The sequence below is a fragment of the Nicotiana attenuata genome, chromosome 2 (genome assembly GCF_001879085.1).
Source record: "Nicotiana attenuata strain UT chromosome 2, NIATTr2, whole genome shotgun sequence".
Taxonomy (NCBI): Eukaryota; Viridiplantae; Streptophyta; class Magnoliopsida; order Solanales; family Solanaceae; genus Nicotiana; species Nicotiana attenuata.
In genome coordinates this window covers 22,351,143-22,476,162 of record NC_031990.1, presented here as the reverse complement: position 1 = coordinate 22,476,162, position 125,020 = coordinate 22,351,143, and the positions used below count along the sequence as shown (strand labels likewise).

At 38.9% G+C, this 125,020-nt stretch overlaps 4 protein-coding genes and 2 long non-coding RNA genes across 8 annotated transcripts; 3 read left to right on the top strand and 3 right to left on the bottom strand.

Moving 5' to 3' along the window:
* On the top strand, positions 15,686-19,945 carry LOC109205297. The gene is made up of 2 exons (XR_002064628.1): positions 15,686-16,770; positions 17,443-19,945. It is a non-coding gene; the product is annotated as an uncharacterized LOC109205297 (long non-coding RNA).
* On the bottom strand, positions 19,763-23,395 carry LOC109205286 (6-phosphogluconate dehydrogenase, decarboxylating 3-like). 2 transcript variants are annotated; one of them, XM_019367997.1, is made up of 2 exons: positions 23,024-23,395; positions 19,763-21,504 (listed from the first exon to the last, which is right to left on the bottom strand). In XM_019367997.1, the coding sequence occupies exon 2, from the start codon at positions 21,493-21,495 to the stop codon at positions 20,041-20,043; it is 1,455 nt and encodes a 484-aa protein (XP_019223542.1). In that variant the 5' UTR covers positions 21,496-21,504; positions 23,024-23,395; the 3' UTR covers positions 19,763-20,040. The 2 variants fall into 2 exon arrangements, with proteins under 2 accessions (XP_019223542.1, XP_019223533.1); XM_019367988.1 differs by having other exon boundaries at positions 23,225-23,394.
* Positions 36,931-41,248, bottom strand: LOC109205282. Its single transcript, XR_002064625.1, has 2 exons — positions 40,653-41,248; positions 36,931-37,300 (listed from the first exon to the last, which is right to left on the bottom strand). It is a non-coding gene; the product is annotated as an uncharacterized LOC109205282 (long non-coding RNA).
* LOC109217412 lies at positions 49,788-50,771 on the top strand. Its single transcript, XM_019381653.1, has 2 exons — positions 49,788-50,378; positions 50,424-50,771. Exons 1-2 carry the CDS (start codon positions 49,788-49,790, stop codon positions 50,769-50,771), a joined length of 939 nt encoding a protein of 312 aa, XP_019237198.1.
* On the top strand, positions 58,813-65,936 carry LOC109205264. 2 transcript variants are annotated; one of them, XR_002064624.1, is made up of 5 exons: positions 58,813-58,982; positions 60,013-60,442; positions 61,039-61,344; positions 62,725-62,859; positions 62,966-65,936. XR_002064624.1 is itself a non-coding variant. In XM_019367955.1 (4 exons), the coding sequence occupies exons 2-4, from the start codon at positions 60,044-60,046 to the stop codon at positions 62,764-62,766; spliced, it is 747 nt and encodes a 248-aa protein (XP_019223500.1). In that variant the 5' UTR covers positions 58,813-58,982; positions 60,013-60,043; the 3' UTR covers positions 62,767-65,936. The 2 variants fall into 2 exon arrangements, 1 of the variants encoding a protein (XP_019223500.1); XM_019367955.1 differs by having other exon boundaries at positions 62,725-65,936.
* LOC109205274 (GTP-binding nuclear protein Ran-A1) lies at positions 67,385-69,805 on the bottom strand. Its single transcript, XM_019367967.1, has 8 exons — positions 69,696-69,805; positions 69,478-69,547; positions 69,133-69,189; positions 68,924-69,041; positions 68,283-68,372; positions 68,020-68,199; positions 67,834-67,911; positions 67,385-67,731 (listed from the first exon to the last, which is right to left on the bottom strand). The coding sequence occupies exons 1-8, from the start codon at positions 69,696-69,698 to the stop codon at positions 67,662-67,664; spliced, it is 666 nt and encodes a 221-aa protein (XP_019223512.1). The 5' UTR covers positions 69,699-69,805; the 3' UTR covers positions 67,385-67,661.

Below are 125,020 nucleotides of genomic sequence, written 5' to 3'. Positions count from 1 at the left end.
ATTGGGGCTATCAATCTCTTGACGTACGCCCCAATTCATTGTTGGACCAATTTCGGAGACTTAGGCTCTCTTTCTCAAGAAGAGCTCAAGTCAACGCAACACAAACTAGTGTTTGCAACCACTAATTTAGAAATTAACCATGAAATTGGCCCAAATAACAAACACCCATAGTCAAATTAGCCCTAAAATACAAGACCCATCAATTACCCACACTAGGGTTGAGCCACAACCCTAGCTTATGGGTCTAGCTACTCATAATTAAAGAAGAAAAGCAAGAAATAGAAGAAGATAAACACATATTAATTAATTGCTAAGCTAAATACAAAGATTCAATGATGAAAAGCAAGTAAAAATGCCCAAAATGGCTAAGAAAAGTCGTCTCACGAGCGCAGCTTACGTATTACAATATCTGATACCCTAAAAATGGAAAAAGAATCTATATATACTAAGCTGAAAAATCTGGACAAAAATGCCCCTACGGGGTTAGTGTGGACCGCACAAAATGGACCGTGGTCCGCACTAGGCTTTGGTCTTCAATATTGATCTCTCAGAACTTGGGCTCTGCGGACCGCGGCCGCGGAGGCTTGTAGTGCGGTCCGCACAAAGTTGACCGCGGACCGCACAGGCTTCAAACTCGAAAAATCATCCTCTCTGAATCTTGGCACCGCGGACCGCAGAGAATGGAGTGCAGCCGCGTTGCCTTCAATGTGGACCGCACAAAATGGTGTGCGGCTGCACTGCCTTGAAGCCTGAAATTCAACTCTCTGAATCTCCCAGTGCGGATCGCACAAAGTGGTGTGCGGCCGCACTGGGCTTGTTTTGCCTAAGCTTGCCTTGTCTTTGGTACTTGTGCAAGTTTCACTCCTTTTGAGCCGATCTTTGACATTTTGTCACTTGTTGATCAAACCTACAATCAGGCACAACTTGTAAGCCTTTTGGGACTATTTTGTATGAATATTTGATCAAAGCATAAGCAAGAAGGAGTATAAAATGCGTCAAAATCCCTAGTTATCAGGTATAAAAGTGAAGAACCTGGCCTAGGCCAAGAAAATTGAGGAGCTAGAGGCAAGTCTTGCCAAAGTCGGGGCCGAGGTTGCAGAGGCCAAGGCTGAAGTTGAGAAGACGAAGGCTACGACTGATAAGTCTATCGCCGTATATTTATGGGATGCTGAGGCCGTTCAAGCGGAGCTAAGGGAGGCCTCCGACCGGGAAATACGAATTAATGATTCGGCTAAGTACCAAGCCCGGAGGGAGACTCTCAAAGAAATCCATGCCCGAGGATTTGACCTCACTGAAGAATTAGCCCAAGCAAAGGCGCTAGAAACTGATGCCAGGTTTCTTGTTTCTTCCGATGATGAAGATGTTGTGAGTGGTTCCGAGGGCGGGGAAGGTGAAGATGGAGTCCCCGAGGAGGAGGAGGTTCCCGAAGATAGAGCTCCCGAGGATGCAGTTCCTGAAGATGTTGTTTCTGAGGATGTAGCCCCGAAATAGATTAGGTCCTTTTTGTTTCTTTATTTTTGTGTAAGGGCCCCTCGTGGGCGTTGTAAATATATTTTGTAAACATATCTTATAAATATAAAGGACCTCTTTTCTTCATCTTCGATTTGTGTTGAATTCTGTTTCGTCTTCGTTTCTGAAAATTTTTGATAACAACCCTTAGGTTTTTATTGATCAATGGGAGATCTTTATAATAAAATACCTCTTAAGGTTTTTGTTAACCCTCGAGCTAAGCTTAAGTTGATTTGACGCGAGCTCGGGATGATGGGACTTTTATGTCCGAGTTGAGTGAGAATAGGGTCTCTAACTCCTCATGATTCGGCCCTTAGGCTCTTTTATATTGGCCCTTAGGCTTTTTTAGGTTGGCCCTTAGGCTCTTTGAGGTTGGCCCTTAGGCTCTTTATGTTGGGCCAATATGGCCTCTAAAGTGGCTGTAATTTTTCCCTCTTTTCGGCTAAAAAACTTAGTGAAAATTTTTGTATGCCTTAGCATGTGTTTTTGTACCCGTTGGGTTTTTCGAAGGTTAGATCGGTTGGAACCTCATTTGTAACTCGTTTGTACAATGATAATCGAATACCTATTGAGGTTTTTTCGAAGGCTGATGTTATCGAAGCCTTTAAATTATTCGAGGGCGGATTTTATCGAAGCTCTTTTATTATTTGCTTTTGCCGAGGGTAGCCTGATTTAACCGAGTTTTCCAAAGTGTTTGAAGGCCTATAATTTTATGGCGGAAGTCGGACGTCTCTGAGCCGCATTATTACGGCCGTAGCCTTTTTATATGACCGTAGTCTTTAATATGGCCGTAGCCTTTAATATGGTCGTAGCCTTTGGGTATGTCTCTTGGACTTGTTTCCCGATAACCTTTCGAACTTGTTCGAAAGGTTAGTCCCCGAGTATGGTGGACTTGGCCTTTATATCGAGGGGGTGCCTTTTTGAGGTCTTACGAGTTCGAGTTTTTGATGACTCGGACGTGTTTATTGTCGATGACAGTCCCCGAGTATTCGGGGTGTATTTGTGTTCTGGCCCTTGGGCCGTTTCTCATAGAATTGTAAGTGTAGAGCTCTTAGTAGACTCTTTGAGACGCAAGGTTTTTTGATATAGAAGGAATGATTCTTTGAATAATTTATACATGCGTACATGTTTTGCCGTCGGGGCTCGACTATTCTATATGGACACGTTTCATCTGACCGTTTGGCCCATTACAAAGTTCTCCTATTGAGGCCCTCTTAGGCGTGAAGTATTTTCCTCGAAAATATGACCTCCGAGGGTGATGCCCCCCAGTATTCGAGGTTGATTGAAAAGAAGCCTTGGATACTGTTGAGTTCTCCTTAGGTAGTATTTAGTTATTGCCTCGTTAAAAACCTCGCCGGTAAAACCCATTTGGGACAAAATCCGATCTAAGGGAAAAAGAGTGCAACGCATGCTTTAAAACATAAGGCCTTCATGTAAAAAGGTGCCTTCGATAGCTTCGATCGAACACCTGCAATGAGTTAGTTTCAAATTCAAATGGACAAGAAAGATACATTCATACCTTAGAAATAGTATCATTTGAGTAATGATACATTCCAATTGTTCGGCGGTTGTTCACCTTCCATTGTGCTAAGTTTGTAAGATCCTTTACCGACAACTCTGAGGACTCGGTACGGTCCTTCCCAATTCGGGCCCAGTTTCCCTTCATTCGGGTCTCAAGTATTGAGGGTGACTTTCCGTAGAACTAAGTCCCCGATTCCGAAGTGATGAAGATTGGTCCTTATATTATAGTCTCTCTCGATTCTTTGCTTATGTGCGGCCATCCGAACAAGTGTTGCTTCTCGTTTTTCATCTAATAGCTCGAGGCTAGTATCCATAGCCTCGTGATTTGATTCCTCCGATGTGTGTTAAAACCTGGCACTGGGTTCTCCGACCTCGACGGGGATAAGGGCCTCGTAGCCATATACTAAAGAGAACAGAGCAGCCCCGTGCTAGACTTCGATGTTGTTCGATATGCCCAGAGGACCTCGGGTAGAACTTCTCTCCATTTTCCCTTTGCATCGTCCAACCTTTTCTTCAGGTTTTGAATGATAGTTTTGTTTGTTGACTCAGCCTGTCCATTTCCAGTTGGGTGGTATGGTGTTGATAAGATCCTCTTTATTTTATGTGCTTCAAGGAACTCCGTCACTTTGCTGCCGATGAATTGTTTTCCATTGTCACAAACAATCTCGACAGGTATCCCGAACCGGCATATGATGTGATCCCAGATGAAGTCAATAACTTCTTTTTCTCTGACCTTCTCGAAGGCCTGTGCTTCCACCCATTTAGAAAAATAACCAGTCATAAACAAAACAAATTTAGCTTTACCTGGGGCCGTTGGTAGAGGGCCGACTATGTCCATTCCCCATTTCATGAAAGGCCACGGGGATAGGACCGAGTGGAGTTATTCCCCGGGCTGATGGATCATTGGTGTAAACCGAAGGCACTTATCACATTTTTTGACAAACTCCTTAGTACCTTTCTCCATGCTGTCCCGGTAATACCCCGCTCTGATAATTTTGCGAATTAAGGACTCGGCACCGGAGTGATTCCCACAAGTACCTTCGTAGATCTCTCGTAGAACATAATCGGTGTCCCCCGGCTCTAAGCATACCGCTAATGGTCCATCGAACGTTCTCCCGTAAAATGTTCCATTTTCATCTAACGCGAACCTAGCAGCCTTGGTTCGTAGGGCCCTCGATTCTTTGTGGTCCGATGGGAGTTTTCCATTTTTCAAATAATCGATGTACTTATTCCTCCAGTCCCAAGTCAAACTCGTTGAATTTATCTCTGCATGTCCCTCTTCAACTACAGACCTCGATAATTGGACGACAGTCCCCTCATCGATATCATCTTCTTCAACCGAGGATCCCAGGTTAGCAAGTGCATAGGCCTCACTATTTTGTTCTCGAGGCACGTGATCCAAAGTCTACTCCTTGAAGCGGTGCAGAGTTACCTGTAGCTTATCCAAGTACCATTGCATCCTATCCTCTCGAACCTCAAAACTCTTGTTTACTTGGTTTACCACCAATAGTAAATCGCACTCGGCTTCAATGACTTCTGCTCCCAAGCTCTTAGCTAGCTCGAGAGCTGCAATCATGGCCTCATTCTCGGCCTCATTATTAGTCAACCTAGAAGTTTTGATAGATTGTCTAATGGTGCCACCCGTAGGTGGCTTTAAGACAATGCCAAGCCCGGACCCTTTCACATTCGAGGCACCGTCCGTGAAAAGGGTCCATACCCCCGATGATGTACCTGATCTTAGCAGGAGTTCTTTCTTCACTTCAGGTACGAGGGTTAGCGTAAAATCGGTCACGAAGTCAGCTAGGATTTACGACTTGATGGTCGTTCGGGGTTGATACTCGATATCGTACCTGCTAAGTTCGACGGCCCATTTGGCCAACCGGCCCGCTAGCTCGGGCTTATGGAAAACATTTCGAAGGGGTAAGTTGTTAATACGCATATGGGATGACATTGAAAATATGGTTTTAGCTTTCTGGATGCGCTTATCAATGCAAGTGCTGATTTTCTAAGTGAGGGTATCTAGTTTTAGCATCTCCTAGAGTTTGGGTTACATAATAAACAGGAAATTGCGTACCTTGCTCTTCTCCAACTAGTACCCCACTTACCGCTATCTCTGATACTGCAAGTATAGGTAAAGTTTTTCATCTACCTTCGGGGTGTAAAGCAAAGGCGGGCTCGATAAGTATCGCTTCAATTCTTCCAAGGCTTGCTGGCATTCCGGGGTCCACGCGAAATCATTCTTCTTTTTAAGCAAGGAAAGAACCGGTGACTTCGATCTGATGACCTCGAAATGAATCGACCCAAAGCAGCTATTCTTCCAGTCAGCCTTTGCATGGCCTTCACACTATCCACGACCGTGATATCCTAGATGGCCTTGATCTTGTTGGGATTAATTTTGATACCTCGATTTGAGACCATGAAACCGAGGAACTTACCCGAGCCGACTCCGAAGGCACATTTCTCCGGGTTAAGCTTCATGTTGTACTTTCTCAAAATTTTGAATGTTTCTTGCAGATGAGTTAAATGGTCCTCTGCGCGCAGGGATTTAACCAACATATCATCAATGTAAACTTCCATTGTTTTACCTACTCCCTCCGTTCCAATTTATGTGAACCTGTTTGACTGGGCACGGAGTTTAAGAAAAAATGAAGACTTTTAGAATTTGTGGTTCTAAACAAGTCAAAAAGGGGTCCAGAGTATTTGTGTTGTTATAAAAGCTTCTCATTAAGGGTGGAATTGGAAGTTTAAGCTAAATTATTTCCAAATTTAGAAAGGGGTCATTCTTTTTGGAACGGACCAAAAAGGAAATAGGTTCACATAAACTGGAACAGAGGCAGTATCTGTTATTCGAACATTTTGTTAACTAGGCATTGGTATGTAGCTCCTGCATTTTTTAGCCCGAAGGAAACTACACTGTAACAATAAGTTCCAAATTTAGTGATAAACGAAGTCTTTTCCTGGTCCTCCGGGTTCATATGAAATTGATTGTACCCGGAGTAGGCGTCGAGAAAAGTTAGGATCTCGTGGCCGACCGTGGCATCAATCATACGATCGATGTTGGGCAGTAGGAAAGAATCTTTCGGACATGCTTTGTTTAAATCCTTGTAATCTACGCACATTCTAAGTTTATTTCCTTTTTTAGGAACTAAAACTACGTTCGCTAACCATTCGGAGTATTTTACCTCCCGAATAGAGCCTATTTTGAGGAGTTTGGTTACCTCGTCCTTTATGAATGCATGTTTCACCTCAGATTGGGGCCTCCTTTTTTGCTTTACCGATTTGAACTTGGGGTCGAGGCTTAACCGATGCGTTGTTATTTCCGGTGGAATCCCTATATATCTAAGTGGGACCAAGAAAAGAAATCCATATTATCAATAAAAAATTGAATGAGTTTTTTCCTGAGTTCGGGGGTTAATCCCGTTCCCAGGTATACCTTTCTCTCAGGCATGTATTCGATCAGTATGACCTGCTCCAGTTCCCCGACAGTTTATTTGGTTGCATCGGACTGTTCGGGAACGACGAAGGTCCGAGGAGTAAGGAAATCCTCTTCTTCGTCTTTGATTACATGTTGCTCCGATTCCGTCAAGGCTGGGGGCGGTGATTGCTATTTAGCCGCCTGCTTACCTTTGATGCTCGATTTCTCCAAGGTCAAAGGCTCTGGTATCAGCGTCACTTCATCGACTTCAAACATTTCCTCTGCAGCATGTTGCTCTCCATAGACCGTTTTCACATCATCCTCCGTTGGGAACTTCATCATCATATGAAGAGTTGAAGGTACCGCCCTCATGTTGTGTATCCATAGTCTTCCGAGGAGTGCATACCTCATGTTGCCTTCGATGACATGGAATTTTGTATCTTGTATGGTCCCGGCTACGTTGACTGGCAGGATTATCTCCCCTTTTGTTGTTTCGCTTGCCATGTTGAAGAAATTTAGGACCCGGGATGCATGCACAATCTGATCCTGTATGCCGAGTTGTTCTACGACCCTCGATCTAATTATGTTAGCTGAGCTACCTGGATCCACTAGAACACGTTTAACTTGAATTTTATTTAAAAGGATAGAAATTACCAGGGCGTCATTGTGCGGCTGAAATATGCCTTCCACTTCCTTGTCATAGAATGATAAGGCATCCTCGGTCACATAGCTCCGAGTTTGTTTTTCTGTGGTAATCGATACCTTGGTGCGTTTGAACATAGGTCCTTGCGGGACATCGACACCGCCAACGATCATGTGGATTACATGTTCTGGTTCTTCCTGCTCATTTTTTCTTGCATCTTTCTCCCTGAAGTAGTATTTAGCTCGATCGCTGAGAAATTCTCGAAGGTGGCCCTCGTTGAACAACCGAGCTACCTCCTCCCTTAGCTGCCTGCAATCTTCGGTCCTATGGCCATGTATGTCATGATACTTACATATCAAGTTTGGATTCCTCTGAGAAGGATCGGTTTGTATAGGCCTGGGCCACCTGGTAACTTTGATTCTCCCAATAGCTGACACAATCCCTGATGCATCTACACTGAAATTATACTCTGACAATCGAGGTGCCTTCGTGGGGTCGGTGTGCTTATCGAACCCGCTCTTGCTCATGAGCCCCCGAGAGCTTTCACCTCGATCGTTTCTCCGATCATCTCGAGGAGAGTTACGACCCGAACCATTGTTTCTCCAATCGACATATGGCTGATACCGTCCCTTGTTTGATCTTGATTCCCTATCTGTATCCCTTGGGGGTTTTGGTTGCCAATATATTAGGATGAACTGAACCCAAGGGGGCTCCCAACTGGTCGTCCTCGACCCTAATCTTCGATTGGTAACGGTTATGTACGTCCGACCACGTCACAGCTGGGTACTCGATCAAACTCTGCTTTAATTGTCGAGACGCGATCGAACTCCTCTTGTTCAAACCCTACATAAAAGCTTATACTGCCCAGTCATCGAAACCGGTGGTAATTCCATTCGCTCCATCTGAAACCTGGACACAAAGTCCCTTAATATCTTGTCGTTTCTTTGTTTTATCTTGAATACATCTGATTTCCACGTTGCCACCTTTATGGCCCCGGCGTGTGCTTTCACGAAGGCGTCTGCTAACATAGCAAACGAATCAATAGAGTTAGGAGGCAAGTTGTGATACCAAATCATGGCTCATTTCGACAAAGCTTCCCCAAATTTTCTCAACAACACGGACTCGATCTCATCATCATTCAGGTCATTTCCTTCAATCCCACAAGTATACGAGGTGATATGCTCATAAGGGTCGGTTGTCCTGTTATATTTGGGTATATCGGGCATGCAAAACTTTTTAAGAATGGGCATCGGAGCCGCGCTTTGAGGGATTGGTTTTTGTATGAACTTTTTTGCATCTAAACCCTTCAAGACCGGGAGTGCCCTTGGTATTTGATCAACACGGGAGTTATAAGTCTCCACCTTCTTGTCATTTTCCTCAATCTTCTTTTCCCGGACTCTATCCTCTTGGTGAGCTCTTCGAGCATGCTCATAATAGTGGGGTCAGTCCCCGAGCTATTTTCGTTTGGCCTCTCTGGCACCGGTTCAGCACGTCGAGTGCTCTCCGGTTCAGCTATACTCGGATTTTTGTTCTGACTCTGAAGTTGAGCGATGGCGATTTGCTGAGCTTGCAACATCTCGAATATTACTTGGAGGCTGACTCCCCTATCTCCTACTCCTGGTGTTCCTTGGCCTCCAGATCGGGCTTCTCTATGTACACTCCCTCCGAGGTCTGTGCCTAGATCTGCATTCAAAGCAATGTGCAAACTAATATCAACTGGTTCCACATTTGGCATTTCTCCTAGGTTCATCGGTGGTACACCGACCCCTACATTATTCTTTTCCCTATGAAATCCAAGACCTTCACTGTCATGAATAGGTGTATTTTGCGAGTTCGACATGTTTAATCCTGAGAATCAAAAATTCTTGACAAGAAAAAGTGTAAAGATAACGTGTGCTATGAGGATCAATAATGAAATAATCACTATTATCTTCAGCCCCACGGTGGGCGCCAAACTGTGTGGTTTTAAAAATATGTGATTTAGTTCAATACCAATCAATAATCAAGAAGTATAAAGTATAGATGACAGAAATGAATGAATCAAACCAGTGCTACCAAACAGTGTAGGCCTCGAGCTTAGTGACCTCGAAATGAATCGAAGTAAGAACAATAAAGAGAAAAGACAAGTCTGATGAACAATGAGCCAGAAAAATAAGATAGTATATTCTTTGCCAATGATTGGATGATATTTACAAATGATTGGGGTCCCCTTTATATAATAGGGGAACCCTAAATAAGGTACATTTTCATTTACAGTAAGGAATTTTATTGGGACAGCTGTCTAACCGCCTAGTACGGAATCGTACAATTCTATTCCGGGATTTGCGCCATGATTTTGGGGACATGGAAGGAATCTCGCTCATTCTTTTAGAGATCCATAACGGCATTGCTTCGGGGTCGAGCATACTCGGCTTTGGTATTCATCGTACTTCGATCCTCGGGCATTGCCTTCGAGCTCGAGTCTGGTCCATCGGGCTCGAACTCGACCTTGCCTGAACTCGGGTTGAAAGCGATCCCTCGAGCCCGGGAAATTGGGCATACCTGATTTCGACCGTATACAGACATAAGGTAAACATTCTTGTTAATAGTTTTAGATGCAACACAACTTTATGAGTTCTTTGCATTTTGCACCTCTAACATATGTACTCTTTCTTTTATTTACACCCTATATAACATTTTTGATGATTTGCACTCTAACATTTATATTTCTTTGCAAAATCGTAAAAATTATTTTATGGGGGATAAACAGGAAAACAAAAGATTTACGAATATTTGTTAAAAGTACACCAAATCATATTTTCCGCAAAGTTTTGCAACAATATACCTTCTTTTACTCTTTTTTTTTCTTTCTTATTATGACTAGTTAAAAAGAACATAAAAGACTAGATACTTGTCGACTGAAAAATTGCCTCCAAGTTGTTATGTGACAATAATGTACATAGGGTAGTAGAGGAGACTCATAGAAAGTCAGGGGGTATCGTAAAAAATATCACTAGTTGGCAGTTAGAGGTTGTTAGAAAGTTGTTATGGTGGTTACAACAGTTAGGTGTTAAAGAGGGATTAGAACTACTTAATGGAGAACAATTCCGATTGTAAGGAATTGAAAAAGAAATAACGACACTCTATTTCTCTTTCTACAGTCTATACTAACTCTTTATAAATTGTTCAGGGGCTATTTTTCTATTTTAGCTCCTTAGACTTACGAAATTCACACTTATTCAATTAAGTAAACTCCATTTGGTATCAGAGCCTCAGTATCCTTGGCCGAAAATCATGCCAGAGTTGACGAAAAATGGGTGAGAGGAGGGCAGGGGTTGTACTTTTGGTGTGATGAGAAGTTTGTTCCTGTCCATAATTGCAGGGGAAGGAAGCAAATGTACCTTCTCGAAGTAGGAGAAGAGGAGGAGTTGTGGGATGTTACTGAAAGTTTTTGTGAGGAGGAAAATAAGGAGGAATCAACTCTAAGCCCTCAGATGTCTGTTCATGCACTCGATGGAACAGTAGATTATAGGACAATAAGGGTAAAAGGAGGTGTAAATGGGAAGATGGTACATGTCTTAGCAGATACAGGGTCCACCCATAACTTTATGGACTTGGATGTTGCCAAAAGGTTAGGGTGCAGGCTGGAAACTATCCCTCCATTCTCTGTGGCGGTTGTCAATGGCAGCAAGATTCACAGTAGCTACATGAGCAAGGGAATTACATGGAAGATGCAAGGAGTGGAACTCAGGGCTGACATGTTAGTCATGCCTCTAGGAGGGGTTGATGTTGTTCTGGGGATACATTGGTTGGTCACCTTAGGGGACATAAAATGGAACTTCAGGCAGTTTAAGATGGATTTCCAGATTGGGGTAAAATAGTGTCACTCATAGGTAGTGAACCAAGAGCTCCTAAGTTGTTGGATAATCACAAAATTCAAAGGTGCTGCACAAATCTGGAGAGTTGAGCGTGATGATCACAGCCTATGTTCAACCAATCAGGGGTGAACTTGCTACTCTGAATTCCCAGCAGGTGCAAGACTCTGATGACCTGCAGAGGTTATTGAGCAAACACATTGCTCTCTTCGAAACACCTAGTGCCTTACATCCTCACAGAAGCCATGATCACAGGATTATACTCAAAGAGGGAACCTCACCTGTCAATGTTAGACCTTACAGGTATGCTTCTAACCAAAAGGATGAGATAGAAAGAATGATCAAGGAGATACTGGATTCCGGTGTTATCAGGCCAGTGTAAGTCCCTATTCCTAACCTATTATTATGGTAAAAAAAAAAGGATGGCACATGGAGACTCTGTATAGACTATAGACAGTTAAATAGTTGCACTGTAAAGGACAAATTTCCCATTCCTGTGATAGAGGAACTGTTAGATGAACTAGGGGAGGAGGCAAAATTCTTTTCAAAACTAGATTTAACATTTGGTTATCACCAGATTAGGATGGCTTGCCAGGATATTGAGAAGACAGCCTTTAGATCTCATAATGGGCACTATGAGTTTGCAGTTATGCCCTTCGAATTGACCAATGCACCATCTACTTTTCAAAGTTTGATGAACCACATATTCCAACCCTTCTTAAGTAAGTTTATACTGGTATTCTTTGATGACATCTTAATATACAACCCTTCCTGGTCATCACACTTAGTACACTTAGAGCAAGCTTTTAGAATCTTGGAGGATAACAATCTGTTTGTAAAGCTTAGCAAGTGTACTTTTGGTCAGATAGAGGTTGAGTACTTGGGCCACATTATCACTCAACAGAGAGTGGCAGCTGATCCAGGGAAGGTGAAGGTGATGGTTGAGTGGCCTGTGCCCAAGACTGTGAAAGAACTTAGGGGATTTCTAGGATTAACAGGGTACTATAGGAGGTTTGTGAAGGGTGTATGGTACGATAGCTAGACCCCTGACTCATCTCCTAAAGAATGACGGGTTTTAGTGGTCTAAGGCAGCAACTAAAGCATTTGAGGCTCTGAAGGTGGCTATGAGTACAACACCAGTACTGGCACTTCCAAATTTCTCCCAAGAATTCATTATTGAAACTGATGCATGTGGATATGGAATAGGAGCTGTATTGATGCAAGAAGATCATCCTCTAGCTTATTTGAGCAAGGTATTGCAGATAAGCAGCAACACCTCTCAGTATATGAAAAGTAAATGATGGCTATTGTAACTGCAGTAGATAAATGGAGACCATACCTCATTAGTAGGCACTTCCTTATCAAGACAGACCACCAGAGCCTCAAGTACCTTTTAGAGCAGAGGATATCTACTCCCAGTCAGCAAAAATGGGTTTCTAAACTTATGGGATATGACTACAACATCATGTACAAGAAGGGAAAAGAGAATGTGGCAGCAGATGCTCTATCAAGGTTCCCTATGAATAGCATTCAACTATTAACAATTTCTACTATGTCTTCAGACTTCCTTGCAAGGGTGTTGTCATCTTATGCTGGAGATCAACACTTACAACAGCTGGCAATCCAAGGGTGCATTAGCTAATCCTATCTATTGGCTAAAAAATGGCATCATATACAAGAAGGGAAAGATAGTGGTTGGACCTGACAAGATTCTCAGGGATGATATTTTGCATTTCTTTCATGATAGTGCTGTTAGAGGTCATACAGGGATGGCTGCTACTTTGCATAGAGTCAGTCAAGTCTATTATTGGAAAAAGATGAAGCCTGGAGTTTATGAACACATCAAGAGTTGTGACACTTGCCAAAGGTGTATGGGTGAGAATGTAAAGTCTCCAGGCCTGTTGCAACCCCTATCCATTCCAAAAAAAGGTATGGCAAGACATCATTTTAGACTTTATTGAGGGACTACCTAAGTCTCATAATAAGTCTTTAGTATTGGTGGTTATTGATAGGCTTGGCAAATATGCTCACTTTATCAGTTTATTTCATCCATATACTGCATTAATAGTTGACCAAGCTTTCTTAGATAATGTATACAAGTTACATGGGTTGCCCCAAACTATAATGAGTGACAGGGATACTATTTTTCTGAGTACATTCTAGCAGGCCCTTTTTGAGGCTTAGGGGGTTCATTTGCACCACTCTATAGCCTATCATCCCCAATCAGATGGGCAAACAGAAGTGGTGAATAAGTGTTTGGAGAGTTATTTGAGGTGCATGTGCAGTGATAGACCCAAGGATTGGGTGCAGTATCTTCCCTTAGCCGAATGGTGGTACAATACCACCTACCATTCTACTATAAAAATGACTCATTTTGAAGTTTTATATGGCCAAAAACCAGCTCTCCACCTGCCTTATATTCCTCACGGTTCAATGGTCGACTAAGTTGACAGGAGTTTGTAGGCCAGAGAAACTACTCAAGCATCACCTCTTGTTAGCTCAATCTAGGATGAAGGCTCAAGCTGATAAACATAGAACTCTTAGGAGCTTTAACGAATGTGACATGGTTTTTGTAAAGCTGCAACCATACAGGCAAGTGTCCTTGAAGAATCACTCTTACCACAAGCTGAGTCCAAAATACTTTGGGCCCTTCAAGATCATCAAACGAGTAGGCATTGTGGCCTATTAGTTGGACCCTCCTCCGCAGGCAAAGATTCACCATACATTCCATGTCTCTCAATTGAAGTTACAGATTGGTAATGCCCCAGCTATGCCCAACCTGTCGATCACCCTCTCTCCTCACGGGTACATATATTAAAGCCTGAAGGGGTTTTAGATAGAAGAATACTCTCCAAGAATAACACACAGGTTACACAACTTTTGGTGAAAGTGGTTTAATTGTCCCACTGAAGATAGCACATGGGTAGACTTGCATACCTTGCGACAACAATTTCCAAACTTTGTCCTTGAGGACAAGGACTCTTGAGAGAGGGGAAGGGGGGAAAGTTGTTATGTGACAATAATGTACATAGGGTAGTAAAGGGATATCATAGAAAGTCAGGGGGTATCTTAGCAAATATCACTAGTTGGCAGTTAGAGGTTGTTAGAAAGCTGTTATAGTGGTTACAATAGTTAGGTGTTAGAGAGGGATTAAAAACTACTTAAAAGAGAACAATTCCGATTGTAAGGCATTGAAGAAGAAATAACAATACTCATCTTTCTCTTTTTATAGTCTAGACTAACTCTTTGTAAATTGTTCAGGGTTTAGCTCCTTAGATTTACGAAATTCACACTTATTCAATTAAGTACACTCCACAAGTCTTAGGAGATTGAAACTCCAACATTTTCTAAAGACAAAATTAGGACACTTCTCAAGATCTATTTCTTATTTGAAACAGGCTTTCAACACTTTCAAGTGATATTATGAAGTTAACGCCTCCATACGAAAGCATTTGCTTCATGCTTAAGCCTAGGGCATACTATGATTCAGAGTATAGTCATTGTTTGCTGAAATGGATATATTTTATCATGTCTAGATATTTTCATTAACTTCACATTCTTGGGAGATTTGCACAAATAGTATTTTTTTTAGTGTATTGTTTAACTTGTGACCCCCATTAATTTATTTAAGAATGATAAAGCATTTCGCAAGTTGAATCCCTATTCTCCGCCCCTGTCAAATAAAGTAGAGGGGGAGAACTGGAAGAGAGAAGGAAAAAGAGCAAAGTTTTTCAGGGTAAAAATAGCTTCGCGGCTAGTATTAGGTAGCTATATCCTGAGGAATCGTCAGGATCTTACATTGATGGACATTGTACCGGAATTAGGTTCAAATATTTTTGGCAATGGTACCTTATTTTGAAATCCATGACATGAGTTTTAACTTCACAAGTTGAAACTCCAAGGTACTATTCTTGAGTTCAAAAGAGATACCATTGGTGAAAATATTCCTTTTAGGTTCACACCCCAGCAACAATTATTGGGGTTCAAACTTTTATATGTTCAAAGCCGAGCAACAATTATTGAAGTTTGTTTAAACCTTTATAGGTTCAATCAACAATAACGATTACTGGAGTTTAAACCTTTATAGGTTCAAAACCTAGTAACTATTATTGTGGTGATCCTTTCATATTGTTTGAGATACATTGTGTTGAATTCCTGAATTTTTCTTGGATTTTGCACTACCAAAGGCTCAATAGTCGGACTGGTGGTTAAGATTTGAGGTCGGGGAGGACCCAGCTTAAATTTGTGTACGTTCTTTGCTTAAGATTTGAGCCAAGGCTTTGGAACATTGATGTTGCAAAGCCCAAAAGGCATAATGATCCATTCGTATTGACTATTGAGCATTGGAATCCAGAAAGTTGTCTTGCACCGATCATTTGGGTCCATGCGCAATTGATACAAAATCTTTTCTAAAGAGGCATGGACTACTCATGGGCAGTGGCGGAGGCAGGATCTCCAAGAAGAAGGGTGAATAAATATTTTTTTGTAGCTAGTGGGAATTGAACTTGTGACCTTACGAAGATTTTGAATCCCCTTGACCACTAAACTACACTTTTGGGTTGTGTTAAGGGGGTTCAAAACTTAATATATAGAGATAAAGACCAGATTTTGCCTTATATATACAATGTAATTTTTCGGCGAAGGGGGTTCGGGTGAACCCCCTTGCGCCCCCCTAAATCCGCCCCTGCTCATGGGTAGGGGTAAAGTCTGCGTACACTCTATCCTCCCCTGACCCTATTAGTGGGATTATTACTGGGTTGTTGTTGTTGTTGTTGCAGCAGCAGCATGGACTACTCATTATGAATATTTTCAGGCAACATAATGTCATATATACAAGGCGTTGCTCATAACTAAGAATGCCATTGGAGTATAGTCCGACATCAATTTGTTGAAAAGACACTGCTTCAATTAACATAAATAAACATTAATTTGTGACAAGAAGTAAAATCTTAGAACCTTTATAGATACAGATCTACATACAAGCTGACTTGTGATAATTGGTCGATGCAGTTTATACAAAATTCTGCGAACGCCATTGTTGTCATTGCATAGTTAGCAGCAGGTAGTTGGCTGTCCAATCTTTTGTTTTCTGCTTTCATCTGCACAATCACTTTCTACAGCAGGCACATCAAATGAAAGACACTGAGTGACTAATTAGGGATGTCTCTCTTCACTTTGTGTGGTCATGCACTCGTGCCATTTTTTGGTCATTTTTCTGATAGGAATATTTGTATTATCTATCAGAATATGGACTTTATATGTTGTATTATTGGTGCTAATAAAGTCAAGTGCAATGCATTTATCTCACCTGTCACATTAAGGGTGTTAAAGCTCTATTCCAACCACAGTAGAAGAAAGGTTTCTTGTTGATGTGTAACTATATAGTCCACAAGAACTTGAAGAAAAATCATATGCACAGAATTGCAAGTTAAAGCATCATTTTCCGTGCACATAAAATCTGATTGCAATAATTTAAATGTTGAAACACATGATGAAAGCAAACAAGATGTTGAATCAATTCCCCAGCAAAAGAAATCTTGTCCTCATACTTCAAAACTTCCAAAAGATTATCCGAGATGGAGCCCAGAAAGCAAGAAAGATCTCAATTTTCAAGATTTAATTAGCACAAGAGGTGAAGGGGAGCCTTGGAGCAACGTAAAGTTGGCTCCGTATGACATATAGGTCACGGGTTCGGGCCGTGGAAGCAGCCACTAATGCTTGCATAAGGGTAGACTGTCTACATAACACCCCTTGGCGCGGTCTTTCCTCGGACCCTGCGTGAATGCGAAATGCTTTGTGCACCGGGCTGCCCTTAATCAGCACAAGAGGTAGCCTCTATACATAGGCTGAAAATCATGTAATGAACCTTCTAGTCTAGTCTTAATAGATAATAAGCCAAGATAAAAAATTTAAGTGGGGAAGACCCATAAAATACTGCCATTGGACAACAATCAAAGCAAGATTTTCTCCTTTGGATTTCCAATCATGTTTCAAATCACAAAAGGTTCAACTGTTGAGTCGCTATTCTGTAAATTATGATTTAATTCAACCTCCACTTCGTAAAAAAAAAAGTGCAAAAGCGTTTGATTTCATCCTTCACCCTATCCTATCTTAACTTCACACGAAACGCCAAAGCACATAGTTGGATTTACCTGTCTAAGCTATGGTGGATAGAGCCTGACACATGTGTTGATGGAAATAGTAAATACCTTGTGGAATAGTCGAGGTACGTGAAAGTTGGCCCAAACACCACTATTATAAATGTAAAATAAATATAAAAAAAATTAGGTTGGTATGATGAACTACTGAATGAAAAGGACAACCCAAACTCTATTTTGTTAGTACTTTGTGGGGTTACTTTAACTGTATGTTGAAAACAACTGTCCACTGCTAATAAAGTTCAGAGAGTTTATAAAGATGCAAAAGCTAAATAACAGAGTCAATTCTATTCCATCATACAGATAAGTCACATTTCTTCTTGAATGTCTTTTGTTTACTAGTTTGAGGTAATGGAGTCATCTAAACTCTCTGGAGGCACAGAAGAATGCAGCAACGAGTCGGCATGGACAATGTATATCGCTTCACCTATTCATCAATATAATCAAGAAGACTACGATAATGGTGATGAAAGAAATTCGAGGAAGAGAGATAAGTATCTTTACAATGATAATGACGATGATGACAATGAAGATGGCGAGAGTGATGACTCCTTAGTTTCGGATGCCTCGTCTGGTCCAGGTCGTCAAGAAATATGCACAAGCATCGATAGAAGTCATGGGAAGTTTCAATTTAAGCATGCAGAGAAAGAAACAACAAAGCTTTCAAGCAAGGAACGCCGCGGACAGGTGAAGAAGAAACTGTATGATACAAATATAAAAGCAGTAAAAGAAGATTCAGGACACAAAGCAAAGAACAGAATAGATTATGCATGTAGCAGATCAACATCTAGGAGAAAATATTAGATTTGAGGGGGACAGTGAGCCACTATATCTTTTCTTGTTTATAACTATTACATCAATGAGGTAAGAAAAATAAAATATTTTTTTCTAACTCAGTTGACAGGAGGGAATAAGTATAGGATCTTTATATATGGTTTCAGGACACAATAAGTCTGATTTCTGAAACAAAAATAGCAGATACAGCTAAGTTTCCTCTCAATAAACAAATAAGAAAAGAGGTATGACTACTTCCAGTTACAAATACAAGTCAAAGAGTTCAAATCACATTAGGATGAGCAACTGCAAAAGTCTATACAGTCCTGCTAGAATGTTACTACTTAGTACGACAATTTGAAAATTGAAATGTTTTAAATTAGCATCCAAACATTTGCATTCAGGCTCCGCGGACCATCTATTGATTGGAAATTCACAGGGCGACGTCAGGAGAGCCATAGCAAGGTACAATGATTACAAGAGCGGAATATTAAGATATCTATTACAAAAAATAGAAAACTAATTCATGCTTGAAGTACAAGATCTTGGATATGTCCAATCAATAGAGTCAGTGTCATGGTAGATAATGACATGATATGGATATTAAGTTATCTATAACAACAACTAGCAAATTAGTTTATGCTTAAGAGCCACTCTTCAGAACTCACCTGAAGAAAGTATGAGTCAGAAGAAACTGATAAATAGATGATTTTCTAAATTTAGATTCCAAGGAAAAACCAATAAGAAATGTGAAAGCTCCACAATAGTTGAACCAAAGTCAGGATCATGAATCACAAACTTAGTAGGGACAACTGCTCAAAATCTGGTACTGAGCAGATTTAAACTCTCTGGATTCAACCTTTAAAGTTATTAGCATTGAACCCGTTGCATTTTTAAAATTATAGGTTCATATCGACTATTTGTTACAGTTTTAATGAAATTTTATACATAAATTTATGTTCCGCACCAAAAGTATGGGTTCAAATGAACCCGGCAGCAATATGCTGCGTCCACCTAGCCTTTTTCATTTGGTCTCCCAATAAACAAAAAAGGATTTCTGGTGACACGAAAGCCATGCTCAACGCTCTCTTTCCTATTCCACTGCGCTAAGTGGTCTTTCCTTTTCTTGTTGGATGACTACTATGTAAAAAGATGACGACTACTCCCAGTCTTTGGTCAATCTGGCTTTCCGCAGAATTCTATATGTATCTATGAGATCAAGTATGGAATTCTGCTTACTCACATTAAAGTGAGTATCCGTTTCCCTCCCTTTCCTGCTACTAATGAGAATTTCAAACACCAAAAAATTTCGCGGTTCAATGTTGAACGTGTGCAGAGAAAGCAAAAAGAGAACATAACGCACTTTACATCCTGAAAGGTTAAAATCATGACTTGAAATGTCAAGATGTGTCAGTAGGCAAAGGACCTAAATTCAGTTCCACAAATAAACAGATAGTTTTAGTGTAAGAGATTAGCATTTAGCAACCTTGTTTCTGTGACAAGACACATCATTTAGCTGGTAAATTTCCCCTTACAACTTGTCCAAGGGAAAAGATACTTTCCCGAGATTTTAGTATCAGCATGAGGAAAATGAGACCGGAACTTGGAGCATGGCAATTTTCTGAAATAAATGAAAGGATCCTTAGCTGCAGAGAATGACAATCACTATGTATTATGAAAATTATATAAAGGTTCAATTGCCTGTTAATAAAAAACACAAGGGAAAATTTGCAAAGCACAGAGCTTTCCTGATTTTGATGACACGAACGGGTGTATGTGACGGTTCCCAGGTAATACTCAAAACATTTCAACTGAATCAGACACTAGCAAGCACAACATTTGAAATATGTAAGATGAAGGAGAAGAGAAATTGACTCAAATAACAAAAGATAATGAGAAGTGCACATCATCATAGATTCATATTGCAAAACAAAGGACTGGAGAAGATATTATAGGCTTCCCCAGCACATGTAACTTAAAGGACATAAATGAAAGAAAAGGGCCAACACCTTAAAGATACAAATAGGCTTCACAACAACATAGGTAAAGTTCCAACATTTGAGAGACCACATGACAACATGATACTACAGAATCTAACCTCCCAGATTCAATGACAATACGAACCTTATTCAATTAGGTCAAGTAAAAAGAAAACATCAAAAGACCTCAGTTCTTTGACTGTCTCGCAATCTTGAACCACTCGGTATGGTAAGACCCCGGCACATCAATCCTCTCATATGTATGAGCACCAAAGTAATCTCTCTGAGCTTGAATCAAATTGGCAGGAAGTCTTTCCCTCCTGTACGAGTCAAAGTAAGCAAGACTTGAAGACATACCCGGTGTACTAATACCCGAGTTGATAGCTAGGCAGACTACTCTTCGCCAAGCAGACTGTCGTTCAACCATCTCTTTTGCAAACTCTTCATCCACAAGTAGATTAGCAAGATCCGGGTTTCTGTCATAAGCCCCCTTGATCCGATCCAAAAATATAGCACGGATAATACAACCACCCTTCCAAATCCTAGCAAGCTCCCCTAGTTTCAAATCCCATCCCTTTTCAACGCTCTTTGCCCTTATCAAATTCATGCCCTGAGCATAGCTACATATTTTGGATGCATAAAGTGCCTTCCTCACATCGTCAATCAACTGATTCTTACCCACGGACTGGTCAACAAGGACATCACTAACCCCGCTAGCTTTAAATACTTTAGCTGCTTGAACCCTTTCATCCTTTAATCCACTAAGGAATCTTGAATCCAATGATGAAGCTATTGTGGGTGCAGCAACTGACAGCTCAGCAGCTTGCTGAACGGTCCATTTACCAGTACCTTTCATCCCAGTTTTATCCAAAACTTTGTCTACAAGATACCCGTCTCCTTTATCATCCTTGATTCCAAATATATCAGCTGTGATTTCAATCAAGAAGCTCAGAAGCTCTCCTTTGTTCCAGTCCGAGAAGACTTGTTGTAATTCATCATTAGAGAGCTTGCCAACAGATTTTAGCACATCATAAGCTTCTGCAATTAACTGCATGTCACCATATTCAATTCCATTATGAACCATCTTAACAAAATTTCCGGAACCTCCTTCACCAATATATGTAACACAAGGGCCACTGTCGACTTGAGCTGCAACCTTTAGCAAGATGTCCTCTATGTTCTTGTACGCTTCAAAAGAGCCTCCAGGCATCAGTGAGGGTCCGTTGCGAGCACCCTCTTCACCGCCTGAAACTCCCATTCCTAGATAAAGAAGACCCTTCTCGGCCATTTCTTTCTCTCTCCTCTCAGTGTTCTCATACCATTCATTGCCACCATCAATGATACAGTCTCCTTTCTCCATGTAAGCAGAAAGGGTTTTGATGGTCTGATCAACTGGTGAACCGGCCTTGACAAGAATGATTATGACACGGGGCTTTTGGATAGAGAGTACAAAGGACTCTGGATCATGAAAGCCATAAAGAGGAAGATTTCCTTCCTTTTTAGCTCGTTCAACGGTCTCGTCAACTTTTGAAGTGGATCGGTTGTAAACAGATATAGGAAATCCTTTCTCAGCAATATTGAGAGCAAGATTTTGTCCCATAACAGCAAGCCCAGCAAGACCAATTCTTGTCGGTGTAGCCATGTTGGTTACCTGTTATAGGAGGATGTGAGAATTTCATATTTTTTCCTTACAATGAAATGAAAACAGAAAAGGTTCAAAGAGACATAGAGCAGCAATAGAGATAATAGATCACAACAACTTCTAAAGCAGATTCTTCAAACCCTGCCACTCTTATATCTGTACTGGTCATTTGGTCTTAGGATTGAGCAAATAAACCAGAGATACCTGATTCCTACGGATTTGCATCAGTCAAAAACACTACGAATGGTTGAATGTTAATTTAGTGAAAGATGCTCAAGACGGACAACAACTTCACTATTAGAAGTCAGGTAAAGATATCTGGTGACTGAAAATTCCATTATTAGAAATAGATTGAACTGTCCCTTCATAATTCGCTTATAAATTCAAAAACAAAATTCAAGGAAATGGCAATTCAGATTCATTTAGTATGACTTTAAAAGACAGATTTGCGGACAACAAGAATGATACCAGTGAAAATTTACACAAGTGATTTTACAGACAACTCTCTTACTCATGAGGAAAACCTATGAAAAGAAGGAGACAAAAACAATGAAAACAAATGCACTAGAATAGGGTGTTCAATAACACTGTCCATCTCAAACTCACATTCACTGTTTACCTTCAATTTGTATAGAAATAAAATGCTACAGAACCCTTGTATAGACAATTCTCGAATCAAAGTAGAGTCAACATACGAGCTTAGTGGAAAAACTAATTAACTGACTCAATTTATGAACTTACTAAATGAACTCAAGAAGGTCAATACCAACACAAAATCTGAGAAAATGGCCGATGATTTGGTTAACACCATAAATTCATGCTGAGGCATGAAACAAGGCCGAAAAAAGAATTCAGCCACAATTTTTGAGAACTGAATAACCACATTATTAAACAGATCAGGGAAGAAAAAGTAGAAAATCGAGTTCGAATTGCTTTACCAAACAGCAAGTAGGACAAAATAGATTAGATTATCATGAAATACTAAAAAGTGTAGACAAAAGGGTGATCTTTGCAAACAAAAGAACCAAGTAAATCGCTAGATTCCCCATCCGATGAAACGAAAAAGTAAAAGTCCACATTCTTACCTAAAACCTAAAAGCACAAGAAGTAGCAAAAAATGTCCCACAAAGACACACACAGGGGGGAAAAGGAACTAGGCGATCCACGAATTAAAAACCACCGATACAATTAAATCCGCCAGCTACTGAAACAATTCAATCATAAAACATCCAGTGGAACACAATGAGCAACTCATAGCAAAATCCAAGAATCTAGGCCAGATTAGAATCAAACACCAAACAATCATAAAAAAATCAAATCTTTCGCAGATTAAATCGATTCAGCCACTAAACAATCACAAATAAAGATCATAACTTTGACAGATTAAACTTATCCAAAACAAAACTACTACTACTAGTAGTACTACCTAAACCAAGTACCAAGATTTTCCATATCATTTAACTGATGAAATTTACTTCAAGTAAATGAAACAAGGAAAAATTTATGAACTGGGTTGTCAAGATCAAACCTTTAACAGATGAAACTGACTCAAGAAGATTCTTTACTACCTCAACCAAGAACCAAGATATAGTTGTATGAGATTTCACGTTAAGTAATTGAAACAACAAACAATTTATGGACTGGGGTTGTTGAGATTACGATTAGATTTGTGGAAAATTGAGTATAAATAGTGAATGCATGAAGATATAATTGAATGGTGTGAACTCACCTTTGTAGGTTCAATCAACTATAGCTGTTTGAAGTGAGACTAGTTCAAGAATGGAGAGAAAGGACTTCAGGAGGCGGCTCTAATCTTCTTTTTGTCAAACGCAGTGGTTTCCCTGTTCAACAATGGCTGCTCTTTATACTATTCTCATGAATTTCCAAATATACGGTCCTTTAACAAATTATAATTTTCCTCATTTTCTCAAGTTCTTTTTTTTTTTTTATTCCAATTATAATGTGGCACCCAGTTTTGCCTCATATAAGATGATTTATATCAGTTTTTAAAAAAAGTTTAATTGATGGCCAATCTTCACATAACTTCAAATACATGCACTTTTATATTCTTTTTTACTGCTATTTTCTTCTTTTTTGTACTTAGAGTTTCTTCTTCTTATCATTAGTTGCAAAATAAATTTATTAAATTTATTATTATTTTGACAATTTGATGATTGAGATTTGTTCTTTATCTATACTATATTAAAAGCACGAAGGCACTTAGCGAAATATCATGTGCCTTTTTTACCCTTTAAAAATAAATTTTATACTAGACAAAATAATTGTTTAATTATTTTTCTATATTTAGGACTTAGAAATTTATTAAAATTTGGTTATTAAATCTTTCCTTATTTAATTTATGTACCTAAAATTTAGGATTATAGAACCAATTACAATTTTATATTAACTAAATCACTTAAAAAGTCAACTATTTGAGACGTTCGTACAAAAATTGAATACGTCTTTTTGCAATTGTTCTATATAGCATTTTTTTAAACATTTATGAGTAACTTTTTTGAAGAACAATTTTACTTACACTTAATATTTTCAACAAATTACATTAATACTCTGATTATGTGGTAAATTCATGTGAAACTAATACTAAAAACTACTAAATATATAGGCAAATTCTACTTTTTTAAATTAAAAAAATTATCTTCTTTATTCAATTTACTAGATGAGCAAAGACCCGTATACGGGCCCAACAGTGCAATCTTATTAAAATTATTATTTGTTGGTGTTTAGTTAATTAACTTTTGAGGTTTAACAAGCTATATTTTTTAAAATTACGTTTGAATATAAAAATATTTAGTATGAAATCGTCTTCAAATAGTAAGGATAAAAAAAAATCATTTAATTTTTATTTCAAATTGCTTTAAGATAATATGGGTAAATATGAAAATCTTGTAAATGTCGNTAAAAGTTTTTAAATATTTAAATTATAATTTTATCCAATGGTTAAGTTAGAATTATTTACCTTGTTTACAACTACAATGAATTGTATATTTATTTTTCATTATTTTTCTGTATAGTTGTCCGACAAAATAGTCATTTAATTATTTTTCTATATTTAGAACGTAAATTTATTTCCACAAGAAAAGCACTAGCGATGAAAGAAATTAGAAAATAGAGCAAAATTAGTTATATCATAGTATTATTTGTTACTTATTTTCAGGATTAGGTAACAAAAAATAACACTTTTTATCATATATTCCTACATAAGTCATCAAAAATCACAATAAAGTATATAAAGATTTTTACAGGGCAGTATTCTTTATTTATTGAACTAGCTAATTAAATTGGATCAACATTTATCAATTTTAGGAACTTATTTTTTAATTCTTGTTCAATAGCTCAAACACATTATTTAATAATAATTACTTAATTTTGTAAGATCGTATACTCACTTATATAGGGCACACGCGCAAAGCGCGTACCCTAAGACTAGTGATATTTGAAAATTATATTTCATATTTGAGCTCATTTGGAGTAGATTTGGGCATTGAATCGTGTATTAGATTGTTGAAATTTAAAAAACAAGTTTATGTTTCAAAACTTAAGATTCGAAATCTGAAGTTGCATTCAATAGATTGAACTAATTAAGATTCGAATTTCTGAAGTTACATTAAAGAGATTGAACTGCTTCAAATTCGAACGGGTACATTTTGTAAATTTTGTAATGTGGTTGTAAGTTGTAACTTCAATGTCGGCCCCAAAAGTTGGATAAAAAGCTATTTCTACAGTAATTTTTAATTTAAAGATTATATAAATAATAATGATGGAATTACTATACATAAATTACTTACTTTAAAATAATATTTTTATATTTAAATAAACTTAATTCTCATATTGCTAATACACATTTTTATTATTCACTCTATTTCGCATAAAATAATACAATACATAAATTTTTATGTGAAACTAGTTATTTCTTAATTGATTTCATGTACGATTTCTTTTTTCTTATGCGACTAACTAAACATTATATAATCTAGTATGTGTGCACCTATTAAAGTGTGGCTACAATCTCGAATAAATTCATATTAGATGCTAAAAATGTGTAAAGTGATTACTAAGTTCAGACTAACCAAATCAAATTCTTTCCCATTAAATCCATAGGTAATGTAATATATCATGAAATGCAATCTCTTCTAAAAAATTTGGAATTTCCTAGGGATCTAGTTTCAAATACTTTGCAAAATGTTGAACATATACTTTCTCTTAACAGTACATTAAATATTTTTATATAAAAAGAGCCCCCCATGTAATTGCAAGTTTCACAAAAAGGGTCCTTCCTTGTTGGTAAGTGGGTGGGTGGGTTGTTAGGTGAAGAAGACAGTCAACTATGACCTCCACAAAGGTTAGGTGGACCTAATATTTTATTCTTCGACCAAATTCAAGTTCTGCTCACATTTTATATGTTAAATTTATTTTATAAAGAATCTTTAAATTTCAGATTTTGTCAACTAGTTTGTAAAATGTCAAGAATCAACAACTTGTTAATTTCTGGACAAGAAGGTTGTTTCTTAGTAGTAATATCTAAAGATCATCTTAGTTGATCAAATTTCCAGAATAAATGTAAAACATAGTGTGGCAGAAAATTAAAAAATAAATTCGGTTGTTCGATTATTGTCACTTAATTGTCACAAATTGATTATGTAGTCTAGACTATGACAGATTCTTTATAATTTCCTACAAGATCAAGCTTTCAGTTATCAATGTCCTTAGTGTTGAAGTGATGTATATATGCAACTAGGTAGTATAGGGGTCAACTTGTACATATTAGAAGTTAGTGGTAGCTAGTTGTTATTTAGCATAGTGTTAACTAATTAGGAGTTAGTTGATAAATATCTCTAAGTTGTTCTCATTTTCAGTTAATGAAAAAACAGAACATTTCATTCTTTCTCAATTGAGCTTCTATGGCAGAAATCTAACATGGTATCAGAGCGGAGAAGATCGATCTTCTATGTTCTTGTTCAAGCTCGTTAGGTGAAGCAGAATCTAATGTATCGATTTCATTTTTTTTGTTCTGTTAGCTATTAGCTTGATTTTTTGATTTTTACATCGAATTGGTCGTCAATGGCGACAGAGAAAATAGATCACACGCATCCACTGTTTCTTCAGCCTTTGGATACTCTAGGCTTGGTGTTGATTCCAACTCAGCTTACAGGTTCCGAAAATTATGGGATTTAGAGTAGATCGATGAAGCTAGCTCTAAAGGCCAAGCGGAAATTAGGGTTCATCACAAGGGATTGCAAAGAGGAGTCGTTTTTTGAGGAAGCTCTCCATGAGGAATAGGAAACCTGCAACGCAATAGTGCATTCCTAGATTATGATCTGTCTCGAAGGACCTTGTTAGTGGAATCATTTATTCATCTGATGCGCATGCTGTATGGGAAGACCTTAAGGAACGATTTGATAAAGTGAATCGTGTAAGGATCTTCCAGATACACAGAGCAATTTCAAGGTTATCACAGGGAACTAATATTGTTGACTTCTATTTCACTAAGCTGAAAGAGCTTTGGGCAGAGTATGATGTGTTGGTACCTTCGCAAAGCTGTGGTTGTGCAAGGGCAAAGGAACATTCTGTTCAAATGCAGCAACAACGTTTAATGCAGTTCCTGAATGGACTAAATGACACATATGATCAAGCATGCAGGCAAATTTTGATGAAAACCAATGAGCCAACTCTTAACCAAGCATATGGACTGATTTCTCAAGATGAGAGTCAGCAAGCTATGGGAAATTTATCAGTGACAGACAAACTGGACCCTTTGGCTATGCAGGCAGGTCGAGGGCAAGATTATCGTGGAAGAAAGCAACTCTTACAATGTGAGCATTGCAAGATAAAAGGACACACTTAAGGAAACTGCTTCAAAATCATTGGATATCCAGATGATTTCAAGGCAAGGAGAAGATATCAACCAAAAGGAGGACCTATGACAGTCAATAATGTGGAAGGACCACAAGCAGCTGGGAATTTACAAAGTAAAGGTGGTGACTACTTTTTCGCTGAACCTCAATACCAGCAAATTCTGAACCTACTTAACAAGGAAGGATCTAGTGATAACACAATGCAGACACAAGCTAACATGGCAGGTACAATATGTTCACTTGCTTCAGCTATGCATCCTACTGAATGGATTGTTGATTCAGGAGCTACACATCACACTGCTTCTACTTTGAATCTCTTACATAACATTCAAAATATTGACAAAAATAAAAGGGAATCAGTAAAGCTGCCTAATGGAACTTGCACAGATATAACTCATATTGGTAACTCACGGTTATCAGAAGACAGCATCCTGAAAAATGTTCTATATGTACCAGATTTCAAGTTTAACTTGATGTCAGTGTCAAAGTTGACAAGAGATCTGTTATGTGCTGCAATTTTCTTGCCTGAATTGTTTGTGTTCTAGGACCTTTACAATGGCAAGGTGAGGGGGATTGATAAGGAAAGTGAAGGGTAGTACTTGCTCAAAGGAAGGGGAGTTGAAAGATTAATAGGGATGTTAGAAGTGAAGGGAAAGTAGCAGATTCAAGCTGGATATGGCACATGAGGCTAGGACATGCTTCAACCCCAGTATTGCAGCATATCCCAATTCTGAAGAATAAAGTAGATAGTGTTTACATAATAAGTGTTATGTGTGCCCTATGGCCAAACAATCTAGGCTTACTTTTTTTGATAGTGAACATAGAAGTACTAAGGCATTTGAGCTAGTGCACATGGATGTTTGGGGGCCATATATAGTGCCCACTCATAATAGGAAACACTATTTTCTTACTGTTGTAGATGACTACTCAAGGGCTACTTGGATATTTCTAATGCAATTGAAAAGTAAGACAATTGTATTCTTGAAGCAATTCTTATGCATGGTTAAGAATCAATTTGATACTTCTGTTAAAGTAATTAGAACAGATAATGGAATTGAGTTCTTTAACAGTCAATGGAACACCATTCTACAAGATCAGGGGGTGATTCATCAAAGTAGTTGTGCTTACACTCCACAACAAAATGGAGTTGTCGAGAGAAAGCACAGACACATATTAGATACTGCAAGGGCTTTAAAGTTTCAAGCAAATCTACCAAAAAGATTTTAGGGTGAGTGTGTGCAGACTGCTGTTTATATCATAAATAGATTGCCTTCTAAGGTGTTAGGTGGCAGGAGTCCATATGATTTACTGCACAAAAGAAAACCATATCTTGCTCATTTAAGAGTTTTTGGTTGCTTATGCTATGCTACAAATTTAGTGAAGGAGGACAAATTTGCACCTAGGGCAAAGAAGGCAGTCTTGCTGGGATACTCTTCTACACAAAAGGGATATAAACTGCTAGATTTAGAGACTAATTGTTTCTTTATTAGCACAGATGTCACATTCAGAGAATCAATGTTTCCCTTCAGAGGATCACAATTGCAGATTTATCCACACACAGTGCAGCAGAACCAAGATGATTTCTTATATTTACGACAGACCCGTTGCAGTAGCATCTAATCCTAAAGAGCATGATCAAGTAAATGAAGTACATGATCTGATTGTTTCCTTGGATCAAACAGTAGAGGACACAAATGAGAATTCAGTAGACCAACATGTTTCTGATGGATCAAGACAATTGGAAGCAAACATTATATCCACAGCATCTGAGGACCTAGCTGAGGAACCAACCAATGCTGCTAATACTACTGAAGAAAGCCTGATAGTTCCTATTCCACATGGAGTGCCAATATCTGAGGAGTCTTCTGCTGCAGACATTAGACAATCCACTAGAGTCAAACAACCACCTATATGGATGCAGGATTATGTTACAATGATGCCAAAGTCCTCACAATGTGCTTATTCTCTCTCTCACTACTTATCTTATGACAATGTTACTCAAAAGTATAAGGACTATCTGCATGCATCTTCAGTGATGAAGGAACCTAATTCATTCAAAGAAGCAGTCAAAGACAAGAGGTGGATAGGAGCAATGCAACAAGAAGCCAAGGCTTTGGAGGACAACAAGACTTGGGAGATAGTTTCTTTACCTGCTGGAAAATCAACAATTGGTTCTAAATTGGTGTACAAAATAAAGTATAAGTCAAATGGCGAGGTAGAAAGATTCAAGACAAGGCTAGTGGCAAAAGGATACAATCAGCAGGAATGATTAGATTATCATGAGACATACTCACCAGTTGCCAAAATGGTAACTATGAGATCTGTCATAGTTATTGCAGCCTCTAGAGATTGGAAGCTTCATCAAATGGATGTGTTTAATGACTTTCTTCAAGGAGACTTACATGAAGAAGTATATATGGACTTGCCACAGGGATTTCAAAAGCAAGGGGAGACAAAAGTGTGCAGATTACTGAAGTCCTTATATGGACTTAAACAAGCTTCAATGTAGTGGAACCTAAAGCTTACAGAAGCCCTATTAAATGCAGGTTTCCATCAGAGTGCTTTTGATTACTCCTTGTTCACCAAGAAATCTGGAAATGACATTGCTATAATTCTGATATATGTTGATGACCTACTTATTACTGGGAGCAGCAGTATTATGATTGATGAAGCAAAAAAGGTTCTGCATCAACAATTTAAGGTCAAGGATCTAGGGGAATTAAGGTACTTCCTAGGAATAAAAGTTCTGAGATCAGAACAGGGCATTCTGTTGAACCAAAGAAAATACACCTTGGAGTTGATCTCAGAGTTGGGGTTAAGTGGAGCAAAACCTGAAGTTACACTATTGGAAATCAATCAAAAATTGTGCTCAGTAGAATATGATAAGTCAGTTGGAATACAGGTTGATGATCCTATGGTGGATGTTACAGGATATCAAAAACTCATAGGCAAGCTTCTGTACCTGACAATAACTAGACCAGACATAAGCTATGTTGTGCAGACTCTTAGTTAGTTTATGCAAGCCCCAAATAAGTCCCACATGGATGCAATATTTAGAGTGGTCAGATATTTGAGGTCATCTTCTGGCATGGGAGTACTAATGCATAGAGAGCCTAAAGATACATTGCTGGGATTCTGTGATTCAGACTAGGCAGCTTGCCCTGTCACTAGAAGATCAGTCAGTGGATATGTAGTGAAGTTTGGCAACTCCTTGATTTCCTAGAAATCAAAAAAGCAACATACAATATCCAGAAGCATGGCATCTGCAGTTGCTGAGATTGTATGGCTAACTGGACTTTTCCATGACTTAGGAATCTCATTAAAAATACTAGTTCCTCTCTATACTGACAGCAAGGCTGCAATGCAAATTGCAGCAAACCCCATCTTTCATGAGAGAACCAAGCATATTGAAATTGATTGCCATTTCATCCAGGAGAAGATCAAGCAAGGACTATTGGAGACTAAGTATGTGCATACTAAGGACCGACAGGTAGATTTTTTGACTAGAGGATTGAGCTCAAGGCAACATCACTATCTACTGTTCGAGCTCATGATTTGAGTAATTTCTTTGAAGCATGTTTCGTTTCTCTTTGTAATGACTCGGCTGGTCGTTTCGAGAGTTATATCCCCGTTCCCCCATTTCCTGCTTCTTTTGCGTTCTTCACCTGTATTTTGACTTACCGGGTTAGTTGGTTCGGCTCTGGAGTGGTCTTGAAGTGAATTGAGATACTTAGTCTCTTATGAGAAGGTTTAAGTTGGAAGAGTTGACCGGATGTTGACTTATGTGTAAACGACCTCGGATTTGAATTTTTATAGTTCAGTTAGCTCCGTTAGGTGATTTTGGACTTAGGAGCGCTTCCAGAATGTGATTTGGAGGTCCGTAGTAGAATTAGGCTTGAATTGGCGAAAGTTAAAATCTTAGCAATTTTGGTCAGTAATGGAAATTTTGATATCGGGGATGGATTGGATTTCGGAAGTTGGAATAGGTTCTTGGTGTTATTTCTGACTTGTGTGCAAAATTTGAGGTCATTCGGACGTGGTTTGGTATGTTTCGGCATAGTTTGTGGAATTCGGAAATTTAAAGGTTCTTAGGCTTGAATCCGAGTGTAATTTGGTGTTTTGATGTTGTTTGGAGTGATTTGAAGGTTCGACTTAGTTCGTATGATGTTGTGGGACGTGTTGGTATGTTTGATTGAGGTCCTAAGGGCCTCGGGTTGATTTATCGGAACAAGATTGAAGTTTGAAGGATTGCTAAAGTGGTCTGGTTCTGGTGTTTTCGCACCTGCGGTGGGGAGCCTGCAGGTGCGGACCGCAGAAGAGAAGAGGTGCTCGCAGGTGCGGCAAGAGTGGTTTGGTCCGGAAGCGCAGGTGCGAGGGTCGGTACGCATCTGCGTAAGCGCAGATGCGGAGAAGGCGAAGGAGGCAAGGATTGTAGAAGCGGGCGGGGCCCGCAGGTGCGTGTAATCAACCGCAGATGCGGACTCTGAGAACATAAGTGGGTTCCGCATTTGCAATAGATTTTCCGCAGGTGCGGCATCGCAGAAGCGACATTTGGACTGCAGGTGCGGTATCGCTGGGCAGAATGTATAAATTGAGGACTTCGTGATTTTTCCTCATTCCCACCATTTTCAACTCGGACTTTGGAGCTTTTAAGGTGATTTTTGAAGGGGATTCAAGGATTTTCACTGATGTAAGTCCCTTGAGCCTAAGGCCTCATTTGTTTGCACTTAATGGAGGTCTGAATCTTAACCATTCAGATCTCATACATTAAGTGCGTTTGTTTTTAAAATCTGAATCTTAATTATTCAGCTCTTAATCATTAAGTGTGTTTATTTTTTTTACTTCACAACCACTTAATGGGTCTGAATAGGCCTGTATGATTAAGATCTATAACAGAGACTTAATTTCATTAAGATGCTATCACATATTCATTATTAACTGCCGCCACCGCCTATCATTATCAACTGCCACCACCATCATCATACTCAACCACCACCACCACCATACTCAACCACCACCACCACCATACTCAGCCGCCGCCACCACCACGCCACCATCATCCTCAATCATAGCCGCCACCATTATCGACCATCACTATCCACCATCCTCACCACTTGGACCACCATTATTCTCACCCACAATCAACACTTATCCACCTCAACTACCACAACCAACCACCCCATCACCATTAACAACCACAACCGGCACCGCCCATCATTATAACCTACCACCACCTTTCTTAATCACAAACCACTATCCGCCATTATTAACTATCACCACCCACCACCACCATCCTCAATCATAATCGCCATCACTACCAATCACTACTAGCTACTATCATGAACCACCATCACCAACCAAAACTACCACCAACCACCGCTTCTAGTCGGTATTCACCCGCTAGCCATCACCACCAACAACTATCATATTTTAAAAAACTATATATTTTATTGATAGAATATTAGATTAGTTAGTATTGCATTTGAATATTATGTTTATTATTTTTCAAATAAAGATAAATTTTATGCATTCAGATATTAAAAATCAAACAGTCTTAATTTTTAGTATTCAGATCTTAATACACATCTTAATATATTCAGATATGTATTCAGATTCAGATGTCTTAGTCTTAATACACATCTTAATATTCAGATGTGTATTAAGATTCAGACGTCTTAATCTTAAAAAAAACAAATGAGGCCTAAGTAGCCTTAGCTATTGTGTTTTCCCTTGATTTCTCATCTAATTAGTGGGATTATGAAGTGAAAATTGGGGGTTAGGACTTGGGATTTCGGAGAGAATAATTTGGGGATTTGGGGGGCCTAATGATGTCGAATTTTGGTAAATTTGGTATGGTTAGACTCTTGAGTGAATGGACTTTCGGCTTTTGTAAGTTCTGTCGGATTTCGAGATGTGGGCCCGGGGACAAGGTTTGAGCCAATTTCGGATTATTGCTATGAAGTTGGTGTTTTTCTTATGGAATTGATTCCTTTAGCCTATATTGATCGTATTGTATTGTTTGTGGCTAGATTCGGGGCGTTTGGAGGTTCATTCGAGAGGCAAGGGCATTGCGGAGTATTTTTTTTGCTAGGTTTAAGGTAAGTAACGCTTTCAAACTTGGTTCTGAGGGTTCGAAACACCGAACTACGTGTAATGTGGTTAGTATTGAGGTGACGCACATGCCAAGTGGTGGGCGTGCAGGCGTGCACCATGAGAATCATGACCTGGTTCATTTCATGGCATCGTTTAATGACTCTTTCTTGTTGATATTTGTGTTTCCATTATGTAATAAAGTAGTTGAGCTGTAAAGCATGCTAGATATCATGTTAAGGCTTCAAGCCGATATTGTTGGGACCCCTAGTGGTCGTTTCTTGCTGTCATTTCACTGATTTCATTATTATTTTGTACTCAGTCATATTCATGCATTTCATATCATATTTCAGTCTTAGTTGTTATTATTGGCATAGCATATCATTGTTTCCGAGCTAGTTTATATGACATTGTGAGCCCGTGGGTGAGACTGGAGAGTGATGACTGAGTGAGGCCGTGAGCCTGATTTTGAGTGACAGTTATAGGGTCGGGCTGCACGCGCATCATATATATTGATTATGATAGCACTTGGGCCGTAGGAGCCCCTCCGAAGTCTGCACACTCCCAATGGGCGCGGATGATATTATTGAGGGATGGATTTCCCTGGACATGGATTTGTCCAAAGTATTGATATCTGGAGATGGATTTCTTCGCAGAGTTGGATTACCCTTTTTCCTCGGTACCTGATGACTTATAGTCAGTGATGAGTATGTTCCGGGATGGATTTCCCTAGGCCGGATGGCCATATACGGTACCGAGTGGTTGAGTATTTATATATATACCTGGAGATGGATTTCTCCGCAGGGTTGGATTGCCCTTTTCCTCAGTACTAAGTGACTCGCAGTCAGTGTTGTATATGTTCCGGGATGGATTTCCCTGGGTCGAATGGACATATTTAGTACCGAGTGGTTGAGCACTTGAGAGTGGGAGTACATTGTGCATTTCACACAGTCGGTACATTGGCATGTAGAGGCAGTTGAGTTATATATCTTAAACTGTTCAGATTTGTATTTACCTTATTACTTTGAGCTGTGTATTTAACTGAAAGCATGCCGACATTTCTGTACGTTCTTTCTATTATATCTGTTGAGGTTGAATTCGTCACTACCTTTCAGTCCATAGTTTGGACTCATTACTTACTGATTTGGTGTACTCACGTTACCCCCCTGCACCTTGTGTGCATATCCAGGCACTTTTTGTCCCAGTGGCAGTCGCTGATCGGGGCTTTAGGCTTTAGGAGACTATCGAGGTATCTGCACGGCGTTTGCAGGCCTTGACTCTCCATCTCTATCTCTAGATGTATTTCAGTTTGTTTCCTTAAACGTTATAATACACTATGTTCTCCTTTAAACGCTCATGCACTCAGTGACACCCTGATTTTGGGCAGTTGTTTCTTATTTTAGAATTACTTATGTTCAAATAGTTTCTCTAAATGTTAAAGGCTTCCGTTAAATGTTTTCAAACTTATTGTTGTGTTGTTGTTTTGGTTGGGTTGAGGCTTGTAACGAACCAGCCGGTCATTTTGAGAATTAACGCCATGATCCCCTATTAACTGCTTCCCCTGTATCTTTTTTCAACTATTTGACCTGCTGGGATGATTCTTTTTGAGTTTCGGAGTGCTCTGGGACACTTAATCCCTAAATGAGAGCTTAAGTCTTAAGATTTGGACCATAGTCGGAACTGTGTGAAGACGACTCCGGAATGGAGTTCGTCAATTCCGTTAGCTCCGTTGGGTGATTTTAGGCTTAGGGGCATGTCTGGATTGTGTTTTGGAGGTCCGTAGCTTATTTAGGCTTGAAATGGCGAAAGTCGAATTTTTGGAGTTTTGGACTGATAGTGGAATTTTGATATCAGGGTCGGAAGCCAATCCTGGAAGTTGAAATAGGTCCGTAGTGTTGAATATGACTTGTGTGCAAAATTTGGGGTCAAATGGACGTGGTTTGGTTGATTTTGGCATCGGTTGTCGAATTTGGAAGATTCAAGTTCATTAAGTTTGGATTGGAGGGTGATTTGTGTTTTAGCGTTGTTGGATGCGATTTGAGAGCTCGACTAAGTTCTTATGATCTTTTAGGATTGGTTGGTATGTTTGGTTGAGGTCCCGGGGTCCTCGGGTGAGTTTCGGGTGCTTAACGGATTGGTTTGAGACTTATGCAAATTGCTGAAGTTGCTGCACCTGGTGTTTTCGCACTTCCGCATTTTGGACCGCAGGTGTAGAGCCGCAGAAGTGGCTAAGGAACCGCAGAAGCGGAATTTGGCCAGACCAGCTGGGTCCGCAGATACGGTAAGGAATCCGCAGAAGCGGTTGGGGACCGCAGGAGCGGCTCGCAGGTGCGGCCCATAGCTTGCAGATGCGTTTCCCAGCCCACTTAAGTGGCCGTAGGTGCGAAGAGGGGTTCGCAGGTGCGGTTTGTCTGGCAGAAAAAGAGAGAATTCGAGGGTTTGGTGTTCATTCCATAAAATTCGATTTTGATCTACTTGGCAAGCTGGGAGTGTTAAACATTTTGCACCCTCCAGCTTGAGGGGGAGTGTTGGAGTGATGTATATATTCAACTAGTTAGTATAGGGGTCAACTTGTACATATTAGAAGTTAGTGGTAGCTATTTGTTATTTAGCATAATATTAACTAATTAGGAGTTAGTTGATAAATATCTGTGAGTTGTTCTCATTTTCAGTTAATGAAAAAACAGAACATTTCATTCTTTTTCAATTGAGCTTCTATGGGAGATATCTAACACTTAGTCTGAAATCCGAATCGATCATATCAATAAGAATAACACATCTCAGTGATTTAAATCAGCGCAAAAGCCTTGCCTCTGCCCTATAGTACACCTCTTTGTTGTATAAACAAGTCCGTACCAGAACAAGCCGAGGAAAATGCTTTCTGTATAAGAATAAGAAATTACGTTAGTCCCCGAATTTCTTAATTTGGCGGTAATTAACATTTTATTTTCTTTTAAGCTACTAAAATCATTGATCAAAGGAATATCAACGATTAGAGCCTCGGTTCAAACTAATCAACCCACTAATTCGCTACTTTGTATTTGATAAAACATTTAGTGTGGACGGGTTTTTTTTTTTTTTTTTTTTTTAAATAATCTTTTTATTTATTTATTTATAATTGTTAAATGTGGACAGAGAAACTCTTAGTTGGAACAGAGAATGTAAAAGCAATCAGCAAAATGCACCCATAGGGCATATTCCAATGTCAACTTCAAAGGCATGCTGCTCTTTTGAAGAAGCATTAAAGAAGTTTCTAGAACACAAGACGACGACGACAACAACCCAATAAAATCCACTAGTGGGGTCTGGAAAGGGTAGTGTGTATGCAGACCTTACCCCTACCCCGAAGGAGTAGAGAGGCTATTTCCGGAAGACCCTCGGCTCAAGAAAACAAAAAGGCAAAAGGAGACAATATTAGTAATCCACATAAATAGTAGGAAAAATAGGGACAATATTAAATGTAGAAGAAAGATGCAAAGCTAATAAAAAGGCCCTGCATTGAAAAGCGAGATAGTAAGACACAACATTCTAGAACACAAGAAAATATAAAAAAAAATAGACAATACCCGCCGTCTCAAAACTGCATATTCATTCTACTATTGCATACAAATGCCTTTTTTCTACGAGGAAATACTTCTCTCTATCTATTACAAACAGCATAACTATTACTGCTAATCAGTTAGTTCATCTCTCCAGCAGCTCCTGGCATACAAACAACAATAGTGCCTGATTAAGTAAAAAGGACAGTGGAGAAACCCCTTTTATTTCTTGAATTTTTGTCTGCCATCTTTTTTTGTTTTTGTTTTTGGCTTTAAATAACCTCTGTAGTGTCGATATCTACCCTGCATATCAAGCCATGAATCAGTCAGTTTGTGCACGTAGAGATAATAGCAGTAACAACAACAACGTCGTACTCAGTGTATTCCCACAGGTGGGGTCTAGGTGGGGTCTGGGGAGAATATCGTGTACACAGACCTTAACCTTACCTTGTGGAGGTAGACAGGGGCGGATGCACTATATAATTAGCGGGTTCAACTGAACCAGTACTTTCGACGCGAAGTGTAAATTTACGTGTAAAAAATTACTAAAATTGTAACAAATAGTAGATATAAACCCATAACTTTAAATGCTGAACCAATAGAATTAAATTCTTAGATCCGCCTCTGGAGGTAGAGAGACCATTTCCGACAGACCCTCAGCTAAAGAAAAGCATTTCAAAGCAGGTTTGAAAAGGAAAACAGTAGTGAACAGTTGAGAATAATGCAGATAAGAACAGTAACAACAGCAAAATAACAAAGCGATAAGATGACCGAAACAATGGAAACAACAAGTAGTAATAGAGAACGTGAGATAAGATAATACCGAAAATGATAATAATAATAATACTGATATGGAAAATAAGGAACAACTACGGTGTCCCAAACTCACTACCTACTAACCTTGTACCCTAGTCCTATCTCCATAACATTCTATCTAGGGTCATGTCTTCGATAAGCTTAAGATGTGTCATGTCCTATCTAATCATTTCTCTCCAATACTTCTTCGGTCTACCTCTACCTCTCCTTAGACCCACCACTGCCAACCTCTCACACCTCCTCACAAGGATAGAATAATAGCAGTAATATAACTAAATTATTGAAACTATGGTTCATTGGTTTATTGTTTATTCACAAATGCACTAAAATAGTACTCTAAGCTAAGCTCTTTCATTATTTCGTGACAAGCAAAAGAACAAAGATTCGATAAGAATGGTGCCTGTTCTTGTTTTGTTTCAGCCAGAGGGAACCATGAGGAGATGTTACCAACTAATTTCCCAAGGGCTAGTGGCGCACAATTCGAGACTCGGTAGATAATAGGCCCGTCCCTCTACCCTTCTCCAACTAAACACCAAGCTTTTGTTTGCGGCAAGGTTTGGACCCGTCTGCGCCTAGCCCACACATCACAAGCACAAGCTATGCTCTTACCTCTAAACCAAGCCCTGGGGGCAGAACTCCTCTGTCTTTAAAGAGATTTACTGCTTGTTCTATTCTAGGGGTAGATGAGGGTGGGGAAGAGACGTCTAGTTTTGAATGGAGGCTGAGTAATTTGATTTACAGTTTCACTGAAACCACCAACTGACTACAAATTCTCCAATAGGTAATGATGTTTCATTAGGCATATAAATCCAGACTGATTGTCCTATTGCTCCATTTTTCAGTTCAAAATACTGTTCACTTCTGGAAAGAAAGGTTTTCTCATTCTAAAATAAAACCATCCAATTATATAAGAAAATAAAGGTACTACACGACTCACTTCTACACAGTTTCAAGTTCTATTTACCAAATCATAGTATGATGCATATTTGTCGATACGCTCAGTACAAAACAACTACAATTCCATCTTAATTTTCATGCCCTATGAAATTATAAGACCCACATGCTAAATTGCTCCGACACGGCAGTTTAGGTGCCGCACCCGTGTCGACACGACACTAGTATGGGTGTGGGTATGAAATCCGTATCGTATCCGGCCGAACAATTTTGGGTATTTTGACCTCGACCGATGAAAAAATTCGAGACGAGATATATTTATTGCCTATGTTATTAGCATCTATAGGCTATGTTACAGTTCATAATTGAAGACAGAGAAGGGCCTACCAACTTGTCTTAGTCTGATCAAAGACCTCCTTAGTGCAATACTCTAGTTTGCCTCGAGTATTACACCATATAAAACACTGCTTAATGCTAAAGACAGTGGGAATGTTAGGCACTTTAGGTGACAGATATAATATATCCTTTCATAAACCTCGTATTAGACTGTAAACTAAAACTAGATGGATCTAAGGCATGTTTTTGTGCACACAAGACACTAGCAACTTTTACAGAAAGCTCACATCAAGGAGGATACAGTCACTTAAGATTTTTGTCTAACCCCAATTTTTAGTCAGTTTATGGAAGAATCTTGACATCTCCATGGAACAGTTGAAAACAAATCCATTAGAGTATTTGAGCAAGCTCATAAAGGCATTGTAAGGTTGAAACACGGAGCCGAGGGAAGATACATAAGGATATCAGAGTTCCTTGTTAGCAAATTGTTGTTTTCTTCTCCATTCACCACTAATCTTTAGTCATTCTGTTAGTACTTGACAAGTTCTTCATCAATATCACACTCTAACTCTCTCTATATACTAGCAATAACATGATGGCAGTCTACATATGAGTAAATAATTGGTTCTAAGGCAGTATAAGTTCAACTCCAAGGTCAATATGACAAAAAAAATGATATTTGCAGAGAAGGAAATAACAGAATTTCAGATTATGTTGCGCGGGCTCTCCAAAGTATAGCCGCACTCGTGTCGGATCCTTAAAAAATGCACTACTTTTGGAGGATCCGACACGTATCCGACCACATTTTCGGAGAGTCCAAGCAACATAGATTTCACATTCTTCTTTTACACCTTGAAGGGGACTTCGCATCATCCTCACACTGTTTTGGTCCTTAAGTACCTTAGATGACCTTATCTGTTAAAAAGGTGGTACTTCAAATCAAATTTGCCATCATAGTTTAACCTATTCAATTATTAGAGTACTAATTGTATAAACCCTAGCAGTTTTCATACACTCAGCCACCAACTTGGAGTTTGAGAGAATCATGAAATTAAGGCCTTTTTTCCAGTAATATTTTCTTCAGGTTAAATGTATCTTCAAACAAAGAGTAGCTGCTGAAAGGCGGATCCCAGATTTTGAACTTTATGGGTCCGGATTCGGAACTCTACCACATTTTAACTACTTTACTGTGTTCAGAATCTATTATTTCTACTTATTTAGTGATTTTTAGACACATATAAATAGTCTAAGCTGAAGCTACTGGGTTCAGATGAACCCATAGCTTATTGACTAGATCCAGCTCCTGTTGCTGCTCAAGTGCTCATCTTCATCAGGAGATAGTATAATTGTATAAACAATAATAAGATGCCTCAAATAAAACCAAAATTATCTGGGGTTATCTATTCCTCATTAATCGTCTCAATTAATGCAAACCCATCCTAATTATGCTGATCATACTCTATTTGACTAAATTTCGGAGCTCAACTGAAGTAGATTAATACTCTAATTCTCCAAGAAAAAGGTACAATTTTAAGGAACAAATTTTCACGGAAATTGAAATTTCAAACACCCACAATATAAAGCAAGAAAAAAGCACAAATCTTGATACCTAATAAATCCATAAGGGAGTGTAGATTCAAGAAAGTTGCTTAGCATTCTGGTAAAAAGCAGCAGAACAGAGAATTGAAGCAATGAAAGCGAAAATCCCTAATCCAATCATAAGGGAAAAACCAGCAACGACCAAGTCCATCATGCATTGCAAGCTTATCCCCATCAACATTCTCTCTGTTTCTCTATCTACACTAGATATATATGCTTAATTTCCTTCTAAATTCTATATTTGCTATTTATAGAAAGAAGATAGTAGATGGATAAGAATGGGTGTTTTAGCACCCCGAGAAGGGAGAGGCAGCATGTGACGAATTGTTGCAGAAAATGCATCGGGAAGGTTGACACATAATTAGCAATTCGATTCAGGATTATTGTGTGTCCTTCCTTGACAGGTTTTTTCTTGCGGGTCAGTCGGGATTTGAGATACCCGGCATAAATAAATTTTATTTATTAAATATATACAATCCACCTTAAAAGGCTTCAATTTAATTATATTTTTTCCTTCTTTCTCTCCTATCTCCCTTCCTGCCGTCACCCTCTATTTCTCCCCATATCTCATCTTCTACTACTTCATGGCAAAATAAGATTTCGTTAATTACCATTCTATCTGAAAGTTTTATGGGTTTGCTTTTGTTGCTACACTTTTTTTCTGTTTTACTTATTTAATAAAGATTGACTTTATTCGACGCGTAAAGCTTTATCTTCAGTATTCTGTTAGCTTGAAGTTCACACTCTGTTCAACCACAACGGCGCACGGTAACAATTTTTGACCAAATAAGAACATTACTAAAGCAAATCTCTTAACAATTTCTGAACAAAGAGGAGGAAAAGTAACTGCCGCGATATTTCCTTTCAATTTTGTATTCTTGCAAGTTAAGGTTATGTCACGACCCGGATTTTCCACCCCGGGAATCGTGATGGCACCTACTCGTGAAAGCTAGGCAAGCCAACCAGTTTAATTATTTATCTTTTTACCCATTCTATATCCTTTAACAATTACGAAGAAATATCATTTTAACAGCGGAATTTAACATAAGCGGAAGAAAAACAATAAGCTATCTGAACATGAATATTTAATACAACTGTTTGAGTCTCGACTACCCAGAACTGGTTTCACAGACGGTCTAAGAATACTACAAATAAAGGTCTGAAAGAAATAAATACAACACTGTCTCTGGAATTGCATGAAAGAAACAGGAATAGTAGATAGAAGGAGACGCCAAGGCCTGCGGGCGCCTGCAGGACTACCTCGGGTCGCCTGATGAACAAGAATCAGCAATCCCACTGCGGTCCGAAGTCTACAACACTGGGGTCTGCACAAAAGAGTGCAGAGTGTAGTATCAGCACAACCGACCCGATGTGCTGGTAAATGCCTAGCCTAACCTCGGCGAAGTAGTGACGAGGCTAGGACCAGACTACCAGGTAAACCTATGCAATTTAACTATATACAACGCAAAAGAAGTACAAAAAGATACAGTCATATACGATCAAGTATGGGAGGGGGAAAGCATGCTGCGGGGAAACATCGAATAGTAACAGAAGAGCAACAAATAAATATGAGGATCACCACAGTTCAATTGAAAATAGGAAGGAAAAATCATGCTGCGGGGTACACTAAGTATCAACAGGAAACCAGCAATTTAGTGTAGAGAAACCGCGACACTAACTATCAATAGAAATTAGGAAATCAAAGACAAGTGCACGGCATCACCCTTCGTGCTTTTACTCTCTCTCACCAAAATAATACACGACATCACCCTTCGTGCTTTACGCTCTTCCTCACCGAAACAACAATCACAAGGCAAATAGGGTAAGGGAATCTATAACCTCGAAATAAAAGCAAGTAACAACAGAAAATCAGTAAATAAACGTAACGGACAACATAACTCAATTATCAGCAAGAATCAGGGAAATCAAGGACAAGTGCACGGCATCACCCTTCGTGCTTTTACTCTCGTCCTCACCATAAGAATCAATATAATAGGCACGGAATGGTACATCGTGGGCACGGCATCACCCTTCGTGCTTTACACTCTTTCCTCACCATGAAATCAATATAATAGGCACGGAATGGTACATCGTGCGGCACGACATCACCCTTCGTGCTTTACACTCTTTCCTCACAAAACAAACAATGCACGGCATCACCCTTCGTGATTTAACTCTCTTCCTCACTCAAACAACAATCACAAACAATGAATAAATGAAATTGCAATAAAGATCCCGGCAAGCGAGCAACAATCCAACAAATAAATCCCGGCAAAGGAACAACATCAGTAATATCAATATCCCGGCAAGGGAGATAACCAATAAATCAACAATAGCCCGGCAAGGGTGTCAACATAATAACTTCCTTTCTTTATCACTTTTACTTCACAATTCACTTTATAACTCGAGCCAATGCTCTAGAGATTCAATTATCACTTACACTTTCACAATTCGTTACACAACTTGAGCCAACGCTCCTTAAATGTTCACAGGTCACAATTCCTTCCACAAACTTTACACAACATATATAAACCATCACCAAGACATGAAAGATACAACGAAGTCATGAAAATCACAATATAAGACCCACGGGCATGCTAGACACCAACGTATAGATACTCGTCACCATGCCTATACGTCGTACTCAACAATTACCACATAGCAAATAGGACTCAACTCCTAATCCCTCAATCTAAGGTTAGACCAAACACTTACCTCGAACTTTCACGGCCAACTCAAGCCTCAAACACCGCTTTCCCTTTTGAATTTAGCTCCAAATCAATTGTATCTAGACATAATCGACTTAATAACGTCAATAAACGCTAAACAATCTAATTCCAATGTTTAATTATAGCTTTCTAATAATTCTTCCCAAAAATTGAAAAATTGACCCCGGGCCCGCTTGGTCAAAATACGAGGTTCGGACCAAAACCCGATCACCCATTCACCCACGATCCCGAATATATAATTTGTTTTGAAATCCGACCCCAAAACGAGGTCAAATTCCCAAATAATCAAAAAGCCCTAACTCTACCCAAATCCCCAATTTTCTACCCTTAATCTCATGTTTTTAGGCCTATAATCTAATAGATGTTGATGAAAATGGAAGAAAAGTTAAAGATTACTTACCTAAGAGATTATGGTGAGGAAGTGCTTCAAAAATCGCCTAAGAGCTCTGGAGAAGAAGGGGTTTATGAAAAATGGCCAATTCCTCGTAATGCATTCTGTTTTTGAGCTTAAATAACTGCGCGGATTTTTGTTCTATGCGATCGCGAAGAAAGGAATGCAATCGCATAGGGTAAGGGATCAATGCGATCGCATAGAACAAATTGTGACCTCCCAAAAATTTACTCTATGCGATCGCGGAAGAATCAATGCGATCGCATAGAACAAATTGTGACCTCCCAAAATTTACTCTATGCGATCGCGGAAGAATCAATGCGATCGCATAGAACAAATTCATAACTACCAAAATTAACTCTATGCAATCGCGGAAGAATTAATGCGATCGCATAGAACAAATTTATGACTACCAATATTAACTCTATGCGATCGCGGACATTCCTATGCAATTGCATAGAACAGAAACCCGGACACCAGCAACTAGCAAAAACACCAGATTTTCTAAGTCCAAAAACACTCCGACGCCTATCCGAAACTCACCCGAGCCCTCGGGGCTCCAAACCAAACATACATAGTAACTCAAAAACATCATATGAACTTATTCTTGCGATCAAATCGCCATAATAACATCACGAACATCGAATTAAACCTCAAAATCAAAGAACTATTCCAAGCTTCTTAAAACATCAATTTTAGCAATTTAGGTCCGAATCACGTCAAATGACATCCTTTTTTTACCAAATTCCACAGAAACGTCTAAAATCATATATAAGACCTATGCGTGCGCCGGAAACAAAATACGGGCCCGATACCATCATGTTCTAATCAAATTTCATTTCAAATTCCTTTAAACAATTTCAGAAAGCAATTTTCTTTAAAAATTTATTTCTCGGGCTTGGGACCTCAGAATCCGATTCCGGGCATACGCCCAAGTCCCATATTTTCCTACGGACCCTCCGGGACCGTCAAATCATGGGTCCGGGTTCGTTTACCCAAAACGTTGACCGAAGTCAAATTTATTCATTTTACAGTTAAAATTTATCATTTTTCACACATAAGCTTTTCCGGCTTCGCGTCCGGACTGCGCACGCAATTCGAGATGATGCTAAATGAGGTTTTCAAGGCCTCGGAACATAGAATTCAATTTCTTTTGGGTCATCACAGATGTTGACTCAAGAACATTATGTTGAAAGAATTCTTAAAAAAATTTGATAATTTTGATGTGGTACCTGTACGCACTCCTTATGATGCTTGTAGTCAATTAAAAAGGAATGAGGGAGATCCTGTAGATCAAAATAAATATGCTCAAGTTATTGGTAGTCTAATGCATTTGATGAATTTTACTAGACCTGATATTGCATATGCTGTGTGTAGATTGAGTAGATATACTCAAAACCCAAGTCATAATCATTGGAATGCATTGGTAAGAGTATTGAGAGGTACCATGAACTATGGTATTAAATATAGTGGATTTTTCACTGTACTAGAAGGATACAGTGATGCTAACTGGATATCTGATTCAGATAAGACAAAATCCGCTAGTGGTTATGTGTTCACCCTCGGTGGGGGTGCTGTGGCATGGAAATCAGCTAAACAAACAATAATAGCTAGATCTACCATGGAATCTGAGTTTGTGGCATTGGAATTAGCTGGCAATGAGGCCGAGTGGTTAAAGAACCTTTTGGCGAGTATTCCACTAGGAATGAAACCGACACCTTCTGTGTCGATGCATTGTGATTGCCAAGCTGCAATAGCCATTGCCAAAAATAAATCCTTTAATGAGAAGAGTAGACATATCCGATTGAGACATAATGTCATAAAGCAGCTGCTGAAAGATGAAATTATTTCCATAGATTATGTGAAGTCAGAAGTGAATTTTGCCGATCCTCTGACTAAACCTTTGGGAAGAAAATTAATATCTGAAACATCGAGGGGAATGAGACTTTTGCCAATTTGAGTTATATCAACTATGATGGTAACCCAACCTATGTGATTGGAGATCCCATGAAGTAGGTTCATACGGGTAATAACAAGTCATTAGTTGATCAAATGTGCACAATTAATTATATCCCTTCCTATGGTGTGTGTATATATAGTGCAAGACTGCAAGGAATGAGAGACTGAGTTATTAAACTCTTAATCTAATAATCCATAGCCTTTTATAGGTGGTGTATTGTGCTGCAGAATACACTTGATGGATGGACCTATATGAGTGTGGAGTGGGGCTGCTCCTATGAAATTTGTGGCGAAATTTCTAGAGAACTCATGAAAATCACGTGCGCGCATGGCCTATTAGCGCAAAACCGCGATAAACAACAAAGTGTGTGCGAGTATAATGTGATAGATAAGACACTAAACTTACAAAAAAATTCTTGGTTCATAGAAGTTCTAAACTTCACCAATTGTTCTGTAAGTTTAATCTTATTTTATCTAGGTCTGGTTCATAGTCCAAGAGACACTAGATTTGACGCATTATGCTCATTTGTTAAAACCCAGCAAAATTTCTTATTTTATTTTATTATGTGATATTATTTTTGAGATATGTGGGGGATTGTTAGAAGATAATTCTTTTATCTCAAAAATAAAATATAACATATTCACTATCACTTACTAGTCATGATTAATAGTGGCTATTATTATAAATCTATAACTGAAAATTTATATAACTTTGAATATAATAATTTTACTAACCTTAAATGACTATCATTATGACTATTAAAAATAGTTTGACTTTTGATGATAAGAGATTTGTTATTTGATAACGTTTTTGGCTTAAATACATGTGACGTCTGTTTTGTTAACTTTGATAACGTTTTGGTATTACTTTCAATATGCAATGTTCTTCAAAATCAGATGTCTACTTTTGGCTATATATAAGTATACGTTTGTGTTCGTTTGGTGAGAGTGAAAAAGCAATCTGCTAATTTTCTTCTTTGTGTTGGGTTTTATTTTATTCAATCTTTGTTGTTTCTGCTCCTAGTTTATACTAGAAGAACTTGTTGAATCCTGGGGGATACGCTTAATATTATTCATCTCGATGTGGGCGAAATATCCTTAAGGACAATGTCTTTGACACGCCTCAAGCTAAACTTTTTATTCTCCATAATCATCCGATTTTACCAACACCCTTTGTCCTACCGACCAATCCGGCATGATGGTCTACGTACTGTCTACAAAATTGCGACTTAATTGGCTATGTTGACCAACACAAGTGAAGTTCTTTAATTGTCAAACTTTTGAACTGCAAATGTTTTGATATCCTCATTCTAACAAACATGCAAGACCCCAAAATGCCAGTTCACAGCTTTCTTTAGGTCAATGCAAATAATGTAAATTTATTCCCTTGGTCTCATATTACTTTATTGTTACAAAATAATATTATGACCAGTACACATTTCCAACCAAATAGTCCTATATATATATATATATATATATATATAGCTAGCAAGTATAAAATGTACGTGTCAACCCTGCAACTTGTTCTTGTTCTATCCATAATGTTTGATATCTCCTTAGTTGAAATTTATGTGACATAGTTTGATTAAGTATGAAGTTTAAGATCAAAAGATTTTTTTGAAACTTAAAGTTTTAAATGTATCATGTAATTTCTGTAGCTATAAAAGCATATCACTAATTAATTATACAAGAGAATTTTAAAATTAAGTCTTTTTCTAAATACATAAAAAGTATTTTTTAATTAAATAAACTGATAAAGAAATACTGCAAATAAAATGAAGAAGGAATTTAAAATATGTTAATTATATTGTCATTCTGATGTGATTTTCTTCGTGTTTGGCCAAGTTTCTCCAAGCCAAAAGCACTTTTTTTTTTCCAAAGTTGAAATGTTTGATAGGGGTGTTCATAAAAACCCGAATAACCGAACCAAATCGACCAAAAAAACCAATACTTTTTGGTTTGGTTTGGTTTTGGTTTTGAATTTTAAAAAGAAAGAATTACGGATTTAATCACTTGGCCCAGCAGCCCAACTAAAAATGGCCTAGGTTTGAAGTCTTTACCCGATATGGCCCATGTTGCATATAATTGAAAGAAATTTTTCATTCTTTAGCCCATTATTAAAGACATACTTCTAGGGTTTTTTTTCTTTTCTTCTTTCTTCTTTCTCAGCATACTCAATCTCTCTTCATTCGCCTCTCCTTCCTTCTCCCTAAAAATTACAGGATTTTTTTCTATACACTCGTGATAATTGCTTTTGAGCACTCAAGTAAAGAAACAAAAACAAATACTGTAACATTTCAGTAATTTTTGTGCTCTATACAGATGTGCACAATGGCTCTTTAATCCTCGCATTCTATGTCAATTCGATTTTGATTTTTGAGTTGATTGACAAAAAGAGGTTAAGGAACCGCTATAAAATTTGGCATATCAGTCCAAAAACTAACAGATCTGGCCTAAAACTATCAGATCTTGCCTAAAAGAGCATCTCCGGCATCCTCGTCTCATATTTTCTTATTTCTCTTAGTTTTTGTTTCATCCTTTGCAACTGGTGAAGCCCAAATTTGAATGCCAAAAACTCGCCGGAAAAATTCAACACCAGCAACCACCGAAATCTGTAATGTGGTGATGGACAGAAGGTATTTTCTAGTGTAAATTTGTATAGGTAGTGTTTATACACACTTATACAATATTGTATAAATATGTATAAGTGTGTATATCTGCGTACAATGTTGTATAAATTATCTATATTTTTAATGTATAAGTGTGTATATACGTTATATGTGTATAATACGCATCCATGGATGTTTGACACTTTCTTCTTTTTTTCTTCTTTGTCTTATTTTTCTGATATACATTATTAGGTATTGTATATACAAGTTTATACAAAGTTATACATCATTATACATGCAATGCACATGTGCAGTTAAATCTAAAATTAAAATTTTATATGTTTAATCTATGTATAAATCGACTTTTTTTGTTGATTTATTTGCCAAATCATGAACATGCAATAATTTTTTCAATTTTTATTTTTTATTTATGCTATTTGGATCTTGGAAAAGAAGAAAATTTAAGGTTTTCAAGTTGCATTATATATGAATTTAAATTTTTTGTAGCTGGAATAGGAATATATACAAACTTGGGGAAGAAGAATAAAAAATAACAAAACTTTTGTGCTTGAAGACTTGCAGAATAAAAAAAAAAAAAGAAGAAAAAAATACTTATTTTTCGAACTTTGGCCTATTGTTAATGGGCTACAGATTTGCAAAGTTGTAACTGGGTTATTCTGATGCAATGTATATGGGTGGACTGTATTTTTGTGTAATTCTCCCTTTTAAAAACCGATCAAATTTTGTTTGGTTTTGGTTTTAATAAGAAAAAATCCGAACCAAACCGACTATAGGAGTAGCTATTTCAAATTTAGTATTACACCTATATATACGTATATTTTTATACAAAGTTTCAAAAATTTAATGGTAAATGTCAATAGTTTGCACTTTTAGTATAGTTCTTTACCTTTACATTCTAGTTTGATTGGTAGTTTTCTTTTGTTAAGTGTAAGAATCCATTTTGTGTTAAAAATAATATATTTTTAATTGAGTCCTTAAACTATTCATCACTATTTGATTCAATTATCATCAATATATCTTGGTAAATAATAGATTTCTCAAAGGGCAATTGAGAAATGGTAAATCAACAGAGAAATCTTGGCATGAGAGCAATTCCGCAAACTGAAGATGCAAAGAAAACTAGAAGCATTAATGTGTTACAAGGAGTGATTCCGTTGGAGCTGAAGCAGACACCTATGGTGAGAACATCAAAGCAGACACCAATGGCAACTCCGATAGATACGCAAGCAATTAAGCAACAGGATAATAACAATCAATTACAGTCTAGTGGGAAGCAATCATGGGCAGACAAAGTGGAAATAGAGGAGGAACCGATAGGTAAATCTCAAGCCCTAGCTACAAATGTGAAATCCTGGAGTAAATAAGTTGGAAATACACTAGTAACTGAGGGATTTGACCTAGAAGAAGTGAATTCTAATGCTAATGTCAAAATAACGATGGAAGATGTAAAAGAGGAAATAGAATACTGGCAAACAGCGGTTGTATGCTTTGTACTGGGGTCAAATCCACCGTTAACAGTGGTGGAGGGGTACTTCAATCGCATATGGAAGGATCTGGGAATTGATAAGGTAGCTCAAATTAAAAAAGGAGTATACATGGTCAGATTCTACAGCAATGAAGGGCGCACAAAGGCAATTGAAGGGGGAGTGCAGATATTTGATCGAAAACCAGTGATAATTAAGCCATGGAAACCAGGAATGGAGATAACGAATGTAACAGTGGAGCAGGTACCTATATGGATTCGATTAGTGGGCCTAGATCTAAAGTACCGGGGGCAAGCAGCTCTAACAAAAATAGCGGGGCTGGTGGGGAAACCTGTGAAGGCTGATACAGCAACAACGAGAAAGGAGAAACTCATGTATGCAAGGGTAATGGTGGAGGTTCCTTTGAACAAAGCATATCCATATTCAGTGATGTTTGAAAATGAATTAGGACAAATAATTGAACAGGAAATAAAGTATGAATGGAAGCCTACAATGTGCCAACAATGCAAATTATTTGGCCACACAGACCAGCAATGCAGAAGAGTACAACAAAAAACACAAGCAGAACAAATAAGGAAATAATGGAAGCCTGTGGAGAAGAAAGAACAACAGGAAAAGCCAGCTATAGCAGGGGATGGCATGGAAAAACGGCCAAAAAGTATACAAGGGAAAGCTCTACAAAAGCAGATTATCATGCCAGTAAGTAACTCTTTCTCAACACTGGAGGATCACGAAGAGGAGCAGACTGCAGGGGAGAGTAATAGAGAGCAAACAATGACAGATAGGAGAAACAAAGCTAAAAAAATTACACAAGGAGAAGGTACTCAACAAGGGAAAGACAGATTAACAACAAATTACCAGAGGGGAGTACAAAGGAAAATAGAGATGGGTCCAGGAACAGGGAGGGGAGATGCAATCCCCCTCCAAAATGGATAAATTGGGATTTTGGAATGTGAGGGGTCTAAACAGGCAGGAAAAGCAGAAAGAAATGAATCTTTTCTTACATAATACTAAGGTAGGCCTGTTTGGATTCCTGGAGACAAAGATTAAGAGGCAGAAAACATCTCTAGCTTCTCTTAATCTTTGTAATGGTTGGTCCTTTAGTCACAACTTAGCTCATCATCCAAGTGGAAGAATATGGGTGCTTTGGAAGCCAAATATTTTCAATATAAATATCACTGAAGTATCAGCTCAAATGGTGCATTGTGAGGTAGAACATAGAGGGACTCAGCATAAGTTCCAAATAACATTTGTATATGGTTTTAATGATCAAGCTTTAAGAAGACAATTATGGCAAGAGTTGGAAAAAATCCACGGGGTTACTAACAAACCATGGACAGTCATGGGAGACTTCAATTGTGTATTGAACAGAGATGAAAGGGTGGGGAGTCCAATCACAGTTTCAGAAATAAAGGAATTTAAAGAGTGTGTAGGGAGATGCTCATTACAGGAACTTAATCATCCGGATCCTTTTTCACATGGAACAATAAACATGGAGACACTAGTAGAGTCTATAGCAGGATTGACAGAGTGCTAGTTAATGGAGATTGGGTGATGAAATTACCAGCCTCAGAAGTTCACTTTGGAAATGAAGGACTCATGGACCACTGTCCAACAGTGATTAACTGGGATCAAGGACATAAAATCGGCCAGTACAGATTCAGATATTTCAACATATGGAGTCAAGCTACTGACTTCAAACAACAAGTGGAATCAAGCTGGAATAAGGGGATCACAGGTACTAAGCAGTATAGATTGGTGGGGAAACTGAATAGACTTAAAGCTATGTTAAAAGAAATAAGGAGAACTCAATTTGGGGATGTAGAAGGGAAAGCTGAGCAGGCAAAAACAATGTTAGAGGAGAGCCAAAAGAAATTACAGCAGGATCCTTTAAACATAAGACTGATTGAAGAAGAGGCAAGGTTAGCTAAAGAGTATTCACACTGGAACCTGACAAGGAACCAGTATCTTAAGCAGAGGTGTAAACTACATTGGCTGAACTTAGGGGATATGAACACAAAATTTTTCCATAGCATGCTAAAAGCTAGAAGAAATGCTAACAGAATCTTCACTATAAAAGATACTGAAGGGAGAACAGCAATGATATAGAGGGGATTACCAATGCATTTGTGAAGTATTACTCTAACCTACTTGGTACTAAAGCTGAGAGTAGAAGAAGGGTATGCAGTGCTACTGTTAAAAAAGGACCTGTAGTCTCAAAGGAACAAAGGGGTATGCTGGTTGAAGAGTTCACAACAACTGAAATGAATCAAGCTTTGTGGGAGATAGCAGGAGATAAAGCACCTGGACCAGATGGCTATGGAAGTCAGTTCTTCAAGGACTGCTAGGAAATAGTAAAGGAGGATCTTGAAGCAGGAGTAATGGAATTCTTTAAAACAAGGAAATTATTGAAGGCATGGAATAGTACTGTGCTGACTCTAGTCCCAAAATCAGATCATGCAGACACAGTAACTGACTACAGACATATAGCTTGTTGTAATACAATCTATAAGGTAATATCCAAGATGTTAACAAACAGGTTGAAGACAGTCCTGCCAGGCATCATATCCCCCAACCAAAGTGCTTTTGTGGCTGGTAGGACCATTGCTCAGAACATTCTAATATGCCAAGACTTGGTAAGACTGTATAACAGGAAACAAACTACTAGTAGCTGCCTGATCAAAATAGATTTGAGAAAAGCTTATGATACAATAGAGTGGGAGTTTGTAGTGCAGTTTGAAATTGCATCATCAACTACCAGTAGATGATGCATGCACTGGAATTTCCTCAACAATTTATCAAATGGACTATGACATGTATAACAACAGTGCAGTTTGAAATTGCAATCAATGGAGGTCTGTATGGGAACATAAAAGGGGAAAGAGGACTTAGACAAGGGGATCCTATATCCCCTTTGATCTTTGTCATATGCATGGAATACTTCACAAGGATAATGAATGTAGTTGCAGAGCAGGTGGGCTTTGAATATCACACTAAATGCAAATACTTGAAGTTGAACCATTTGTGTTTTGCAGATGATGTGCTCCTATTCTGTAAAGGACCTTTCAATCAGTGCTACTGCTTTTAAGGGGCTTGAAAACATTCTCAGAAAGTTCAGGCTTAAACAAATGCAAACAAGTCAAACATTTTTCAGTGTCAATATGCCAAACCAACACCACAAGGATTTGATGGAGATGACAGGACACCAGAAAGGAAATCTGCCTTTCAGGTACCTTGGTGTGCCCATATCAGCTAAGAGGCTATCTAAAATGGACTGTGAAATACTTATAGATAAGCTAGCAGCCAGAATCAAAGGATGGGGGACAAGACATTTGTCTTATGCAGGAAGGGTACAGCTTGTGAATTCAGTACTACTTCACATCCACAGTTATTGGGCAACCATATTTCTGCTCCCAAAGCAGGTGCTGAAAGGAATAACTGCTATGTGTAGAAATTTCATTTGGGATGGGAAACCTGTCACAAATAAACCACCCCTAGTGGCATGAGATATAGTGTGTAGGGCAAAACATGAAGGAGGCTTGGGGGTAACAGATATAATCAAATGGAATGAAGCCGCCATAGTAAAATATGTATGGAATATAGCCCAAAAAGCTGACAACCTATGGGTGAAATGGATCAACACTGTCTACTTAAAGGAGAAGGATTGGTGGCAGTACAAATGCCCCACTGATGCATGCTGGTATTGGAAGAAAATTTGCAGAATTAAAGAAATATTTGCTCCAGGCTATAATCAGAACTTATGGAGCAATGCCAATGGAAAGTACACAATAAAAGGGGGATACACATGGAGAATGGGGGAACAGGAGAGCTGGACATGGAGAAGATGGATATGGAATAACATGAATCTACCCAAGCACAGTTTTATTTGCTGGATCACTATGCACCAAAGGTTGCTGACAAAATCCAGATTGTTTGGTATGAGTGTTAGTCAAGATGATAAATGTCCAATATGTGGAACAGAACAGGAGACTACACAACACTTATTTTTTGAATGTGTATATTCCCAGCAATGCTTAAGAGAGGTGCTACAATGGCTGAACATAGGAATACGAAAGACAGAGTTAGCAGGGATTTGGAGAAGAGTGACCAGACTACTTAAAGGGAGAAGATGCAGGGAAGTTGCCACTGCCATATTAGCTGCTTTGGTGTACTGGATATGGAAGGCAAGAAACACTGTGGTATGGGAGTCCAAACTCCCTACACCTACATACATTGTAAGGCAAATAAAGCAAGAATGCAGATTGAGGAAGATCACCTATTTGAAGAGCAAGACAAGTATTCAGGAAAGAGGATGGATTGAGAAGATCATGCAGATACAGTAGAATAGATAGATAGGAAGAAATGTTTTGATACCAAGTAATACATAGCTAATATATATGTATATAGGAAGAAATAGGAGAAAAAGAAAGTACTGAGGAAAAGCTTGTAACTGATTTGCGGTGATGAAATAAAAAAAATTTCTTCGCCAAAATTAGTTTATAAAAGCTTCGCCAAACAATAATTGCTGCTCAAAAGTACATTTCAAATAAATTAGTCAAACACAAACTACTTCTTACCAAAAGTATTTTTAAAAAGAATAATTTTGAAAAAAATTATTTTTAAAATAAATTGATTTTTTCAGCTTTGCCAAACAGATTATGACTCAGTAAAGGTGTATCAAGCTCCTTATTTATTTATCACGTGGGATGCTCTTATTGTTTCCATTTTCTTGTCCTTTCCACTTGTTTGCCAAAAAAACAAATGAATTTAAAAAACAAAAAGAAAACCTCAACTTTTTTTTTTCTTTCATCTTTCCCTCTCCTTCTTTTCCGCCTTTCTAAGTGATATCTAATCAGAACTTCAGGAAGGTAATCAGGGCGTTTGAGACAATGATCTGATTTGTTACGACAACCACTACCTTACAATAAGGTTACGATTTGATATTTGAATTGACATTTCACCTGCTGATTAGTAATTAGTGTGGTAGATTAAGACAAAAATACAATTAATTGGTGGTTAAAGCAAATCAATACTAGTAAGACTTCCCACTTAGATTAATAAACAATTGTTGTAGTAATAATTATTAATGTTTTGAATGAGGACAAGCGCTATCATCGTCATTTCAACAATAACACGATGGAATGACGTGAATATACAATAATGCATGCGTTCTACGTGTATTTGTGTGTACATTCATTTATTATTTTGTTTTTGCGGGACATGCATAATTGCATATAGCTTAAACTGACTTAATTTGTTCAGAATTGAGAAGAAGGTACGGAACAATCTAAGGTAATATACAAGCCTACAATGGTAGATGTGATTTTTGTGTTTGGGAAAGAAAAAAAGTTAAAGACATAACACAATTAGAATAATACAACCAACAAAGGTAGTGGCGGAGTGGTAAGTACTTCTTCATCCTTAATCAGAGATCTCGAGTCGAGTTTCTGGGTATGAAGTCGCCTTTGTTAGGGAGCGCTTTATCTCCAATGTGGAACTTTTCGGCATGAAGCCGAATTTAGTCAGGCCCCAATGTGGATACCGAACATCGGGTTGGGTAACCAAAGAAAAAAGAATAATACAAGAGATTATATCCCTCTTATCTAAATTGAGTGTTTTATAATTTCTTATTACATGTATTTTAGTGTTCATTAAACTTAATAACTAAAGGGCCGTTTGGTAGGATGAATTAAATAGAATAATGCATGTATTAGCTTTGTGTATTAATAATACTTTGTTTGGTACACTTTTTGAACATATGCATTAGTTATGCAAGCATTAGTTATACACCCTATTTGGTATTATCTTATGCATAACTAATGCATAAGAAACCATGGTATTAACAATGCAATGGATTTTAACGCATACATTTGTTATTACACTGTATTTGTAAAATAAATTATGGAAATATAAATGAATATAAACAGTAATGAATATAAACAGAAATGACATAAACCAATTCGAGCCCACTGAATTCACAGTGTTTCCTTAAGGAATTTAATCCCCTCCTAGTACCCAAGGTTATGGATTATTTCCTCCCAGGATAGAACGAATTACACACTGGTGTAGTGGTACTTCAAACCCCAGTGTTTCAGCGAACACCAAGTTTGGTAGCAAATCACACTTACTTTTTGCTTTGTTTTGATGCTAAAAGTATGCAGAAGAAGGAGAGGAAACTCAGAAAATTGTAGTTAAAATTCTGAGCAGAATAGTGTTGTATTTATAGCCAAAGTTGGGTCTCTTCAGAATGGCTGTTTATGCAAAACGCCCACAACATAAATGCCATTACATAAATGGCCATTTACTCAATAATAAAGAGGAAAAATAAAGAGGAAAAATTGAAGAGGGTAGTTACTTTTCTGTTACCAAAACAGAAAAACGGATTGGATTTAATATTAATATTTTGTTATTAAAACAAATATTTAATAACATTTCTGTTAATATTTTACTATTAACAAATAAATTTGGTCCAAAAAGTTAATCAATCAATCGATCATTTGACCGAAGCCGAAGCCGAGCGAGCGACGACGACGGCGCGAGGCTTGCCTTCTTCTCAACTCTTTAAGAGCTAGAAGAAGAGCAATTGCTTATATACCCATAAAAAACCTCTTCCTCTTCCAATATGGGACAATGCCCATTTGCCAAGGGAGGGGGAACTTAAAATTTCACTCAAAAATTTCATTTCCCTCCATTTCCCATTCACCCTCTTTTAAGTATTTAATATATTAATTAAATACCTTAAAAACCCAATACCTACATTTATGTTATTGATCAAATCAATTATATCACGATTATTTTCTTGAACTCGGCTTTTCCTGCTCTATCTTTTAGTGGGAGATGGTTGGAGGTTAGTTGCAACTACGGAGAAAGCTAAACATAACCTTTTGATTAAAAGGCTTAAATGGGATAAACCCGTCCTTTTTGAACTTAAGTTGAATATTGATAGTTGCTCTAAGGGCAACCCAGGACAGACAGGAGGTTACCAACTTGTCGCGACCCGGATTTCCCACCATCGGGAGTTGTGATGGCGCCTACTAATAGGAGCTAGGCAAGCCAATTAATTTATTACTACTCTTAACAACATCAACAATATAAAGAACAACGAGACAGTTAATATAAAAGCGGAAGTCTCAAAACATAGTAACTGAAACCAAGTGCGGAAGTTCAAATACGTCTCTACTCAGATCTGGTGTCACTAACTCACGAACTTCTACAGAATGCTAAATACAAAGTCTGAAACAAAATGAAGTACTGTCTGATCCGATACAAAGGAAATCAAACGATAAACGAAGATAAGAGAGACTCCGGGCCATGCGGACGCCAGCAAGCTGACTCGGAAATCTCGGGACTGAAGTCAGCTCCCAATGCTCCTACTGCTGTCCAAAAGCTCCTGCTCCGGTACTATGATGGGTCACAAGAAATCATAGAAGAGATTTGATGATGGCATTTTCAGATTATTATGGCAATTGCTCCAACAATAATTCTGAGGCCAATGCTCGCTATTTGGGATCAGTTGGTGTATCGAGAATCAATTCACAGTATTAAGGTTGAATCTCACTATATGTTAATTGTGAACATGGTCAAAAGAAAAATTAAATCAAGCTGGCAATTGGTGGAGATTATTACCATTATCAGAAAAATGATAATCCAAGGACATTTTGTTATTAACCAATGCTATAGGGAATCCAACATGATTGCTGATCATTGGCTAATTTGGCGGTGATTAGTAAAAATAGAACTATCTTTACCTACGGCGGCAACTCTGCCCAGTAAGGTTAAAGCCATGATGAAGATGGATCAAACAACGTCATACTTTTAAAATAAAACCAAGGAAAAGGAGCTCCGGTGTTTATGGATAGTCCTCATATCTTAGGTTATTGTTTGAAAGCTTCAATGCTATATCTTGTTAAAGAGGACTCTCCCTTATTTCATTTTAAGCATAGTTATAGTTTAGATTGCACTACTTTTTTGTCATGGATAGGATCCCAGGTTTCTATATAATTTTATACTGGAATGATGTTGTATATTACACATTTAGGATCAAGAGGTTAGGCAACATGTCACCCTCTCTTTTGTAATTGTTCGGTTATCAATACATTGGTAGGGGTTTGCCGCCCTCCCCCCTCCCCCCCTCAAGGAGGCTTGAAAAATATACTACATTTTATTTTAGACTAAGGAATGATATATATATATATATATATATATATATATATATATATATATATATATATATATCATAAAGAGAAAATGCACAATTTTTTCCGTAGAGGATGAATCAATTGCAATACTCTTTGTGAAAGAATTTTACAAGAATGTATATAGGCATAATGAATTCACACCTTTGCTTCTCAATTTGACTACAATACCATTAATCAATTATTTGCCCGTCTAATATTGAGGCTGGCAAGTACATTATCTTTGAGAAAAATGAGGATATATGAGATTATGATTATGCTTTGCCTAGAGCAAGAATGCAATATAAGAAAGTGTATCTTTTAAGGTGCACGATTGAGTGTAAGGCTGGTCACAAGAATAACAAAAGTACGTATTATATGGGAGGAAGTAGTTCGATGTCTATGCTATTGTAACTAGCATTGAGATTGATGTTGGGTCTTTTTTTTAAGTGTGTATCTTTAATATTTCGTATTTTGTGCATATTTTTTATGTTTTGAGTTTTAATTTTTTTTTCTCTTTATGACATGTGATTAGATGATAGACGACTTAGTTTGTGAATTAAAATTTGCTGTAATTGTGATGAAATTCTGCATTCTATAAATTTGTAAGAAATAATATTGTGAAAAAGAATATGCTTGACTTTGTTTTAATAATTAATTAGATTCAGAAGGTAATTTAAACTTTTATATTCAATTCAAAATCGCTGGCAAGAAGGAAAAAGAAGAGAATTAACAAAGGAGAGGCAAGTGAAAACACGCTCTATTTGGCAGATCTTCCCAAAGTACCCTCACCCCAATATTTATTCACGGATCTACCCTTTCTCGTCGACCCCCAAAATATATTTCAAAACCCTAGAACCGCAATATCCAATTCTAATTTCTAAAAGCTTTGTGTTTTCGGGGAGCAATTACAATCCAGAATACTCACAAACACTTGCAATTAGATAGCTATTTCATCAATTCTTTGAGAAAGGTGCGTTTTCTTTGCTTATTACCTTGTAATTTTTGGGCTTTTGTAACCCTAATTCTTCGATTTTTGGGAACGTATTGAATGTTTTACTTCATTTGGGGTTTTTTATTACCTGAAGTTGAATAGATTATTTCTGTGCTTAACTGAATTTTCTTAAATTATTTTGGGCGTTTATTGTATTTTTTTTCTTTATTTGCTAAAAAGTTTCTCCCCCTCATTGTGTAGGGTGTTAATTTCCGCAATATTCAGCCGATTACTTCTATTTGATCTTATCGAAATTTCTATTTATATAAGTTTTAGGAATTTCATAGATTTTTTTGTGCTAATCATGATCCGAATCTAATTAAATATTTCTTTTATTTAGTATTTTTAGGGTTTGAAATTTTATAACTTCAGTTCACGACTTCTATGAGATTTCATCTGAATATTTTCATTTTTATTGTTCTAGGGAATTTCATCGAATTTATTTATTGCTAATCACAACTTTAAGCCAATTACGAGAATTTTTTTCTAATTTTTATTGTTTTTTTTAATGAATTTATTGGGATCATTTTCCTTATTTGATAATCAATCCTAATTTCTTCGGGAAACAGCAATAAAAATCCTTAAATCTCGAAAATCCAAAAAGATATTGAGCTAATGATTTAACAGTTGTGCAACTTGGTTCAGTATTGCAATTAATTTGTACGCGATTTGGCATATTAGACGATTTTTTCAGGTAATTGTGATGTTGTGAAGGCTGCTTTTTAGTTCGGGGTCTATGGTCAACTTTGGTTTTGTCTATTTTAACTTATCCGTTTTGTATAATGAAGGAGGGTTGTATATAAGTTTTTTGAGATTAGGTTTTGAGATATTTAGCCTATCGGTTTGCTGAATTTTTGGTATAATGTGAACAGTTAACGTAATAAGAGTTTTCGACTGGAATCAAACATGTTCTCCTCTGTTCTATTGAACTTAATTTTCAGTGCTTATGTTGTATTGGAATCTTTTTACAGAATTTTGCTTAGTATTATATCTTTTTGTCTTATCACAGGTTGTGGCTGTTGGAAAGAGATTTTGCTCAAATGAGGTTCAAAAAGGGTGATAAGGTGGAAGTAATGAACAGAGGTGAGGTGCCAATCTCATGGCGTGCTGCCGAAATAGTGTCTGGTAATGGCCACACTTGCAGTGTCAGATATGGATCTGGTTCACCAATGCAAAGTGAATATATCGAAGAAAGGGTATCAAGGAAGATGATAAGGCCCTGCCCCCCTGTAGTGCAGTGTGTGGAGACTTGGGCACCTGGGGACATTGTGGAGGTATATAATGACTGCTCTTGGAAAGTTGCCATCGTGCTCAGTATTTTACCACGTGATCGTTATTTGGTGAGACTACTTGGTTGCTCTCTGGAACTTAGCATTCATAAATCAGGCATGAGAGAGAGACAAAATTGGAAAGATGGCAAATGGATTTTTATCAGAAAGGTACATATTCTGTTTCATTTTATTATTATGTTTGGCTTTACGGATAATAAGCTTGTTATAAAAGTTTGTAATAACTTGGAGTTGCTCTCATCATTTATCTGCTCTTTTCCCTGCCTTTGTTTTTAATTAGAAAAAGTTCATTTGACAGGATTATTTTGTATTGCTGTCTACTTCAGATCCATTATGCTTTGTTTGAGTCCATATTTGTTTTTAACTAGATCTTTTTGTGAGAACTGTTTCATTTGTGTATATGTGTCTCTATGCGTTCGGTCTCTGTAGCAAAAATGGACTGGACAAGGTGTGTAGCTTGAATAATATGGGAAGTGGGTTTGACCCTGGTGGTTAAGTGTCCTAGATTATATGCATCATATCAAATTATAAAATTATTATTCTAATTGATGGCAGTTTCGGTAGCGTCTATGCGAAGAGGGAACACTTTTGAATGTCTGTTTAGTTTTCCTTACACAGTATTGTATTTGATGTGCTTATAGTAATAAGCAGGTGGAATATTTTATGCATATGGTGTATCTTTCAATAATTTGTATAAAAAATTTCTTCCTTGCCTTCCCTGATCTCACTATTGTTTTCTTTTGTAGGGTTGTGATCAAGCTGGGACCCAGAGATCTAACAAAATTTCAGCTCAAGATTATAGTCAGAAGATGAAGTCGCAGCCGCTGCAACTTGATGGACATACTAAAGTTCTTGGAGAAACTGATGGTTTAGCCACTGAAGGAAAAAATAGAGGACAAGAGTCTTGTTTAATCTCATCAAGATCCCTAAAGAGAATGTCTCCTTATTGCACATCTGGTGTTGATTCACTTTATGGGAATGCTCAGAAACTTCAAGCAATCGAGACAGATAATCGCAGGCAGCGAGCAGCTCTGGTGACCTTACAGGAAAAGGTAGATGCTGTTGCTTACCCATGAGGAACTCTGGGTGCATACTTCCGTTAACATTAGATCAAATGGATTTAATGAATTGGAGAGAGAAGATTTAGGTGGTGTCATTGGCAAATTCCCTAGGAGAAGTTTGGAACCTAGCGATTCCGATAGTGATGCCTGCTCTGTTGGTAGTTGTAGTGTCACTAGTGAAAGACCAAATGAATTATTAGGTCATCTTCCACAAGTTTCACGTTGAGTTTCAGGTGGCCTTTGTAGTGATGCGGAGTCAGTTTGTGGTTCAGGTCCTTCAGGATATAAGGAGAAAAGTCACAATAATCCTTCAGGAGAGGAATTGGCAACAAGTGTTCATAGATTAGAGTTGCATGCTTATCACTGCACCCTGGTGGCATTATATGCTTATGGACCATTAACTTGGGAAAAAGAAGCATTATTAACTGATCTTCGTATAACACTGCATATTTCAAATGATGAACATTTGATGGAGCTAAAGAACCTAATTTCTTCTAAAGGTTCATATTATATCAAATAGCAGCTGTAATATTTTTCTTTCTTTTCTTCTCTATGTTAGGTTCCTGTTGCTAACAGAATTGTAAAAAGCTAGATGTCATGTTATGTTTTGTAACTTCGGAGGTTCTGTTAAATACAGTTTTTCTAACTGTTCGCTTTTGTAGTATGGGATATTGTATATATTTTTTTATATTGGAAACATGTATCAACATATCATGGTGAATGACTGTACTGATTCCTGTCCTTGTGCGGGCAGGGTTTTCTTCAGTTCACTTTTATCTTGTGATTCCTATATGCAGTATAGGAATACATTGCACACTAGAAATATCTATTTTAGAGGCAAAAACATCATGTAGCACAAAATATACGAGATATGAATGATGTTTTAGCAACAGCAGGTATAGGAGTGATAATACACTGTATCCTTCATTGAAATGTGTGTTAAAGTTCTTTCGTACCTCTTAAATGATTGTACGAAGAGCTTTTGCAGACTAGATGCCAAAATATTTGAAGGAGGGCACATGCCCATTAATGTAAGCTGTAGTTGAAGATTAACTGATACAAATAGTTGAAGGATAAGCCTGGAAATTTTTTATCTGATTATTTAGTTTGGACAGAAGGTTGTACCTTCAGATGTAATTTGGAATGTTGCTTAGCTGTATGAAATGGTGGTTATAACTTGGGACTAGAAACTTTAAGTCTTATCTACGTTTTCTGTGAATCTTTGTATATAAGCTCTAATTCTGCACAACTTCCCAATGTTACTAATGGTTTTAACTATGTATTTATTGGAAGAATTTTCCTATAAAAAATTTGGCAGCATATGAAGCTCCTTTTTGATGATATTATTAATCAGTCCCATGCATATTCCAGGGCCAAAAATTGAAGCATCATCCCTTGCTTCCATATGTATAAAGTTGATGCTGGGATTTGCGGCCATTCAAGTGGCATAAAGATACTGTATGCATCTGCTTTCCCAGAAATCTTGGCAAATCTCTCGCATCACAGGTTTCCTATTTTGTTTGCAGTTTAACATTGTTTGTATCCAAGCTTCAAATCTGCATAAATTCCGTCCTCTCGAAGGAAGTAAAAGAGTTGATATGTTTCTTTGCAGTTCCTCATGGAAGATTTATTGTTGGAAAATGTAGACATGTAGTAAATTTTGTTTGGTACATTCTGTATAACTTTAGGTAAGCCCACATTTGCTGTCAAATAATTTGGATTTCATTATCGTGGATGGTGGTTAGATTTAAGATCTGCTGGTGATTTTATAATGTGGTTTATTTCTGTCTCTGTTTACCATGTTTCGCTATTATAAGTAGGTCAATTGCCACTGTTTCCTTTGCATTGTGAATTATTCCTTGAGCAGATACAATTTTTATTTCACGCTGATGGTGTATTCTTCTTCTTATTCTTTATTTGTCCATTTCAGGCTGTTTGTTGGTATAATTTTTTGGCATTTGGAAAATCTGTAGCAATTTATTGTTTCATATTGGAATCTGTTCCAGGCATAATTTGTTCCTTATAGAAAAAAGGGAGAATTCTTTTTTTTTGTTCTCTTATAAATAATGAGTGAGAGAGAGAGAGAGAGAGAGAGAGAGAGAGAGAGAGAGAGAGAGAGAGAGAGAGAGAGCTTCATCTTATTAAGTTTTGGAGCAATAACAAACAAGTTGAATAAGCTTGACAGTTTTGGAGCAAATAACAAACAAGTTGAATAAGCTTGACAGTTTTTTCACTACTTTTACGATGTCAATCAATTGGTAACATGTTCAACTACATGCACGATGATGCCATTTAAAGGAAGTTGGTTCCAGTTTAGTTAAGGCTGCAGAATCGTATTTATTGAATTTTAGTCCCCAAATATGAATCATTATATCTGTTCCGCTCTACTCAGACCCCCAACAAATTCATTACTATGTGGATTCATCATAAATTGATTATATTCCCACGTGTTGTTAATCTACAACAACCCTTCTTTTATCCGGACGTGGAACCTGCTAAGTCTGAGTATTGTTGTTAGACTGCACAATTTTTGTAAAACAAGATCTAGCTGCATTGAGTAAACAGAGAATTAATTCACTAGGATAATGAATTGAAGACTCATTTTTGTTCTTGTTGAGCTTGCTAATAACAGTACTTGAAAGAATTCCTTCTGTCTTTTTTCAGGTTTAAATGGTCTCCTAGAATCATGCTTTATTATATTTCTGGAGTTTGGTTTATGTATTTTGACAAAAGGAGCTGAGTGTGTAGACATGCACAAGTTCCATTATATACATGCGATGTGTTAATGAGATATCTAACCTAAACAATAGCTTAATTGGCATAGAATCGCGGTTATGGTGCTAATATGCTGAAACATGTAACTCTTCTTTACTAACTCCAAGAGGTTGGTCGTGTGGCACATTCCTTATGGATAGTAGATGGTTTTTTTTATGAGAATTTCAAATCATTTTTAAGTGGCTGAGAATTTATCAAGGTTAAGAAGTTGACTGCTGAACTTGCCTGAATATTTTTATGTGTTGGTCTGTGCACTTCTAACTGCTGCTTTAAATCGAGGTCAAACTGCAGTCTTTCTAAGGAGTCAGTTGTTGAACTGCTCATAAGGGAATATTTGTTATATGCACAATCAGTTTGACTTAATCATCTAGTTCATATAACAGTTTTGGCTAATCTGTAGCTCTTATTGGGCTTATTCTCCTGGTTGAAAAGGCGTCTCAAGGCAGAAGATACTTGTCTTCCTGACTTGGTCAATGCTTTAGTTATTGCAAGGTGGTACAGCCGAGCTAATGTTCTCATATAGTAAATATGCTGTGTCCCATCCACAACACTACAAGGTAAGTGCTAAACATAATGGTTGACCTTCTCCTAACCTTGCTTACCTGGCTACTTCATAATGTTGGTCAAGGAATATTACTTTCTCGCAAATTTTTTTCTGGTTGTATTGAGTCGGGGAGGGTGGGGCCATGGTTGAAGGGGCGTTTCACTTGGCAGAGGTGCCAGTTGATGCCTCTAGTGGTGATTCCAGATATCTGTTTGGTAGTCATCCTTGTTTTTTCCTTATTTTCAAAGTGATCTTATCATCCTCCCAATTTGATGATTGTCTCATCTACCAGATTATCGTGTTACCACTTAGCAGAGTTCTGTGTTTTTAATAAACAGTCGCTACACCCTGGTATGTGCAGCTTTCCTAATCAAAAGACAGGAGAGCACCCCTTCTCCCGAAGTTACGGGGTCATTTTGCCGAGTTCCTTCGACATGGTTCTAGGACATCTGCACTTTGGATATTTCTCTAAGATAAAGTTTTACATTTGCACTTTAGCAAAATCATGTATTTCAAAACGAGAATCTGCTCAAGCATGAATGCTTAAGATTACCAGTTTTAATGAATTACACCCAGATTTCTGTACTTTATGAATAATTTTTGGCATTTCTCTATCTTCTCTGTTATGAGAATGGAAGAGAGACAACAAAAAGTTGAAGGTGTTCAGAAATCCATTATTGCCGTTTGAGGTGTTGAGTTCCGGTTAGACCTTTTTTGAGTTTCTATCTTTTGAAAGGTGTTTACAGCAGGTCAAACGGGGCATGTGGAAGCATGATGACGGGTTTTAGATAGTGGTGTTGCCTTTTTTAACTTTGAAACATGAGAATGCCTTGATCCACTATGTTGAGGTCAGATGCAAATTGTACAAGGAAAATAGGAAAAAGGAAAATGAACTTGACTTATTATCTTGATAAGCGAATCATTGAGCATAATGAGTTGAGCTAAGGAGTCATTTGGGTGGTGCCTCAGGATGTGAGAAGCTTACGAGTTTAGCCCATTATGCATCTTGTGGACCATATGATTGGAATAATACAATAGATGCTTTGAAGGAAAGAGACAACCTACCTCTTTGTAGAAAATAGATGTCAGCAGGCTATTTATACTTGGGAGCAATATGCTGGATCGTCCATCTTTTCTTTTGAATTTTTTGGAGGATATGATGATGTAACTGTTATGATCCTCTCTTTTGTACTTCTATAGTACCTTCTGTGTACTTCATATTATAAATACCTTATTTTACCACACAAAAAAAGAGTTGAGGTAAGGACTTTGCAATCTTATTACTTTGCTCCGCAACCAATACAGGCCTTTTCTCTTTTTCCTTTTGTCGAGGCATGGAGCCTTGTTATCTTTGCAGCGCCCTGACACAATGAACTGTCTTATAGAAACCAATTTGGTTTCCTTTATGCAGTTAATTTCACTGCCTGGTAGATGGGGACATGACAATGGCATCTTCCTGGAGGGATGATTGCAGCAAGTAACAGCAGAGTATTTGATCTAAGTAAATGAAGCGTTTGTTATGTTGTATGTAGGGTATATTTCATCCGCAATGAAGATACAAAATGTTTACAGATGCTCATACTGCATTATATACAATGTTCACAAGACCGGCGAAGTTATCCTTTAGTAGTTGAGAATCATAATGTGAGTTGGGAGAAATATTTGAGAAGTGATGCTGTGTTGAAAGGGGTCTAGCCCCTCTCTAGCACACCGTCATTGGCACCAGCCTCAATTCTGTGTTTGTGTATGACATGCATCGTGAATTCAAAGTATTATCACCCGGAGAATATGCCTTTTCAGTCTATGCGTTATAATCCTTGTGTTTGTGTTTGTAATCGTGGTTCATTATCTTGTCGTTCTACTTATGGCTTTCAGAGATCTTATCAAAAGTTAGCTGTGTTCGAATATGTATTTTCAGTCTATACAATGTTTTTGTGTAGTCTATATGTTTAAAAAGCACAGCCGAAACTCCTCTGTTGATGTAAGAAATACGACGGTAGACGCACTGAAATTTGTTCATATCATTCCTAATAAGGGGACGAGTAAAACATCTTCTTTAGCACCTTAACTCTAAGCTTCCCTAGTTTTTTCAACCGACTCTCCATGGAAGAGTCGCTTCCTTCTCACTCGATAAGGGATCATTTAGTTCATGATAATATAAACTTAAGAGCAATTAGTGTTTAAAAATAAATTGATAGTAGCTCAGATCTTGATTCTTTTTGCCATGCGACACAAATCAACCTACGAAATTTGTCATACTAACCTTTGTAGTATTATGTAGAGTAAGAACAAATCTTAAAAGAATTTGCAAAATAATTCATTTAAGATTTAACTTTTCGAACTGTGAGCATGGTAATTAACATTCTTTTATCCTGACTTGAAAGGATTCATCTGGAGCTTTTTCGGGTCGACTCGTATGATGTGGCCCAAGCAGGGACAAAGCGTCCACCCAAAAGGTGGCTGTTAAGTCTAATGCAAAGATCTTTTATGTTGTTATTATGTCTCTCTGTTCACATATCATTCTTATATAAGCGCGCGCACATTACCTTCTCAGATGCCCAAAAGATTAACATCATCCAGAACTTGTACCCCGAGGTCATGATTTTAAAGTTCAGTCAAACTTGGTAGCTTCTACATGGTCGGAGGCTCGGAGCTGTAACAAGTAACAACTCTAACTAGGATAGAGCAGCTATACTGCTGAACCAGAACATGCATAAAATAAGCAACCAAAGTAGCTTCATCTATCCAAATCGGTCCATCCAAACAAACAGAGATCCCACATTCAGAAGATATGAATAAAAACTTCATATCGTTCTCACAACCAGAAAGAAAATAGAACAAGAACAGAGTTCAAAAAGCCTACATATTCTGGAACAGAGAGTCCTCAGAAGCCCATCAATGGTGGAAAAAAATGGGACACCAGTACATAGGAAAAAAGAAAAATCATAACCGCATCCATGAATGCTGTTCGAGAAGGCTGATTACTCTCTTAATCAAAGGTCTCATCATCATCATCTGGGAGGGGTTGACTGGCAGCAGCAGCAAGCTCAGCCTCATGTCTGCAACAACACATCAAAGTTACAAAAACATAGGGAAGAAATGACAATCAAAATCTACACAAATTTACTCGAAGAGAAGAGGTAAATTGGTGAAGAACTTACTGTTGTTGTGCAGCCAAGTCGATCTGTACTTCAGGAGGAGCAAGGGCAGGAGACTCCACAAAGTGCAAGTTAGGATCCCTATTAACAGAGAAATCATATTGAAAACATCATTAGAATATGATTCTAGTACGTTTCTTCTGCAGAATGGCACAATTTAGCTAATAGTCAAATGAAGAAAGTAAGTACCCAGCAAGTTTCCTGGCAAGGTAAAGGAAAGGCTTCTCAAAGTTGTAGTTACTCTTTGCTGATATCTCATAGTATTGCAGATTCTTCTTCCGGTGGAAAGTGACCTGCTTAGCCTTAACTTGACGGTTCTTCACATCAACCTTGTTTCCGCAAAGAACAATGGGAATATTTTCACAGACACTGATTCAACAGATGTAAATATCTTTCAGTTTGAAACACAAACCAGAGAATAAAATCAATTTTAAAAGGATGCTTAGACATACCGGCAAAGATCCCTATGCCATGTGGGCACATTCTTGTATGTCAATCGGGCTGTCACATCAAACATGATGATCGCACATTGACCATGAATACTGCAGAGAGACAGTAGCAAGTCAAGATGGAATACACACAGCATATGACTCTTGTTTAGATAACACTTGAAAATACATAGAGATTCCATAATGGTATTGTAAAAAGACACTGAACAACCTTCTGCTATGCTCATTTTAAAAAAGCGCTAGACCCTTACAGCTGATAAAAGAGATGCATTTAACCATACCGCAATCCACACAACATTCCACATTGAGTTCAATCAGCATGTAATACATCTCACTTTAAACTTGGAGAATGGTATACTATTTATCAATCATCGGCACAAAAAGAAAAATGGGAACCTAAGAAATACCCTAACAAGTTACTTGAGGTCCATTTTTCCCTCATAAAGTTTATATAGGTTGATTCACTTAGCACATAATTAGCAGTTGGAATTAAAACCACAAATAAACAGGTTATATTGGAGAAGTACGTATCGGCTCACATAAAACAATGGAATAAGTTTTTTCAAGTATTACATACAGCATCATTGCCAATCATAGTTATATAGCAATGAGCACATACTGAATTAAATGGAATAATTACTTACTAGTATCCATCCCTAAGGCCACCAAATTTCTCCTGACCAGCTGTGTCCCAGCAGTAAAACCTAATCTTCCCGCAGTTTGTGAAGAAATCCAAAGGATGCACCTCCACTCCAATGGTGGCTGTTCCAAAATACAGAATTAAAATCAGTCTTACGAAGAAAAAAAGCCAAGAAATAACAACCAAGCTATGCGTCATGCAGCCAACACTTACGTTCATATTTCTTTTCGAATTCACCAGTAAGATGCCTCTTCACAAATGTAGTTTTTCCTATACAAAAAGAAAAACTTCCAAATCAGAAAAGTAATTAAAAAACAAGAAAAAGAACAAAACAGTTTAATCCACAAAACCATCACTCCTTTTTCAACCTAACACAAAATCTAGTTAGAACAGCAGCTCAATAGATCTAAGACTTTCAGTAACCATACTGATTTAAAACCACATATAAACACACTCTCATTAGAGAATTCACTTATACCGAAATCAAGCAAATCTTTCTAATCACACTTCAAAATAATCAAGGCACAAGTACTCCTCAAAGAAAGAGAGAAAAATTACCAGTTCCACCATCGCCAACAATAACAAGTTTAAAACTGGGATAATCCACGGCTTGCTGACCTGGAAGAGCCTACACCCAAAAACGATACGCATAAATCACAAGTCATTCAGATACATAAAAAATTACCACAAATCGACAAAAGAAAAAACTAAAAGCATAACATTACAAAAATAGACAACAAAACGGAACTTTTGAGCATCAAAGATAGCGTACTAACCATGTTTGTTTTGAGGAGAATACTGCGAGGGTTTTGAGAGGAATGAGGAGGATTAAGGAGGAGGGATATATATAGTTGGGAGAAAAAGGGTTTTGTAATCAGCGTTTTCGTTCACATCATAGCTTTGCCCTGACGCGATTCTCTGGACCGTTGGATCAGTCTGTTTCTCGATTCGGCGCTGCCGCACGTGACTCTCACGTTCTTCTCCAAATTTGAATTTCAAACTACATGAGCTTTGTTCTTTTTTTTCTTTTCCAACCGTAAGTTTGGTTGGATAGTTAAAACCATATGTGATTATTTAAATAGCGGAAAAAATTATTTAATTAAGTAACAATTAAATAGTATTTAATAAAAATAATCATTTTACAACAACAACAACAACAAACCAGTGAAATCTCACGAGTGGGGTCTGAAGAGGATAATGTGTACGCAGACTTTACCCTACCCCGAAAGAGCAGAGAAGTTGTTTCCGAAAGACCCTCGTCTTAAGAAAAAAATAATCATTTTAGTTGAAGTAATATATAAATGTATTTAATAATTACTACTACTATTTTTTGCTCATGCAACAAATTTCTGATTCAGAAACAGGTTAATTAGACATCTAAAATATAATTTACTTAGGAGAATGTATAAAAGTTCTAAACACCAAGTATCATACTTTGTCGCATTTTATTTGAATTAAGATAATACTCCAGAAAATTTTGACTTTTGTTGTTGAATAAATTCTCACTAAGTGACATTAGTGTGAATAGAATTAGACCACCACCGTTCTAGTGTTAACCTTAAGAAGTAATTAATCAAATTGGTTAATAGCATAAGAGTATGTCCCCACAATGTCCCCACCATTCATTTGCACACAAAAAAATCCAACAACAATAACATATTCACTATAATCTTATAAATGGAACCTAGGAAGAATAGTGTATACGCAGACCTTACTCATATTATATAAAGATAGAAAGTCTGTTTTCGAAGACCCTAGACTCAAGGACACAACAAAAAAGCAGTTGATAGGGAAAAAGAATAAGGAATATCTTGTTATTTCACTACATATAGAAAAAATCTCAAAAAATTGTACTCTATTAATCACTACCTATTAAAAGAGAATACCATAAAAACACATGCCCTCCAAAAATATAGATGATACATAAATAAAGATTTTTTGATGGTAGTGCCTTGCAGTCATTGGAGCACAATATAGTGTTTCAATCTCTAAAGAGCTTTGCAATAACATGCATATTTTCTCTGAATATTGCATTAAACTGTACTACTGTAATAAATATTAAAAACTGTAAACTTTCTGAAATAGAAACAGAAACAGAAAGTTAGTAGAAACAGTATGTCAAAATAATATATGAAAATTATTTCAGAATAAATCGAGCCCACTGAATACACATTGTGTCCTTAAAGAAATTATTCCCCTCAAGTACCGGAGGTGCTCAAATATATCCTTCCAGGATAGAACGATTTAACTCACCGGAGTGTAGGTACCAAAAATACCGATGAACAGCAAACCTGTCACGCCCCACCCTGGGGAGGCGTGGCTAGCACCCGGTGTTGTACTGACCCGAGCGAACCACTCTATAACTCATTTCTTTCTTCTGCAACTGTCATGGGCCAACATGGCCACAACTTATAATGTACAATTGTGGGCAAACGTTATATCAATGAACCATCGTTCATAAAACATGAATATATATATGGGTCGTCAACGCCTCTGAGATACTGTACATAATAGACCTATGTCTATAAAGCTTCTAAGATTATTTGACATCAAATAGGACAGGGTACCGGCCTACCCATAAGTATGTAGCAAAACTCTGACACGATGACTTATAGACTTGACTGCACTCCGAATGAGGTGGAGTCTTGCCGATCCTTCGCTGAATGCTGACCTCGTCTACTATGAGGGCTCGTCAAACTGATTGTCCATACCTGCAGGCATGAATGCAGCGTCCCCAACAAAAGGACGCCAGTACGAATAATGTACCGAGTATGTAAGGTGGAACTGAAACATAACAGTAAGTCTACATTAATTAAGGACATAGAAGAAACACAGAGCAAAGGACTCAACCTGTAAGTCTATATAATTCTGTAAATCATGAAATAATTATAGTGTCATGCATATGCATATGAATGTCATGTCATGCATAGGTACATGTTTCATAACATCATCAGGCCTCTAAGGGCATCCCATCATATCATATCGGCCATTGTGGGCAAAATCATCAACGTATACCAACTGATCAGGTGGTGATGCGTGTATACTGTCATAACCTTTGATGACGCCTCTCGTGAAGACAAGGCCAGCCGGCACACCTCCAATTCACTTTAAGCAGTTAAAATAATAAATACCAAGTCTTTAATAGAAATAAAATCCCATAATAACAGTATAAGTTGCTGAATTAAAAACCAACACTGCCCGACATCAGGGTGTCACCAGTCATGAGCATCTAAATAATACTACAAGTTTGAAGTCTACTCCACTACTACGTAACTGAATCAAAAGAAAACTAAGATAGAGGGAGAATGCACTGGGCTGCGAACCGCCAAGCAGCTACCTAGTAAATCTCGGAAGACCTGCTGGAACTATCAACCCTCAGGAGCAGGACCTATAGCGCCCGAATCTGCACACAGGGGTGCAGGGAGTAAAGTGAGTACTCCAACTCAGTGAGTAATAAAAATAAATGGAGATTGAGCAATATAAAATCAAGTAAGGCACAACATTAAGCTAAAAGAGGCATAACAAAATCAGTAAATATAATTAAGCAATGAAATGTCATAAATCCTTTAAACAGTTAAACAATATACAGGAAAAATAATTAGAAAGGTAAACACATAATAACTGCCCCTCGGGCAAAGTAACAATAGAATCAGCCCCTCGGGCAATATCACAGAACAATACCAACCCCTCGGGCTATATCTCATATCACAATGGGTACTCGCGCTCACTGGGGGTGTATAGACTCCGGGAGGGGCCCCTTACGGCCCAAACGCAATATCAAGCCATCTCGTGGCATCATAAACAGGCTCTCGGCCTCATATCTATCTCAAGCCACCTCGTGGCGTACAATCTCAGGCCCCCGGCCTCATTATCATAATCAGTACATCACTGCTGTGGCGTGCAGTCTGACCCAAAAGTATCCTCACAACACAGACCCTCGGTCTTTCTTAGTCAGAATCTCATAAGCCCCTCGGACAACAATAAAATATGAAGCTCACCTCAAATATCTTTAAAAATATCATTTAATGTGTTTAAAACATAATAACATAGCTGAGTTTTGAAAATAATGAAAATATAGCTTGACTGAGCACCAATATGAAATTAATCATTGAGGAAAATATCATTTAAAATCCCCTAAGGGTTCAAACAGTTGGCACGAAGCCCACATATGGAATTTAGCCCAAAATAAAATATATCAAACGATTAATTGTCAAATACGCAGTAAAATAGTCATTCGGGATGGACTAAGTCACAATCCCCAACGGTGCACGACCCCACGCTCGTCATCTAGCGTGTGTCTCACCTCAACATAGCCGAACGCTGTGAAATTCCGGGGTTTCATACTCTCAGGACAACATTTAAAATCATTACTCACCTCAATCCGGCCCAAGGTTTAGCTCGTAATGCCTTTGCCCTTCGAATCGATCTCTGGATGCTCCGAATCTACAAAAATCAGAACGTAACCATAATTTACGCTAAAGGGACGAAGCCCACTCGAAAATAATCGAAAAGCATCACAAAATCCGAAATTACCAAAACCCGACCCTTGGGTCCACGTCTCGGAATTCGATAAAATTAACATCACTAGATTCCTTATTTCCCTACGAGTTCATACACATAAAAAGTTCCAAAATCCGACCACAAATGATCTTCCAAAATCTCAATCAAAGGCCTAGGTTTCTAAGCCCTAGTTTCTCAACTTTACCTTTAATTACAGCTCTAATCCATGCATTAACACCATAAAAACGAGTTTTCATAATCCAAAACCTTACCTCAATGATGTCTCCTGTATTTCTCCCTTCAAAATCGCCCAAAGCTCCAAAATTCGTGTTAAAAAGTGAGAAAACCTTCTGAAAATCGCGAAGGAAATAATTTATAATTCTGTCCAGACATTTCCGCATCTGCGGGCCAATTTTTGCTTCTGCGGTACCACATTTGCGGCCAATGAACCGCTTCTGTGGTTCTTCACTTAACCAGCCCTTTTCGCATATGCGATGGGCTTTCCGCACCTGCGCCTTCGCAGATGCGGCCACACAGCCTGTTGGCCCAAGTTCAGATGAAGTTTTGAAGATTGACAAAATGAACTCAGTAATGAACCAGGTCCATCATGTGAGACACAGTGTTGATATACTTATACATGTGACATACGTGTGAAGAAGATAAGTCTCAAGGGTCAGCAACAATATCTTCTGAGTTGATCGAAAATGTTGCATAGGATAAGGAGTTGAAGTCTCCTTATGGGAAGAGAACTACATCCGGATCAAGAATAAGGATTGGAGTTTGAATTGTTCTAGGACTCGAATTTGATGAAGGATCAGCAATTCGAGTTTTAATCAAACTCTGATTACTAACTCTATAAATAATAATGATTGTTCTCTTTTACAGGTGATTGCACATACGCAGAAGTTAAACTAAATTGAGAGCAAAAGAGCTAGGCAATTTTGCAAGCAATTTGTGTGTGATTCAAGTGTGCAAATCTGAAGCTACATGAACCAAGAGTGAAGAACCAATTCCATTGTGTCTTTCTTTATTTCTAGTTCAATTGTAGTAGGCATTTTTATATTGTACCTTTCAGCTTTATGTAGAAGCAATTGTATTAGGTACTTTGAGTATTCAAGTTAGAGTTAACTTAAAGGTGTCGCAACAGTTGAGGCTGTGTGCTACACTGGGATTAGAGTTTAATCCTTAGGTTTACAAGAGTTTTTGTAAATGTTGTTTTGGCTCAGTGATTTTAGTGGAAGTTTGGAAAATCCTACTGAGTAGTAGGTTGTGGTTTTTTCACCTTTTGAGCCAGGTGTTTTCCACGTAAAAATCTCTGTGTTCTTTATTTTATGCACTCTTAGTTCCGCAAACAGTCATAGTAAGTGCATCTGGAAGAACCAGGTTCTTCTAGTGCGAAAATTAGGTCACACAAATCACCCCCCTATTGTGTGGTATTGACGTTTAGACCATCAATTGGTATCAGAGCAGGTTATCCTTGAAGAGGCTAACACCTTAGGAGAAGATCAACAATGAGTGCACCACCTGGGAACTAGGAAGGGCAATCCACTGCCAGGCCTCCACTTTTCAATGGTCTGTACTATTCGTGGTGGAAGAACAGAATGAGAGATCATATTATAGGGGAAGATTATGAACTTTGGGACATAGTCACTGATGGTCCCCTAGCAACCACTAAGAAGAATGCTGAAGGAATTGATGTGCCAAAAATAAGGGCTGATTGTATTGCTGAGGACCTGAGAAAGTGGGAGAAAAATGCTAAGGTCAAGAAGTGGCTTGTATGTGGTCTAGGACCAGACGAGTACAGTAGGATCCAAAGTTGTACAACTGCTAAGGAAATATGGGACACTCTGCAAGTGGCTCATGAAGGAACACCTCAAGTGAAAAGATCAAGAGGAACACTTTTGTATTCTCAATATGAGAATTTCACTATGAAGGAAGGAGAAACTATCCAGGAGATGTATACTAGATTCACCACTTTGACAAATGAACTTGAATCTCTTGGAAGGATTATCCTTGAAGAAGACAAGGTTGAGAAGATTCTGACAAGATTTCTGCCAGTCACATGGGAAAGCAAGATCACTGCCATTCAGGAATCCAAGAACATTGCTACCCTCAGACTGGATGAACTAATTGGAAATTTAACTGCCTATGAAATGAGGAGACAAACCATGAAGATGGATACTCCCAAAAAGGAGAGAAGCTTAGCTCTCAGAATTGCTGAAGGTGCAGATTTGGAAGATGATGAAGTGGCTACGATCACTAGGGATTTCAAGAAGTACCTGATGAGAGGAAAGGGCTCTTCAAGAGGTACAAACTTCAACAAATCAAGAGCTCCGGAGAAACATACCAATGAGGGATGCTACAAGTGTGGTAAGACTGACCACATGATCAAAAACTGCCCTCAATGGGAAATTGAGTGGAAGAAAGAAAGAGCTGAATGAAGGAACAGGTTCAACCAAAGAAAAACAAAGGTTCAACCAAGGCTATGGTTGCTGCTTGGGGAGAAACCTCAGATGAAGACTCAGAAGATGAAGCTGAGGAGGAGCAAGCACTAATGGCCATCGGAGAATCAGATGATGAACAAGAGGTAAGTATTCTTCATCTCAAAGACAAGATTAAATTCTTGTCTAAAGAAAGGCTGGCTGAGCTATTAATAGACTTCATTGATGAGTCTGAGATAATTAATAATGAGAAGGTAGTTCTGTCTAGGGAATGTGTGATTCTAAAAGCAAATGAGAGTGATAACAAAAATGCTGAGTTGAAGAACTAGGTTCTTGAACTTGACAACAGTGTCCTAGAACTTAGGTCTGAAAATCTGAAACTGAAATTAGGAACAGGAAAGAAGATAGCTGATCACACATATCTCACTCTAGAAGAAAATTTGGGAAAAATGAAAGATGAATTATACAGGAAAGATAAATTCATCAAGGTCTTAAAACAAGATCTAGGAAAAGTAAAACATGAACTTGACAGAACTTGCAAGTGGAACAAGGCTTCTGATGCTCTCTCCTGGATGCAAGAGCATCATAGCAGTAACAAAAGAGGACTTGGCTATGGGACTCAAGCTCCTAAATGGGATCCAAAAAGCAAGTACCTCACTCTTCCTGAAAATAAAATCTGCACACACTGTGGTAAGACTGGCTATTACAAATATGAGTGTAATGCAAAAGAAATGGCCAGTCAAAAGAACAAAGTTTTTGTTAAAGAAAAGAATAAGTTGCCAGGATGGGCAAGAAGGAATTTAATTCATCCTTTTGCTTATAGAAAGGGACCCAAACTAGTTTGGGTTCCTAAGACTAACCCTTGATTTCCTTTTTGCAGGTCCAAGTGAAAGGGAGGAGCCAAATATGGTATATGGATAGTGGCTGCTCAAAACATATGACTGGGGACAAGGACCAGTTCCTTTCACTTGAGGGCTTAAAAGGAGGTAATGTCTCCTTTGGTAATGGAAAGAAAGGTGAGATCATTGGGGTTATAAAGGTAGGCAAGACTGATTCTCATTCCATAGAGAATGTCCACATGATAGATGGCGTGAAATATAGCTTAATAAGTGTGTCACAATTGTGTGACAGAGGTAACCTTATGGCTTTTACCTCCACCAAATGCTTTGTGATTAACCTTACCACTGACAAGATTGTTTTGCAGGGAAAAAGAGTTAACAATATTTACATTGTAGATTTGTCAACTCTTTCAAAATATGAACTCACTTGCTTAAGTGTGTTAGTTAATGATCCCCTCCTATGGCACGAAAGACTTGGTCATGCCAGTATAAATCAGCTAAACAAATTAGTCTCCAAGGACTTGGTTGTAGGTTTACCTAATATCAAGTTCAAGTAAGACAAAGTTTGTAAGGCATGTGCAAGGGGGAAGCAGGTAAGGTCATCCTTCAAATACAAGAAATTGGTAAGTACGTCCAAGACGTTGGAACTGGTTCATATGGATCTATGTGGTCCAATGAGAACCATGAGCAGAGGTGGAAAGAAGTATGTAATGGTGCTAGTTGATGACTATTCTAGATTTACCTGGGTTTTATTTCTAACTTCCAAAGATGAAGCATTTGACATGTTTTCAGCATTTGTTAGGAAGCTAAAAAACAATTAGGAAATCATCTTGCCTCCATTAGGTCTGATCATGGAACTGAGTTTGAAAACTCTAAGTTTGCTGAGTTCTGCGATGAAAATGGCATAGATCACAACTTCTCTACCCCTAGGACTCCACAACAAAATGGAGTAGTTGAAAGGAAAAATAGAACTCTTGAGGATATGGCTTGAACAATGTTACTATCTAGCAAATTGCCTCACAGCTTCTGGGCAGAGGCTGTAAACACTGTATGTTACATCATAAATAGATGCATGACCAGACCTGTAGAGAAGACTCCCTATGAGTTACTTAAAGGGAGAAAACCAAACATATCCCATCTTAGGGCATTTGGTTGCAAGTGCTATGTGCACAATAATGGAAAAGACTCCCTAGGAAAGTTTGATCCCAGAAGTGATGAGGGAGTATTCTTGGGATATTCTTCACATAGTAAAGGTTATAAAGTTTTTAATAAAAGAACTCTGTGTGTAGAAGAAAGTGTGCATGTAGTATTTGATGAAACTAACATTCTTTCTGAGAGACAGGAACATGAAGATGAAGCCATTGGACTGGTCAAAGATTTGGCTGAAGCATCAGCTCAAGTCAAAGTGGCACCTACAGAAGGAACAGGTGATGGAACAGGTTCTTCCTTACAGGGCAACCTGACAGGGGGAAGAAATCAAAGAGGAATTGAAATAAACTCCTTGAAGGAACCTGTTCATGAACCTGTTTCTCATCAAATGGCTGAAACATCCAGCAGAAGCCAGTTGGTTGTAAAACCTCACAAGTATCAAAGTTCTCATCCCATTGAGAACATTATCACTGATCCAACATCTGGAGTCAAAACCAGATCACAATTAAAGAATCTGTGTGCTTTTGATGCTTTCTTATCTATCATTGAACCTAAAAATATTGTTGAGGCTTTGCAGGATGCAGATTGGGTGAATGCAATGCAGGATGAGCTAAACCAGTTTGAAAGAAGTCAAGTTTGGCACCTAGTTCCAAGACCCAAGGATAGATCAGTCATTGGCACTAAGTGGGTCTTTAGGAACAAACTTGATGAAGATGGAACTGTCACAAGGAACAAGGCAAGGTTGGTGGTCCAAGGTTACAGCCAAGAGGAAGGAATAGACTATGATGAGACATTTGCTCCAGTTGCAAGACTAGAGGCAATCAGACTTCTCATAGCCTTTACAGCACATATGGAATTCACTCTTCATCAAATGGATGTCAAAAGTGCCTTCCTGAATGGCTACTTGAAGGAAGAAGTATTTGTGAAACAACCTCCAGGGTTTGAAAGCAAAGAATTTCCTGAACATGTGTACAAGCTAGACAATGCTCTCTATGGACTCAAACAGGTACCAAGAGCATGGTATGAAAGACTGTCAAAATTCCTACTGGAGCATGGGTACAAGAGAGGTAAAATAGATAGTACCTTATTCTTAAGGGAAAAAGGTAAGGACCTTCTTGTTGTACAAATTTATGTTGATGACATAATCTTTGGGGACACCACTAACAAGTTAAGCAAAGATTTTGCAAAACTAATGGGAAGTGAATTTGAAATGAGCATGATGGGTGAGCTTAACTTTTTCTTAGGGTTGTAGATCAAACAAAGTCAAAATGGAACCATGATTCATCTGCAGAAGTATACAAAGGAACTAATCAAGAAGTTTAAAATGGAGGATTCTAAAGAAATAAATACACCTATTGCAACTGCCACTAAATTAGATACTGATGAACCTGGTTCATCAGTTGATCAGAAGTTGTACAGGGGTATGATTGGTTCACTCTTGTATCTTACTGCCAGTAGACCTGACATTGTTTTCAATGTAGGGCTATGTGCTCGTTTTCAGGCAAATCCAAAAGAGTCTCACTTGACTGCTGTCAAGAGGATATTGAATATCTGAAAGGCACTACTGAATTGTGTCTTTGGTACCCTAAAGGTAGTAATTTCAATCTAGTAGGATATGCTGATGCTGACTATGCAGGTTTCCTAGTGGATAGAAAAAGCACCTCAGGTATGGCACACTTCCTTGGCTCATGTCTTGTATCATGGGCTACCAAGAAGCAAAATTCAGTAGCCCTATCTACTGCTGAAGCTGAGTACGTGGCTGCAGCCTCTTGTTGTGCTCAACTACTATGGATTAAACAACAATTAGTAGATTTTGGAATAGAAGTGGGATGCATACCAATATTTTATGATAACACTAGTGCTATAAGTATGCAAAGAACCCTGTTCATCATAAAAAGACCAAGCACATAGATGTTAGACACCACTTCTTGAGAGATAATTATGAGAAATGCAATGAAAAAAAAGGAACATGTTGGAATTAGGGATGATTAAGATCACCTAAAAGGAACCAGTTCAGAATGCAATGAAAAAAAAGGAAAATGAATAAAAAATTGAAAAAAAAAACACATTTTTGGTTAGAAGTTCTGACTTTATGTAAATATCTAGACTAATTCTTACTCAGTCTCATACTTTAATCAGTATACTCTTGTGACGTGTGTTTATATTAATTCATTGATCTCTTACAAATTTTTTTTCTATTCTGATATATGAGGCATAATCAAGAGAAGTTCTACTTATAGAACTTGGTTCATCAGTATATGCTCATGAGAAAAGGTCAGGTATGTTTCTATACTTTGCACAATTAGAAAAATAAATATTTCAATTATGAGCAGAAGTCCTACCCTAACTAAACTCCTAAAAATATAACCGTTGAGCATTGAACCAGTTTCATTCCCTTAGAATTCTAAATAAAACGGGATTATTTCCTAAAAACTATCGTCGATCAATTATCACTTAAAGACCGGAGTCCTAATGGGATTAGACTCCTGATTGACCACTGCAAAAAGACTGCCATTACTGCACCTAATCATACTCTACTTTAAATACACTCCACATACTCCTATTTTTCCATAACTGTCATTAAGCTTAAACCTCTAATCATCCTCCTTCTCTCTAAAATTCCCCAAAATTCCCAAAATTCTCCAGAAATTCTCTGCCATGACTAATCCTCAAGAAAATCCATTAACTCCCCCACCAGCATCTCCTAACACATCTTCATCTGTACCTCCTAGCGACAACCCTAAACCAAGATTCTGCCGGCAGAAAATGTTGGCAAGAAAGACTGTAGCTGCTGGTGGTCTGAGAACAACTCTCAATGAAAAATTGAAAGCGAGTCAGAAAAGGGAAAGCTCTGAAAAGGAATCATCTGACTCAAGCTCTGAATCTGAAGCTTTTGTCTCTGCAAGCGATGGAGAAGAACGTGGGTCTTCTGACTCAGACAAGAATCAAGAAACCCCTAAAAAGGTAAATACATGCTGTGTTTTTTCTGATGTAGTGGAGAAAGTAGATGATAGGTTTGTGTTGGTGGGATCTGTGAGAGATGTAAGTGAGGGAGAATCGAAGAGGAAGGGAAAGAAAAGGAAAGGTGAAATTCTTGCAATTTGTGGAGGAGTTGAGGAGAGTGGCAACAAGCCAGGGGGAAGTGAAACTGGGGAGGCTGCTGAAGGACTTGTACACCTGAGTGAACAACTAGATGAACCTGGTTCATCTGTGGAAGAAACCTTGGCTGATATTCTGAAGAAGGTGGGAGCAAGCTATGATCCCAAGAAGCGCAAAACTTCTTCTCAATAGGCTCCAATCGCCTCTAAGCCAACAAAGAAGAGCAAGGTGTCATCTCCTAAGTCTACTGTTCCTTCAGTACCAAAGGTGAAAGCTACTAGAAGCAGGGTAAAGCAAAGTGAGGCTGAGTTGCAGAAAGCCTTAGAGGCAAGCAAGAAAAAGAAGAAGGAAAAGGGAAAAGCTAAAGTTGTGGAAAGTTCTGTGGCTGCAGAAGAAGAGGAGGATGAGATGGAACTGGTCCATCAGGAAAGAGGTACAACTGAGGAGGTTCCCACTCCTACACCAAAGACCCAAGACTTCTACCAAGAAGTCTTCAGAATCTGTATCTGCTGAACCCTCCTTGGCAAAAAGAACCAGGTCTGCAGTCAAAGGAAAACAAGTAAAAGTTCCTGAAGAAGAAGAAGCATGCAGTGGAGAGGAAGAAGAAGAGGAATCTGAAAAAGAACATGACAGATTTGTCCTTTTTGGCAGGAGAAAGATATTGAAAGGAAGAATTCTGAAAGACCTGGAGGAGCCAGGCATGAAAAGATTTGTTGATGCCCTGGATGCACAAGCTGGAAAGAAAAGAGCTGATAGAGTTTATGGCAAATGCCACAGTGGTGAATGGGGTTGTTACAAGCTTAGTGAGAGGAGTAGAGGTGCAATTTGATGCACCTAAATTGGGCAGAATTCTAGACATACCCTATGAGGGCTATGATGACTATACTAGGCAATGGTGGCCTTGTCTAGATTCTCTCCCTTCTGCTCTCCAAATCACCAGAAATTTCTGTGATACCAAGTCTGCTGAAGAAGTGCCTGAGGCTAGGTTTATGCAAAAGAGTGAGTTGAAGCCTGAGCACAAGGTGCTTTTTGAGTTTGTGAACAAGTGTTTGCTGCCCAGACAAGAGAAGGCACACTGCAAATTATATGGACCTGGTCCTTCTGGAGTGTCTTGTGAGAGGAAAGCATATTAACTGGCCTGCTTTCATTGTCAAGCTGCTGGATAGAGTCATCAATGGCTCCAAGGCCCATGCCACACCTTATGGGTTTATACTGACAACTGTCTTGGCCAAGTTAGATGTGCCATTGAAAAAGTGGGAGATGGCCTCCAGCAAAGAGCACTTTGGAATCAAAACTCTGCAGGCTTGTGACTATCTACTAAGTGTAACCCTAGTTGAACCTGGTTCATCCTTGAAGACACATGTGAACAGCAAAGTTAGGGCATTGGTTCTAGAGTGTGGCACTAAAGATGCAGAAATTGCTAGGCTCCAGGCTCACATTACTGAACTAGAAAGTGAACGAAATGGCCTAAAAGCTGAGCTGGCAAAGGAAAAAGAAAAGAGTGAAGGGATGCTCCAAACAATGCTCAATCTCCTTCAATCTCAACCCTCTAGTTCCTCCAAGCCCTAGAACCAATTTAGAAACCCCCTCAGTGACCCAGATTCGGGACTTTTCTCTATTTTTTGCTCATGGTTGGATGTTTGTTTTTCTTTTTGTGGTCTGTTATGTGGAAACACCCGCTAATCAATGACAATATGCTTTGTTTTCTCTTGTTATATGATACTTCTGATCTTAATAGCTAAATTCTTGTGAAGTTGATTATTGATTAACTAAATCATGTTTTCACTTGCAGTTGCCCCAGTGGCCATGAGTAATAATTAACATCTGGGATTCATAAAATATGCAACTTTTCGATGATGCCAAAAGGGGGAAGAGATATTGTGCTTTACTTTGTATTCTGAAATAAAGGGATATTTATAACCTGATTAAACCTGGTCCTTAATGATAAGTTAAATTAAAGTGTGACAATTGAGCTGAGTTCCACAGGGTCTCTAATCAATAAAAGCACAGAGTTTGTCATCATCAAAAAGGGGGAATTCGTTGGCCCAAGTTCAGATGAAGTTTTGAAGATTGATAAAATGAACTCAGTAATGAACCAGGTCCATCATGTGAGACACAGTGTTGATATACTTATACATGTGACATACGTGTGAAGAAGATAAGTCTCAAGGGTCAGCAACAATATCTTCTGAGTTGATCAAAAAGGTTACATAGGATAAGGAGTTGAAGTCTCCTTATGGGAAGAGAACTACATCCGAATCAAGAATAAGGATTGGAGTTTGAATTGTTCTAGGACTCGAATTTGATGAAGGATCAGCAATTCGAGTTTTAATCAAACTCTGATTACTAACTCTATAAATAATAATGATTGTTCTCTTTTACAGGTGATTGCACATACGCAGAAGTTAAACTAAATTGAGAGCAAAAGAGCTAGGCGATTTTGCAAGCAATTTGTGTGTGATTCAAGTGTGCAAATCTGAAGCTACATGAACCAAGAGTGAAGAACCAATTCTATTGTGTCTTTCTTTATTTCTAGTTCAATTGTAGTAGGCGTTTTCATATTGTACCTTTCAGCTTTATCTAGAAGCAATTGTATTAGGTACTTTGAGTATTCAAGTTAGAGTTAACTTAAAGGTGTCGCAACAGTTGAGGTTGTGTGCTACACTGGGATTAGAGTTTAATCCTTAGGTTTACAAGAGTTTTTGTAAATGCTATTTTGGCTCAGTGATTTTAGTGGAAGTTTGGGAAAATCCTACTGAGTAGTAGGTCGTGGTTTTTTCACCTTTTGAGCCAGGTGTTTTCCACGTAAAAATATCTGTGTTCTTTATTTTATGCATTCTTAATTCCGCAAACAGTCATAGTAAGTACATCTAGAAGAACCAGGTTCTTCTAGTGCGAAAATTAGGTACCACACAAATCACCCCCCTTATTGTGTGGTATTGACGTTTAGAACATCACAACCTCTTCTGCGGTCCCAACCAAACGCACCACTGGCCGCTTCTGCGGCCCCTCTTTCGCATATGCGGCGCCGCACCTGCGGTCCCCAATCCGCAGGTGCGGAAATACCAGAAGCAGCAAAATCTACAGCTGCTACAATTCCTCAAACTCCCCGTCAACCATCCGAAATCACCCCGAGGCCCCCGGGACCTCAACCAAAAGCACAAACATATCCCATCACCTTATTCAAACTTGTACCAATCTTCAAAACACCTAAAACAACATCAAAATCATCAAAACTCATCGAATTCAAGCCTAAGGTTCTAAATTCTTCCGCATTTCGCTTTTGATCAAAAACCCAACCAAACCACGTCCAAATGACCTAAAATTTTGCACACACATCCCAAATGACATAACAAAAGCTACTGGAACTTCCAGAATTCCATTCCGACCCCTATATCAAAATCTCACATATCAACCAGAAAACGCCAAAAAACTCAATTTCGCCAATTCAAGCCTAAATCTACTCCGGACCTCCAAAACACTTTTCGATCACACTCCTAAGTCCCAAATAATCTCCCAAAGCTATCCAAACCATCGGAACTCACATCCGAGCCCTCTAGCACATAAGTCAACATCCGGTTGACTTTTCCAACTTAAGCCTTCTTAAAAGAGACTAAGTGTCTCAAACCTTCTCAAAACCTTTCCGAACCTGAGCCAACCAACCCGATCACATATAAAGCCGATAATTAAAGCAAATAGAAGCAGAAATGGGGAAAACGGAGCGGTAAGTCATAGGACGACCGGCCGGTTCGTCACATCCTCCTCCTCTTAAACAAACGTTCATCATCGAACGAGTCAGGAAACGTACCTGAAGCCTCAAATAGCTGAGGATATCTGCTCCGCATCTCCTGATCGGTCTCCCAGGTAGCCTCCTCCACGGGCCGACCTCTCCACTGCACTTTCACCGAAGCTATATCTTTTAATCTCAACTTCTGAACTTGACGCTCTAAAATAGTTGCTGGCTCCACATCATAAGTCAGATCAGCCTCCAACTGAACAGTGATGAAATCCAGAACATGAGAAAGATCCCCCAACATACTTCCGGAGCATAGAAACATGAATACTGGGTGCACACCTGACGGGCTGGGTGGCAAAGCAAGCTCATAAGCTACCTCCCCAATCCTACGAAGTACCTCAAAAGGCCCAATGAACCGTGGACTCAACATAACCTTTTTTCCAAACCTCATAATACCTTTCATGGGTGAAACCTTCAACAGAACTTTCTCACCAACCATGTAGGACACATCACGAACCTTCCTAGCAACATAGCTCTTTTGTTCGATTGCACTGTACGAAGCCTCTCCTAAATCACCTTCACCTTGTCTAAAACATCCTGCACCAAAATCTGTACCCAATAGCCACGCCTCGCCCCACTCAAACCAACCAACTGGAGATCTACACCGTCTCCCATACAAAGCCTCATATTGAGCCATCTGCATACTCGACCGGTAGCTGTTATTATAAGCAAACTTTGCGAGCGGTAGGAACTGATCCCATGACCCTCCGAAATCAATAACACAAGCGCATAACATATCCTCCAATATCTGAATAGTGCGCTCGGACTGCCCGTCCGTCTGAGGGTGAAAAGCTGTGCTCAGCTCAAGCTGAGTACCCAACTCTCGTTGTACAGACCTCCAAAATTGTGAAGTAAACTTAGTGCCCCTATCTGAAATGATGGAAACTGGGACACCACGTAACTGAACAATCTCCCGGATGTATACCTCTGCTAACCACTCAGAGGAATAAGTAGTACAAATAGGAATGAAGTGCGCGGACTTGGTCAGCCGATCCACAATCACCCAAATAGCGTCGAACTTTTTCAAAGTCCGTGGAAGTCCAACCACAAAGTCCATAGTGATCCGCTCCCACTTCCACTCTGGAATATCCATCCGTTGAAGCAAGCCACCCGGTCTCTGATGCTCATATTTCACTTCCTAACAATTGAGATACCGAGCTACAAATCCCACAATGTTTTTCTTCATTCTTGTCCACCAATAATGTTGTCTCAAATCCTGATACATCTTCCCGGCTCCTGGATGAATGGAATACCGTGAGCGATGGGCCTCCTCTAGAATTAACTCCCGAAGCCCATCTACATTGGGCACACATATCCGGCCCTGCATCCTCAACACCCCATCATCACCGATGGTCACATCTTTGGTGTCGTCATTCTGAACTCTATCCTTAAGGACAAGCAAATGTGGATCATTATACTGGCGCTCTCTGATGCGCTCATATAGGGAATACCGAGAAATCACACTAGCCAATACCCTACTCGGCTCCGAAATATCCAACCTCACGAACCGATTAGCCAAAGCCTGAACATCAACCGTAAGAGGTCTTTCCCCAATTGGAATATATGCCAAACTCCCCATACTCACCACCTTTCAGCTCAAAGCGTCGGCCACTACATTGGCCTTCCCCGGGTGATACAAAATAGTAATGTCATAATCCTTAAGTAACTCCAACTACCTCCGCTGCCTCAAAGTGAGATCCTTTTGCTTGAACAAGTGTTGGAGGCTACGATGATCAATATACACCTCACAAGACACACCATACGAATAATGCCTCCAGATCTTCAACGCGTGAACAATGGCAGCTAACTCCAAATCGTGAACATGGTAGTTCTTTTCACGAGGCTTCAACTGACGAGAAGCATAAGCAATAACTCTACCCTCCTGCATCAGAACACACCTAATACCAACTCTTGAAGCATCACAATATACGGTATAAGAACCTGAAGCTAATGGCAATACTAGCACTGGGGCTGTGGTCAAGGCAATCTTGAGCTTCTGAAAGCTCTCCTCACACTCATCAGACCACTGAAATGAAACACCCTTCTGAGTCAACTTGGTCAAGGGCGATGCAATAGACGAGAATCCCTGAACAAACCGACGATAATAACTCGCTAAGCCAAGAATACTGTGAATCTCTGTAGCTGAGGACGGTTTGGGCCAACTCTAAACCGCCTCTATCTTCTTCGGGTCCACCTGAATACCCTTGCTGGACACCACGTTCCCCAAGAAAGCCATTGAACTGAGCCAGAACTCACGTTTGGAGAACTTTTCATAAAGCTTCTCCTCTCTCAATCTCCGTAACATCATTCTCAAATGATCCGCGTGATCCTCCTGACTACGCGAGTATACCAGAATGTCATCAATGAAGGCTATGACAAAGGAGTCGAGATACGGCCGGAACACACTGTTCATCAAATGCATTAATGCTGTTGAGGCACTGGTTAGCCCGAAAGACATCACCGAGAACTCATAATGACCACATCGGGTCCTGAAGGCTATCTTAAGAATATCTGAGTCCCTGATCTTCAATTGGTGAAAACTTGAGCGAAGATCAATCTTAGAGAATTGTCACGACCCGGATTTATCCCACCATCGAGCGTCGTGATGGCGCCTACTGACGGAGCTAGGCCAGTCAAACATTACACATTCTCTATCAACATCAACAATATAATATTCTGAGGACAATTAAGTAAGTGCGGAAGACTTAAAGTTAACAAAATAATATAAAAGTGCGGAAGTGTGAAACACATCACTACCCAAAATCTGGTGTCACTAGCTCACGGACTACTATAGAATACTACAACCAAGTCTGAATGAAGAAAAATACATAAGTCTGTTTCGGAACAATGAAAACAAGGAAAGGGACTTCGGCCTGCGAATGCCAGCTAGGCTACCTCGAAAAAGTCCTCGGACTGATGATAGCTCCTGGAATAAATATCCTACTGCTGCTGTCCAAACACTGCTCCTGGATCTGTGCACAAAAGAAATGCACAGAGTGTAGCATTAGCACAACTGCCCCCATGTGCTGGTAAGTACCTGGCCTAACCCCGGCGAAGTAGTGACGAGGCTAGACCGGACTACCAAATCAACCTGTACAATTCTATATGCATATATACAACAAAAGCAAAAGAAATACCGAAACTAAACAGTTAAAGGGGGGGGGGGGGAACATGCTGTGGGGGAGTACAATCCGAGTAAGAAACATGGCACAACAATAATTATCAAAGGATAAGAAATTCAATAGTTGCACGGCATCACCCTTCGTGCTTTCAACTCAATCACACCCAAAGCAATCAAATAAAATGCACGGCATCAACCTTCGTGCTTTCCCTCACATAGCTCTTATCTCACGGCACGGAATGACTCTTCGTGCAAATATAATCAAATCAGAGCACGGAATGTACCTTCGTGCATAAATAGTCAAAGCATAGCACGGAACGACCCTTCGTGCAAATATAATCAAGAATAGCACGGAATGACCCTTCGTGCAATTTCACTCTTCCTCACCCAAATAACAGTCACAACCAAACGGGCAAGAGGAATAAACATGTAATATGAACTATCCCGGCAAGGGATTAACACAAATAACAACAAAGTCCCGGCAAAGGAACAATAACAATATCTTTCACAACCCGGCAAGGGCAATACTCAATGTAATCAAACCATCCCGGCAAGGGATTAACCACAACTCCTTTCAATACGTTCATCTCTTACTCAATGGTATTTACCATTCGAGCCAATGCTCCAAAATATTAATATTTCACAACTTATCCTCAAACTCTTCACATTCCCAGAAAAACATATTGTAGCTGAGAAGAGTTCCAAATTATCTCAAACATAAAGTACAAACAAAGACCCACGGTCATGCTAGACTCCGGTGTATAGATACTCGTCACCGAGCCTATACACCGCACTCGATCATTTAGCAAATAGCAATTATAACACTCTAATCCTATTCCCTCAAGCCAAAGTTAGGTCAAACACTTACCTCGAAGGTTTACGACCAACTCAATCCTTAAGCAATGCCTTTCCTTTCGAATTTAGCTCCAATTCAATCGTATCTATACACAATTGATTTAATATCATCAATAATACTCAACAGTCCAACCCAAATGCCTAAATATAATTTTCCCAACATTCTGCCCAAAATTTGCAAAACCGACCCCGGACCCGCTTGGTCAAAACACGAGGTTCGAACCAAAATAAATTCACCCATAACCCCACGAGTTCAAATATATAGTTTGTTTCAAGATTCGACCCCAAATTGGGGTTGAATCGCCCAAAATTCCCAAAACCCCCATTTTCTACCTTGAATTTCATGATTTAGGGCTAGGGATTTGATAGATGATGATAGGAAATGAAGAAGATGAGTTAAATGATACTTACCCAAGGAACTTTGATGAAGGTTAGCTCTAAAATTCGCCTAAGTGCTGTGGAGAAGACAAGGTTTGGGACAAATGGGAAAAATCCCGTAATAGTTACTGTTTTGAACTTAAAAATTTCGCTGGGTAAAATTGTTCATCGCGTTCGCGTGACAACTATCGCGTTCGCGTTGAAGGAAGGTAGGCATCGCGTTCGCGTGAAAGAGGTCGCGAACGCGTAGAAGAAAATGCTGGGGGCCCAGGGACTGTTATACGCGAACGCGACAAGGGGATCGCGAACGCGTTGAAGGGCGGGGCTGAGCTACGCGAACGCATGAAGGCAAGCGCGAACGCGATGAGTAAAAAATGAGGGCCAAGTCTTCTGAGTCAAATACTCTACGCGAACGCGATAAGGGAGAGGCGAACACGATGAAGGACGAAGCTGAAGCTTCGCGAACGCGAGAGGCCTAACGCGAACGCGAAGAAGAAAATCACTGGGCACCTGTTGCAGATTTTCTGCAATTTTCCTAAGTGCAAAACTACCCCGAACGCCTCCGAAAACACTCCCGAGCCCTCGGGGCTCCTAACCAATCACACACACTAACTCTATAGCATCCTACGAACTTGCTCGAGCGATCAAATCTCTAAAATAACATCAAAATAAAAGAATCAAACCCCAAAACTCATAATTTTCCATTTCAAAGTTCATAAACCTTCAACTTTAGCTATTTAGGTCCGAAACACGTCAAACGACGTCCGATTTCGACCAAATTTCACAGGAAGCGCTTAACGCATATTTAAAACCTGTACCGGGCGTCGGAACCAAAATACGAGCCCGATACCTATATTTTCTAACTCATTTTCATTTCCATTTTTCCTTATCAATTTCAGAAAACAATTTATCAGAAAAATTCTTTTACCGGGGTTCTGGACCTCGGATTTCGACTCCGGGCACATGCCCGAGTCCCATATTTTTCTGCGGACCTCCCGGGACCGTCACATCACCGGTCCGGGTCCGTTTACCAAAAAGTTGACCAAAGTCAACTATGTCAATATTAATATCATAATTCTTCAATTTTTTTCACAGAATTCTTATATTTTAACATATAAATTTTCCGGCTTCGCGCCCGGACTGCGCACGCAAATCGCAGCAACCAAAAGTGAGGTTTCCAAGGCCTCGAAAGCACGGAGAAAGGGAGAAATACGGTGATGACCCTTTGGGTCGTCACAAGAATACTCTCGCTCCCTGAAGCTGGTCGAAAAATCATCGATACGAGGCAAATGATACTTGTTTTTAATTGTTACCTTATTCAACTGCCTATAACCAATGCACATTCTCATTGTGCCATCCTTCTTCTTCACAAAGAGAACCGGCGCACCCCATGGTGACACACTGGGACGAATAAACCCCTTATCCAGGAGTTCCTGAAGCTGCTCCTTCAGCTCCGCTGGTGCCATACAATATGGTGGAACAGAAACGGGCCGAGTTCCCAGCATCAGGTCAATACCAAAATCTATATCCCTGTCCGGTGTCATACCCGCCAGGTCTATAGGAAATACATCGGGAAAATCCCTCACAACTAGACCAGAATCAATACTGGGAGTCTCTGCACCAACATCCCTCACAAAGGCTAGATATGAAAGACAACCTTTCCCAACCATACGATGGGCCTTTAAGAAAGAAATCACTTTGCTGGGAACATAATCGGTCGAACCTCGCCACTCAATCCGTGGCACACCAGGCATAGCCAAAGTCACTGTCTTGGCACAATAGTCCAAAATAGCCCGACACTGAGATAACCAGTCCATGCCCAGAATAAAATCGAAGTCCACCATACATAATAACAATAGATCCACTCGGGTCTCCAGACCCCCATAGACACAACACACGACCGGTACACACGGTTTACCACAACAATATCGCCCACCGGTGTAGAAACATGAATAGAAGAAACAAGGGACTCGTAGGTCAATCCAAATAATGGGCAAAATAAGACGACATATAAGAGAAAGTAGAGCCAAGTGAAGCCGATTGAACAGAAGGCCACGTAACCCATCCAATCTAACCGATTTAAGACTTTTGAAAAAGGGACGCACCTTGGTTTGAAATCATGGCAATATAAGTTTGAACTTAGGGGAAATCATTACTTTTGGAACCCATGAGGCAAGCCCACGTAGCCCTAGAAAATTGTTAACGATGGCGAGAAAGTACTTAAAACCATTACGAGTTGGTATAGAATAAGACCTCAAAGTGCCCACATGGATAAGTTTGAAAGAATGAGACGTCTTAATGCATTTATCGGGGAACTTTAACCTAGGTTATCTAGTCATAGGGACAAGCAGAGCAAGTAAATGAAAAGAAAGTGAGAGAGCCTATGGAAGTAATCTTTACATTGTAACCACTAGGAAGGGTGATAATATAAAAGGGATTACGAGAAGCTAAATTTCTGAAAGAAGATCTCTGTATGTAGTCACGTAATGTATAGCTCCAGAATTAAAAAATCCAATTATGTTTAGCAACTCTACTTCATAATGAAGCACACACTTCTACACAACCAGCTATTACAAGCCACATTGGGAGATGCTATAAGACTTGACTAAGAGAAAGGCTTTGACATATGAATATGTTACTAGGTGTATTTCTCCTTGGTCAACCCAAAACCAAAAGGCGAGAGTTAGACTGGTAAGCAGATCGTTGGACTAGCACATGTGTAGATAATCCATTATCAAAAGGATATCATTCAATCTCAGCAATTGCGGCATGCTACTAACCCTTGATGAACTTGAAGTGAGGTGGGAACCCAATGAGATAGTATAAAATAATCATGGAAGGTTTGGAGATGTTCATAATGAGTTCTCCATGGATTTTGACTTGAGAAATACCCAGATGCTAATGAAAGACAGAAAACAGGAGAAACATGCGTTGTGCTACGATAACCTCCAAAGGTGCGCTTGGTCTTGATGGAGAGCCTAGTAAGGGTCCTTACAAGATAGGAGGTGTTACAATGTCACATAGAAGGATATGTTCTCTCATGGTTATCGAACAAGTGTAGGGAAACTAGCACAATGAATTCACTACGGAACACAATTATCACATGTTGTGGAGGTGTAAAGAGAAAATAAACATATATTATGAGCTGGACATGCTTCTGCTATGTTAACTCCTAACTGCAATACACGACCACGCCACGGGCAACCGCAATACTAGTAACAAAGTGAGCTACTTACTACGGGATGTCCCAAGTGGACACGAAAGTTATACTAAGATGGCGTCACAAGATCTTCCTATGACAGGGATGTGAGGATCTCAATTTTCAGAGAGACTTTATGCACACGGTGACCATTTCGATTGACATGTACTCATGTGATAGGTGTTAAGTTATGCTCTTATGTTACTAGATATTGATAAGCTTTCATAATGAGACTCGCAAGAGAGTAGAGTGATTGTTCAAACCATATAATCCATATACACAAGTGAGTAAAAGAGTGACTCGAGAAGGATCGCAACACTGGGATGCTTTACATGGAACTTGACACCACATAGGTAAACTTTACGATGGTGCATGCATAGGCACAAATGAGCAGACGTTGTCCATTAAAAGATTTTGTAACAAATTCATCGGATGTAGTCCCCTGTTGAGAATTTGGGAAAGAAAGTGGGAAGTATTAATCCTAGAGTTATAACTCCATTCAAGGACGTGTTTATAGAACTTAATTCCACAAGAGGATGTAAATAAGAGAATTTGTGATAGCGTAGATTCACGAACAATATGTCTCCTTCAAGGAGTAGGTACACACAATTTTTTTGTGACTCACCTTTTATTAAGACCATGTTTATGAGGACCCTTCAATAAGGATGTAGACATGCAATGAGTAAAATTTTGTGTTGTTCATAATGATATACTAGGGAGTGACTTACTTGGTGACTTTAGGTTGATAGGGCAATAACTTAATCAATGCCCCTCGACTCCACATCCCTAACGCACGTTGGTAACATACTGATATACTACATGATCTGGTAGTGCAGAGACATTAATAGGAACAAGGGTACTCCCCCTAGCAACTAGTTCTACCAATCCCTCCATGGCTCGATACATTCTCCTAAGAAACGTTTGGGCAATCTCCCTCATATTCAATGGTGGGGTTATTCCCTCTTTACTGCTTCCAAAATCATAAATTACCCATCTTGAGATTGAGACATAGAATGGAAATTAGCTCCCTATCTTGAGCTCTACTGCACGATCTGGAGTATCAAGGAAGGGTGATCCTAAATGTCCGAATAGCCTCCAACTTATAGATGTGGTCAACTACACACCAATAAGAAGAACTCTACTAGACACGTCTCCGAGACATCCTAGCACACTTTAAAACCTTTGGCTCTGATACCAAGTTTGTCACGCCCCAAAATCCGAGGAGCGCGACCGGAGCTCAACCGAGTAAACCCGACTGAGCAATCCTGTTAGGTTTCATTCTACCCAAACTAATTCATGAATAAAGAGGAGGTGAACTCCATTAATCATACTTTGTACATATATCATTAACGACTTCCATTTCATTTCCATTAGCAACTTCATTCATAATTTTCAAAAATATTACAAGTTTTCTACATCTTTGCCAAATATTAATATTTCTAATTCAATTCACCATTATCAAACTCCACCCACAACCTATCTACGGAGCCTCTATATATAACTGAAGAATGATATGGAAATGCCGGCAACAAGGCATCGACTATACCTCAAAATACAAAAGTACATGATAAACAGATGAAATAGGACCCCGAAATGAAGTGCGGCTCACCAAGTCAGCTGAAAGGAAGATGCATCACTAGCTGTGACCAACACTGCCTGCTATGGAAATACCTACATCCATTTAAAGACGTAGCGCCCCTGGAAAAATGAACGTTAGTGCCGTCGAATAGCACTAGTATGTATAACTAAACACCATCTCATTAGGAAGAACTATCATACAAGAACAAAAAGACATCATAAGGACAACAAAGCTTCACATAAACACCGCGTCAACAACATGAAAGGTTCACATAGTTTTCACAAAATTTCTAAAATTTTAGATTGGGGCATTCCATATTGTTGCATCATCGTCCACATTACCACCGCTTCCTTGAGCGGAGTCCGATCACGGCCCGATCGGCTAAGCCGTCTCCCCGAGACGTTACCATCATTTCATTCTCACTTTCCAGTTTCAATTATCAATACATTACCACCATGTGTGTATAACACGACGTCCGATCACGGCCCGATCGGCCAAGCCATCTTACCAGACGTTACTCAATCACAATTTCATCCNCACTTTTCCGATTTCAATATCCCGCACATACCACCATGTGTGTAGCATGGCGTCCGATCACGGCCCGATCGGCTAAGCCGTCTTACCAAGACGTTACCCTTTTCCATTTATCATCTCACTTCAATTTTTGTTTCACATATATTAGTTCATAGGCACTTAGGGCCACAATTTCCACATCATGTCCACTTTCAATACAAACATTGCAATTTAGGATAACATGTACAAACAGGAGCAATTCAAGTGTAAACATAGATAATATTTCACATAGTTAGCATAACAATCTCAATTTAAATCCTGACATTGAGGTCCAGGCATTCCAACACATGGTTTATATTCTTTACACATCTTTAAATTAGCAAGAATAGTATATTAAACATGTTGAGGCACCCCTATCACGTATACACAGTTGAAAACCCAATTCATGTGAAATAACAATCAATTCATCAATCCAATTTCACTCTTACCACATTTGCATATACACAAACGGAGCTCGATTTCTAATAAAAGGAATTTTTAGCCATACATACCTCAAAGATCTTCCCCTTAAGTTTCTACAATACACCAACACCTCTAGCAATAACAATCTATAAGGAGATAGCGGAAATCGATTAATAATTAGGAAGATTACCCATGGTTAGGGGTGGCAATTTGAGCCTAAACCCATCTAACCCGCCCAACCCGCCCATAAATTAATGAGTTGGGTTACAAATAATTTAGCTCATGGGTCAATTTGGGCTGAGCCCAAGTTAACCCATTCTATTTTATAGCCCATTCTGACCCATTAAGCAGCCCAAATACAACCCATGAAACTCACCAAAAATAAAAGGTATCTCAACCCGGCTTCTATAGAAATTTATTTAGTTGCCCCAATTTTTATTTTTATTTTTTTGTATTTTCAATTTCTATTCTGCACCTACCCTGTCCCCCTCCCACTCCCAACCCCCGCAAACCCCTATAAATAATTTTTTTACCTTTTTTTTAAATTTTTAATTTTCTGTTTCTGGTTTCTATTTTTTTTCATTTTTCTGCATCATCCACCAGCCCCACCCCACCCCACCCCTACCCCCACCCCCAAAAATTTTTTCAACTTACGCATTTTAAGGTAAAAGGCTTATTTTATGCAAGATGAGGATGGTTCTAAAACATGGGTCAAATTGGGCGGGTTGGGTTATGACCCATTGTTTAGCCCATCTTGACCCAACCCATGTTAGCCCAAGTACAATTTGGGCTGGGTTGGGCAATGACCCATTTATTGACCTAACCCATCTTGACCCGCCCAAATTCAGCCCAACCCGCCCATTTGCCACCCATACCCATGGTGTAACTCTCTTAGGAATTTCATCAAACACCTAACACGTGAAGTAGATTACAAGGTTTAGAAATGGCAATTCCTTCCTCCCTCAACCAATTTTAACATGAACTACCCATATTAGTTCTTTAACATCACATACTACATCTTAGTTCCACATGCATGGCCTATTTCTAACCCCCACAGCATATTTGAACCTTAAACCTCTTGCATGGAATTTTGGAAGTAGGACTTACCTGGATGGAGGACAATCTATGGTTATCTTCCTTGATTATTGAAGACTTGAGCAAGATTTGGATGATTATGAAGCTAGGCCTCTCCTTTCTCTCTCTGTATGCTCTCATCTCTCTCTAAAATCAGTAGAAAATGACCCCAAATGAAGCCCCTCAACCTATTTATGAAAATGGGGTCGGGTTATAGAATAGGAAGATTAACCCTCCGAATTCGGGTCTGCGATCGAAGAATGGACCGCAAAACAAGAATGTGGGCCGCAGAATGCATCGCGAAATAGGTGCCCAAAATTGCGCAACACTGGCCCAATCTCTGATAGATCTGCGATCGCAGAGTCAAAAATGCGACATATTTGCGATCGCAGATTCGACACAGAATCGCATTTTTCCAATCTTTGGTAATTTGATCATAACTTTGTGTAGGAATGTCCAAATGACAATCGATTTGAAGCGTTGGAAACTAGACTCGAAGACCTTTCATATGATAGGTTGTTCATTACATAAAACCTTATCAATATTTAGATATGCTCATTCAAAGTGTGGACTTGTGCAAACTCATTTGGAATTTAGCCTATTATGAAATTTTCTAACTTGACATATACTTAGGCCCCCATTAGACCCCACATTACTTATTAAAAGACTTATATACCAAATTCAATTGATGCCCATCATGTTAATAGCATATAAAACATTATAATTAGCCTACATGGCACCACGAAATCCTAATTTACTTAGCAAAATTTTTCGGGGCCTTACAAGTGGAGGCCAGTCAGGTGGCGCTCCTGCTAGGTTCTATGCCTTTCTAGCCAGACCAGATGCAGTAGCCTCAGATGCCATGATCCCGGGTATTATTTCTATCCTGCGGTAGGGATGCTTTGGTACTATTTGATCCAGGGTCTACATATTCATATGTTTCATCTCTGTTTGCTCATTTTCTGGGTTTTCCTCGTGAGTCATTGGGTACTCCTGTATATGTGTCCACGCAAGTGGGTGATTCTGTTGTTGTGGATTGAATCTACCGATCCTGTATTGTGACTTTCTGTGGTTATGGGATTGGAGCGGATCTTCTATTGCTTGATATGACCAACTTTGAGGTCATCTTGGGCATGAACTAGTTATCTCCATATCATGCTATCCTTGATTGCCATGCCAAGACTGTTACCTTGGTGATGCTAGAGTTGCCTAGATTGGAGTGGAAGGGTTCATTTGTCAGTGCATCTAGTCGGGTTATCTCTTTCCTGAAGGCTCGACACATGGTCGAGAAGGGATATTTGACTTATCTAGCTTATGTTCGAGATACGGTTGCAGAGACTCCGATGATTGATTCAGTGCCCATGGTTCGGGAGTTCTCCGGTATGTTTCCTTCTGATCTACTAGGCATGCCACTAGATCATGATATCGATTTCTATATTGATTTATCTCCAGGTACCCAGCCTATCTCTATTCCACCGTACCGTGGCTCTGAAGGAGTTTGAAGGAGTTGAAAGAACAACTTGAGGAATTACTAGTAAAGGGGTTTGTCAGACCGAGTGTGTCGCCTTGGGGTGGACCTGTGTTGTTCGTGAAGAAGAAAGATGGGACTATGTGGATGTGCATTGATTACAACCATTTGAACAAAGTTACCACTAAGAAAAAATACCCGTTGCCGCGTATTGATGATTTGTTTGACCAGTTGCAGGGTTCCACGGTGTTCTCTAAGATCAACTTGGGATTGGGGTATCATCAGTTGAAGATTCGTGATTCGGATATTCCGAAGACAACTCTCCGGACTAGATATGGCCACTATGAGTTTCTAACGATGTTCTCAGCTTGACCAACGCCTTGGCGGTGTTTATGGATTTGATGAACTAGGTGTTCAGGCCATATATTAAATTGTTTTTCATTATCTTCATTTATGACATATTGATCTACTCACCTAGCATGGAGGAGCACGAGCAGCATTTGAGAGTGGTACTTCAAACCTTGTGGGAACAGAAGCTATATGCTAAGTTCTCCAAGTGTGAGTTCTAGTTAGATTTTGTGGCATTCTTGGGGCATGTGGTATCAGGCGAGGGTATTAAAGTAAATTCCAGGAAGATCGAGGCAGTACAGAGTTGGACTCGTCCTACCACAGCGAACGAGATCAAGAGCTTCTTGGGGTTAGTAGGTTATTATCGTCAGTTTGTGGAGGGCTTCTCATCCATTGTAGCACCTTTGACTAGATTGACCCAGAAGGGTGCTCTGTTTCGATGGTTCAATGATTGCGAGGCGAGTTCCCAGAAGCTCAAGACCGCATTGACTACAACACTAGTGTTAGTGTTGCCTTGCGGTTGAGGGATATATGTTGTGTATTGTGACGCTTCATGTGTTGGCGTGGGTTGTGTATTGATGCAGGAGGGGCGAGTTATTACATATTCTTCACGTCAGCTAAAGCCCCACGAGAAGAATTACCCCGTACACGATTTGGAGTTGGCCACGATAATTCATGCTCTCAAGATGTGGAGGCATTATCTTTATAGGGTGTCCTGTGAGGTTTACACCGATCATCGCAGCTTGCAGCATTTGTTCAAGTAGAGGGATCTCAATTTGAGGTAGCGTAGGTGGCTACTAAAGGACTATGATATTACCATCCTTTATCATCCGGGAAAAGTGAATGTGGTTGCTGATGCCTTGAGCATAAAGGTTGAGAGTATGAGTAGTTTGGTATTCATTTAAGCAGAGGAGAGTCCATTAGCTTTGGACATTCAGTCCTTGGCTAACAGACTTGTGAGGTTGGATATTTTAGAGCCTAGCCGAGTTCTTGCATACGTCATCGCTCAATCCTCATTATTTGAACTGATCAAGGCTTGTCAATTCGACGATCCGCACTTGCTGGTTCTTAGGGAGACGATACTATAGGGTGGTGCCAAGGAGGTTACTATCTGTGAGGATCGTATTCTACGACTTCAGGGTCGTTTATGTGTTCCTAATGTTGATAGATTGAGGGAGAAGATTCTAGAGGAGGCACACAGTTCTCAATATTCTATTAATCTAGGTGCTACCAAGATATATCGCGACCTAAGGCAGCATTATTGGTAGCGATGATGAAGAAGGACATAGTTGCGTATATAGCGAGGTGCCTAAATTGCCAATAGGTTAAGTATGAGCAACAGATGCCAGGTGGCCTACTCCAGCAAATGGTTATACCCGAGTGGAAATGGGAGCGTATCACTATGGACTTCCTAGTTGGGTTGCCGCGGACCTTGAGGAAGTTTGATGCATTTTGGGTCATTGTCGACAGGTTGACCTAGTCATCACACTTTATTCCGGTTCTGACTATATATTCTTCAGAGAGATTGGCCCAGATTCACATTCAGGAGATTGTTCGATTGCATGGTGCGCCTCTTTCCATCATTTCAGATAGAGGCCCTCTGTTCACTTCGCACTTCCAGAGAGTAGTTCAGAGAGAGTTGGATACCCAGGTAGAGCTCAGCACAACCTTTCATCCACAGACCGACGGACAATCGGAGCGGATGATTCAGATCTTGGAGGATATGCCACAGCATGTGTGATTGACTTTGGAGTGCAGTGGGATCGATTCTTGCCTTTGGCTGAGTTTGCTTATAACAACAGTTATCAGTCCGGCATTGAGATGTCTCCATTTGAGGCTTTGTATGGTCGGCGATATCGTTCGCCCATTGGATGGTTCGAGCCCGACGAGGCTAGGTTATATGGTAGTGATTTAGTGAAGGATGCCTTGGAGAAGGTGAAGTTGGTTCAGCAGTGACTTCGCACAGAACAGTCCATACATAAGAGTTACGCGGATCGGAAGGTGCGTGATTTATCATTTATGGTGGGCGAGAAGGTTCTCCTTAAAGTCTCGTCGATGAAGGGAATCATGAGGTTTGGGGAAAAGGGAAAGTTGAGCCCAAGGTTTATAGGCTCATCTGAGGTGATGAGGCGAGTTGGGGAGGTTGCTTATGAGCTTGCTTTGCCTCCCAGTATATCGGGAGTTCATCTGGTTTTCCACGTGTCTATGCTCCAGATGTATCATACTGACAGGTAGCATGTGTTAGACTACAACACGGTTCAACTAGAAGAGAGCATGTGTTATGAGGAGGAGCAAGTTGCCATTGTTGATAGGCAGGTTCGCCAGTTGAGGTCCAAGAAGATTTATGCGGTAAAGTTTCAAAGGAGGGGTCAACCAATCGAGGAGGCGACTTGGGAGACCTAGTAGGACATGCAGAGCAGATACCCACACCTATTTAGCACTCCAGGTATGATTCTAGACCCATTCGAGGACGAACATTTGTTTAAGAGGTGGAGAATGTAACGACCTGACCTGTCGTTTGCCTTCTAGATCCCCGTTCCCCTAATTAAGACTTCTAGTATGTGCTTTTACAGTTTTATGACTTGTAGGGATGGTTAGTTCGGGTTTGGAAGGGTTCGGGTTGAAATCGGAACACTTAGTTCCTTAATAGTGGCTTAAAATAGTTAAGTTTGACTTGAGTCAACGTTTTAAGTAAACGACCTCAGAACCGGTATTTAACGGTCCCAATAGGTTTGTATGATGATTTTGGACTTGGGCATATGTTCGAATCGGGTTTCGAATGACCGGGGAGCGTTTCAGCGCTTAATATTGAAAATTGGCGCATTGAAGGTTTTCAAGTTCTTTAAGTTTGGTTTGGAGTAGGTTTTGGTGTTATCGAGGTCCGTTTGAAATTTTGAGCCTGGGAATAGTTCCATATGGTGATTTAAGACTTGCACACAAAATTTGGTGTCATTCCGAGTAGTCTAAGTATGTTTCGGTGCATTCGGAGCTAGTTGAGAAGTTTGAAGTTCATAAGTTGATTCAATTTGGTTTTGGATTGCGATTTTTTGTTTCGTTATTGTTTTACGTGTTCCGGGAGTTCGAGAAGGTCCGTACTATGTTTATGAACTTGTGCGTGTATTGAGACGGGGTCTTGAGTGGCTTGGGTGTATTTCGGACTGCCCGGAGCTAAGTTGGAAACACCAAAAGTTGATGTTCTGGTTTCCTTCTTCGTGAACGTGGAGCAGTAATCGCGTTCGTGATGAAGGAATGAGCCTGGGTGAGATTTTTCCCTACGCATTTGCGAGAAGGAGACTGTGTTCGCGGGTCTCTGGGCCACTGGCCTTCGCGTTCGCGAAGTGAGAGGCCAACTAGGGAGGGGGTCAACTGATGGCCTTCGCGTTCGCGTTGACGCCATCGCGTTTGCGATGGGCAGGCCAGCTAAGCCTTCGCTTTCGCATGGCTTGTATCCATTCACGAAGGGCATTTTTCTGGGCTTGGCTTTTTGGCCTTCGTGACCACGGATGCCCTATCACGATTGCGAATAAGGGATCACTGGGCAGAATACATTTTAAAAACGGGACTTAGACCTATTTTCCCCATTTCTCGCTTGTGTAGTCCGAATTTGGAGCTTCTTGGAGAAGGGTTTTCATCAAGCATTGTAAGGTGAGTAAGTTCAACCTAAAATGAGTTAAATACATAGATTATGGGTAGATTTTAACGGGTAAAATGTGGAAATTTTGGGAGCTTATTTAAAAACCTAGGTTTTGATAAAAATGGGATTTAACCACGAAAATGATTATGGAATTGTGGGACTTTTACTTCATATTCTTAGGTTGAAATATTCTAAATTATACTCATAAGAGGTGAAAAATAGGGAAGTTATTTTCCTATATTTTGTGAAAAAGGCAGAATCATTTTCCTATATGTTAAGAGGCGTGAGAACGGCTAATAAGTGGATATACCGTATCACGTGACCTTTTTTCATCTACAGCTGATTAATATCATATCATTAACAGAGTTTCATATTTTCACCAAAATTTTAAATTAGGATATTTGATTTATGCACAGTTCAAGAAAATAGGATAAAATGAATGAATCATTACAGACTAGATATTAAAATGCAGTTTTCTCATTAAATAGTTACATGAACCACAAATTTTGCAATATTTAGCCAACATGTGAATTTACTGAGAAATAACTAGAAAGAATTTTAACAATCCTCGGGTTGAAATCCTACTAGAGGTTCATATTAAAATTGTATGCCTCTAAGGTCTCGTAAGAAAATACCATTATTTATCCGTATGAGAATAAAGAATCTATTATTAGGTCTTTTAAGAGGGGGAATTAGTGAATTAATCTGAAGTAAGATAAAAGTGCAAAATAAAGATATCTGAAAATAGTCTACTTCTGTGACAGTTTAAATTTTTTTTACATTATTAGGTAAGTTGAAAGATAATAAATAATTTTTTTATAACAAATGAAATAGTAACTTGAAAAATATATAAGACAAGTTACGTTTTTGCGGCAGATTAAAGTTGATATTGCGAAAGTTTCATTACACTGCAGACAGTAGTTAAATCAATATTAAAAAGATTTATTAGCTAGGAATTTGACAACTATTGGCCAACATAAGTTGCATGAAACGCCAAACAGTTAAATGATCCGATAAGCATAAAATGGATTTGAATAAGTAAGATATAAACATGTAGCTTAAATTTATAGACATATTATGGAAATATGCACTTTAGGACAATATAATTTATAATTGCTACAAAATGAAGTTTCAACCGAAATCCACCAAGTATGCCATGTAAATGTGATTTTGAGCTTTAAATGACATGCACCAATCCTTTTTTGCGGATTAAAGTTGAGAATTGTAATACCTTATTGGACAGCTGAATGTTGGGATTTTTAAAGCTTGAGTTAGCTTAAAGAAACTGAATGGGAAATGGAGGGAAAATAAAATATTTGAGTTTTCCTCCTTGGCAAAGCGACATTGTCTCATATTGGAGGAGGAAAAAACTTTTGATGTGTTTATATACAATTGCTCTTCTTCTAGCTTTTAAAGAGTTAAGAAGAAGTCAAGCTTCTCGCCGTCGTCGTCGCTCGGCTCGGCTTCGGCTTCGGAACCCAAGTTCAGAACTATCTTAAGCACAAGCGCAAAGAAATGAAGTAGGAAGATTTTGTGATCCGTCTCAAGATTGAGGAAGACAACAAAATGGCCGAGAAGAAGTCTCGTGAAAATTCAACGATCATGGGAGCTATATCGTTGAGGAGATTGCGAAGAGGTCTTCTGGACAAACTAAGGATCAGAACAAAAAGAAATTCAAGGGCAACTGCTACAATTGTGGAAAAACTAGTCACAAAGCCCTTGATTGTCGTCTACCGGAAAAGGATAAGAAAAAAGGGACAAGCCAACATAGTGGAGAAGAATGATGACGTTGATGATCTATGTGCATCACTTTCGGAACGCAACCTAGTTGGAAATCTGAAGGAGTGGTGGATTGACTCTAGGGCCACTGACATGTTTGTGATGTCAAAAAAGCATTTGCGACTTACTCTACCGTTGGTCCCGAAGAAGAGCTTTCCATGGAAAATACTGCAACAGCCAAGATTGAAGGTTATGGGAAGATATTCCTTAAGATGACTTCCGTCAAGGTGTTAACGTTCAACAACGTTCTTCATGTTCCTACTATTAGGAAGAATTTAGTTTCTACTTCTTTACTTGTTAAGAATGGATTCAAATGTGTAGTTGTTTCAGACAAAGTTGTTGTAAGCAAGAAAAAAATATATGTTGGAAAGGGCTACCTCACAGAGGGCCTTTTCAAACTAAATGTAATGGTTGTCGGTAGTATGAATAAAATTTCAGCTTCTTCTTGTTTATTGGAGTCAAAAAATTTATGGCATATTCGTTTAGGACATGTCAATCACAAAACCTTGTGGAAGTTAATTAATTTAGGAATATTTCCTAAATTGGAGTATAATAAATCAAAATGTCAAACATGTGTTGAATCTAAGTTTGTAAAACATCCTTATAAGTCTGTTGAAAGGAATTCAAATCCTTTAGACTTAATTCATACTGACATTTGTGATATGAAGTCGACACCATTTTGAGGTGAGAAAAAGTATTTTATAAATTTTATTGACGATTGCACCCGATATTGTTATGTTTATTTGCTTAATAGTAAGGATGAAGCAATTGAAGCATTTAAGCAATACAAGAATAAAGTGGAAAATCAATTGAATACAAAGATCAAAATGATTAGTAGTGATAGGGGTGGTGTGACGACCCGACCTGTCGTCTCATGTGTTACCGCCCCATTTTCCCCATTTATTGCTTTTTCATGTTTCATTATCGGCATTGGGTGTGTTAGAGTTGAATTGGACTGGTTTTGGTAGGAAATGAGACACTTAGTCTCTTTAAGGAAGGCTTGGTTTGGAAAAGTCAACCGGATGTTGACCTATGAGTTAGAGGGCTCGGATGTGGTTTCTGGTTATTCGGTTAGCTTCGGGAGGTGATTTGTGACTTAGGAGTGTGATCGGAAGTGATTTTGGAGGTCCGGTGTAGAATTAGGCTTGAATTGGCGAAGTTAGTATTTTGGCGAATTCTGGTTGATAGGTGAGATTTTGATCCGAGGGTCGGAATGGAATTCCGAGAGTTGTAGTAGCTCCGTTAGGTGATTTTGGATATGCGTGCAAAATTTCAGGTCATTCGGAGGTGATTTGGTCGGGTTTTCGATCGAATGCGTATTTCGGAAGTTTTTAAGAAACTTAGGCTTGAATCCGATGTGATTTAATGGTTTTAGCGTTGTTTGATGCGTTTTGATGATTGGAACAAGTTTGAATGAGATTTTAGGATGTGTTGGTGCTTTTGGTTGAGGTCCCGAGGGCCTCAAGGTGTTTTCGGGTGGCTACCGGAAGGAAATTTGAAGTTGGAATTGCAGGTTTTTTGCTGCAGCAGGTATTTCCACATCTGCGGAAAGGAAACCGCAGATGCGGTTGCGCAGAAGCGGAGTCAGGTATCGCAGGTGCGAAAAGGCTGAGGTCGAGCAATTTCCGCAGAAGCGGAAAGGTATCCGCATAATCGGAAGGTTTACCGCAGAAGCGGTTTTGGAAATTTTAATGAGGTTCCGCAGAAGCGAGGATTTGGCCGCAGAAGCGGTCCCGCATAAGCGGAAGCGGGACCGCAGAAGCGAAAATCGGCCTGGGCAGAAGGGTTTAAAATATCATTTTTCATCCGCGATCTTGGGATATTTTCCACCATTGTTGAGCGACCTTGTGAGCTTTTGGCGAGAATTTAAGAGGGTTTTGACTGGGAATCGATTGGAGGTAAGTCCATTGGCCTAAATATACGAGTTTATGATAAATTTAACATGGAAATTGGTTGAAATTCATCAAAAAGGGGGTAAATTAGGGCTTGAGAATTCGTAATTTAAAAATGGGATTTGGAGGGTCAAATGGACTCCGATTTTGGCCAATTTGATATGTATAGACTCGTGGCGAGACGAGGAATCCGGTGATGGAAATTTTATAATTTTTCGAGAAGTGGGCCCGGGGCTCGGGTTTTGCCAACTTCATGATTTTCGATGTTTTTCGAGTCTTTTCGATTGGGTTATGTTTCTTTGGCCTATTGTAATGTATTCCTTGTGGTTTTGATCAGATTCGACGTGCGAGGAGGTCGATTCGAGAGGAAAAGGCATAGCGAGCTAGACTTTGGGCCGGCTTGAGGTGAGTAATAGATGTAAATGATGATCTGAGGGTTTGAAACCCCGGAATTTCACATCGTAACGCTATATTGAGGCAAGACACGCGCTCTATGACGAGTGCGGGGTTGTTTGTGATTGGGGATTGTGACTTGGTCCGTCCCGGGGTGATGTTTTACTGTGTTTTCTACTAGAACTTGTTAGAAATCATCGTTACTTGGATTTGATTGTTTTAATTTGGGCTTCGTGCCAACTATTTGAATCCTTCAGGGATTGATATCACTGTTTACGCATACTTTGCATATTATTTAACCTCAGTCCAAGGTTTTAAGTACTATTTTGCAGAACCAGCCCTCTTTCTAAGATTTGAAAACTTAAATGATGTTTCTAAATGATATTTGGGGCTGTGAACTACTGTTTTACAAATGTCCGAGGGGCTTATAGTGATTTCTGGACTAAGGATGGATCGGGCTGCGCACCGCAGCAGTATTATATTGATATTGAGGCCGAGGGCCTAGTTGGTGCCACGAGATGGCTTGATTATTTGCGTTTGGGCTGTAGGAGCCCCTCCGGAGTCTGTACACACCCCCAGTGAGCGCCATCGACGTTAAATATATGGATGGCTCGGGCTGCACGCCGCAGTGGGTACCTGAGTGTACCGGCATATGCATTGCATTGCATTCATGCATTATTACTTATCTGTTTTACTTGTCATGGTTCTTTATGTACTATCATTTCATTGACTTGTTGTTTTACTGTTAAAGGTTTGGTACTGCCAGTTATAGTTTACTTTGTATTATTCCATGATTTCTTATCTTCAGCCATTATTTATGTTTATTGCTCACTGAGTCGGAGTACTCACTTTACTCCCTGCACCTTGTGTGCAGATCTAGGTGCATCACAGACTGAGGGAGGACCTGTTTAGCTGAGCAGCAGTATTCGGGAGCATCAAGGTAGCTGCATGGCGTTCGCAGCCTTGATCCTTCCTTCTTATCCCTATCTTTCCTTATTCTATTTTCTTAGACAGACCTGTTGTGGGATGACACTCTATATTAGAGGCTCATGTTCGTGACACCGGATCCTGTTTGGGTTTATGTTTCAGTACTTTGTTAGACTTCCGTATATTACTCAGTATTTCTAGATTTTTGATAAAATGGCTTAGTAATTAATATCTGTGTTTTGTATTTATGAATCATTCAATGTGGGGATTATTGTTGAAAGGTCGGGCTTGCCTAGCAATGTGTTGGGCGCCATCACGACCGGGGGGTTGGGTAGTGACAGGTGGAGAATATGAATCTCCGTTTGTAGAAATATGTTCGGAATATGGAATTATCCATCAAACTACTGTACCCTACACACCTCAATCCAATGGAATCGCGGAAAGGAGAAAACGGTTAAAGGAAATGATGAATTCGTTATTAATAAGTTCTAAATTACCGAAGAGTTTGTGGGGGGAGGCATCCTTACAGCTAACCGAATACTCAACAGATTACCCCACAGAAAAATGCAATCTATTCCATCTGAAAAATGGAAAGGAAGAAAACCCAACTTGAAATATTTCAAAGCGTGGGGGTGTTTAGCAGAGGTAAAAATACCTTTACCCAAAAGGGTAAAAATCGGACCAAAATCTGTGGATTGTGATTTCATTGGATATGCTACAAATAGTAAAGCATGTCGGCTTTTTGTTCACAAATGTGATAATAAATTCATGTTAATACGATAATGGAATCAGATAATGTTGAATTCTTTGAAAGCATCTATCCGTATAAAATTGAATGCGAGTCGTTAAGTGAAAGACCTAAACGGACCTCAGGAAACACCAAAGGAAAATACTTCAATTGTAGAAGATCTAAGGCGTAGTAAACGTCAAAGAACATCTACTTTCTTTGGACCAGATTTGTGACATTCTTGCTTGAAAATGAGCCTCAATCTTTTAAAGCAACTATGTCATCTTCTGATTCAGCATTTTGGAAAGAGGCAGTCAATAGTGAAATTCAATCAATTTTGGATAACCATACATGGGAATTTATTGATCTTCCTCCGGAAAATAAGCCTTTAGGTTCGAAATGGATCTTTAAATGAAAAATGAAAGTTGATGGTACTATTGACAAATATAAGGCAAGACTTGTTGTCAAAGGTTATAGACAAAAGAATAGCCTTGATTACTTTGACACTTACTCGCTATTAGCGAGGATAATATCTATTAGGGTGTTACTGGCACTGGCGTCCGTATATGGTCTTGAAATCCATTAAATGGATGTTAAAACAACTTTCTTAAATGCAGAATTGGAGGAAGACATTTACATGGAACAACCTAAGGGTTTTGCGGTTCGGGCTAAAGAAAAGAAAATGTGCAAACTAGTTAAGTCGCTTTATGGACTTAAACAAGCACCCAAACAATGGCATGCCAAATTTGATCAAACAGTGTTGGCAAGTGAGTTTAAAATCAATGAGTGTGACAAATGTGTTTACATTAAAAATACCAAGTCATGAAGTTATTGTTTGCTTATATGTTGATGACATATTGATAATAAGCAAAAATATGGCAGATATAAATGCTACTAAGTGCATGTTAGCTAGCAAATTCGACATGAAAGACTTAGGTGTTGCTGATGTGATCTTAGGAATCAAAATTCACAAGACCCCACAAGGTCTAGCATTATCACGGTCTCACTACATTAAAAAAGTACTTGACAAGTTCAAGTATTTGGACTTCAAGATTGCCAAGACTCCAATTGACGTGAGTTATGCACATCAAAAGAATGAAGGTGAAAGTGACTCACAACTGGACTATACAAGAGTATTGGGAAGCTTGATGTATATCATGGATTGTACGCAACCAGATATAGCATGTACTATAAGCAAACTGAGTCGGTTTATAAGTAATCCCAACCAAATACATTGGATGGCAATGAAACGAGTTTTGGGGTATCTAAAACATACCCAAAATTATGCTTTGCATTATAACAAATATCCCTCCGTGATCGAGGGATATAGTGATGCAAATTGGATCACCATATCATCTGAAGTTAAATTTACGAGTGGATATGTTTTCACAATTGGGGGTGGAGCAGTGTCTTGAAAATCAACCAAACAAACGTGCATCGCCCGTTCTATAGTGGAGAATTCATAGCTTTAGATAAGGTCGGTGAAGAAGCTGAATGGCTCCGGAATTTCTCGGAAGATATTTCATTTTGGCCCGAACCTTTGGCACCTATCTATATACATTATAATGATCAAGCAGCAATAGGAAGGGTAGGGAGCGTTATGTATAACGAAAAATCTCATCATATACGACGGAGACACAATATCGTTAGACAACTACTCTCTAGTGGTGTTATCACAATTGACTACGTAAAGTCAAGAGATAACGTGTCAAATTCACTTACAAAAGGCCTATCTAGAGAGGCAGTTGAAAGATCATAAAAAGAAATGGGGTTAAGGCCTAGGACAAGTCATCATAGCTGTCACACCTCCTTTTTGCTTACACCAGCGAGGATGTAAAGGAGTTTTTCCACTTAAAGGACAATCGGAACAGGATTTGATTATTAAGATTTCAGAGTCGCCACTTGGGAGATTAATGGTGTCCCAAGTCACTGATTGAATCCCGAATCGAGGAAATTATGACTCTGTTAACAGTCCGCGAACCAGAAATCCGAGTAAGGAATTCTGTTAACCCGGGAGAAGGGGTTAGGCATTCCCGAGTTCCGTGGTTCTAGCACGGTCGCTCAACTGCTATATTTGGCTAAGTTATTTAATTTTAGTACATGTTTTAGCCTATATGCTTTTATTAGTAACCGCTTTTTTTTTTATATTTTTAATAAGAATTGCAACGTCGTGAAAATGCGTCTCGAAATCACGTCGCACCAGTGCACCAGTGATTGTCAACACATTTCAACTTCGTTGAGATTTGGATTTGGGTCACATAAATGCGCACCCACATTTAGGAAGATAATATTATTAAAATACGCGCCTAAAGCAACTACGCGTTTATTATTTTGGGGAAGACCGTGAAATTCGCTAAACGGTCCGCCCGAATTCTAAGCATTAAAAAATACTAATTAAACGAGGGCCATGTGAGATTTTGTTCGGCACGACACACCTCGATTCTAAATTTTAAAGGGAATTCAAGCTAAATTCTTGAAGGCCATAACTATATCCTACTTAACATGGCACACCTCAACTATTAAATGGAACTTATTTATCTAAACATTAAAGAAGCTGGGATTCTACTTATTTTATACTACTGTTAAGCTAAAAATTAATAATCAATGCTAGCAATGAACAACCCACGTTTGATTGCAAAGCTAGGACTGTCATAAGCCGGGGACTAACCATCCGTTACTGCAAGCCAGCGTAAGGACCAAATAGGCCCAAAATGAGGCTCGTCTCGGCAACCGGGTTGCTAAAGGGAAAACAATCACAATTGGGCCCAAACTGGTAGCCCGATACATCCATTTAACATTAATTCCATGATTCGGCATTAAATGTAAAATCAGCTTAACAATTGCTATCACATAGCACTCTAAGAGAACATCACCACCCCAAGAAAGGTCAAAGTTCCATTGAGAAACGATTTGAAAAGCTCATTGATGCATAACCAAGACCCAGCATGCTTTTCTATACAAATAAACGAGTGTGTACTGACCAAAACTCCATCCTATTCAATTTTGTTATTTAGCATGAACCATTACCGATTTCAAGCCAACGTATGAATAAATAACCTACCAACCAAATAGAACCAAAATCATACCCAAAGTTTAAAGCTAATATTTCCAAATAAGACAATCATCAGAACCTTTCCTGCTTTTACCTATATGATCAAACACAACAGTAGGCCTCGTTAATACTTGAAAATCGACAAAACACTACCATACAGCCTATAGATTAGTCCCTAGTGATATCCATATTTCAATAATGATGAGAGTTCAACTATTACAACTAAAACTCAGCTATACCTTTTTAACAAAAATCCTGAAAATGCATACTAAATCTGCACCTACAGCTTACTCTAACGGCAGTAAAATCCCTGTAACTTCAGTAATAAAATAAACCACTCAAATTGAATGAACTAATACTACGTTTGACTAAAGAGATCCACGTTGTAGACAATAAATGCAAAAGAGTTCAAACAACACTAGAGCCTAGAATGACAAGCTAAAATTCACTTAGAAGAGGGTTCGAACAGGAAATTTAATACATCAAAGAAACACATGATTGATCACTAGAGAACATATATCTTTGTTCAAACTCATTCTCATTCATATGCAAGCCCAAGTTGTTTACATAGCTTTGATAGGCAATTCACATGTCAATGAGATCCGGGGGATACCTGGAAATCAAAAGAGAAACAGAAGGGGTGAATAATCAACAGAGCAGCAAAAGAACAGCCCCAGATTCAATGAAACAGTAACCCCAATAGCAAAACTCAAAAACCAAGCTTCAGGAAAAAAAAAACCAGCCTCAAGCCATTGGAACCAAGATGCAGGGCTTTGATCTTTTTAGAAGAATGTTTTCCTAACCAGATGAAGTCAAAAATACCAAATATGCAGGATTTAAGCAGTTTTCTAAATGAGAAATGGAGGGAATTTCAGACTTCTCTCAAAGAACCTAGCCGCTTCCCATTTTCTGTATATATTTTTTTTTAATGCCCCAAAATCTGAATTGCACCCCAAGTAAGAGTGCCTTTATATGCAAGTTACTAGGGCAAACTTCAGCTTTTATTTTTACACCTTAGTCCTTTTTTGAATTCTGTTTTTAGATCAGATACCCTCCATTTATTGACTTGCTTTCCAAGTTAACTACCTAAAAGTCTGAAATTCACCTAAAACCCCTACTAGAACCTTCCTATTTCAGTTACACTAAGATTCCCTAAGTTGAACTCCCTAAACTACCCTTAATGACTTTGCAAATTACCTAAGCTACCAAACAGACCTGGGCTCAAACGGCTGGGCCTTTTGAATTGGGTCATAAATGACTCCAAGAGCCCAAACTGATTCCCAAATAAACCAACATGAATATCCAAAACCCAAATTCTTACCCAATGACCCAAATCAAACCCCCATTGGGGTGAAGTCTGCAATGGCTTCAAAGCCCAAACACAGATAGACTGAATAAAATCAGTCAACTAACAAAGGGCAAATATTTGAAAAATTCCGAGGGTTAAGCCTATACCAATCAAATGATTACACAGATGAGCAAGAAATTAACCAAGTTATCAAAATAGCCCTAATTAAATTGACTAGGTGACTAATTGGAGCGATAACCATGCCATTTAATCAAAAGAAACCAAACAAATCAAGCAGGACCGGAGAACAGACTTGGAAACACAAAGAACAAAGAGAAAAACCAATGAAGACTAAACAGACAAATCTCAAACTCGGCCGAAAATTTGGTTAAATTTCAAATAAGGAAAAAGAAAAAAAGAAGAAGAAGGACAACGAGTGAAAATGAAACCAGAAACAGACCCAAAAATGAAATGAAACTCACCGGCTAAACTCGAAATGACACTCGATATCTTGACTCATACGAAATTGATACCAGTCGCTTTTCTCCCTCAAGAAAGAACGACTAGCATCAGCTTTGTAGTGAGTCAACCTTACAAACATGAGAAGAGAAACCTTGGGTCGATGCATGCCACCAGATTCGACCGCAACTGGTTTTGGACTTGTAAGGCCTGAGTTCGGATCTAAGATTCAAGGGGTTATGGGAAAATTCGAGGGTAATGGAATGTGGATTTGGAAAGAGGGGAGTGAGGGGGTTCTAGGGTGTTAGCTTGAGGTGGTTTGGGGTGGCGCGCCACCGGATGTAGTGGGGTTTTTTAAGTCGGCGGGCTCTAGGGTTCATCTCTGGAGAAGGCTGAGTTGAGAGAGATGAGTGAACGAGAGGGGGGGGGGGAGTGGTAGGGATTCCGACATTTAAATATTAGAGACAAGCCACTTCCGGGCCGTTTGATCAGCTGGGATCAACGGTCCTGATTTAAGCTATGAAAACGGGGTCGTTTTGTTTTTTAAAGAGGCGGACCGGGTTGGGGACGGGTTCTGGGCTGAGTGGTTTGGACAGGTTTGGGTAATTTTTAGGCTGGGATTTGTGCCTGATTTGGGTACAAGAGTTAGCCCAATTCATATTAAAACCCCTCTTTCATTTTTCCTTTTTTTTTCTTCTTCTTCTTCTTTAATTAAAAAAAATCTTAAAATTAAAATCCTAGATTTCCAAAAAATGTGAAAATAAACTAATTAACTAACTATAAAAATTATAGAAGGCTAACTAATCCTAAATTAAAAGAGAAAAAATTAATGAAAGGAAAAAGTGTAGAAATGAAGCATTTTTGTGATTTTCCCCTTTTTTATAAAACAACCAATTTTCTAATTAATCCTAAAATGCATATTTAAATCCTACATGCAAATGCAATATATTTTTGTATTTTTCATGAATTAAACAAAATAAACATGCACAGACAAATGCAAACAATTGGCAGAAAATGCCACAAAAATTCAAATAATGGAAAAAATTATTTTGTTTTGAATTTATGGGAGTAATTCATATAGGGCAAAAATCACGTGCTCACAATGCTTTTTGATTTTGTTGCTTGGTTGCCTTAGTCGTAATAACTTAGCTCAAGTAGGTTGAAGAAGGTTGAAACAAAACCTAAGTTTGATCATGGACGCCAGTAGGTGTTAGTTCGAACGAGGTTGAATATATCGCATATTTATTTATGGTTGAGGGCCGATTAGGTATTGACTCATATGAGGTCGAATACAATATATACTTGATTATTGGACGAGGGCTGATTAGGTGTCGATTCGAATGAGGTTGAATATAACCTATACTTGATTATGGCCGAAGGCCGATTAGGTGTTGATTCGAACGAGGTCGAATATAACCTGTACTTAGTTATGGTCGAGGGCCAATTAGGTGTTGATTGGAACGAGGTCGAATATAACCTGTACTTAGTTATGGCTGAGGGACAATTGGGTGTTGATTCGAACGAGGTCGAATATAACCTGTACTTAGTTATGGCTGAGGGCCAATTGGGTGTTAATTCGAACGAGGTCGAATATAACCTATACTTAGTTATGGCCAAGGGCTAATTAGGTGTTGAGATAACGTTGCTTTGGCTGTACGTTTGGAGAAAATATGAGTAAACATCATGCATTTATGCTTTGTTCATACACTTGGAGAAATTTACATATTTTCTTAGCTGGCATTCCAGTCCCAGTCAATCTAGTCCCTTCGTTGGTCGGCTTGGAGAAGTATATTGAGAGGTTGAGCAATGAACTAGCCGTGCTGTGCCTCCGTCAGTGTGCACTTCAATCCTGAAGTGTCCCTTTCGTCTCCTCGTTAAAAACCTCCTCGAGAAAACCCAAATAGGACAAAACTTAAGTGAGGGAAAAAGAGTACGACTTTGGGGACGCTTCATCTTTTAAAAGTTGAAGTACTTGAGGTGTGTAATATTCCAGTTGTTTGGTAGTCGCTTTCCTTCTATTATTTCTAGTTGGAATGACCCTTTGTTCGCTATTGCAGTGATTTTGTATGGGCCGTCCCAATTTGTTCCTAGTTTGGCTTTACGTGGGTCTTTGCTTGCTTGAGTTTTAGATTTAAGCACGTAGTCCCCTACTTTGAGCGGCCTGATTTTTGCCTTTTGTTATAATAGTGTTCTGCTTGTTTTTTTTGGGCGACCATTCTTATGTAGGCCATATCTCTTGGTTCTTCGACTACGTCAAGCTCTTGTCTTCTACTGTTATCGTTCCTGGGTCCGCTTTTGTGGGAGTATCTTAGGCTGGGCTCCCCGATCTCAACCGATATGACTGTATCAATCCCATATACTAATGAGTATGGCGTCTCTCCTGTGCTCGTCTTTGGCATTGTTTGGTAGGCCCAGAGTACTTCTGGTAATATTTTCGGCCATAGCCCTTTGTCGTCTTCGAGTTTTTTCTTCATGATGTTCAGTATCGACTTTTTAGAGGACTCCGCTTGTCCGTTACCCACGGGGTGATATGGCGTTGAGAGTATTCTTTTGATATGCCATTTATCGAAGAATTCAACAACCCTTTTCCCTGCAAATTGTTGTCCGTTGTCGCAGCTGATATCTTTGGGGAGATCGAACCGGCATATGATGTTTTTCCATATGAAGGCGATCACTTTTTGTTTGCTTATTTGGGCGAATGCTCATGCTTCTACCCACTTTGAAAAATAGTTAGTTAAAACTAAAGGTGTTTAACGGGTGGGCCGGGCCGGGCCGGGCCAATCTTTTTTGGACCCGTACGGGTTACGGTCCGGGCCGGTTACGGGTTGGGTCTTAACGGGTTTAACGGGTTCGGGTTCATCCGGGTAAAAATTGAACCATAAGGGTTACGGGTTGAGGGGGCCGGGCCGGGCCGGGTTTAGTATAATTTTTTTTTTTGGATTTTGTATAAATATTGTAAGTTATAGTATTAATACAAAATACTAACATAAAGAATACAAGGAAGATGGGGGAAAATTGCACTTATAAATTGCAAGTGCTATATTTATTTCAAACTTACAAAATTAAAGTTTGTATTTAAAAAGTAAATTAACAAATAAATAGTAAACTAAATTTTCATGCATAATAAATTAATAATACTTCAAATTAATCTAACAAACTAAATCATTAAGCATAAATACGTCTAATAATTTAAAATAACACAAATTGTCTTAAAATCTTAAAATAACACATATATAGCATATTTTAAAAATAATACGTTACCATCATATTCTATGATTTGAGCATTTATAGTTTTATACCCTAAATATATACACTATATGTTAAATTCCAACAATTTTAAATTATGTTAATTAGTATACAATAATTGGTATATTCATGGTATATTTATAGTATATTTATGGTATATTTATGGTATATTCACGGTATATTCATGTTATATTCACGTTTCGGGCCGGGCCGGTTAACCGGTTTAACGGCACCGTTCATCTAACGGATTTTACCGGGCTGGTTAACCCGTTTCAAAAATTTAAACCGTTCAAACCCACCCCAACCCCGCTACCTAGCCCAGCCCAGCCCCCTTACCGGTTCGGGCCGGTTCCGGGTTCTACCGGTCTGGGCCGATCCGGAATCGGGCTGACCCGGCCTGTTTAACACCCTTAGTTAAAACCAAAAAAAATCTTACGTTACCTCGTGTCCATTCCCCATTTGATGAACGCCCAATGGGAGGTGACTGAGTGGAGGTGTTCGCCTGCTTGGTGAATCACTGGGGCATACTTTTGACATTGCTCGCACATTTTTACAAAATCCGTGGCCTCTTTTTTCATGGTGGGCCAGTAATATCCTGCCCGTATGAGACGTTTGATTAAAGCTGATTGCCGGAATGAGCTCTGCAGTGGCCTTCGTGGACTTCTTCAAGGACTCTCCTGTTTGATTTGGGCCTAAGCATTTCGCTAGAGGGCCGCCATACATCCTTTTGTACAGGTCGTTATGAATGATGTTGTACCTAGCTGCTTGCATTCGCAGTTTCTTGGCCTCTTTTTTTACCATCTGGGAGTACATCATCCTGCAAATATGTAACAATACGGTTGCGCCAGTCCCAAGTCAGGTTTATGGTTCTTACCTCGATTTGATCTATCGATGAGTTGAGGAGGTGGACCACATTTCTTTCTCTGGTTGTAACATTTTTGGTGGCTGTTTCTAATTTGGCGAGGCCGTCTGCCTCGGTATTTTGTGCTCGGGGGATTTGGTCGAGTTGACATTCGTCGAACTCAGGCAGCAACTTACAAATCTCGGTTTGGTATTTCTATAACCTTTGCTCTTTGATCTGGAAAGTCCCTGTGACTTGGTTGACAACGAGTTGAGAATCGCAGTGTAGCCTTAACCGTTTCGCCTCGTATTTGAGTGCTAGCTTTAACCCTGAAATTACGGCCTCATACTCAGCCTCGTTGGAAGTCATGTCCGGGCACCTTATGTACTAGCGAATCACTTCACCGGTTGGAACTTCGAGTACGAGTCCCAGTCCAGACCCTGACGCGTTAGAAGCGCCGTAGGTGTATAGGACCCAAAGGTCCTGTGTTTGATGAGAAGCGTGGGCGCCTTCTTTTTCAACTTCGGGCATTATTTTTGCGCTGAAGTCGGTGACGAAGTCACCAAGAACTTGTGATTTTATCGCTATTCGTGGTTGATATGTTATATCATGCTCTGTTAATTCTATTGCCCATTTGGCCAACCTTCCTGATAGCTCGAGTTTATGCAAAATACTTCTTAGGGGGAAGTCGTGACTATCGAGATGGAGTGGCACTGGAAATATGGTCTAAGCTTTCGTGAAGCTATGACCAAGGCCAGGGCCAGTTTTTCGAGGAGAGAGTATCTCTTCTCGGCGTCGACTAGGATTTTGCTAATGTAATAGATGGGAGACTGCGTACCTTTATTTTCTCGGACCAGTGACGAGCGCAAAATCGGTGTATAAAACTTAGGCTCGCTAGTCAAAGATAGTATAGAATTAAACTGTCTCCGCAAGGATTGGTTTAAATAATGTTCTAAAAAAACTTCTGCTCAGCACTATCCAGGTAATAAACCTTTGATAGATGTTATTATCGACTACAAATAAAACTAAGATTATGTATTGTAAGAAACTAATGGAGCTTTAATGACTAAGTAGCAACGATTGAATATCAGGGTGAGAAGTAATGGTTGTGACAAGATATGTGATCAACTATTGTTCCAGATAGCTCTGGGTTAAGTTCATTCTTAACTTCTATTGACTCCTTCGATTTCAACAGATGTTTAGGCTACCTTAGGGATTCAAATTCTTCTTCCGAATGAATGAGAGTTCCTTAATTAACCTAATAACAGGTTTTATGAACATATGCATAAATACGGTGAATGAATGATCCTTCGAAGAACACCTCTCAATTATTCTTCTAAACTGGGTTATTTCATAACTCTCTAAGCTCTTTCGGCGTAAAATCAACCCAAACAATATGGCACAATGCAAATTGCAGCAACACTTCTCTTTCGATTAAAGTAAACCCACAATAAGCCTTGCAATTCAATTAATAACTCATACAATGAATTCGGGCAATTAACAGAGAGTAAAACCCAACACGATAGTCAATTCACAACATCCGTCAATAACCCTAAGTATGATTACTCCATAATGGAAAGGTTATTCATCACAAGAATATTAGAAGAACAAGAAGACATTACAATTCTCAAATTCAAAACAAGCTTCCGTATTGAATGAATTGGATCAAGTATTTTGCGTTTCCATTGCTTCCTTGCCTTCTTCTCTCATAAAATTTCATTTAAATATCCACGATACCCTCTTTTTAGACGAGCTGGGGTTCATATAGGTCAAGAGGAGTCTCCCCCAAAATTACAAAAATAGGCTTGGGAAAGTTTTTGGACTGGACGTGTGTGGCCGCGCACCTGGGCATGTGATCGTGCATATGGCCGCGCAGTTTGGACAATGTTCTGCTTTACTTACACGCCCAGTGCGTGCTCGCGCACCTGGATGGCTTCTTGCTCAATTCTTCGTTTCTCTCGTTAAGTGCACTATTGTCCGTTGATCCCCGAACACGATCCCAACTTAATTCATGGACTTTTACTCATATTTCCAAAATAGCTCGAATTAGCTCCACAACCTCATTGTAACTCGGAATCGCTCCTACCAAGCTTAAGCACACACTCAGTGCAAAATAATACCCTTTAAAGCTCAAACACTAGTAAAGTGCAGCGAATTAGAGTGCAATTAATGGCCAAAATACGCAATTATAGCCTACCATCAACACTCTACTCTTAAGCCATTGCTCGTCCTCGAGCAATCAAACTACACTTCACCTAAAATACGACCTTTTTCAACAACTCTCAAGACTCATCACACCAAAAATCTTTAAAACAGATTAAGTACAATATCGTAACATCTTTACCTCAAGATTTGACTCAAAAGCACCACACATTATCTATAACCCGTACACTTACTCTAACACAGAGGTCAAGCATTACCTTTCTTTTGTGAATCCAGTGCCCTCACACAAACATAGAGAGTAATTCCAAAAATAATAGACATTAAGAACAATTAGGAACTCAAGATAGAAAGAATTCACTCTCAGAAATAACATTCATATGCCACAAGAGATGAACCATAGGCTTTACCGTAGTGTACTAGTCTACTAATTGAGCTCATTCAATCAAGGGATCAAGTAGGACTTTAATTAGTTATAATGTAGGCTGCGGGACGGGTAGGATACATGTGGATATAAGAGTGGCTATACCTCCCTAAGCACTTTAATACATATACTTAACCATTCAACCCCACACTTATGTCAAACCATATTCCACTTTCACATCAATATATATTAAATCCCTATTTCTTTAAGCACAATTACATCAAGAGTCACCACTATTAAAGAATATTTTGCACAACAATACAATTTTTTTTCTTTCTTTTTCGATTCAAGTGGCTCCTGCTTTTTCAAACTAGTGCACTTGTCTCTTTTTTTTTTAGTTAAAGTTATATTCTATTGATACTCAAAAATTTTACAATTTGAGACCTAGTAGTAGCTTTGACATACTACTACTTCTATACATCACAATTTTCTATGTGAAAACTATGTGTCTATCTATCTATATTACTACAATACATACACTATTTCTAATCACTTCTATTACGTTTCTACACTTTGTTTCTTCATGGAACCCAATCCAGCTGCTGTAATAATCCCTTCCATTTACTGTTGCTCTTACCTCTGACATGTATGTGCAATACTATTTCTCTGCATATTTGATGTTCATCATACTTACCTTTATCAAATCTGATTATGTTTCTCTCCCTCCAAATCATTGCAACAGTAATGGCAAAAATACAACTGGTTATAGCATTTATTCCTTTTTTGGTCTTAGCTTTCTTGCATACCCATTCCAGTTCAACTTCCCAACCTCCAATGTTCCTCTTATGCCCCAGCCATACACATAGTCTAGACCACAAGTTCTTTGTGATTGAGCAATTAAAGAATAAGTGGTTAAAAGATTCTAGACTATGTCCACAGAATGCACAAGCTGCAGGCACTTGAATACCAAACTTCAATAGTCTGTCAACTGTTGCTATTCTCTGCTATGCTGCAAGCCAAAGTGTGAATCTATATCTCGGATGTACATTTGTATGCAGCATTAAACTCTTCCATTCAACTCTGCAATACTCTGGAATCAGTTTCAAATACATCTGTTTGATCTGGAACTTTCCATTCTTGCACATTGCCTGTAATATGTTGTGAATACTCCCTTGAAGTTGCTGATGCCCTATGATCACATTTCTATTGTCCAGTATCTTTCTCACTACCCAAGATGCTGTCTTAGGAGTAGCCATTGTTTCCAAGTCCCTACTCTTTATATAAAAACTATGCACCCATCGTATCCATAAACAATCCTTCTTTCTTGTTAAGTCCCATAAATGTTTGATAACTGCTGCTTTGTTCCACATCTTTATGTCCAGTATGTTGAGACCTCCAGCTGCTATTGGTCTACACGCCTTCTCCCAAGCTACTAGTGCCTTCTTTGAAATATTAGCACTGCCAGTCCATAAAAATGTTCTGCCAATAGTTTCAATAACTTTCATCACCTTCTTTGGGAGAATAAAAACCTGTGCCCAATAAGTCTGAATACCAAAAATAACAGCCTTGATCAATTGACATCTACCAGCATAAGATAGGAGCTTTGCTGACCAACATGTAACTTTTGCTGTTATCTTCTCAATCAGAGACAAGTATTGATAGACAGCTAACTTCTTAGAGTCTAAAGGAATTCCCAAGTATTTGAAAGGGAGCTTTCCTTCAGTGAGCCCCAAAGTTCCAAGTATTTCTTCTCTAGCAGCTTGAGCTATCCCAGCCATATATATTACACTTTTACTAACATTAGCCTGTAAGCCAGAAGCAGCTGAGAATCTATGAAAAGCATAATTTAGGATCTTTATGGATTCAAAGTTAGCTCTACAATACATTAGTAAGTCATCAGCAAAGCATATATGTGTGCTGTTTAACTTCCTGCACTTAGGATGGAAGTTAAAATTCCCATTCTTATGCAACTGCCCCAGTTCTCTACTCAAATATTCCATCGCAATAACAAAGAAGTATGGAGACACTGGATCTCCTTGTCTAATCCCTCTCTTGCCTTTGAAAGGCTTTGTCAAACCACCATTTAGGACCAAGAAATATGATACAGTGGTAACACAAGTCATTATCCACTGTACAAAATTAAAAGGAAACCCAAGATCAATAAGCATTTGCCTAAGAAAACTCCATTCCAGAGTATCATAAGATTTCCTTAAATCCACCTTCATCACACATCTAGGAGAAACTCCTTTTCTGGAATATCCTTTGAACAATTCATGGCTAAACAGAATATTATGACCTATGCTTCTTCCTTCAATGTATGCTGACTGAGACTGACCAACCAAACCATCAAGCTCACTTTTCATCCTCCTTTTAATGACTTTGGATATGATCTTGTACATTGTAGTACAACATGCAATGGGCCTATAATCTTTAATTGTTGCTGGTGCTTTCGCTTTAGGGACTAGTGTAATAGCTGTAGTATTAATCATTTCAGGCAATCTGTTGGTAGAAAAAAAATCCTTTACAGCTGCAAATATATCATCTTTCACTATCTCCCAGTTTCTGGTAAAGAACTTCACAGAGACCCATCAACCCCTGGTGCTTTGTCTTTAGGCATCTCCCTTACTGCTTTTGTGATCTCCTCCATTGTAACATTCTGAATCAAAGTTCTTTGCTGTGATATAGTTAAGCATGGCCCTTCCTTAATTATAGCTGTGTTTGCACATGGCAACTCAGTAGCACAATCTCCCATCAAAGACTGAAACACACTGATGAATTCCTGCTCAGCTAATTTGGGCTTTGTTAGTTTCATACATGTATCAGTATAAATGGATGTTATACTATTTTGGCTGGATCTAATCTTCCATTGAGCATGAAAATACTTTGTATTGGCATCTCCACATTCAATCCAGCAAGCCTTGGACTTCTGCCTCATTATTTGTTCCTCCACATTACTCCACTTCTCAATTTCATCTAATGCTGCTTTCTCTTCATTAAAAAGGGCATGTGCCAAAGGATCTTGCTTCATTTGACTCTGTATAATATCCAATTTCTCTCTTGCCTGCTCAAGACTTTGTTTGTATGAAGCCATATAGGCATTTATCTCAATCAGTTGTTCCTTCATATTCTTCAGTTTACACCAAATCTGTTGCATAGGTGCTCCATCATAACACTGGTTCTATACTTGCTGAATAGTGCTCTGAAATTGTGGAAGCTCCATGATGTTTGTATACAGCCTGAATGGTTTAGGATGCAATAACTTCTGCCTGCCACATTTGATTAAAATAAGGGAATGACCAGAAACTGATGGATTCAAAAAATTAGCTTCTCCATGACCATACTGCTGAATCCACTGATAGTTTCCCAATGCCCAGTCTATCTTGCTATACACCCTAGAACCAATACCTTGCTTATTTGTCCAAGTGTAATGCCAACCTTTATCTCTAAGTGGGGTAAGTTGTAGATCATCAATCACATCCTTAAATCCCTGTATTTCAGCAGCAGTTACAGGAGATCCTATTCTATCCTCAGAGGATAGAACATTATTGAAATCTCCACTGAGCAGCCATGTTTCCTGAGTTGGTATATTTATCTGCCTAAGATCCTTCCATAGATTCTCCCTTTGGTGACCATCATTCTAAGCATAGATGATACTAAGGAGTGTTTTAAATTGAGTGCTAGTATCTTCAATACAGCAATGGATGAACTGATCTGTCATATGGGTAATATGTACTTGAATATGAGCTCTCCAAAGTATCCAAATTCTACCATTCACAGCATATGAATAATTGCAGCATACATTCCATCCCTTGGCAATCTTTTTATGAATTTTCTTTGCTTTATGCTCCTTAAATCTGGTTTCTATACATCCCATTACATCTACTTTATTTGCAGCTAGAAGAGTCTTGACCTCTTTCTACTTATGGGCTTGATTTAGCCCCCTAATGTTCCAAGGGACAATTGTCACACCTCCTTTTTACCTACACCCGTAAAGGGTGTATAGGAGTTTTTCCATTTAAAGGACAATCGGAACGGGATTTATTATTAAAATTCAGAGTCGCCACTTGGGAGATTAATGGTGTCCCAAGTCACCGATTGAATCCCGAACCGAGGAAGTTATGACTCTGTTAACAGTCCGCGAACCAGAAATCCGAGTAAGGAATTCTGTTAACCCGGGAGAAGGTGTTAGGCGTTCCCGGATTCCGTGGTTCTAGCACGGTCGCTCAACTGTCATATTTGGCTTATTTGTTTGATTTTAGTACATGTTTTAATCTATGTGCTTTTAACTTTGAACCGCTTTTATTATTATTATTTTAAGAGAGTCGCAACGTCGTGAAAATGTATCTCGAACCACGTCACACCAGTGTACCCGTGGCCTTCAATCCATTTCGACTCCGTTGAGATTTGGATTTGGGTCACATAAATGTGCACCCGTATTTAGGAAGGTAAAATTATTTAAATCGCATGCCTAAAGAGACTGTCGCGTTATTATTTGGGGAAGGCCGTGAAATTCGCTAAACGACACATCCCGAAGTCTAGGCATTTCTTACAATGAGCACTTATCGAGGGCCCCGCAATTTGTTTGTTTTGTTTAGCGAGGATCGTCTCATTTATTATTTTTGGAGACAAACCTAATGCAATTACGACTCTTATTTTTATTCTGTCTCTAAAATGAAGGGAAAGTCCTAATCAGTTAAGGCTATGGATTTCAAACCCAAATTCAAACAACCAGAAATAGGTAAAGAGAAAATGGGCCTTGAGCCCAGATTGCAAACGGGCACATTGTGAACTTAAAATTTTCAGGGCCACGGTCATCAGGCCTACAAGTGGTCATCGTTTTGTCAAAGCAAACCTGAGCTTCATTAATACACCCAGGCCCAAATGAGAACAGGCGGCCCAGTGGAAGTAGAGGGCAATTCAGGCAGCTGTGATGCCAAAGTCTGGGATCGAATCCCAGCAGGAACAATCACAATTTAATAGGCTATGAAGCCAATATCGAGCTCAAACCACATCCACGATACAGCATAATGAGAAAGATGTTATTCATACTGGAAGACTAATTAACTGTCATGAACTACTAGTCTAGATGAATCATTTCAATTCAGGTGAAATTCAACACTAATTTGTCAACACCAATTCAAATGCCTATATCAATGATATCTAAGACTTCTATTCAAATGCAGACAGCCAATTATTCCCTAGCTGGATCAAAAATTGCTACCGGTAATATAAATACTACCAAACCAGTTCACAGGTTGAACTTTGACTAACATCTTAACCAAATCAACTACTGGGTTCATATGTTGTTATTCAAATTAAAACGAGTCTACTGAATTATACATACTACCAGACATACAATAGAACATTATCAACAAAACACAAATGGCCTTCAATCAAACAGACAGATCCTTGACCATCTCATTAGAGCTTCAATGTATACATCATGTAGTTCAAAGTAGTGTACCTGAAATGGTAGAAATGAGTGAACAAGGAGAATCAGCAGCTAGATTTGAGCAGAGAATGAACCAGCAACACACAGTCCAGATTTAATGTTGATGGAACAGTAAACTCAATAGTGCAAAACAACAGCTAAAAGTCTGATGGAGCAGTAAACTCAATAGTTCAAAACCCCAAAAATGCAATTTGAACAAGGGATACTGAATTCTAATAACCAAAACACCCAAAGGAAATCGTTGACTGACTTTCAACCAATTTCAAAGCTAGAAGGTGAACCTCAACTCTAGAGGCTCTGTATCTTGTTCTGGATTTTTTTTTAGTTCTTCAAACTCTCTCCAGTTTATTCTCCCTGTAATTCAGCTCTTGGTTCTCTCAGATTTCAGAATATTCAAAAGCTGCCTTTCAAGGCAAGAAAACATGCCTTTATAGGCAAGGCAGGTAGGGCAAACAGTAGGTTTCAGTTTTGCACTTTACCCCTTCTTGGATTTTCGTTTTAGCCTAAATGTTCCTAGATTTCTGACTTTTTCCTCTTATTTTCTGACTTGTACCACAAGTAACTACCCTAAGTTTACTAAAACTTACACTATAGCCCATCCTAGAAGGTTCTATACTTGTTACAATTCCTATTCTACCCTTACCCCACTTCAAGAATTACCAAATCTAATAAAACTGCCCCTTTCCATGCCTAAACTACCCTTAAAACCCCCTGAAACTACTGACCATTGATAAACCTGCCAGCTATAACCAAACAAATAATCTAGCCTAAACTAATTAAGATTAATTAATAGAACCTGAAGCTTAAACTGAAATTAAACCAATTACACTAACAACCATGTTCATTTAGTCAAACCAAACCTCCAATTTTAGACATGCCTCAACATCTATTGAACAAATACGGATTCAAAACACCAAATCAACCTATTAACCTAATGAATCAGAATCAAATTTATTATCAGAAAAGCAAGCGTATCAACTTGAATCAAAACTAATGAGAAAATCAAAACTATCAATTGGTTGGCTTAAACGAACATTTGGATATATAAACTGGCCAAGGTAAAATG

Coding starts and splice junctions, on each gene's coding strand:
- LOC109205286 (XM_019367997.1), bottom strand. CDS start 21,495: ATGGCTACACCGACAAGAATTGGTCTTGCTGGGCTTGCTGTTATGGGA.
- LOC109217412 (XM_019381653.1), top strand. CDS start 49,788: ATGGAAGATGTAAAAGAGGAAATAGAATACTGGCAAACAGCGGTTGTA. Junction 50,379..50,423: donor CAGACCAGCAATGCAGAAGA/GTACAACAAAAA, acceptor AAATAATGGAAG/CCTGTGGAGAAGAAAGAACA.
- LOC109205264 (XM_019367955.1), top strand. CDS start 60,044: ATGAGGTTCAAAAAGGGTGATAAGGTGGAAGTAATGAACAGAGGTGAG. Junction 60,443..61,038: donor AATGGATTTTTATCAGAAAG/GTACATATTCTG, acceptor TTTCTTTTGTAG/GGTTGTGATCAAGCTGGGAC. Junction 61,345..62,724: donor TGGTGACCTTACAGGAAAAG/GTAGATGCTGTT, acceptor TGCATATTCCAG/GGCCAAAAATTGAAGCATCA.
- LOC109205274 (XM_019367967.1), bottom strand. Junction 69,190..69,477: donor TGTTGGCGATGGTGGAACTG/GTAATTTTTCTC, acceptor CTTTTTGTATAG/GAAAAACTACATTTGTGAAG. Junction 68,200..68,282: donor TGGCATAGGGATCTTTGCCG/GTATGTCTAAGC, acceptor CTGTTGAATCAG/TGTCTGTGAAAATATTCCCA.